We start from the raw sequence: 119725 nt of genomic DNA on the forward strand, positions 1-119725 counted from the left end.
CGACGGCCCTGACGTTTGGTGTTCACTCGCGTACCCAAGGGCACGTCTGTCTGGGAGTCCTCCGCTTGCTAAGTCGACAGGTGGTTGGAATAAATGCAACGCTCGACTACTTGCAGGAAAGGGAGCCAGGCCAGCCGGGCCAGAGGCACCCGTGCAGTGGAGCCCCAGGTGCCCTGGGAAGCCAGGAAAGGCCGGAGCCCGACCTGGTGCTCCCTGAGCAGCACCCATGCCCCGCATGGTTCTCCACGGGGCCTGGTGGGAGCACGTGAATTCCCGCCGTGTTTAGGGCTCTGACGCCGCCGTGGGCCTCGGTCGCCGGGGACGGGGGAGGCATCGGGGCTTCCGCAGGAGACTTCACAGCGACCGAGGAGGCGGCACCCTCCCCCCGGGGCCGGGCACGCGACCTCCCCGTGCCGGCTCGATCCCCAGCCCAGCAAAGTCCCTTCCTTCAGCTCTCGTGGATGGGTCTGGGTTTGTCTGGCATCCCGGGAGCCCCGGGGACCCAGAGAGCCTGAGCCAGGCTGGGCCTGAGCACCCGGGAACCTCCACAGCCTTCGGAAGCGGTGGTGGTCTGTCCATCCGACGGGAGAGGAAGCAGGCGCAGGAGCAGGCTCCATGCCCTGGGCAGAGAGCAGCCCGGGCGGCCCCAGGGAAGGTGCGGTCCCAGCCGGCCCGGGGCATGCCCGCCTTGACAGTTGGCCTGGACTTCTCCAGCTCAGTGGGCCCTCCCCTCCCCCTCCCCTCCCCTCCCCTCCCTCCCCCTTCCCTCCCCTCCCCTCCCCTCCCCTCCTCTCCCTTTCCTCCCCCTCCCCTCCTCTCCTCTCCCTCTCCTTCTCTTCCTCCTTCCTCCCTTCCTTCCTTCCCTCTTTTCCTCCTTCCATTCCTTCCCTCCTTCTTTCCTCCTGCCCCCTCCCCTCCCCTCCTTTCCCTCCTCCTTCCCTCCTCTCCTCTCCCTCTCCTTCTTCCCCTTCCTTCCTTCCCTCTTTCCTTCACTCCTTCCCTCCTCCCTCCTCCCTTCCCTCCTTCTCTCCCTCCCCTGCTTCCCTCCCTCCCCTCCCTCTCCAATTCCCTCCTTACCTCCCTCCTCTTCCCTTCTTCCCCTCCCTCCCTCCTTCCTTCCCTTCTTCCCCTCCCTCCCTCCCTCTACTCCCTCCCTCCTTTCTTCCTTCCCCTCCCTCCCCCTTCCCTCCTTCTCTCCCTCCCTCCTTCTCTCCCCCCTCCCTTCCCTCCCCCTCTCCCTCCTTCCCTCCTTCCCTCCCCCTTCTCTCCTTCCTTCCTTCCCTCTTTCCCTCCTTCCATTCCTTCCTTCCTTCTTTCCTCCCGCCCCCCTCCCCTCCCCTCCTTTCCCTCCCCCTTCCCTCCTCTCCTCTCCCTCTCCTTCTTCCCCTTCCTTCCTTCCTTCCTCCTTCCTTCCTTCCCTCTTTCCTTCACTCCTTCCCTCCTCCCTCCCCCCTTCCCTCCTTCTCTCCCTCCCCTCCTTCCCTCCCTCCCCTCTTTCTCCCCTTCCCTCCTTCCCTCCCTCCTCTTCCCTCCTTCCCCTCCCTCCCTCCTTCCTTCCCTTCTTCCCCTCCCTCCTTCTCTCCCTCCCTCCCTCTCTCCCTCCCTCCCTCTACTCCCTCCCTCCTTCCTTCCCTCCCCTCCCTCCCCCTTCCCTCCTCTCCCTCCCTCCTTCTCTCCCCCTCCCTTCCCTCCCCCTCTCCCTCCTTCCCTCCCCCTTCTCTCCTTCCTTCCTTCCCTCTTTCCCTCCTTCCATTCCTTCCTTCCTTCTTTCCTCCCACCCCCCTCCCCTCCCCTCCTTTCCCTCCCCCTTCCCTCCTCTCCTCTCCCTCTCCTTCTTCCCCTTCCTTCCTACCTTCCTTCCTTCCTTCCTTCCTTCCTTCCCTCTTTCCTTCACTCCTTCCCTCCTCCCTCCCCCCTTCCCTCCTTCCCTCCCTCCCCTCCTTCTCCCCTTCCCTCCTTCCCTCCCTCCCCTTCCCTCCTTCCCCTCCCTCCCTCCTTCCTTCCCTCCTTCCCCTCCCTCTCTCTCTCCCTCCCTCCCTCTACTCCCTCCCTCCTTCCTTCCCTCCCCTCCCTCCCCCTTGCCTCCTTCTCTCTCTCCCTCCTTCTCTCCCCCCTCCCTTCCCTCCTCTCCCTCCCCTCCTCTCCCTCCCCTCTTGCCTCCTTCCCTCCCTCTCTCCCTCTCTCCCTCCCCTCCTTCCCCTCTCCCAGAGCACTCACTCTCGACCAGGACCCGTCTGGCTGCTCCAGCTGATGTAGTATCAGCAAGAGGAAAAGTAGAAGCCCTAATAGGTAGGGGAGGAGTGGGGACTAGAGGAGTCCTGGGTGCTGGGAGCCGAGAGCCTGGAAGAGGGGAGAACCCCAGGGGGCTGCCAGGAGAAGGTCAAAGTGGAGTGGGAGGCACTGGGGGCCTCGAGAATGGGGAAGGGTGCCAGTCCCAGGGCCAGGAGGGCAGTGAGGACCCAGGGGGAACCGCAGGGGCCGAAGGACAAAGGTGGGGGGTCTACCCAGCTGGAGGCCCGCGTCAGGAGGACGTGTGCAGGCCCCCTAATGGAGCCGGCATTCTCAGGTCCTGCCCCGCCATGGCACCTGCCCCACCACAGCCTGGTGAGCCTGCGTAGCCCTGGGCCCCGGGAGTCAAGGTGCGGTGTCAGCCCGGCCCGGCCCTGGTGAACCCTTCCTCTGCCCTGAGCTGGTCAGACAGGACACACCACACCGTGCGCCTTTCTGCCCACTAAGAACAAGGACAGCATGCCCTCCCCGGGGCCGGGCACCCTCAGCTCAGTGGCTGCCCTGGCTCTTTCCCTTGGTGGCTGCACCCCTTCCTCTGGGCCCCCTTCCCTCCCGGCTGGGGGGCTGCACCACCTCTCCCTGTGTCCTCCAGGCACACAGGCCCCTTCGCTCCAGTCTAACACGTGCCTCTGTGCCTTGGCACGTGCTGTTCCCTCTGCCTGGAATGCTTGTCCCTTTCTTTGCTCAGCCCTGCTTGCTCTTCTCTTGGGCTGTGGCCAAGCCTCCCGTCCAGGGAGTCATCTCAGCTGCGTGGGGTCCCCCGGACACCCTTCCACCGAGCCGTGTGCCACATGCCAGCCGGGTCACGTGGTCCGGCCCGCCCCACCCCGGGGAAGGACCCCGCTTTGTGCGGTGCGGCACGTGGGAGGGAGGGGGAAGCCTGGGCCTGGGAGGACTGGCCGGTTCGTCCCGGCAGGTGGGTGGGTGGGCACAGGCCAGGAAGCCGGGGGGGGGGGGGGGTGCGTGTTGTTCCCAAACAGGAAGGAACCCTGTGTCAGCGACACGGGGGCGGAGGGGGGAGCTGTTGCAATCCAGAGAGGCGTCGCCTCAGGCCAAGAGCCCATTGGGAGCCGAGGGAGCCCGTGACGACAACCGGCAGCCGGCCAGGCAACCGACCTCTGTCTCCGGAGCCCTGGAGATAAGGGCCACCTGGCCAGGTGCGCCTCGACCTCAGCTCGACACCAGACCAAGCGAGGCACCCAAGACCAAGGACAGCACCCACCCCGAGAGTGTGCCGGTCAGCCAAGGCCCTGGGTGGGGCGTGGAGTCCTCCCCCCCGCGCCTGGGTGGTCCTCCCTGGCCAGCTCCCCATCGGCCCAGGCGGTCTTGCGTCTCCATTCGGCCGTGGGCCCCTCGGCTGCCGCCTGCCACGCCGTGATACAGAGTCTGTGTTTTCACCTCCGCTTTTCCACAGTGGACGTGAAAAGTGCAGGTGACTGCTTTTGCCTACGGGTCTGCTGCCCGCCGTGCCCCCGAGCTTCGTGAGGAAGGCAGGGCACGTGCCGTCTGTCCCCCGGCTCTCGAGGTGGACGGTGACCTGGTCTGTGGGCCACACAGGCCCGCTCCCCTCTGCCGGCCGCCCGCTCCTGCCCGGCGTCTCCGGGATGCTGTTTCTCAAACTACGGCTAGAGCCAGCCTGCTGGGACACCCCAGGCCAGGGAAGGCCATTAGAGGCCCTGTGCTCACCTTCCCACAGACAGCGCGCCGGGTCCCAGGAGGGGGCAGGGATTGGCCTGAAACCTCCTTCTCAGCCCGAGGGGCAGGACTGTCCCCAGCAGGGGCCGCCTGCCGTGACGTGCGGCTTTCAGGGCGGCAGTGTCCAGCCTCAGGTGTCCAGGCCATGACCGAGGGTCTCTGCCCAGTATGTGTCATACAGAGCCTGCCCCACTGAGAGGCCCCTGAGAAGACACTGTGTCCCTGGGTGATGGCTTAGTTGTGTGGCAAGAGGCGCCACAGGCCCGTCTTGACCCGTCTGCTGGCGGTGCCCCCTGCCGCCCTGCTGAGCTGCCTCCCTGGGGCACAGGGCGCCCTGGGGTGCGGGACACAGGGGTCCAAGAGTGAAGGACGTGCACCTGCAAGGCAGACCCTGGAGCCCAGCCCCGTGTGGCAGCGCTGAGACGTGGGGACGGCCCACGGGCTTCAGCCCTGTGCCCGGGAAGGCCGGGAAATTCGGCGGCCGCGGCTCCTCTCCCGGGCAGCCCACCGCGTCCCCGCCGCTGCCCGCTTGTCTGAGCACCGGCTCCCCAGGTCACCCTCGTCCCCATCTCTCTGCGCCTCCGAGGCTGCACACAGGCTCCGATGCTCTGCCCACCCTGGACCCCGGGCTCTCCCTGATTTCCCCCCAAAACACCACCCACTTCCCGTGCTGCCCCTGGTCAGCCTGAGCGTGCTGGGTGAAGCACCCCTTCCAGGGTAAGGAGGGGGGCGCATGGGGGTGCCCCGGGGGTATGGGCACAGCCTCTAAGTTCTGGAAGGGCTCAGGAGTTAGAATTTCATGGATTCGTCTGTTCCCCAGGCTGCACCGAGCTGGGGTGAGGTTGGGGGAGCGGGGGTAGGGCCCAGCTGTTCCCTCCGGGGACCCACTGCTGGTTCTCAGAGAGAGAAGCCTCCTGGCCCCATCCTCAGGACCCTTGGGGGCCCCACCACAGGGCTGTGAACAGGCTCAAGGTGGGCCTCAGAGAGGAGGGGCCGGGCCTCTCCCCTGGAGGTGGGGGGCCCGGGCAGGTATCTGGAGTCACCTGCAGCCTGATCAGTGTCCTCGTCCAGTGTCCTCATCCATAAGTCAGGGAAGGCACCAACGGCCACAGGGACCAGGGGAGACCAGGGTGCCAATTACTACAGAGCCTCTGGGCCCCCATCACACTCCTCTGGCCCCGGGACTCAGACTTTTAGGGATTTAAGGCTTCCGTGAGCCTGAGAGATATGCCTACGTCAGGACGACCCAGCAGCAGTCTCCTGTGTGAGATGAGCAGAATCCAGACCAAAGTTGGGGACGGCACCGGGGCTGGCCCCACTGCCCTGTGCCGCACCAAGGCTGCCACTCCCACTGCTGGAAAATTCTGCCCTGGTGCCAGGGAAACAGATCCCAGTGGTTTCTGGCTGTCGTAGATTGCATGGGGTCCTCCCCAAATATATGTGCTAGTCCTGGTGAATGTGACTTATAACAGGGTCACTGCAGATGTGATCAGGTTAAGATGAGGACACACTCGAGTAGGGGGGACCACAATCCAATGGCTGCTGTCCTCACAAGGAGGGGGAAGTTTGGGCACAGACACAGAAGAGGCCATGTGACAACGGAGGCAGAGATGGGAGTGATGGGGCCACAAGCCACGGACTGCCAGCAGCAGAGACACTGGAAGATGTACGTGGGCAGGAACCTCTCCTACACTGGCCTCCAGAACAGAACAATAAACTGTCATGTCTGAGCCTCCCCGTTTGAGGTCATCTGTTACGGCAGACCCAGGGCACCCACACATCGCTTCCAGGAAAGGGTTGACAAGCAGGCCCCGCTGCCCTCCTCGGGAACGCCCGCCCGCCAGGTGGCCCGCGGCTGGAACTCATGGATAAGAGGACCTCGCTGCCCCCTGACGTCTGTGCGGTCCGTGCGGCGTGGTTCGAGCTGAGCACCCGCTTCCGCCCGGGCATCCGGGATCTACGCCAGGCCCGGGGGGCCCCGTGCCCAGCCCCCGATTAAAACCCCGGGCGCTGCGTCTCTCACAGGCACCTGGTGGTGGCCTGTGTGAGCGCACAGGGAGGGCGCCCGGGAGCTCGGGCCTGCTCCCCCGACTTCTCCCTTCCTGCGCGCCCTACCATTTCTGTGTTGTGAATCCCAGCTGGGAGCGCGCCCTGTGCTGAGTCTCTGGGGGGCCCCCGTGAGTCACCGAGCCGGGTGGTCTTAGGGACCCCAACAAGTATGTGCAATTGACTTTTTAAACCTCGGGAAATTGAATGCTTTCCCTTAGCACCCACAACCGTGTGAACAGACCCACATTTCTGTCCTCCACGCGACAGACGTCTGCCTCATTTCTTCCGGAAACATTCTGGGAGAGGTTCTGGCATTTTGCGTCATCGGTTCATATTTTTGTTTATTTAGCACCATTCACGTGCCTTCTGTGTGTCAACCACACGAGAATGAACAATTCTGAACAAGATGCCGGAGCCGAGTGGCCTCGCCGCTCCAGGGCACGAGCCCGGATGGCGCAGGGCCTGCGGCCTCAGGGAAGTACCCAGGGTAGCGCACGCACTCCGGGTGGGAGCGGGCGGGCCGGGAAACTTTCTGGCGGGAGCACGTCTGAGACAAGATCTGACGGGGGGAAAGGTTAACCAGGGCTGTGAAGGCGGGGTGCAGAGTGGGCCAGGCCCGTGGAGCAGGGCACAGTCAGGAACAGAGGGAGGCCCCGCGTGGTTTCTCCCGAGAGCCCCACGGAATCACGGACTTTACCTACGACAGTCACAGATCACAGCAAGGAAAGTGCTTCGAGAGTCGGCCAGGAAAGGGAGGTGCCTCTTCCCGGGCAACCTCCTGTGTCCGGAGGGCACAGTGTCCCAAACATGAGTATCAGAATGCCCAGACTTTCTGGTTCCGGAAGACTGGGGTAGGCCCGAGAATCTACATTTCAGCAGGGAGCCCGAGGAGGCCAGGCTTCTCAGTGGGCGTGTCTGGGGTCAGAGGTCATTCAACTCCAAAAGCCTGTGCTTGGACCCCACCTTGCCCAGGGAGCCACTGGGGGACCGGACAGAGGGGAGAACACCACACGTTGGCCCCGCGGGAAACAGTGACACCCAGTGGCCAGACTGAGGCCCCACGGGGAGCTTGGAGAAAGCCGCGTAGGAGGATTGGTGCAGGTGGGGCAGAGGCGAGGCTGGGGGTCTGCGGGCACGGGTGCAAGCTGGGCGGGAGGTCTGCGTGGGTGCACGTCGGTCCCAGGTGGTAGTTGGATGCTCACTTTCCTGCACGAAGAATTTTGAGCCCGGCCGTGCTCTGGGTGTGAGCAAAGAGACAATGACCTTCTGTGGCCGGAGCCTGTGGGGACTCACGGCGGCAGTGACCGCTGATGCAAGCAGGAAGGCTGCAGACAAGGCCTGGGGAGACGTGGGGGTGATGTTGGGGCCCCTGACAGGAAGTTGTTCTCACTGCCTGGCCAAAAGCGCGGGTCACAGAGAGTTCTGGGGGGTACCGGGCCCCCCTCTTCTGCTGCATCCATCTGGGAAGGGTTGAAACCAAAAGCCCAGGTGGGAAGTAGGTTCCGGGGTGTTCTAGAAGCACGGGCGGTGGGTGGGTGGTAGTCCTGTCCTTATATTTTACAGAACTGAACTCAGTCAATCGTTGAATCCCCTGGAAGAAAGTCTGCTGCTATTCTGTTTACAGATGAGGAAACTGAGGCATGGAGCAGTTCACCCCCCTGGACTGAGCTCTACTGGGCCACTGGGCCGCCGTGGGCTTCCATTCGTGGTGACCGGCAGGGCTCCTTGTCCCCGGCCCCAGGTGACCATGCAGAGGCAGAAGGCTCTGGGCCACTCTCAGGTACATGCTTGCCATCAGGGCTCCAGCTGGGGTCTCCCCAGGAGTCGGGCCCCTCTGCTCCAGCTGGGCCAGGGCCCTGGGCCTCCGCGGAGGGAGCCAGGCAGAGGCAGCTCCCGGAGGCAGTCGGGGCCCGAGGCTGCTTATGGCTCACGCACAGCACGTCCCTGTTGGGAGGACTCCACGAACCCTTCCTACCCCTTCTAGATGTATTCTGGGTCCTACCTCTCTCCCCCCTTGTTCCCAGAATGTGGCTCAGACCCCGAGGTCACTGGGGTCTCGTCCCATGCATACCTGGCAGAGGAAGCTTGCTCTAGCAGGGCCTGCACAGGCCACGCCCTGGGCCCTGAACCCCCCGGGGGGACCCTGGTCTCTGCTCCACCGTGGCCCGGGACGCCCCTCCACACGGCCCCCGCCGTTTCGCCCACGTTCCCCCAGCGAAGGCACCTGAGTGGGGCCCCCGGCCACTTCCAAGGAGGCCTGAATCCCCGGGCAAGCGATGCGGGGTGCGGTCCGCTCACACCAGCTCCCCGAGAAGGCTCAGCAAACAGCACCGTCACTGTCGTCGGGACTGGCCTCCTGGCTCCTTCACACATCCTCTCGAATAACCAACGAGAAAGGAATTGATCCTCAAACTCCTTCCTCCAAGGTCAGCCTCCTTTCTGCCAAGATCTAAGAAAAGATTTAATTTCAGTCACTTCTGCTGCCAGTTTCAATTCTGCAATGTCATCTTCCGAGCCGCGAGTCTGAATTACGCCCTGTGCACCCTGGGCGCCGCGTCGTCTTGGTTGAGGCGAGCAGAAGACCCTCCGAGGGAGCCCCGTGTGCCGAGGAGAGGGGCGTCGGAGGCCTTTCACACACAGCTTTGTCTGTGCAGAAGGGGTCCCGTCCCGAATGATCGACAGGCACATCATCACGTGCAAAACACCACAGATTTGGGGGCCACACAGGCAGGAAGATCCTGACAGCCAGACACACGGACGTGAACGAACGACCTCCGAGTACAAAAACCGTGTCAGGGACGTGGCCACGGGAGCGCCTGGGAGGGGAAGGGGCTCCTGGCGGCCCGAGAGTAGCAGGTGCTGCACGCGCTCATGAACGGGAGCAGGACGGCCGGACTCCCGTGGGATGTATGTGCGGTGGCCGCTGCAGCCACGGAGCCTGACACGAGCCGGACATGAGCCTGACACAGCTTCGTGATCTAAAACGACAGGGGAGGGGCGCCTGGGTGGCTCAGTCGGTTAAGTGTCCGACTTTGGCTCAGGTCATGATCTCGCGGCCCGTGAGTTCGAGCCCTGCGTCGGGCTCTGTGCTGACAGTTCAGAACCTGGAGCCTGCTTCAGATTCTGTGTCTCCCTCTCTCTCTGACCCGCCCCCATTCATGCTCTGTCTCTCTCTGTCTCAAAAATAAATAAACATTAAAAAAAAATTAAAAAAAATAAAACGACAGGAGTTGTTCGCACCTTCGCAGAATAGAAGCCAAACACCTCTGCAGACGTTGTAAACATTTCCTCCTCGTTGGATATTTCTTGTCCTTGAACTGTTGCTGGTTGATTCTGTCACATTCGAGTTCCAGATTTTGATGTGGCCACATCTGCTGGGCTGGTCCTTCACGACGTCTGGATACCTTATGCTCCAGTTTTCCGCCCTCATGGTCTGGTGCCCTGCCCGAAGCCCTTTCCTAATACCATCCCGCAGGGGATTCAGATTTCGGGAGGACATAAACATTCAGTCTATTAGCTCCTGTGAGAAAATCTTGGTAATTAACACTTGCTTAGAAAATTACCAATTTGGGCGGGTGTGGGGGGGGGGGCGCCTGGTTGGCTCAGTTGGTTGAATGACTGACTCTTGATTTTGGCTCAGGTCATGATCTCATAGTCCCTGGGATCAAGCCCCGAGTCAGGCTCTGAGCTGATAGTGAGGAGTCTGCTTGGGATTCTCACTCCCTCTCTCTCTGTCCTTGCCCTGTGCACACGTGCTCTCTCTCCCCCCGAATTTATAAATTAGTAAATAAATAAATAAAAAGAAAGAAAGTTCAGTCCTTTGTTTTCAGTGTAAATCCATGACCCTCCCCCCCGGTAAAAAAAAAAAAAGATTACCAATTTGTTTAGATTTTCACCTTTTATATAAATATTTAAAGTGCATTTGTTCTGTAGTTACATTTTCTCCTTTTCAAATAACTAATCCTTTCTTTTCGCCCTAAGTCTGGATTTTGTTTATTTTCTCCTCCGTAACTCCAGGTTTTGCCTTATCTCTTGAAAACTCTCTGCTGAACTTTGTTGTTGCTACTTACCATCTGAATTGTTACAACCATTCTGGAGTTGAATATAAGTCAATCATTTTCAGTCCTTCTTGAATTCTTATCAGGGGTGCCTGGGTGGCTCAGTGGGTTGAGTGTCAGACCCTTGACTTCTGCTCAAATCATGATTTCACACTTCGTGGGATCGAGCCCCGTGAGGTTGAGCTGGAGCAGGGCTCTGTGCTTCATGGAGCCTGCTTGGGATTCCCTCCCTCCCTCTGCCCTTTTCCTGCTTGTGCGTGCCAGCGCAAATACTCTCTCTCAAAAGTAAATAAACATTAAAAATAGTTCTTATCAAAGCATTTAAGGCTTGCGTTTGTGTCCCTTTATTTATGTTTATTTCTTTAGAGAGAGAGAGAGAGAGAGAGGGAGCATGTGTCAGCAGGGGAGGGGTACAGAGAGAGGGAGAGAGAGAGAGAATCCAAGCAGGCTCCATGCTGTCAGCGCAGAGCCTGACATGGGGCTTGAACTCACGAACCGTGAGCTCAGAACCGGAGCAGAAACCAAGAGTCAGACGCTCAACTCACGAGCCACCCAGGCGGCCCTCATTTGCTTCTTTTAACACAGGGGCTGCATCGGACTGACAGCAATGAGGACCCCCTCCTTCACCCCTAACTAGAGTGCCATTTCACTTCTGTCTCCTCTTTTAGCCAAATACATTTTTAATTTCCAAAGTGCTTGATGCTTTCTCCTTGGGCTGTGTTTTTCTGGTTTGCTCTCTTTTTTATTACCTTGGACTCAGAAAAAGATGACCTATACAACTTCTTCTGTGAATAATTTACTGACATTTGAGGGGGGTGGGGCTCGAGGCCTAACTGAAATGCTGTCAGTGTTCATGGGCTTTGGTGAGGGTCCTGTCAGGGGGCTCGCGGAGTCCACAAAGGGCATTTCGTCACCGTGGGCGGGGCTACGGGCCCCCTGAGTTGGGGGTGAGTCCCAGGCGTCAGCTGCACTGAGAAGCCTCGCCGGTCCTGGAGGGTACCGGGCGGGGGCCGTACTGGAACCCGGAGCAGGCCGTGGAGGGTCCAAAGCCCTCAACGAGCATGGCAAACCACTAGGGGTGCTCTGAAAAGGCGGAGACGAGGGACACCTCCCTGCACCCGCACCCCGCCCTCTCCTCCTGCTTTCTGATCTCCTGCTGGACCCTCCCACTGGCTGAAACCAGGGAGGTCAGAGGACCAGAGAGGTCAGCCCCCAGGGACAGAGCGGGCAGAGGCTGACTGGGGAAGCAGGGGCCAGGTCTGGAGGGGGTCCCCACCCTGCATACCCCCAGGCACGGCCGTGACAGGATGTCCCCTGCCTCGCTGTAAGTTCCTGCGGAAGGGCCTGTCTTCACTAAGACTGCTCAGGCCCAGGCCCTCAGCAGCATCTGGTGGTGTGCTGAACGTTCTTTGCATATGGGACCTCTGACCTCCCTCTGACCTCCAGGCTCTGTCTAGTGCCCGGCTGCTGCTCCCCCGCCCCCCTCCCCACCTCCTCGGCTTTCCGTGCAGGCCGACAGCAGAATCCGCCCTGGAATTTTCCGGGAGCGCTCAGTCTGCTTTCTCCCCCCACCCCCCAACCCTGCTCAGCTCATTGCGGGCAGTGGGGCGTCCCGATGTACTAGACCCACCTAGCCGACGGCATCTTAAGGACACAGAGGACAGCCCTTCCTGTCCCCTCCCCCTACAAGCCCCAGACACAGCTCAGAACTTGTAGGGTCTTTGTGGATGTGCAGGGGAGGGACAGGGGAGCTCCAGGTGGGGACTCTGATTGACCTTTAGGGACCTCCTTCTGGTCTGGTCACACGAGGAGCCCCCAGAGGCAGCCGTTCTGTGGACACGGTCCCCCACAATGGGCTCTGGCTCAGCCCAGCTGCCAGCTGCTGCCAGCCAGACACTGAGTCAGCATCTGGCCCGCAAACAGAGCCCAGCGGAGCGGTCCACACGCGGTGCAGGGCCCCTCTGGGCCTCCCGGGCCAGAAGCTCAGGGGCCCGTCCACTTGGGACCTTGCCAATCTCCACCCGGTTCTGCTCTGTCCCACCCACGGTTCCAGGCTTCCGAGTCGGACACCCAGCAATGCCTGTCTCCTTCAGGCCATCTCACTCCTTCATGAAATGGAATATAACGCTGGTCCTACCTCCTGGGTGATTCAGCAGTAAAGTGAGAGCAGGTATTGCAAAGGGACAGGTGTGTTCTTCCAAATACAGATTCCTCCCTGCTGGCTGGGAGGGCGCTGTGAAGCAGAGGCTCCATTAATTAAAGCCTGGACTGGGCGCCCCGGAACCTGCTTCCTACCGTCCCCCAAGGGCTGCCTCAACCCCTGGGGCTCTGGCCCCCGAGAAGCTCCTGGAGTCTGGGAATGAGCTTTCAGCCAAGGGCCTGACTGGCACTGACTTCACGCACCCCGACCCTCAGGGGCCTTTCCAAGTCTCTCAGCCTTGGTTTCCTCCTGGGCAAAATGGGGCTGACGACTGTGCCTCCCTATGCAAGACAGCAGGAGTAAACCAAGCTCGTTATTCAAAAGTAAGCACTTTGCAAATTCTGATGCAGGTGCTGGGAGGATTAGGAACAGGTGTCTGGGGGCTGCCTCTCTGCGTTCCCACATGCCCAGCCTTGGGCTGCCCTCAGATCAGCCTGGTGGACAGTCGCAGCCCTAGGACTCCAGTCTGTGGTCAGCTCCTGGGCCCCAGCCCCACTGCATATGCTGGGCCAGTGCCCGGGGCTCTGCCGGGCCTCCTTCCACCGCACCCAGACCAGTGGCTCCTGTTCACTCACCACCTCATCTCTGTGGCCCCGCAGAGTGCAGGAAACCTGTCCACGGCTCTGTGAGGTTCCTGAATGCTCTGCCCATGTGCTGGCCTGCCAGCCTGGGGAGTCCGTGCCCAGACAGCCTGGTTCTCAGCTTACACACTGCACTCCCTGTTGGCTCGTTTGTTTTACTTTTCTCCAAACCCAAACAAGGGTACTATCCCCACTTTAAACACAAGGGCCTGAGACTCTCAGGGGATGGAACGAATGAGAACTGGGGGATGGGAATGCTCCATCCAGTGTCGGAGGCAGGAAGGCTGCATGGAGGAGGCATCCTAATAGGGCTTTGGAGGATAGGAATTGTCAGTTTTAGAGGAAGTCCGCAGAAGCTGAAGAGAAGGCGTGACCATGGAGTGGGCAGTGGGGCAGTTGGTCAGGCACCTGGAGGGAATAAGCAAGGACCAGATGGACAAGGGGGCTTCCGCCAGGTGGAGGAGCTGTGTGGCCACAGGATCCAAGGTCCAGGTCAGGGAAACTGTCCCACACAGGCGCCCCTTGGGGCCTGGACCTGCCTAGGCAACCCCCGCAGCCCGAGCCGCTGAGCAAGTTGGGAAGAGAAGGGTCCCCACTAGGCCAGCGGGTCCTGCCTCGACAGGAGCGCAGTGCCTCCGCGCAAGTCCTTCCCTCGGTTTCCCGTGTTGGCCTCAGTTTCCTCATCTGTAAAATGCAGCTAACGCCTTCCAGCGTTGGATCTGGAACCCCACGGCGATGCAGCTCCAGCCCACAGAGCCCCCCGCGGCCCCGGCCCCGCCTTCGGGGCGGGGTCTGTTCTCTCGCAGCAGGAGACCCCCACGAAGGCCAGCAGCCCCCGCACACGCGCGGCTGTCCGCGGGGATGCGCGCCCGGCTCGGCTCCCTGGCCCGGAGACACGCCCCGCCGTTGCCGTGGCAGCCGCGTCCCCCGGGGGGCGCGGAGCCCCGCACCCGGCTGCGGGGGTTGCCTAGGCAACCAGGCGCTGCCGCCTCGGGGCGAGGCCCGCACTGGGCGGGGCCTCCAGGGGCGGGGCTCGGGGCCCCTCGCGCCGAAGACCGGAGGCTGGAGGTCCCCGAGTGGGCCACGGGCGCGGTTGGGAGTTCTGGCCCCGCCCATCCACCCAGCGGACACCGCGGACTGCTGGCGGGCTTTAGAGGCCTCGCAGCATCTTCCGAATTGCACCTGTCCCCTTAGACATCCCCCCACCTCCAGAGCCAAGGTCGCCGTAATTTGGGCAGACGACAGCTGTCCCAGCACCTCCCCATCCCCCCACCCCCCCCAAACGGTCCAATTGTCACTTCTTTTCAGGTAACTTGTCTTGTCACTCTGACTTCTATTTTGGATGATGATGATGATGATGATGTCCTGCGTTCTGCAGGTTTGGTTTTATTTTTCTCATTCGGGATCACGTTGATTTCTCGCTGAGCATTTCTGTCTATCTGCAGTTCTGGAAAATGCGAAGCCAATATTTCTTCAAATATAGTTTCTTTTTTTTTAATTTTTTTTTTCAACATTTTTTTTTTATTTATTTTTGGGACAGAGAGAGACAGAGCATGAACGGGGGAGGGGCAGAGAGAGAGGGAGACACAGAACCGGAAACAGGCTCCAGGCTCCGAGCCATCAGCCCAGAGCCTGACGCGGGGCTCGAACTCACGGACCGCGAGATCGTGACCTGGCTGAAGTCGGACGCTTAACCGACTGCGCCACCCAGGCGCCCCTCAAATATAGTTTCCATGTCTCTCCACTCCTCCTTCCGGAATTTCAGGGGCCCTTTCTCAAGCACAGGTGACAGGCTTCTCCTACCCGGCTTCCCGATTTCTCCCGACCCCACCGCCCTGCCTCGGCGCTTCTGTTGCGCGCGGGCCCACAGTCCTAGGCTTCCCTTACCCGCCAGGCGGGAGCCTCGAGCTTTGCTTTTCTTCCCAACTTTGCTCCAGGGTGACCCCAGTGGGACCTGGTGCTCACAAAGCTCTCTCAAGTAGCCGGCACCCCGTCCCCACTTTGTTCCCCAGGTCCCCTTCTGCACCCTCCGAGCTGCTGTGCAGACATTATAGTCCCTGCTGGTCCTGAGGGGCTCAGCCGGGCTGAGCCGACACCATGGGTTTTGTGGCACTTGGGCGGTTTATCTTTTCTGTTTGCAAGCTTGGTTTGTGTGTGTTGAATCCTGCGATATATTTTTCCACAATTTGTTTTTATTAAGGTAAACCATTTAAAATGACCATTTTTTTGTAGGTCAGAAATAGTTGCACATTAAGGATGTCATGAGTTAACCTAACGTTTGGAGTGACTGGGGGGTCTTTCCAGGTTGTTTAGCCCTACAGAATTTTGTCTACAGCTCAGACAGGATTTTAAAAACCTGATTTCTAATGTAGGATTTATTAATATTGTAAATTCAGAACGGTACAAAGAAAAAGTAAAAGTGAAAATGGATCTTAACCTCTACTCTTAGAGCCACCAAAATAAAAAATGTATCTGTATACCCAAAGAAGATTAGAAAGTTCAAACTGTACATACAGAAAGACTATATAAACATGCTTAAAAGCGAAGGCCTTCTCCGCTCCTCTCCCCAGCAGCAGCCCCAGCCGTGGCAAATACCGTCTCCCGGTTCTGGTGCTTCCGTTGAGGAATACAAGAGAGGGAGGTGAATATTATGCACACTCTTCTGTGCCCCTTTGAAATAATTTAGCAAACATCCTTGTGATCTTTGCACATCAGCACATAATTTGGGACTCATTGTTTTTAGTAGCTTCAGAAAAATCTCTCCTGTACATACCCCCAATTCAATGAACCACTCCCCTTAGGGAAACACCTAGATTATCTCCAGTTTTGGGGACAAATTTTTGTGCGTAGATACCACAGGCAAATATCTAGCCACAGCCTTACTGAATCAAGGATAGGAGCACCTTTGGGGCGCCTGGCTGGTTCAGTTTGTAGAGCATGCAATGCTCGATCTTGGGGGTGTGAATTTGAGCCCCACTTGCGGGTAGGGGCCCCCCGGGTGGCTCAGTTGGTTAAGCGTCCAACTTCGGCTCAAGTCATGATCTCACGGCTTGTGAGTTCGAGCCCCGCGTCGGGCTCTGTGCTGACGGCTCAGAGCCTGGAGCCTGCTTCGGCTTCTGTGCCTCCTTCTCTCTCTGCCCCTGCCCTGCTCGTGCTCTGTCTCTCTCTCTCTCAAAAATGAACAAACATTAAACATTTTAAAAAATTAAACAAAAATAAAAAGAATGATAGGAGCACTTTAAACGTGGAAACAATTTGACGAACTGAAGAAAAATAATGATACTTGTCCCGGCCACTGCCACCACCATGTTGTAGAGGGGCTCCTTTCCACACACCCTTGCTCACTGGACATCACTAGACATTTACATTTTGGACAATTCAGTAGGTCAAAAAATATCTCCCTGTTTTGATCTCTATCCCTTTAACTGTGATGACCTTTGCTATTGACCCATTGTCTTCCTGTCAAGTGTCCTTTCGTAGTATCTGGCCATTTCCCTGCCGGTGTTTACATTTTGTGCTGTTAGGTCGCACGGGCTTTTTGTAGCTTTAGAAAATTCCCTTCATCTTCATGTGTTCTGAAGTGTTTTTTCAGTATGGGGCTGGTCTTTCCATTTCGCTTATGATGTTTGGGCCATGTAGACGCTCCGTTTTCACGTGGCCCGTCGGTTTCTCTGGCACCTTCAAGTCATGGGTCCTCGTTTGTCCGCGCCAAGATATTGAATGTGTCCAATCCTACTTCATTCTCATTTCCTAAAGTTTCATTTTTTTACAACAAATGTTTACTCCACCAGAAGCTTTTCTTGATGTCGTGGCAGGCGGTATTCAATGTTCTAGATCTCGCACAGTGGCCGATACCAGGGACCAAGTCGTCTACTCTCCCCAAATCATTTGAAAGGATATCCTAAACTTTTGATCTGATCTTTCAGAATTTAGAATTTTGGAACTTTCCGTTTTTACGTCTAATAGGGCAGATGCTCTTCCTTCCTGTCCTTTTAAACCAATTTCCTGATTAGTCTTGTATGTTCCTTTTTTTCCAGGTGAATTTTTGTTGCTATTTTAATTAAGACTGAATCAAGTGCGTCCTTTTAATCTAGGGAAAAATGGGCCTTTTACAACGTTGCCTCTTTCTTTCCGGGGGTATGCTGTGCTTTGCCATTAATTTACCTCTTTTCAGTGGATTTTTAATTTCTGTATGCAGTTTCTTTACCCATGAGAAACTGGCACATTTCTTGTTGTTTCTGGATGTTTTACATTTCTCAGTGCTATTGCGATCGGACTCCTCAATTCCCGGCTCTAACTGGTTATACCGGTGACCCCGCTTGCTTTTCGGAAACTGTTGCCCTGTCAGTGATGATGTTTCCTACTCGCCCCCAACTTACTGTTTCCTGTGGCTTTTCGCTCATCCCTAAAGTTTTCTAGGTCGACAATCACATTATCTGAAAAGAATGATAATTTTGTTTCTTCCTTTCTAATACTTTTGCCTTTTTTTCTCTCATTTGCAATTACAGCGGCTGATACTTCTGAGTGGAGTGGAGGGGACTGTGCACGTCCCTTGCTGTCACGGGAGTCCTTTTGTGTCTCCGTTACAGCTGTCGTCTGCACAGGGCTCACTGTGTGCCCAGCCCTGCTCTCAGCATTTCACATGCAAACCCCCAGCCCCACCTGTGAGGTTGGGACGACTCTTACCCCATTTGAGGAGTGGTGACAGACATGGGGCGACTGACCTTGTCTGGAGTCACACAGCTGATGGAGAGTGAAGCCCACAAGAATGGCCACGAAAGGCAATCAGGGTGTGGGTTGAAAGAGCCCAGGGGAGGGTGCAGTGCAGGGCTAAGTCATGCGGGTCTGCCGGCCAGTCCAGTCTTGCTGCTGGGGGGAGGGGCATGAATTCCACCAGGGGAAAGGAGAGTCAGAGAGTACAAAGAGAAGAGGAGGAGTTGTCAAGGATGCGAGGGCCAGCATGCAGATGCTAGGAGCCCCAAAGTCAGAAAAATATTAAAACCAAGAGGAGTCAAAATATTTGAAAAACCATGCAGATTAATTTTCTGGAATGAAAGAAAAATAAACAACCTCAGATTGAAAGGGCTCACAGGGGGGCACCTGGGTGGCTCAGTCGGTTAAGTGTCTGACTTTGGCTCAGGTCATGATGTCGTGGCTCGTGGGTTCGAGCCCCGTGTCAGGCTCTGTGCTGACATGTCAGCTCGGAGGCTGCTTTGGATTCTGTGTCTCCCTCTCTCTCTCTCTCTCTCTCTCTCTGCCCCTCCCTGCCTTGTGCTCTGGCTCTCTCTCTCAAAAAATAAAATAAAAACATTAAGCAAATAAATTTTAAAAAGGGGGGCTCACAGAAAAATCCACACCTTTAGGAAGTTCTAGAAGCATCCTGAGAGAAAGAACATGGAACAAGAACCCAGGGGACATGGGACGTCTCGATAGCACACAAGGAGACCACGAAAGAATATTTTTTAAAAATGGAGGAAACAGGGCACCTGGGTGCCTCCAACAGGTGAGCGTCTGACTTTGGCTCAGGTCATGATTTCATAGCTTCTCAGTTCAAGCCCTGTGTCGGGCTCTGTGCTGACAACTCAGAGCCTGGAGCCTGCTTCCGATTCTGTGTCTCCCTCTCTCCCTGCCCTTCCCTCGCTTGTGCTCTGTCTCTCTGTCTCAAGAATAAATAAACATAAAAAAAAAATAAAATAAAAATTGAAGGAAACAAGCTTTGCACCTAGAGTTTTGTATCCAGCCCAATTGAAAGTATAATAAAAGTCTTCTCAGGAACGTGAAGCTTCAACATATTTTTCACCCAAAACCCACGTTAAAAATACCATGTATTTCATGAACAACATGAATGCAGGAGAGGCTTCCCAGAGGTATGGAAAATAACAATGACCACATTCCTGGGAATGAGTATTCGTTATTTTAAACAAAAGTGAGGACCCAAGGAAAAAAAAAAAGAGTATGTCCACAATAACTCAGAACCATAATCCTAGACAATCAGGGCTCTGGAGTAAAGAATCTTTGGCAAGCTGAGGTACTTGAATGTTAGGGACAATATGTGACTACAGAGGTTCATGGGGTAAGTAAAAATGGTGTTAAATTTAGGGCAATTGCCATAAGAATAAAAGTAAGACCAAGGATAAAGCAGAAGAAAATTCACTATACTCCATGAAAAATAGAAAAAAATAAATACAATAAATAAAATTTTGTATAAGATGGCAAACCAAATCTCAATATAACAGTTCATTACTATAAATGTAAGTGGATTAAATTCCAATTAAAAGGTAACCCCCCCCCAAAAAAAAAGGTACAACCTGATTAGATTTAAAAATGCTAACAATGGGTAGCTTAAAAGAGATACACTTAAAAAGAAAGATACAAGAGGCACATGGGTGGCTCAGTCGGCTGAGCATCCGACTCTGGAGTTTGGATCAGGTCATGATCTCACGGTTCATGGGTTGGACGGCAAGGAGCCTGCTTGGGATTCTCTCTCTCCATCTGTCTCTGACCCTTCCCCTCCCCCCTCTCAAAATAGATAAATAAAGTTTAAAAAAGAGAAAGATACAAATAGCTTAGAATAAAATGTTGGCAAAAGACATGCCAGGCAGATATGAACCAAAGGAAACTGGATATGACTTTCAAATTTAAGACAAAAATATTTTTTTTAAACCCACATGGGACACCACCTGCATTCTGATGAAATGGGCCACAGAACAATAGTGCACGTCCATCGGGATCATTTAAATACCCGAGAATAAGTCTCAACGTACATCACGCAAGATCTGCCAGACCTGCAGGGAGAAATAGGTATTTCAACAATTGTCACTAGAGATTTTAATTAAAGAAAAAATTTAATAGCTCAAGCAGACAAAAACTAGAAGTCTCCAAATCCTGAACATCATAGCTAATAATCTTAAAATTATAAATATATACAGAACTCTATACCCATCAAACAGAGAGTACAACCTTTTAGCACATGTAGAATAGTTACAGAAAAAGACCATGTGTTGGGAGCTGAAGAAGCCTCAATAAATTTCTGGGGCAACATTCCATGCAGCGGGCTGCGATGTTTGGCTTGTGCTTCAAGGTCCCCTCTGCGCCATGTCCTAAGAAACCATGCTAAATGGACCTCGTCAGTGGGTGCCCCAGCCTTCCAGCTGCCCTTGGACTCAGGCAAAAGGGGCACTCCCAGGTCCAGAGAGGAGGAGAGTGGGGTCCAGGGCCAGGGGTTGGCTGCTCTGGTCCCTCTTGATGAGTGCTCAGCTAAGGCCTCTGTTCCCGCCAGGGCTGCTCCCTCTCCTCCCTCCCACCCCTTGCAGTTGGCCACAGTGTCACTGCAGTGTCCCTCAGTCCTGGGGTTTCCCTTCTCCTCCCTACACCTTTGTAGACAGTCCTTTTATCAAACACTCCTCACATTACCTAATTGGAGTGTGCCATCTGCTTCCTGCCAGGATCCTGACTGAACACAGACTTTGTTCTCAGGCGGTAATGCGATTAAATTAGAAACTGGTAACAAAAAGTTACGATAAAAGAAATACCGAAGCAAGCGAGCAAGAAACGCTATTGGAAAATAAATAACATTATTAAATAAGGCATGGGCTTATAACCCACGAGTTTAAAAGGAGATCATCAGGGATATTAGAAATATTTAGATCTGCGGCGCCTGGGTAGCTCAGGCAGTTAAGCGTCCGACTTCGGCTCAGGTCATGATCTTGTGGTTTGTGAGTTCAAGCCGAGCGATGGGCTCTGTGCTGACAGCTGGGAGCCTGGAGCCTGCTTCGGATTCTGTGTCTCCCTCTCTCCCTGCCCCTCCCCTGCTCGTGCTCTGTCTCTCTCTCTCCCTCAAAATAAATAAACATTAAAATAAAAAGAGAAATATTTAGATCTGAGTGATAATGAAACATCATATGTCCAAATTTGTGAGCCCTGATAAGGCTGTGCTGTAGAATGAAGTTTGCAGTTTTAAATATATCTGTCAGAAAATTATATGGTTTAAAAATAAATGAGTTTGAGCACTTAGCTCAAGACGGAAGCAACATACAGACCCGGAGAACCAGGAAGGAGGGAAATCATCAACAAGGGCAGAAATGAGTGAAACAGGAGGAAAGATGAGAAGATGGCCTAAACAAAAAGTTGGTCCCTTGAAAATATTTAAAAATATTGACAGAGAAAAACGCAACTAAACAAAGTACAGAATTTAAAAAGGAGAAATAACTAGAGAAGCGATTGACATAAGAATGAGTATATGCTGGTGATTTTAAAAGCTCAGTGACATTGATTAATTCCTAGAAACATGTAAAATTTGGCTCAAGAAATAGAGACCTTGACCAGGTCAATAAATATAATGAAAATGGAAATGATAAAGCCCCCCCCCATGCCCCGCCCAGATAGTTTTATTGTTTCTACCACAAGTTTGGAAAAACAAGAATTTCTCTTTTATGTAGGTGGTTCCATGAAATAAAAGAAGAAAAGAAGAAAAGTTGGGGGGGGGGGGGGGGCTTTGGGGGATGGGGGGGAGGGTGGCCTCCTTTGCAGGATGCATATTCCGGGAGCTGGGCTGGAAAGGGACCCGGGCACCTTGTTACTCTGGAGGAATGTGCCACACAGATGGTGCAAATCGAGGCGAAGCCCCCCAGCCCTCACTGAGTGGGGTGAGGATTCAATGGTTAACTAAAACCTTCAGGCCAGCGTCCTGCACCTGCTGGGCGATGGGGGAGGCTGAGCCACGGGGATGCAGAGAAAGCTGATGGCAGGAGCTGGGCTGGAAAGGGACCTGAGCACCCCGCTTCCGCGAAGGCATCACGTCACCGCGCCCACCGCAGTTCCGGTGGGTGAGCTGGCTCGAGGCTCTGTCAAAGGTGCCACCCCCTAGGGTGGCCGATGGAGGTCGGTGGCAACAGCGATGCCAGTCGGTCTGGGTGGCCTGGGAAGCCGCTGGACAGGTTGACGCAGGCTGGGTTTGCCCGTGTGGCCCGGCAGCAGCGTGTGACCTGGTCCACGGAAGTTAGGCTGCGGAGGCAGGGTGTGAGGACCGTGGGGGCTGATGACCTGGAGAAGTGGGGCGGGCGGCGGGTGGGGGTCTCCACCCAAGGCATGATGGGAGGAGAAGCGGGAGGCGGCCGGCCGGTTGCATCATCCCTGCGAGAAGAGCTGTGCGCGATGCTCTGGTCCCCTCCAGTGCCGGACCGAGCCTGCAGACGCGATTAAAATTCACCTGTTACACCGGAGTCGGTGTCCGCTCCCCGCCCCCACCGCCCCTCCCTGCGGCAGGGACCCCACCGAGTCTCTGTCCCTCTGCGACCAGGCGCTCGTGCTGCCAGCCTCGCGGGTGGGGGGCTGGGGGCAGGCGGAGATTTCACTAGAAAGGGGTCACACTTGGGGGAAGGCCCGGCGCGGGATCCGCGGCAAGTGCGGGTGGGCAGGGGGCCTCTGGGCAAGTGCGGGTGGGCAGGGCGCCGCCGGTCACTCACCCCCGCGGGGGGTGGGGGGTGGCGCGCGGGGACTGCGCGGGCGGAGGGGGCGCCGCGTTCGAGCCCGGGGTCGGTTCCCCACGTCTCCCACCGAGCAGACCGCGGTGTCGGCGGTGATGTCACAGCTCGGCTCCAGGCCCCCCGCCCCCTCCGGTCCCAGCCCCCCTCCCCGAGGCGGCCGCGACGCCCGTCCCTCTCCCCGCGCGACAAACCAGCTGGCGGCTGGGGCTCGGGCGCCGCGCGCAGCCAACCAGCGCGGCGGGAGGGGCGCGGGGCGGGCCGGGCCGGGGGCGCGCAGCCCGTCACGCGGTGCCGCCGTCACAGCGCCCAGCGCAGCCCAGGAGCGGCAGCAGCTCCGTGCTCGGGGACCCGCGCCCATGCCGGGCCGCCGCCAGTGACGCCGGAGAGGTAAGGCGGCCGCCCGCCTGGCCTCGCCCCTGCGCCCCGCTGCCCGCACCTGCCTGCGCTGCGGCACCCCCCCCCCCCCACCCCGGAGCCGCGTCCTTGTCGCCGCCGGCACCGCGCGCGCGGCCCCTGCTCTCCCCCCGACGCTCCCCGTCCCCGAGGAGAACAATGGGGCAAATTCAGGGGTGACCGCCCTTCAGTCGCGGCCCGGCCGGACCCTCGGGAAAGGCCCCGTCGCCGCGACCCCTGCTGGGGCGGGACCGTCGCCGGGAGGGGCGGGGGTCGCCAGGGGAGGGCGCGCGCCGCCGGTGGCCTCTCGAGACGCCCCCTCCGTCGCTTCCGCCCTAGTCCTTCCCTGGAGAGGGGCCGCCGGGCTAGACCGCGGGGGAGGGCGGGCCGGGGCGAAGCGGAGAGCGCGCGGCCGGGGGCGCGGGGCAGCTGCCCGGGTCCCCGGGGTGGGGGAGGGGGTGCTGGAGCCCGGAGCCTACCAGGCGGGGCGGGGCGGGACGGGCGGGGGCTGCGGCGGGAGGCCCGCTTCGTGCGCGCCTCGGGGGGGGGGGGTGCCCTTCATCCTCCCCCCGCCGCATCCTCTTCGGGAGAGACCCCGGCTCCATTCTAGAAAGGCTTGGGAGGGGCCGTCAGCGGATGAGGCCTGTATCTACGCAGCCGGCGCCCCAGTAACAGGTGTGGCCCGGCGGCGGGCAGGGAGGGGGCTGCGGGGCCGCCCGACTCGTGTGACAGGGACCAGCGCGGACGCGAGGACCCCCGGACTCCCCGTTTAGGCTGCGGCTCCCCCTCCCTCCTCCCACCGCAAACCAGGGGCGCAGCCGGTGTGCTCGAGAAGGGGCGGCGGAGGCATCCCAGGGCCGAGGGAGGGTCTGCGGTCCCCTGGGCGCTGGGGTGGGCGGGGTGGGGGTGGGGGGACAGCGGGCCGCAGGGCCGAGTAGGGGGGAGGGGAGGGAGGGAATGCCAAGTCATGGGGCCTGCTGGGCGCGGGCACGACGTCGCCCCGGCGCGGACCCGATGCGCGCCCTCGTTTCCAGGAATAGGGACTTGTCCCGAGAGACCGGTGGCCCCCTCCCCAAGAGGCGGCCCCCGCCGAGGCGTGCCCGCTTTGCTGGGACCAGAGGCCCGTTAGGGCATCGAATTGGACCTTGCGGCTGCGGAGAGGAGGAGGTGCGGGGAGGTCCCTGCCGCGCAGGGCTGGCGGGTCCCAACCCCGGGGAGGACTGCGAGACAGAGCGCCCGCTCCTGCGGAGCGGTCACACCCGACCCGCTCTCCCTGCCCTGCTGTCTGTCTGCCTAAAGGGGCTCTGCCGGGGCAGCCTGGCCCGGATGCCTGGCCTCTCGGCCCGAGGAGGCAGCCGCAGGTTTGAAGGCCAGCTCTGGGGTCCAGAGCGTGGCGGGGGGGGGGCTGGGACCGCACCTGCGGCGGCCATTTTGCAGGTGTGGTTGGCCACCCGCCTCGGCCGGGGCCGCGGGGTGAGGGTGGGCAGGCGTGGCGCCGGCAGCGGGGTGCAGCGTCTGCAGTGGCCGGTGAGGGATGCTGCGAGGGCCAGGGCCAGGCGCCAGGTCTGCTCTTGGTCGGGGTCGAGACCCAAGATGGGCTGATGCTTGCAGGGAGGCCGCTGGCTGGGAGACCCAGAGGGGGTGGGGGGGGTGGGGGTCAGCCTCTACCTGGATGCTAGGTCTGCGAGGGCACTGGGTTCAAGATAGGGGACCGGGTGAGCGGCTCTGTCCCGCCTTCTGCCGGCATCTGAAGACAGGAGGGGTGTCCTCTGTGGGGTGTGGTCCACAGGACAGAGAGACTGGGATCGGGCTTGGAGTCAGGGCTCCCCGAACCCAAGAGTCCCAGTGGGGTGGGGGCGCCACGAGGGCCCGCTGAACGTCTGCTGTGTGCCCTTTCTCCTCTCCCACACTGGAGTGTCCCACAGACTGCCCCTCTGGGGCCTTGCCCTGGGCCAGCCACAGCCAGTCGGAGACTGAACAAAGCTAGAATTTATGCCACCCGACACAGGGGCCCCCGTCCACTCTGCCTCGACCCCCTTCAGTCACCACTGCAGACCCAGGGCTGACCATGTCCTTTGGAAGGAGAGCGAGATGGGGCCTTGGGACCACCGGATTGGGGACTTGGGGGGGTGGGAATACCAGCTTTGGGAACCATGCCCTTCATGCCCGAGACCCCGTACCTCTGAGAGTGGTCACTCAGCCGCTAGTGACCCCCAGGATGAGCGCACGGTCGTCCTCCTGCCCACTCCTGAGTGCTCCCTAGAGCACCGCCCCATTTAGGGTTCTTGGGCCCAAGGGAGTGGATCCCCACCCACATCCACTGTCTCCCTTTCCCCACCCAGACCCAGGAGCATCTCAGGGCCTGGTTGGGGCTGGACCACACCCTGCCCCAAACCTCTCAGCTGGGCTGGGGTGCTCAGGGGCAGAGCCAGGCAGGTGGGTCTGTTCTGTCCCATTAGCTGATGGGCCTCACCTCACAGCAGGGCTGGGGTAGCAGGCAGGGCGTAAGGGTCGGGGGTATGGGCATGTGACTCACTGCCCCACCTGACCTACCAGGTTTGCAGTTTAACTCCCAACAGGACCGTGATTCTGGCTTTGGGCACTCCCCCCCCCCCCCCCGCCCCAGGTGCCTCAGGAACTCAGTGAGGGGCCATTGCACCGGGGGCACTGGAAGTGTGGAGGGCATGGTCAAGTCAACGGTCCGCTGAGGCTGAGCCTCTGACCCGTCTGGTTTCTCTCCAGCCCTTCCTGTGTGCCTCTGTGGTCACGTCCCCCGCCCCAGCCAGCTCCCACCCTGGTTTTGTCATGCCAGCCCCTGGGAGCCCCTTGCTAGCTGGTGAGGCCTCACTGGGCACTGTCCCTGGCACTGGGCAGGATTTACCTGCCGCCTGGGTGGCTGGGTATCTGAGAGGAGGGGCTGTCGCCTTCTCGAAAGCCCCCTCCGCCTGGATTTAATCTGCTAATCCTGGTCCTGCAGTCTGGCTGCCTGAGCCCTGCCCGCCCTCCCCCTCCTCCATGCAGAAGCCCAGGGGTGCAGAGTGCCCCGCACTGCCCGCCTGCTGGGTTCCAGGGCCCCCTGGGTCGGGGGTGGGGGGTGCTGGCCAGGACCCTCGCCTCCTGTTCTTACTCCTCAGCCTGCTCCACACTGGTCTTGGGCTGGTTGTGCACACAACAGTCCCTTACACGCTCAGTCTCAACACACGCCCACGCACACTCACTCACATACGCTCATGCTTCCGGCCTTACTCGCACTCATACACATATTCATGCACACTCACATTCACCCACAGACACACTTACACACCCAACCTCACCCTCTCACTGTCTCTTACACATGCGGCCTCACACACTCTTCCAGTCTCACTCTCGCACACTCACCCCCCCACACACACCCCCTCTCACACACGCACATGAGCACACACGCACACAGCCCTCGCTTGTCTTTGTTCCTGCCTAATCCTCTGTCTTCTCTGGAGCCTTCCACCCATCCTCCACGGGAGGTCCCTGGACCCCCTCACATGCCACCACCTTGAAGCCAGCTGCAAGCCCCCACTGTAGGTGGTGGGTCAGGGGAGAGAAGTAGGCATTTAGTGGGTGCAGACTGCGTTGCACATCTCATGGGCCTCTCCTCACAGGGGGCCCCCAAGCCCCCAGCCACGCGGGCGGTGCCCCTCCCGTTTCTCAGGTCTGGACACTAAGGCTCCTGATGGGCCTGTGGCTTGTCACGGGGGCCCCGAGAGTCCACCCAGCTCCCCAGACCCCGGAGATGGCTGCTCTTAGCACTTCCTGCCCTCCTTGCCACCCCTCTACGCCACCCCACCCACCGGCCTGACCCCCACCCCCCACCCCACTGCCTCACTCCCACCCACCCCACCCCTCCACCCCCACCCCAACCCTCTACCCCCACCCCACCCACCGGCCTCACTCCCCACCCCCCACCCCACCCCTCCACCCCCACCACAACCCTCTACCCCCACCCCACCCACCGGCCTACCCCCCCCACCCCACTGCCTCACTCCCACCCACCCCACCCCTCCACCCCACACCCCAACCCTCTACCCCCACCCCACCCACCAACCTGTCCCCCCATCCCACTGCCTCACTCCCACCCACCCCACCCCTCCACCCCCCACCCCAACCCTCTACCCCCACCCCACCCACCAACCTGCCCCCCCATCCCACTGCCTCACTCCCACCCACCCCACCCCTCCACCCCCCACCCCAACCCTCTACCCCCACCCCACCCACCAACCTGCCCCCCCATCCCACTGCCTCACTCCCACCCACCCCACCCCTCCACCCCCCACCCCAACCCTCTACCCCCACCCCACCCACTGGCCTCACTCCCCACCCCTCACCCCACTGCCTTACTCCTACCCACCCCACCACACCCCACCCCAACCCTCTACCACCACCCCACTCACCGGCCTGCCCCCCCCCACCCCACTGCCTCTCTCCCACCCACCCCACCCACCAGCCTGCCCCCCCACCCCACTGCCTCACTCCCACACACCCCACCCCTCCACCCCCCAACCCAAACTTCTACCCCCACCACACTCACCGGCCTGCCCCCCCACCCCACTGCCTCACTCCCACCCACCCCACCCCTCTACCCCCCACCCCACCCCTCCACCCCCCACCCCACCCACCAGCCTCATACCCCACCCCTCACCCCACTGCCTCACTCCCACCCACCCCACCCCTCCACCCCCCACCCCACTCCTCCACCCCCCACCCCAACCCTCTACCCCCACCCCACCCACCAGCCTGCCCCCCACCCCTCACCCCACTGCCTCACTCCCACCCACCCCACCCCTCCACCTCCCAACCTAACCCTCTACCCCTGCCCCACCCACTGGCCCACCCCCCACCCCCCACACCACTGCCTCACTCCACCCACCCCCACCCCTCCCCTCCATACATACCCCAACCCCAAACCCCCAACCCAATCCTCTACCCCCACCATCCCACCCACCACCCCTACCTGTTCCCTCATATCCCCACCACACTCTTCTGTCCCAGTGTCCCACCCACCCCACCTCACAAACAGTAGGCGTCCAGGAAATGCTATTTTCTTGTTGAGCTGGTTGTTTTAGCCCAAGTGGTCCATTTCCTGTGTGCCCAGAGAAGGCAGCCACCGCCCTGTTCAGGTGCAGATTTTCTGTGTGCCTTCACAGCTCCCATTTAGGGCCCAGTGTTTCCTGAGGAAAGAGCCCCCCTGCTCTGGGTGTCCTGTGAGGCTCCCGAAATGCAGCTCTGGGGAGGGGGTGGGGATGGCCCCCACTGCACCTGCAGACCCCTCTCCTGCCTTCAGAGTGAGGCTGCTGGTGCCCAGGAGTGCCCTAGGGGGGTGTCGGGAGTCCTCTCCCCCCTCTCAGGTCTAGCCCAGCCAGTAGTGCTCAGGGGGGCATCGGTGTTCTTCCCCAGCTGTCGTCAGCTCCGCCAGGATGGTGAGGGGCAGGGCTGGGCCATCAGTGCCCACGGGCTGTGGGTCCATGAAGACCAGGCATCTGAGGGGCCCCTGTGGGGCTGGGGCATGGGGGTTGTCATCTGCTTTGTGTCATCTGATCCTCACTGTCTGCCTGCTCCTGATGCTTGGGCCACAGCACGGACACAGGCCCTGGTGCCTGAAGGGTGTCAGGATAAGCAGTGATATGGCGGCCAGGCCCAGAGTGGAGGAGGAAACTTAGGGCCTCCCTCTCCTCTGCATGAGCTCCATGCTTGGGCAGGACATTCTTCACTAGCGTCTTATTCCCCAGCCCTCAATCACACTCTGTCCTGCCAGGTCCCCTCTTTCCTGGCTCCCACACCCCCTGGAGCCCCCTCCCTGCTATCTCCCTCCTGTCTGTAACCTGCCACGTGCCAGCCTGCCTGTTGCTCACCACATCCCCTGGGTCAGTGGCTCTGTTTCTCGGACCCCAGAGCTACTCTGGTTTTGGCTTCCTGTCCTGTGTGACTTCCTGAAAATGGTGATGAGTTCTTGGCCATGTGTCTGCGTCTCTGCTCTGTCCTCACGCTGGGTACATGGTTTGTCCGGCGGCACTTGTTTCCCCTAAACATTCCGCACAGAGCACTCGACATTGGCTTCATGGCCTGCTGCATCCAGTTCCTTACGAGCAAAGATCCACCCCTTTTCTTTTCCTGTTTTCTTCCTCGACTTTATGCATTGTCTTCTCATCTTGTTCTCTTTTCTTTCATATATCGTGTCTCCTTTTTTAGGTCTTATTTTCTGGGCAGTTTTGGACTTCATTTGCAAGTTCTTCTTGAAATTGTGTATTTCAGCACCTACCTTTTCCATCTCTAAGAGCTCCTTCTTTCTTGTCATTAACTGTTCTTGTTTCACAGCATCCTGTTCTTGTTTTGTAAATGTACTATTTTCTTGAAACGTTCTGAGTATATTCATTGAGGGTTTTTTTTTTTTTTATTTGCTTGTTTTTGCTTCCATTCTGTGCTTCATCTCTTGTTTTCTGCTGGTTTATTCTGGTCTTTACCTTTGAAACTTTTTATTCTTCTCTTGTACATGGAAGTCCTTGTGGGCCTGTTTGTGTTGGGGAGCCCACTGGGTAGTAGATCGTGCTGCCACTGGTTTCCCCAGGTCTGAGTGGGATTCCGACTGGCACTCGGTGTGGGCCATGGAGGCTCCACTGGCAGCCTTTGCTTTTGGTCTGAAGGGCTAGGAGCTGGATCCAAGCTGTCCCGCTCCCTCATGCTGGAGTGTGGGGCGCCGGCATCCACACTGAAGCATTCACTCTCACCGGGCATTTCCTTCCAAGTCTGTGAGAAGAAACGTCAGCTGTGTGCCTGAGAGTGTTGGCAGCCACTGCCCTCTGTGAGGGTGGGTGGCAGGGAGGGGGTGAAGGTTTTACTGATGTGGCTGTTCTACAGGCAGACTTACACTGAGGACCCTTTCTGCAGCCTCACTTCCTGCCCCTGCTCTCCACTGGCTGCTTTGAGCCCACGAGCCCAGAACCCCCGAGGCCCCTGCTGTGTGCCAGCCCCTTCTGGGCCGTGTCTGGCTCCGCCCCCTCCCGCAAAGGTATGAGGGCCTGCGGTCATGGGTGAAGCCTCTCCCCTGCCCTTCACCATTGCGGTGACTCACTGGCGTGCTCTTTTCTTCCATGGGGCCTCCAGAGTGACCCCTGGCCATGCCTGGCACTCGTGCAGCCCGGGGGTCCTCCTCACCCTTCTGAGGGGTCTAGGGGCCCGGCCGGCATGGACTGCAATGTATATCTGTTGTAATACTAAGAAAAGCTAGTTTTGTCTTTTCTCAAACTCTTCAGGAAAAATCTGTGTTTCAGGAGGAGGTGCTGCGTTGCTGTGGTGCTCCAGGGTGTGCCGCTGGGCTGGGGGGGGCAGACCGATGCCCGAGGGGCCAGCGGCCAGGGAGGCCTTGGCGCCCAGTGCGGATTTGTACAGGGGCCGGCCCCAGGCCTCGGGCAGCCTTTGCTCCTCCGTTTCTCCACAGAGAAAGAGGTTTGGCCTCTGCTTGCGCATGCTGCCCACGCCCCTGCTCCGTTCCTTTGTCCTGTTCCTTAGAGAAATACCCCAAGGGCCCTGAGAAACAGATGTGAGCTCCTCGAGGGGCTGGCCCCATCCTCTGTGTCCGCAGTGACCTGTCCGCGGTTGGGTCCTCCGCGTGTTTTCGCCAAGTGAACGGATTTCAACTCCCCTCCTAACCCGGGGGCCTTGGCCCATGGCTCTGGGTCTCCCTCCCCCACGGTCCTGACCATCGTCACTTCCTCGTCCACATGCGTGACTGCTGTCGCCTGGACCCTCTCTTTCTTCTCCTGCTGACTGTCTTCTCTGCCCCACTTCTCACGGATGCAGCCCGGGTCTTGTCACCCTTAGACACTGATGGCAGCCCTCTTTAGGCCACGGGGCAGACCCTCGTGGCTCGGGGGCCCTCTGGAACAGTTCCTCGGGCTCCTCTTGGGTTCTGGCGTGCTCCCTGCACCTGCGTGGTTCTCCCGGCTCTGAGCCTGGGCTGGCCTGCTCATCACCCCTGCACACGCCCTCCCAGCCGCCCTCTGCAGCACCTGCAGCCACGTGACCCTCCACCCCTAAAGGGACCATGGCGCACTTTCTGCCTTCCCGTGTCCTCTCAGACGCCTCACCAGGCGCTGGGAGGGGAGCGTGGCCTTCTTCCAGCTCTCCAGCTTGTGGCGTGTCTGCGGCAGTGACCCCCCCAGCCCCACACCTTCACACCCCCCGCCGGCAGCCCCGCCCCCTGCCGTAGGTGACAAGGGCTGGCTCCGCCCCCTGCCTCATCACCCTGACTTCCTGCTCCCCTTCGTGGCGAGACTTCTCGAAAGAAGTTAAACACTGTTGTCATGTGATAGGACTCACGAAAAAGAATACAGAGCGTGTCCACAAACAGCCACGTGTCCACCCTCAACTTCAGAGGTAAAGCTTTTCCAGCACGCTCCCGGTTCCCCGGCACTGAGGGTGACCGCCCCCCTAACCCTCGCGCGGGGGCTCTGGGGCCGGGCCGCCTTGCAGACCCGGAGGGCCACATCAAAGCCTCGGCGGCACCCATGGTCAGACTCCTGAGCCGACCTGAAGGCTCACCATCACCCAGACTGCACTCCGCGTGCTCAGAGCTGCGTCGTGGACCCCGAGCCTCCCCCGTGGGTGTGCAGCCCTGCGTGGGCCGAATCCCCTCACGCGTCCGTCCGTGTCCCGCCGGGCTGTCTGAGTGACGTTTGCTGTTTATGACGTCCCCAGGGACTGTGTCTCTGCTTCATTCGGTCCCATCTGGACAGCCGCGGCGTGACCCGTCCTGTCTCCGGTCGGCGGACAGCCAGTCTCTCCATCCCCTCCGTCTTCCCTCCTCTTTCTCTTTTCTGCTACAGACACTGCAGTGTTGGGGTACCCGTCTGGTCACAGAGCGGCCGGTCCCATAGTCTGCGACTGTACCGGATGTGTCTCCCCGTGTTGTTTCTAAGCCGGTCATGCCGGTGAGCTGTTCCCGGGAGGACCGTGCTGTTCCCGTCGCCCTGTCCTTACGACAGGTCGTGTTGCCACATGTTTTAACGCTGGGACCCGAGGGGTGTGGTTTGGAGCCCACGCTCTTGATTACCGTGGTGGTTGGGTGTCGTGTCCTGTAAGTTACCTGTGCAGATCTCGTTGCTATTTTCTCGACCTTTTTGTTTGTTTATCTGGTCTTTGTGTGTTGTCCGTATGTTCTGCACACGAGTCCGCGTGAGTTAGATGTGCTAAAGACATCTCCGGGTGCCTGAGCGTCTGCACCCACGATGGTATCTCGATGTCTGGACTTTTCCTTCTGGAGTCTTCTGCGGGTTGAAGCCTCAAAGGAGAACGTGGAGACAGCACCCGTCTTCGTTTTCTTCCCAAACGGTTGTTCACGTTCGGGTCTTGAGTCTGGGTGGAATTGGATTTGGTATAAAAAAGGAATCTAATTTTGTGTTTCTCCATACGGCCAGCCGGTTGTCTTCATCCACCCGGGCCGCTGCGACAGAACACGCCGGGCTGGGCGGCTCACAGACCAGGTCACAGACCGAGGTCAGGGTGCCGGCAGGGCCAGGTTCTGGCGAGTGCCCGCCCTGGGTTGCAGTTGGCCAACTCCGCTGCAGAGCGGAAGCAGGCTCTCTTGGGACTTTGATAAGGGCGCTAATCCCATTCGTGCGGCCCACCCTCACGAACTCCTCTAACCCTAACCGCCTCCCACTGCCTCCCCCATACCGTCCCGTCGGGTAGGGTTTGGGTTAGGAATGTGGGGACACGGACGCTCAGTCCACAGCCAGTTTTGTCAGCCATGCAGCTTCCGGATCCCTCCCTTCCCTGCTGACCTGCACAGCCCCCTTTGTCCGCTCTCCGAAGGGCTGGGTCTGTGCGCGTGTGTTTCTGGGTCTCTTCTGTCACCCTGGTGGCGACTCACCTGGTCCCAGCCACTCCGTCTTAACCACCATAGCTTTATATTAAGTCTTCATACCGGGAGGGCGTGTCCTCATCTACCCTCTTGTGTTTCTTCAGCGCCTCACTCTTCCGTAGAAATTTTTGGAAGGAATTTGTCAACTTTCCAGAAAAAAATGTATTTGAGGTTTCGTTTGAAATTACAGTGAATTTTTGATTCACTCGAGTGAAAATAAACGTTTTTTAAAAGATATTGAAAATTTTCCACAAACAAGTTCTAGGTCTTCATTTATTTAGATTTTCTATAAAATTTTTGTGAAGGTTAAAAGTGTCCTCATAAAAGTTATGCACATCTTTTGTGATATTTATTACTATCAAGGTCCTATATGCTTTGGGTCCATTTTTATTTTTAATTTTTTAACGTTTATTTATTTTGAGAGAGAGAGAGAGAAAGTGAGCGAGCAGGGGAGGGGCAGAGAGAGGGGGGACACAGGGAATTGGGTTATTCTTCAAAGGTACCTTAAAAATATATTTTAGCCACTAGGGTGGCTCAGCCAGTTAAGCATCCAACTCTTGATTTCAGCCCAGGTCATGATCTCATGATCATGAGATCAAGCCCCACGTGGGGCTCTGCGCTAAGCATGGAGCCTACTTGGGATTCTCTCTCTCTCTCTCTCTCTCTCTCTCTCTCTCTCAAAAAAGAGATACACACACACACACACACACACACACACACACACACACCTTTAACTCTTTGCCTCTAGTATATTCCAGTGTGGTTGGTTTCTAGCAATTTTACCGTACCTTCCCCAATTCAAATAATTTGTCTGTGGATCCTCTTGATTTCTGTGTAGATAAGCAAATGGTCTGTAAATGATGGCAATTTGGGTTTCTTCTTTCCAATCTGTATTTTGTCATTGTTGTTTCTTTTTCATGTCTTGTCGCTCTGGCCAGAACCACCACTTCCATGTGAAATAGAAGTGTGATGGGCGTCCCAAACTTGTTTTTGAATTTAAAGGAAATGTTCCTAATATTTTAGCATTAAGTATGATGTTTGGTAGGTTTTTAGCAGATATGTATCATGAGATTAAAGATTTCTTTTATTCTCGTATTGCCAAGAGTTTTATCATAAACAGATTTTGAAAATTATTGAATGCTTTTTCAGTATCTATGGAGTACCTCATTTGGCTTTTTCTCCTTTAATCTGCTATGTGGTGAATTCTATGAATAGATGTACTTATGTTAAACCATACATATGTTATCGTACCGGTATTCTTGGAGTAAACCTACCGCGTTATCCGTTTTATTTGCTGCTTGGCCTTCTTGCTAATGTTTCAGACTTTTGTATCTATGTTCATCAGTGAGGTCAGTCTATGGTCTTCTTTTCTCAAATTTCTTTTGTCTAATTTGATGCTAAGGTCATATTGGCCTCAGTGAATGAGTCGGGAGTATAATCTCCCTTCCTCTGTCTGCCTCTCATTTTTCTGTTCTCTTAAAGAGTTTGATTACGATTGGAATTACCTAGGTTTTTGAATGTGTGCTGGGGTTCACTTGTAAAAAGTGTCTGTGTCTGCTGGTTTTTTGGTAGGTAGATTTTTCAACTATTGAATCAACTTCGTTAATAGTTATAGGAAAATTCAGGTTCCCACGGAGTAGTTTTTCTCCTGGTTATAGATCATCGTTTCCTGCTTCTTGGCATGTATAATATTTTTTTTTTATCAGATTCTAGACATTTCTACCTCGTGGAGTGTCTGAATTATGCTTTCTTCTTAGAAAGCATGTTGGGCTTTAGTTTGGCAGGCAGCAAATTACTTGAGATAATTTGATCCTTGAGACCTGATTTTAAGCTTTCCTAGAGTTACTCTAGAGTAGATGTCGCTCCAGGGATAGTTAAGCCTGCTGCTGAAGTATGATTTCTTTGGGGTCTCTACTGAATGTCTGGGAGGGAGGGATCGAGAGGACTCTCTTTTGGCTGGTTGATGCACAGATACCTTCTTTTATGTCAGCTTTGGGAACCCGTGTCTTCTTTGCCTGGACTACATGGGGACAGACTAGTTCTCTACAAAGACTCAAGGGAACCTCTGCTACCTAGCAGCTATTTCCTTTCCAGAACTCTGCTCCACGACGTCCAGCCGCTTCAAACTACCCAAACTCTGGCCTCCATCTCCTCAAGTCATGAAAGCTGCTTGGGTCCTACCTCCCTAAGCCTGAAATCTGGAAATTGCCTCTGGGCAGATTTGGAGTGATTATAGGTTTCCTCTTGTATGTTTCCCTTCTCTCCGTGATCACAGCCGTGCACTGCCTGCTGTACAATGTCTGAAAACAGTTATTTTCATACATTTTTTTCAGTTTTTGAGTTGTTATTTACAGGGAGAGTTTAAAGGTACCCTTGTAGCTTCCATCGTGGCTGAATGTGGAAGTGCCGGAAGTTTCTTCTTTTGTGTGTTAGCTATCTCGAAGTTTATTTTTCAGTTTTCTTTTTTTAAGTTATTTTCATTTTATTTTATTTTCTTTAGAGAGAGTGTGAGCATGCAGATGTGTGTGCGAGCAGGGGAGGGGCAGAAGAGGAGGGAGAGAGAATCTCAAGCAGTCTCCACACCTAGCACAGAGCCAGACGTGGGATGTTATCTCATGACCTGAGACAAAATCAGGAGTTGGACGATGAACAGACTGAGCCCCCTGAGTGCCCCTCTTTTGAAGTTTTCTAAACACAGGTCTTTAACGATCTTTTATTGATTTTTAATTGTGTTCAAATTACACGATCCATTTGACACAGAGTCTTTGACATTTATTAGGAGTTGTTTTGTGACCTACTACGTGGTGAAATGTTGTAAAGGTTCCATAGGTGTTAGAAAAGGGACCGTTTCTCTCATTTTCCAGAGGAAGACAGCACCTGTGCTCATCAGTTCGTGATTATCACGTTCAGGTTTTCTACATCTTTGTTAATTCTGTCTGCTTGATCTGTCGGTTAGTGAGGGATTCGTTAAAATTCCCGTCATGATAAGTTAATGAATTCTTTCGTGTAGCATGACTCTTAACCTTGGTTTTATGTTTTCATCGTGTTGTCTCTCTGGGACCGTGCTGAGTAATTTTTTCTGATATGTTTTCCAGTTCATTAATTCTCTGCTCAGCTTCATTTAATTTGCTGATTAATATGTCTGCTAAGTTTTGAACTTTGAATGGTTACATTTTCATTTCTAAAAGTTCTGCACGGTTTTTGCCCCATATTTTACACCATCATTTCCCATTCCTGTTTATTTCTCTAAGCATTTTAGGCACACGTATTTTATAACCTGTGGCTGACAGTTCCAGTATCTGTAATCTTCGATAGTCCAGGATGAAGATCTAATTCTGGTTCTTTTTTCGTTTCCTTTTCTACCCCCCACCCCACCCTCACCCCCCCACCGGAACTCTTGCTCATGGTGAATTGCTTCTCTGGCATTTGGGTAATATTTAATTGTGAGCATCCATTTGACTGATCTTCATCTGTGGGAGTCCCGGGGACCCGAGAAGAGGAAGCTGTTTCTTTTATTTATCATCATTATTTTCTAGTCTTTATTTTTGAGAGAGAGAGAGAGAGAGAGAGAGAGAGATTGCGTGTGAGTGTGGGGGAGGGGCAGAGAGAGACAGAGGATCTGAAGCAGACTTTCGCACCGTCAGCACAGAGCCCGATGCGGGACTTCAACCCACCGACCGTGAGATCATGACCTGAGCCGAAGACACTTAACCAGCTGAGCACCCCCTGCCCCAGGCGCCCCGAAGGCTAAGCTGTTTCTCAGGAGATTTGTTCTTGTGGTTGTGATGTGCTGTAGCGGCTGAGCCCCGCTCTGAGGTCACTTCTCAAACTTGGGTTTCACTGATCATGCAGGGGTCGCAGATCTGAGACCCAAACCTGCACGAGGACAGGTCTGTGACCTCGGAGTCTCGGAAACACTGGCTTTTCCACCCCAGGGAGCTGAGAGGCGTCACAGTAATTCCCCTGGGTCCCTTTGATGACAGGTGGCTTTTCCCCAGCCTTCCATGTCACACGATTTGGTTCCACTTCCAACTTTGTGTGTGTTTGAGGCCACGCCCTCCAGCCTCCATTCGGCAGGCGAAACCCAGAAAAAATTCACCTGTTTTCCTTGTTGGTTGAGAAATACGACTTTTATTTATTCATTCATTTATCTATCTATCTATCATTTGTCTATTTATAATTTTCTATTCTATTCTAGACAGAGAGAGAGCGAGAGCAGGGGAGAGTCTGTTGCTCAGCCGACTGAGCCACTCGGGCGCCCCTAGAAATACTAACTTTGATGAGCCAACTGTTTTTGTCTTCACACATGCCAGTGTTTGTCAACCAAAAGGAGGTCTGTTTATTTATCTACTTATTTACCTGAGCCATGTGGTAATTAAAACAAACTCTGTAAGTGTGACCACAGCCTAGAAGGGTCAGATACAGCCGCCAAACCTGTTTATGGAATCAGCAGGTGTCCGTCTCCGTCCCCGTCCCCGTCAGCTCTCTCTCTCTCTCTCTCTCTCTCTCTCTCTCTCTCTCTCTCTCTCTCGGCTGTTGTGTTGTGCTCAGTCGCTCCGTCGTTCCGCGGTGCTAAATAATGTGCTTATTCTGCTGAACGGTGTTTGCCTGTTTTGGAAGTTGCATAAGTGGAATTATAAAGTGTGTACCTTTTGTGTTTGAGTCCTCTTTTCTCAGTGTTATGTTTGTGAGATTCGTCCATTTATCTTCTCTCCCTCTTGAAATGCCACCAAAATAAGGGCAAAGGTAAACTCAAGAAAGACCTAAGCTCTTCCGGCGGGAAGAAAGACCAGAGAAGGCACAGTAACCGCATTTTGGAAAATGAAAAGCCGAACCCTCGTGGTGACTGACGGCAGACTTAGGAAAGCTGGACCCCAAGGAGGCCGAGGGGAAACCGGGAAGCGACCTGTGGTGTCCCCACAAGGCTCAGGACCTGGGCACCCAGCTGCCTGTGGCAGCGAGATTCAAGGGGACCTGCCCGAAGTCTGCTTAAGAGCCAGCTGGATTCCCAAGGCTTCTCCGCTGCTCCTTCTCTATCTCTTTCCATCTTTCTAACCCTTCGGCCGTGACTTAGTGCTCACCAGTGACTGATTCAGTGACCGAGTCCAGCCCCCTCCCTAGTAGAGTTTTTCTCGAATCTCCAGCCCCCTGCCCTATCAGAGGCTCCGCTGCTGGTCCACAGACCTGGGCCTTTCTCCAGGAAAACTCCCCTGAAGGTCCCCCCCCCCCCCGGCGAACCTGCAGCTCCCTGAGGGACGCAGGGGGTCTGAACCTGCCTGGGAACCGTGTGAAGTGCCCCCCACCCCCCGGGACGGGGTGAACCCCCCCACCCCAGGCTTGTGGTTCAGCCGCATCCCACAGTTTTCATATGCTGTATCCTCACTGTTGTTCGGTTCAAAATAGTTTCTCATATCTGATGAGTTTTGTTTGTTTGTTTGTCCCATGGGTTATTTAGAATTGTACTGCTTCATGTCCAAGCAGTTGGGGGATGTTGTAAGTTGTTTTGTTTTGTTCCGTTTTATGCACCTTATGAGTATAATTTTATTTATTTATTTGTTTATTTACTTATTTATTTATTTTCTTAATGTTTATTTATATTTGAGAGAGAGAGACAGAGAGGGCACAAGCCGGGGAGGGGCAGAGAGAGAGGGAGACACAGAATCCAAAGCAGGCTCCAGGCTCCGGGCTGTCGGCACAGAGCCCGATGCGGGGCTCGAACCCATGGACCGTGAGATCATGACCTGAGTCGAAGTCGGAAGCTTATCCGTCCACCCAGTTACGCTTAACAGGATGCTTAACTGAGCTACCCAGGGGCCCCTTGATTTTAATTTTAAATTGAAATTTGTTAGAGTTTGATTTATGACTAGCATATGGCTAATTTTAGTACGTGTTGCATGCACTTGAAAAGAATGTGTGCGATATATATTTTTCCTTCTCAGTAGCTGACGGAACAAGCAAACCAAAAAATTTTATTGTTTTATTTTCAACCTCTCTGTGTCTTTTTATTTAAGGTGTCTCTTGGCAACAACATAGAGTCTTTAAAGATCTGTTTCGACAATTACATTTTACTGGGAGTGTTTACCTCATACAAATTTAGTCTATACTAATGGGGCTTTTGTCTGCAGTCTTAAATCTTCATTTTCCATTTGGCCTAACTTTTGTTGTTGTTCTTCTATGTTTCCTCCTTAGTTGCCTTCTATTGGATTAACAAAAAGATTTACATTTTTTTCTGTTTTTTTTCTTGCTGCTAAATTGTTCCTTTTTCTGCTCTTTTGATGATTTCCTTAGCAGTTGAAACAGTATACTTGAGAGTCTAATATAAATTGTTGCTTTTCCGCTTACCTGATAATGCTGACGCCTGAGCCCTGTCTCGTGGCTTCCGTCATTGGTGCGGAGAAGTCAGTTGTCAGGCTTGTTTTCGTCCCTTTAGAGGTTATGTGTCTCTTTTTTTTTCCTGGCTGTTTTTAGGATTCTTCATCGTTGGTACTCAACAGTTTTATTATGATGCACCTTCATGTAGATTTCTTTGTGTTTATCCTGCTTGGCCTTTGCAAGGCTGCTTGAATCTATGGGTTGATCTGTTTCAGCAATTGTGTGTATGTATGTACATACATATGTATTTAAACTGTTTATTTATTTATTTATTTATTTATTTATTTATTTATTTATTTATTTTGAGAGTGTGTGTGTGTGTGTGTGTGTGAGTAGGGGAGGGGCAGAGAGAGAGAGAGAGAGAGAGAGAGAAAGAGAGAATCCTAAGCAGGCTCCATGCTGTCAGCACAGAGTCCGATTCAAGGCTTGATCTCACAAACTGTGAGATCATGACCTGAGCCAAAATCAAGAGTTAGATGCTCAACCGACTGAGCCACCGGGGCGCCCCTTGCTTCAGCAATTTATTTGTATTTTTTAAAATATTTTTTTAACTTTTACATTTATTTATTTTTTGAGAGACATAGAGAGACAGAGCACAAGTTGGGGAGGGGCAGAGAGAGGAGACACAGAATCTGAAGCAGGCTCCAAGCTTGGAGCTGTCAGCACAGAGCCCGACGCGGGGCTTGAACTCACAATCCACGAGATCATGACCTGAGCCGAAGTCGGATGCTTAACCGACTGAGCCACCCAGGCGCCCCTAAAATATTTTTTAAAGTTTTTGTTTTGAGAGGTGGGAGGAGAGGCAGAGAGAAATGGAGAAAGAGAGTCCCAAGCTGGCTTTGTGGCATCAGGACAGAGCCCAATGTGGGGCTCGAATTCGTGAACCATGAGATCATGACCTGAGCCAAAATCAATAGTCAGGTGTTTAACTGAGTGAGCCACCCAGGCACCCCAGCTTCAGCAATTTTAGACAATTAATCATTATCTTTTTAAGTATTGATTCTCTCCTATTTCTTCTCCTTTTAGATTCCAATCACATGCATGTTAGGCTGCTTCACTGTGTCCTATATTACTCTGACTCTACTTTCTGTATTTTCCATTCATTTTTTCCTCTGTTCTGTAATTTCTGCTGGCCTGTCCTCCAGTTCATGAACACTGCCTTCAGCTGTGTCTAATCTCTTGACCTCTTAATGTCAGTTATTGTGTTTTCAGTTCTAGAATTCCCATGAGAAATTCTTTGTTATCGCTTCAAGTCTTCTTGCAAAATTCTTCATTTTTTTTTCCATTTAATTTCTCCGTACTTTTCTCTTTATTTTGAATATATAAGTTGTGGTCATTTTAAAGTCCTTGTTTGACAACTCCTAGATCTGGATCATGTGTAGATATGTTTCTTTTTTTCCCCCCCAATTTGTTTTGAATCCTATAGTCCTGTCTTTTCTCACGTCCTATGACTTTGGATGTATTGTCAGACCTTGCCTGTTAAAACACTGTAGAGGCTCTGGATGGTTTGCTCCTTTCCTTCCAGACGGGCAGAGTAGGCGGTCATCCCTGATTCAGGCAGAGACTAAGCGGAGTCAGGGAAGCCTTGCAGTTTGCGTAAGGTTAATCCTCCCTGTGGTTCCGCCCTCCCTTTAGACTGTGTGCTTCCCCGGGCTTTCAAACCAGGCCGTCGTGTGATCACCAAGAGGATCCTGAATGCTAATCCCTGTCTCCTTAACACCTGAGACCGCAAAAGACTCCTGGTGGATTTTTAGAAGCTTTCTGCTTGAGATTTTAAACTCCACCCCTCATACCCTCAGAGTTCGGCACACGTCTTAAGGCTTGAACTGGCCAAGTGAAGTTCCCCACTCCTTCTTTCTTCTGGGATTTTGGTCTCTCAAGTGTGCTGCTTTTGACCAAAAGCTCAGCGGGTTTCTCCATCCCTCGGCAACGGCCCTCTGCCTGGGAAGACTCCAGATTGCCAGCCTCTTGCCCTGTGCCCAGAATGCAAATGCATTTAAGGAGACAGTGCTGCGGAGTGCTGGAATGTTGTCTCCTGCCCTGGCAGCCCCCCATCTCCGGAATCTTGGCCTCCTCGCCTGCATGGTTTCAGTAGCTCTTTGATTCCTTCCAACAGATTGTGAGATTTTACCCACCTTCTCTAGCTGGGCATGGTGGGAGGGGCGCTGCTGTGCTGACGGCCATTCTGCTGCCTGCTCTGCTTTCCGGGCTTCGTGCTGAGGCACGGTCTCTACCCCAGAGCCATAAGCGTGGTCTTCGTTCTCGCAATGCTTTCAAAAGCAAAGTTCTTGCTCTCTTTTTTTCTTAGTTTTTAAAAATATTTATTTTTGAGTAAGAGAGACCGAGCATGAGTGGGGGAGGGGCAGAGAGAGGGAGACACAGAATCGGAAGCAGGCTCCAGGCTCCCAGCTGTCAGCACAGAGCCCGGCGCGGGGCTCGAACTCGGGAAGGGTGAGATCGTGACCTGGGCGGAAGTCAGACGCTCAACCGACTGAGCCCCCCAGGCGCCCCTTTAGCTCTATTTTTTAATATGGGGGAGCCAATCGTTCCAATACCAGCCTCACCCCGTTACCTGAAATGCTGTTTTATCGTCTGTCTCTGGTCAGGCTTAGTCTTTTCTGTTGATCTCTGTGCCTGTGTCATTACTGGACTTCGCAACTTGTAGCTTTACAGCAAGTCTGATACCTGGTAGGATGTGCCTTTTGTCCTTATTTTCCACAGCGGTCTTTCGAACTGTCTGTCGCCAAATGCCACTGAAAATCCTGTTGGAGTATTTTGCTTATTGGAATCGCACTGAAATAATGTAGCTAAATTTGGGGAGAGCTGAAAATTTTGCAATATTGAATTGAACATCTGCTCTCATAAATATTTTCCTCATTCCTAATGATTTCCTATTTCGGTGCTGAACATTACTTACTCTACACATATAGCCTCTTTTTTAATGTTTATTTATTTATTTTGAGAGACAGAGGGGGACACAGAGTCCCAAGCACTGTCAGCGCGGAGCCCGATGGGGCTCAAACCCACAGACCTCGAGATCATGACCCGAGCCGACTCAGGAGTCGGACGCTTCACTGACTGAGCCACCCAGGCGCCCCAGCCTCCTTTTAGAGGGCACAAGGCACGCTGGTAAATGCTAGAAATGTCGTTCCAATTTACATTCTCCCCAGGAATTCGTGACCTTGGTCTCGCTCTTCCCACCCCGGCTGGAATGTCCTAAGACTTTTCCCCGTTTCAAGGGCACAGAGATTTTCCAGCATGAAGAAGCAGATTGTCAGGGAGGCACGTCCCTCCAGTCCCCGCCTGGGTGGTCACTCGCGGAGGGAGGAAGGGGAAATTATTGGGAGCGCTCGGGCTGTGTGGACAAGCGCTGCGGCTGTAAGGGGCGCCGGGGTGTGGCGGGGCGAGCCCAGACCCCCTGCTCCTCCCCATCCGCCTGGGCTCCCGCTCGCGTCCTGCGCTTGCTGGCCCTCCGCGGTCGGCTGCCCTGGGCTTCCTGCTCTCCCTGTGGAAGAGCTGAGGCTGCTTGAGGGGATGGGTTCCGCTCCGTGTTCCGGGGAGTTCTGGGGGGCCGAGGCCCTGGCCCTGAGAGGGCCTGGGAGTTTATCGCCTGAAACCTGCACCGATCCCCACCCCCGGGGGGCTCCCCTCCACCTGCACTGAGAGGCCCCCCGAGAGGCCCCGGGACACACCGCAGGCCCCCTCTGCTCTTGGTCCTGGGTCCCCAGAGGTCCTCACGGGCGGGGGTCGGGTCCTTGCTGGAAAGGGGTCTTCGGGGCAGATTCTCCTGAGGGTGGGAGTCGCAGGTGAGGAGGGTGAGGCAGGAGGTGCCCCTTCCAGGAGGGCGGATTTCGTGGAGCCTCAGTGTGGGCGAGTCTGAAGACCTGTCCCCGAGCCCTTGCTCTACTTGGATGCCTCCAGTGACGCGGGGTTCGCAGCTAAACGGGCATGTGAGTTCATTTCAGATGGCTGAAGCCCCGAGCGCCTCTTCGGGTGAGGCTGAGTTGTTTCCCGGCGCTTCTGGCCGTTCCTGTAAACACCGGCTCTCTGCCCCGAGCTTGTCCCGCTCTGTGTTCCCAGGGGCCCGTCCCTCGGGCCCCCAGCCCCCCTGCGGTGGCCCGCCGCAGCCTCAGGCCGGCAGCCCCGGCAGCGCCCTGTGGGGACGGCCTTTCACCGTGGCCACGGCGGCAGCAGAGTTCCGCAGGGAGTTTTCTGCCAGCTTTCCTCAGGGGCCCGGCACCCGAGACTCCGACTCACTTTGGGGGCCACCCACCTCAGCCTGTCATTTCACAGGTGGGTAAACCGAGGCCCAGGGGTTAAGTCACACGGCGGAGATAAAGGCAGGACCTGGACCGGGTCCTTCGGTCCCTGCTTTGCCCCTAATTGTCTATGACGCAATTTGCTCCTCGTCAACGGACGTCGATGTGGCTTCGGGAATACCCCGGGCGCCTTCGGCACGAGCCGTGCACAGTGGCCCATGACGCCGACACGCAGACCCCTGTCTCGTTGCCGAGGGCTGCCAGCCCCGTCCTTTCGATCTGATCTCGAGCGAATCATTTCCTTCCCTGCTAGTGTGGAGGCCATACTCGTGGTTGCGGCTGCCAGCGAGAACCCCAGGGTGTAGGGTGTGGTAGGAGACTCTGGAACCCTGTTCGATTTTGAAGCACACCTTGACGACCCTTCTCGATGCCTTGAAGGCCCAGACTGCCTAAGGGTCACGCTTCCGCTCAAAGAGCATCTGTGTCTCACGACGGCTGTGCCCGCTGCCCGCGTGCCGCCGGGTCCCTGGCCAGATGGGCGAGGCCAGGGCTCAGGAGCGTGAGTCTGAGGGCACCGGGGCTCTATGTCTGGTGCTGCCTGTGGCTGCCCGACCCTCTTCATTCGGGCCCTGCCTTGTCCTGGCGTCCGGGGCTGGGGGACTGTGGCTGGGAGACCGTGGCTGGGGGCGCTCAAGAGACAGCACCTCAGAGACCCGGTTGGCAGCATTTTCTGTGGAAACAGATGCTTGAAGGTGGTTCTGTTCCCGGGACCCCCTGGAAGCTTCCCTGGGCCCACTGGCCGTGAGGGGATGCATGTGTCTCCACAGGCCCCTGTCTCTGCCTCGGGAGGCTTGTCAGTGAGTCACCTGGTCTTCGGCAGCTGTGGCTTTAGGGAAAACAAGATTTTTCTGTACCTTTGTGATTCCTGTGTATATTCACCCCTTCCCCCCCACCGGGTGGGGTTTGGGGCTCTGTGTGCCCTGGCATCATGGGATCGTCCCCTTGTGCCAGTCCCCGCACCCCTGTGCGTGCCTCCCCCCACCCCGCCCCCGGCCTCCCCGGGGTCCCCCAGGCGGCTTCTTTCTCTGCCCCCCTGCCCTGACCTTGGCACGCGGGGAGTCGAGCACAGTCCGATGTCTGGAGGAAGCTCACCGGCGCCTCGTTGGCATCGAGGCCTGGAGGGAGGGCTGGCGGCCCGTGCTCCGCCGTGAGTCCTGCCCACCCGCGCCCGCCCCGCTTCCGGGGCTCCCTCCAGGAGCCTCAGTCTGGGCACGCAGGGTGGGCAGGGGGATGCGCAGGGGCCGCCTCCCACAGGGGACGATCAGGTGTCATGTGCCCCCCAACAAGCACAGGCTTGCTCCCCCTGCGGCCCCGTCCTCGGCCTCCTTCCTCCTGTCCCGTCTCGCCCGGGTCTTGCCGCAAAGACTGTTCGCCCGCCCCTGGCCTGTGGGCTTCCAGCGCCCAGACACTGTCGTGTCCAGCTGGCGGGAGCCCAGCCCGGGCCTGCATCCTTGGGGAGCCGCTTCCTTGGCGTGAGCGTGAGGCTGACCTCCCAAGGGACGTGAAGGGCGGCCTCGCACTCGCCGAGGTTGTCACAGAGCAGGCCTGGTGGCGCCGGGGCTCCAGCAACCATGTCACTCTTGCTTGTCGTCCTTTGGTTGGTTCCTAAACTTCTCACCAAGCACATGTGGACGTGGCACCCAAGGCAGCGGGGCTGAGGCTCCTCGGGAGGGACAGAGGGACAGAGGGATGGCCCTGCTTGTCCCCCCCTCCCCCCGGCTCCCGGCTCTGGTGTGTGCTCCCCCGTCTCTCAAGTCCGCTCAGGTGGCCACTTCTTTGGTTTCTGGATTTAGCTAATCTGTTTTTTTGCCTTTAATGTTGATTTATTTTGAGCGCGAGAGAGTGTGTGAGTGTGGGAGGGACAGAGAGAGAGGGAGAGAGAAAGAGAATCCCAAGCAGTCTCTGCGCTGTCAGCACAGAGCCCGACGCGGGGCGCGAACCCCAAAACCGTGAGATCACGACCTGAGCTGAAGTCGGGGGCTTAACCGACGGAGCCCCCCAGGCGCCCCTGGGTTTAGCTACTCTGGAGGTTCAGCTGTCCTGTAGCATCGCTCCAGCAGAGACCCCCCCGGCCCGACAACTCCGTCCCCGTCTTCCTGCCGCATTTCCTGTGGGGTTCCTGAGTTAGAACTTTGTGTTTGCAGCGGTAGGACCAGTAAGGACCCTTCTCTGCTCCGCACGTGCCTCCTCTGCTCTCGTCAAACCCTGTGACACTCTGACGGCCACTTCTCCCTGGCCTCGGACCTAGCCTCCCTCCCGCTGGCGTCACTGATGTCCCCTCCCATGAGGGGTGTCCCCCTGAGGCAGCCCCAGTGTCCTCCTGGGACCCCCAGCGCCATCCCCTGGGCCTGGACCCGCGTCTTCCTCACGTTCCCTGTTCACCCCCGCACTTGCCGGAGCACAGATCCCGGCATGTTCCACAGTCTTCCGGGTCTTCGTTCTCCTCGTGCTCGACTGGCGGTTCGGCTGCGTTTAGAACTGGAGGTGGCAGGACGCCTCTCCTCGGCAGTTTGGAAGCGTCTCTTCATCACCGTGTGGCCGAGGAGATACAGATACCGCTCTGATTCTCCATCCTCTGTGGTCTGTTGTGCCTCTGGAAGCTTATGGAATCTTCCCTTTAACCCTGAAGTTCTGAAATTTCACGATTTGCCTGGTGTGTGACGTTTTACGGCCGGCAGGGAGGGTAGGCCCTTTGAATTCGGAGACGGGACCGGCAGTCCGGGGAGGTTTGCTTGAATTATCTCTTCAGTGGCTGCTTTTCACTGACCCTCAAATTCTGTCCGTCCCCTTTCATGGAAAATTGGTAATTCCAACTTTTAAAGTTTCTGTTTTCATTTCTAAGAACTGTCTTATTCGTTAAATGGTCCTCTTACAAATAGTGTCCTCCCCTCACTCGTGGACCTGGTAGCTTTCCTTTCTGAGAACATTAATTACAAGGCATTAAGAAAATACTTTCTTTCTGTTCCCTGCACTGTCTCTTGCTGTTGTGTTCATTGTCTGGTTGTTTTAGCCTCTGTTTCTTGCTAGAGGGTATGGTCCTGGCTGCTTTCCCCAGACGAGAGCCCTGCACGGGGTTCCCGCCGCCCGGCATTTCCGTGGCCTTCGTTCAGCCCCTCTGCAGTGGGCGCTCCGCACCTGCCCTCGTCCGGCCCTCGGGCGCCCCGGGCTGGGCAGGGCCTCTGACCTCCTGCCCGGTGGTGGTGGAAGGCAGGGTCCTGGATGTCCGCAGGGGGAGGGTGGGGGGCTAGGGGTCCTCACCGGCCTGCCCGAGCTGCTGTAACAAAGTTCCACAGACTGGTGGCTCAGAGAACAGAGGCATATTGTCTCCCGGTCCGGAGGCCGGAAACCCGAGATCAGGTGTGAACAGGGCTGGTTCCTACTGAGGCCGTCAGGGAGACTGTTCCGGGCTTTCTGGCTCCTGGCGTTTGCTGTCACCTTTGCCGTTCCTTAGCTTGTGGAGGCATCGCCCCGATCTCTGCCTTTGTCTCCACATGGCACTCTCCTTGTGTCTCTGTGTCTTTTTAGAAGGACTCTGTATTGGGTGGGGGGCTCATCCGACTCCAGTGTGACCTCATCTTAACCAGTAACATCTGCAAGGGCCCCGTCTCCAGATAAGGTCACGTTCTGAGGTCCTGGGGTTTAGGACTTCAACGCAGGAATTTTGACGGGATGTAAGTCAACCCATAACAGGTTTAATGCTGGTTTTCCACAAACACCCGCCTTTGATCCCACCCAGACGCGAGCCTTCGGAGGTACCTAGAGTCTTTCCAGGTCCCGCGGCGTGAATTGGCTTATTTCTTGTTGGGCTCTGGATTTCCCAGGCTCGCTAAGCCAGGCTCCACTCATCCTGTCTGCTTTCTTGTCTAAAATGTGTGGTGTTTCGCGTCTGTGGCCGCCCTCTCCGGTTCCTGGCCCCTGTGGTGTGGCACCACACGCAGGGATCACTTAGGGGGATTTCGGAAGGGAGAAGGTCCAGTCCCCAACTGGAAATACTGTTCTGCCTTTTGGATATCGCTTCTAATCCGCGTCTCCCTCTCTCCCAAGGTGTCTCCGCCCTCGCCAGGGCTCCCAGCGCTGCTGAGGGTGACCAACAAAGGCCGGAGAGATGGCCGGGGCCTCGGTGAAGGTGGCGGTGCGTGTCCGCCCCTTCAATTCCAGGGAGATGAGCCGAGACTCCAAGTGCATCATCCAGATGTCTGGAAGCACCACCAGTGAGTATGGGTCGTGACGGCGTTGTCGTCGGCTGCTGGGCGCTCAGGGCCAAGGGTCCTGGGCCTCCCCCCCCAGACACAGCAGCCGCCCCGGCCCCCACCTCCCTCCTTGTCCACCTGGTGTGTTGGCTCCCTGGGGGCAGCAGTGGCAAATCGCCAGCGGGGCGGGAAGGCTAAAGTGACAGAGACGTGTCCTCTCCCGGTTCTGAAGGCCAGTGTCGGAGATCAAGGCACTGACAGGGCCGTGCTGCCTCTGAGGTCCTAGAGGAGGCGGCTTCTGCTGGTCTGGCCGTCTGGGCCTGTAGCTGGCATCTTCGGGTGACCGTCACGTGAGAGCACAGATCGCCTGGGAGGTGGGCGGGGGATGGGCATTAAGGAGGACACTTGTTGGGATGAGCACTGGGCATCCCACGTGAGTGACGAATCACTGAATTTCTGTTCCCCAAACCGGTTTCACACTATATTTTAACTAAAAGCCAGACCAAGACAAAACCCCGCTGGTCACTGGATTTAGGACCCACCCTAATCCAGTCTGATCTCATGGTAACGACTAATTACATCTTCAACAGCCCTGTTTCCAAATAAGGTCATGTTCTGAGGCTCAGGGTGAACGTGAATTTGGGGGCACGCTTTCCAACCCAGTACGCGAGGTTACTGGTTTCTCACCTTGTTTCAGCTGCCCTCCATTGACACGTTCTTTTATTTCTGTCTGTCCTTTGGCCTTGTGACTGTGAGTCGCCTCAAAACTGCCTGAGAAGTAGGAGGCCTGCAGTCAACACGTGGACAGTAAGAGATAAGATGATGGTTTCACGCTCAGATGTGCCCCGAAGGGTTTCTTTAGGGCACACGCAGGCTGCTGGAGTCCAGGGGAGCACTCACTCCAAGCCCAGGGGAGCACTCACTCCGAGTCCGGGGAGCACTCTCTCTGAGCCTGTCCTTTGCTCTTTTGCTTTGAACTTTCGTGCTGAGTGGCAGCACGCGTGCAGACGCATGCAGGCAAAGCACAGCGCGTAGCCCGGAGGTCTCACAGCCTGAGCAGAGCATTGCCAGACCCCCCCCCAGCCGCCCGGAAGGCCCCCCACCCCTTGCTTCCCACCCGTGGGTTAGCGGGGCTTGTCTGGGGTCCCGTGGAAACTGCAGCCGTGTTTGGTGATATCTCCCGCTGATTGATAGCCTGTCCCCACAACTGCTGACGTACGACGAGAATTCAGGGCTCAGCCAGGCGCTTTGCCCCCGGGGTCCCTCAAGCGGCTACTGCAGCTGTCACCCGCGGGCTCTGGGGGTACAAGCTGTCCTGTGTGCTCGACGCCAGCTGCTCACTCCGCGCCTCGTCCTCAGGTCGTGGGGTGGATGGAGTCCTCGGGTGCCCTGCACCCCCACGTAACCCTACCCCGCCTGTTAGCCACCAGGTTGGAGGGAGGGGCTGGCCGAGGGGAGGGCGTGTGGAGGGCGTGAGGACTGGGGAGTCTCTGGGAATGTTCTGGGCCCCTTTAGGCTCCGTGGGAGGGGGAAGGGCCGGGAGGTGGCGCCCTACGTCCCTTCGTCCGTGTGGGCAGGTTGTGGAGGCCCCCGGGTTTTGTCGTGGCTTTCAGGAACCGAGTCGCCTTCGCTTGGTCCCTGGAAGCAGACCCTGACGGGAGGATTCGGAAGGGTTTACTGGGGAAGTGGTCCGGGACACATGGGGAGAGAACGTGGAAATGTGGAGGGCGCTGATGCCTGGGGGGCAGGGGGCACCACAGGCAGCGGTGGCCGGTCTCCGGGACCCCCTGACCTAGAGAATGCATCTCTGAGTCATCGTCCCCAGAGGCTGGCTGCCTGTCCGGCGTCTCCCCAGCGTGAGCTGAGGGTCGGTCCAGGGGCCTGCTTTCCTCGCGGCCAGAGAAGGTGCTCAGGAGGGTGACTCTCACCTTAGAGGTGGGAAGCCAAGAGCTGTACAAGAACTGGGACCCCTGGGTGGGAACCACGACCCCTGGTGGGACCTGTGACCCCTGGTGAGAACCGTGACCCCTGGTGGGAACTGTGACCCAGGGTGGGAAGGTGACCTCTTGGGTGGGAACTGTGATCTCTTGGGTGAGAGCTGTGGCCCCTGGTGGGAACTGTGACCCGGGGTGGGAAGGTGACCTCTTGGGTGAGAACGGTGACCCCTGGTGGGAACTGCGACCTCTGGTAGGGGCTCTGGCCCTGGGTGGGCAGTGGACACCGGCCCAAGGAGCTGACAGGGTCTGTCATGTCAGTGTTTGATGACCCAGGACTGCGGGAATGACTATGGGGTCCCTGCTCACACCTGGGCCAGGCCTGACCAGCACAGTCACCACCTTAGACAGTAGCTGAGGGTCTTGGTTCACAGGCAACCAAACCCTGTAAGAACCTGCAGAATAAACAGAAAGAACAAAACATCAGAGTCGGACCCCTGTGTCCCCTGGAACTTGGGAGTGGTCTAGGACAGGATGGGATGGGTGTCACGGAAGCAAATGGCTGGAGGAGATGATGGGCCGTGGGGGGTGAAAACTCTGACCTACCTCTGGCTGAGAGACAGAGAGAGAGACAGAGATGAAGAGACAGACAGGGAGGGAGAGGAGTGTCAGAAGAATGGATAATCAGGACACTTGCTTTGGAAGCTATTTTCTATTTTTTTTTTAACATTTATTTATTTTCGAGACAGGGAGAGACAGCATGAACGGGGGAGGGTCAGAGAGAGAGGGAGACACAGAATCCGAAACAGGCTCCAGCCTCTGAGCTGTTAGCAGAGAGCCTGACGCGGGGCTCGAACTCATGGACTGCGAGATCATGCCCTGAGCCGAAGTCGGATGCTTAACCGACTGAGCCACCCAGGCGCCCCTGGAAGCTATTTTCATTTTCAGAGAAAACAAAGCAGTGATGGTACTGATAGAAAGTGCTAGAAGCCAGGTCAGAAGCGGGGGTGAAGGCTGAGGAAACCCAGAGGCAAGGAGAGTGCCCTCCAGCCCTTAGCACAGAAGAGCGTGTCTGAGGAGCGGGGTCAGAGGGCAGGACGGGCTTTATTCCCGGCCGCCCCGGGGCAGAGCTGCGCAGGTGGGTGGACACCCACGGAGGCGGGGTTTGGGCGGCCACCTTGCCAGTGTCTGTGGGGCCTACGAGAAAGGGTGGGGACGACGCTCCGCCGGGTAAGGCTGTGCGAGGCCTCGAGGGCCAGCAGAGAAGTGTTGAGCGGGGAGCCACTCTCCCCAGTGATACACCGGGTGGGCTCCATAAGTGGATTTGCCCAACGGCATCCAGTGCCAGGCCGTGAGTGTCAGGGATGTGACATATTTCTTGAACCTCAAGACTAGGTGTGCACAGGAGATGCCACGTCCCTAAACGTACCCCTTGAACCTCCATCGTGAGGCGCAGATTACAAGCATTTAGAGGTGAACTTAATTTGTCGTCCCATGCTCACTGCCTGGATGAACAATACCGTTCACTGGAACGTTCCAAAACTAGTAATTTTGTGAGCCAACCAAATCGTACGCAGCATATGCTTCTGTGCCTACGTGGCAGGTCTGGTGTAGGTTACTCAGGGGTACAGAGGTCCTGTGAGTACCCCCACATCCCCGCTTTACGTAAGAACAGACTGAAACTTCTGGAAGGGTTTGCTCTCTTCTCTCTGAGTCCCGGCTATACAGAGGAACCCTCAGGATTGGGGGCCCCCCCACCCCTGCCCCCGTACCCCTGGGGCCCCGAAGCGAGGCTGGGCCTGGATCTCAGCGTCTCTTGTGTCCATTTCAGACTGGCCTTCATTCCTGGACCCTCTGCACCAGTGGGAAAATTCATTTTCCCAGGAAAAATAAGCTGGGATGGAAATTATTTTCCCAGAAACCAGAAGTGTGAGATCAGGCTGTCCATGGGGCTGGCTTCCTCTGAGGCTCTGCGAGCATCCGTTCCTGGCCTGTCTCCTGCCTGTGGGGGCTGCCAGCGGGCCTGGGCTTGCCTCCGTCCTCACGTGGCCTTTTCCCTACGTGTCTGCTTGTCTGTCTGTGCTTTCCCTCTTATAAGGACCCCGGTCACTGAATGTACGGCCCACCCTAATCTGCGTGATCTCATCCTAACTAATTACACCTGCCAAGACCTTTTTTCCAAAGGTCACTTTCTGGGGTTCCAGGTAGATGTGAATTTGGGGAGGACGCTGTTCACCCAGGACACTGCCTCTGGAGCAGGAGGCCGTGGCAGGGCTGATCATCCAGGGCCTGCCCCCAGCCCTGCCAGGCCCCACAGGCCCACACCCAGCCCGACCTTCCCGCCTCCAGCCCTCCTCCTGGATGCTGGCGAGCTGGTCCTGGTGGGCATCAGGCAATGCACCGCCATTCTGGATGGTCCGCTGGAATATTCCGGACCCTTCTCCTCTGCTCATAGTGGTCTTTCTCCCAAAGACCTTTGTCAACCAGCAGCCCTGTGCACAGACCCAGGTGTTGCAAACACCTAATTCATCTAAGTCAGCCCCTATTTGCCATCACTGTTCTAGAATGTTCTTGGCTCCAAATAGAGTGAAACTGGGAACAGAAGGCCACCAAAGGGAACTCGGCAGTGGCTGAGGAGGCAGTGGTGCTGCTGCAGGCCTGTTCATGGGAGGAACGGCCGATGCGGTGTCAGGGAGGAGCCCTGGGACAGCTGCCTTCTCCCCGGGATGTCTGCCACCCGATAGGGTCACCACGGCCGTTCCGCTCACAGGGTCACAGTGGTGACCTTGTTTGCTGTCCCCACGGGGATGAGGACCGTTTCCGAGGCACAGACGGGGAAACCGAGGCTCTGTGAGGGCCTGTCATCACGTGTGGCCATGCAGGAAAGTGGACAGGGGGCCCCTTCATGTTGTCAGCAAGCGTGTGCTGGGCACGAGCTTCCAGGCATGTGTCCTCTCTCTCTCTCTTTCTCTCTCTCTTTCTCTCTCTGTCACACACGCACATACACACTCACCTACCTGCTGGCCGATTTACATGGAACAAGTAACAAGTACTCTCCCCACGGAGCCCTAGGGGGGCAGGACAGAGGCTCTTACCACCCTCAGGGGTGATGTTCCAGCAGGGAGGCGGACCTTGCACACGTGGATGAGGGCTGTGCCTTGCAGAATCAAGAGGGCACAGTGATGGGGTGCAGAGGGGCTAGCCAGGGTGCAGGGGGCTGGCCGGGATGCAGGGGGTTGTCCAGGGTGCAGGGGGATGGCCGAGTGCAGCAGGGCTGGCCGGGTGCAGCAGGGTTGGCCGGGGTGCAGCAGGGCTGGCCGGGGTGCAGGGGGTTGGCCGGGGTGCAGCAGAGCTGGCTGGGGCAGCAGGGCTGGCCGGGGTGCAGGGGGTTGGCTGGGGTGCAGTAGGGCTGGCCGGGTGCAGCAGGGTTGGCCGGGGTGCAGGGGGCTGGCTGGGGCAGCAGGGCTGGCCGGGTGCAGGGGGCTGGCCGGGGTGCAGGGGGTTGGCCGGGGTGCAGGGGGCTGGCTGGGGCAGCAGGGCTGGCCGGGTGCAGGGGGCTGGCCAGGGTGCAGGGGGTTGGCCGGGGTGCAGGGGACTGGCTGGGGCAGCAAGGCTGGCCGGGTGCAGGGGGCTGGCCGGGGTGCAGGGAGTTGGCCGGAGTGCAGGGGGCTGGCTGGGGCAGCAGGGCTGGCCGGGTGCAGGGGGCTGGCCAGGGTGCAGGGGGTTGGCCGGGGTGCAGGGGGCTGGCTGGGGCAGCAAGGCTGGCCGGGTGCAGGGGGTTGGCCGGGGTGCAGGGGGTTGGCCGGGGTGCAGGGGGGCTGGCCGGGTGCAGTAGGGCTGGCCGGGTGCAGCAGGGTTGGCCGGGGTGCAGGGGGCTGGCTGGGGCAGCAGGGCTGGCCAGGGTGCAGGGGGTTGGCCGGGGTGCAGGGGGCTGGCTGGGGCAGCAGGGCTGGCTGGGGTGCAGGGGGTTGGCCGGGGTGCAGGGGGCTGGCTGGGGCAGCAGGGCTGTCCGGGTGCAGGGGGCTGGCCGGGTGCAGCAGGGTTGGCCGGGGTGCAGGGGGCTGGCTGGGGCAGCAGGGCTGGCCGGGTGCAGGGGGCTGGCCGGGTTGCAGGGGGTTGGCCGGGGTGCAGGGGGCTGGCTGGGGCAGCAAGGCTGGCCGGGTGCAGGGGGCTGGCCGGGGTGCAGGGGGTTGGCCGGGGTGCAGGGGGGCTGGCCGGGTGCAGTAGGGCTGGCCGGGTGCAGCAGGGTTGACCGGGGTGCAGGGGGCTGGCCGGGGGCAGCAGGGCTGGCCGGGTGCAGGGGGCTGGCCGGGGTGCAGGGGGCTGGCCGGGGTGCAGGGGGGCTGGCCGGGGTGCAGCAGGGCTGGCCAGGGCACAGGGGCTGTGAACCAGATCAGATGGCCACGGAGCCTCCTTGTCTGTCGGGAGAAGGTGAGGAGGGGGCTGTGCCGTGTGCGAGGAATGCCAGCAGCCGGGTGTGGGACTCACTGTTCCCCGAGGCCCCGCCGAGGTCCCACTCCATGAGGGTGGCCGCCTCCTAAATCCTGCACGTTTGAGGCAGTGGGCTGCTGGTAAGCCAGCTCGCTTGTGCACATGCGCTCTCACGCTCACACACACTCTCACTACACTCTCACACGCCGTCTCACACGTGCTCACACACGCACACTTGCACACCCCCCCACGCGCTTACACGCTCGCACGCTTACACGCTCACACTCTCCCACACACACCTGTCGCCTGACTCACGTGGTATAAATACTCTCCCCTCGGCTAGTTTCGAGCTGCAACGGTCTGACAGCAGGCTCGCAAAAGTCTTCAGTGTTTGCCTGGAAGGGGCCCAAGCAGCACACGCTGGCTCGCGGGGCCTGAGGTCGCAGGGACATTGAGACGGAGACGAACGGCTTCCGTTCCGCCGCTTCCTCCCGGCCATCCCTTCCCCGTTCCAGCTGCCCCCCCCCCACATGTCTGTCCCTTGCAGGCGTGCACCCCGGGCGGCTCTCCCGGGACTGTGTGCTCGTTGGAGGGGCCCCAGCCCCCCCAGGCTTGGTGGGAGCCCGTCCCCGGCTCGGCGAGCCCCCGAGGACCCCCCTCCCTCCTCCCTCCTCAATCCCAGACAAGGAGAAACTTGAGACCCTGGCAAAGGAAGCTGTTTCTCCGGCGAAATCGGCTGTGTCTGGGCACGCAGGGGGTGGGCGGCGGGGACGGTGTGCCAGGTGGGCCGGGGTCTGCCCAGGGAGCAGGGTTGGGGAGCGGGCCTGTCCAAGGACCCGGGATAGGGATCAGGGCCTGTTTCGGGAGCAGGGTAGGGGGGCCAGGCCTGCAAGGCAGGGAGGTGAGGAGCAGAGGGGACCGGGCCCCTGCCGCGTGAGCCATGGGAGGCCTAGCCCGGACTTTGCCTGGGGGGGCGGCGTGATTGTTGTTTCCACGGCACTGGCATTATCTGTGCTCGGGGTTCCGGTGGCTGTGTCCCCAGGTCCCAGCAGGAGTGGACAGCAGGACAGCCTGCTCTCCTTGGCCTTGCTCCTGGAGGCAGCAGGGATGTGACCCCCTCGAGGCCCCGAGGACAGCGCTGGGGTGGTCGGTCACCTGCTCCTTCCTGCTAACTTCCCCAAGGTGCTGGTTATCTCCCAGAACTCCTCAAACCTGGGGTCTGGGTCCCAAAGCCAAGTCAGCCCTGGGGACAGGGCTTCAGGGGATGCCCGTGCTGGGAGCAGGCCCGTCAGCCAGAGCAAGTGGCCCCGGGGGCCTGCCCGCACAGACCCCCGGCCCCAGAGTCCTCCGTCAAGGTCAACGCAGACCTCAAAGGTTCAGATGGTGCTCCGGTAGGCAGCGGGCAGGGTGGCTCAATGGGGGTGGAGGCCTCAGTCCCTCCTGCCTGGCCACAGAGCAGTCACCTCTTGCAGGCCTGGGGCAACGGGGGCAGAGCAGGCTTGGGTCGGGGGCCGCTGGGACGCGTGGCAGGCACCGGCTGGTGTGTGACGGCACCAGCACGCATTCGTGGCCTCGTTCCCAGGGCTGCCTCTGGTCAGCCCGGGGTGCAGCCCGCTGCGGGGGCGGGGCGCGCACAGGACGGCACCCGGGGGCCCGTGAGCGCGAGCCTGGAGGGAGCCTGCAGGCACAGGCCGGGAGGAGCAGGCGGTGGAGGCTGTGATGGGGTGCCCCAGCGGGGACAGCCAGGGCCGCACACAGCACACGGGAGCCACATGGGAACGACAGGGCCCGGAGGAAGCAGAGCACGACCGTGCCGGGCTGCCCAGCCTGCCCGGCCTTCTGGCTGCTTCCAGGGCACGTGTACGCGGAGCGGATGTGTAAGACCCAGAGGGGTGGGCGGCGAGGGAGGCTGGACCGAGCGGTGGGGGTGGGCTGCAGGCTCCACCCGACAGAGGAAGGGGGCAGACGTGGCTTGTCTGCCTGGAATCGGAGCCCTGGCCCCATCCCACTGGGGGGGGCTTGTCTGGGGCCAGAGGCCACCGAGGACCCCACCTCCCTGCCCTGGGTACCTCTCTGGTGGGTATGGACCACATACTGGTCGTCTCTCCCCCGGCACAGCATTAACTGCCACGCCTGTTCCCCCCCGCCCCCTCCGCAGCCATCATTAACCCCAAACAGCCCAAGGAGACACCCAAAAGCTTCAGCTTCGACTATTCCTACTGGTCACACACCTCGGTAAGCCCAGGGCTGGGATCCAGGGGGGTGGGCCGCAGTCGTGTGGATGCTTGCTGTGTGGGCCTTAACCAGTCCCTTAACCTCTCTGAGCTCCTGACCTGGGACATGAGGGTGGGACAGGGGAAGGGGCCAGCGGCACCTGCCCGGGGGGGGAGGGGCCTACCTCCTCAAGTCCCCGTGTGCTTGAAAGGTCACCCCGAGCAGTGACAGGCATGGTTATGGTAACGCCCCGGACCTGCCTAAATAATCCTCTGTTGGGAGAGCATCCGGCCGCCGTAACCGATCTGTGGGCTCCCAGGGCCTCCAGCCCCACCGCTCCTCATTCCCAAGGCTGCCAACCCCGCCTTGATTTTGAGCCTTATGTCCCATGCTCCTGCCTCGGAGCCTTCACACAGGCAGTTCCCTCTGCTGAGACGCCCTTCCGCCCCGCCAGCCCCTCCCAACCCCTCCCTCAGGAAGCTGCGCCCCGCCAGGCAGGATTAGGTCCCCTCTCCGGGGCGTCTGAGCGCCGGGGTGCGGGGCGGGCATCCCTCCCCAGGGGGAGGCCTCGGGCTGCGAGGCGGGTGCTCGGAGAACGCAGCGGGCTGAGCCTCGGGCGCACCCGGCCTCCTACAGCCTCGCTCCCTGTTGTCTTGCAGCCGGAGGACATCAAGTACGCGTCACAGAAGCAGGTGTACCGGGACATCGGCGAGGAGATGCTGCAGCACGCCTTCGAGGGCTATAACGTGTGCATCTTCGCCTACGGGCAGACCGGGGCCGGCAAGTCCTACACCATGATGGGCAAGCAGGAGAAGGACCAGCAGGGCATCATCCCGCAGGCACGCGGGCTGGGGCGGGAGGCCGGGGGAGGGCAGCACGGGCAGGGCTGCAGGAGCCCAGCGGGGAAGGGCCGGGCAGGGCGCCCCAGGGGAGCAGCCTCGGAGAGAAGGGGGCCAGGAGGGGGGGGACACTGCGAGGCGGGAGGGCAGGGCAGGAGGGGCGGCGTGGGGCGGACCTGCTCTGAAGAGGCTGGAGCCCCAGGCCCTGCGGTGGGGGTTGCTGAGGGGCAGAGCCCTGGCCGTGACCCCCGGGTCACATCCGTAAGACAGGGCAGTCGGGAGAGTCATTGTCACGCTGACCCTTCCCCCGGGAGCTGTGGAGGCTGGCGGCGGACAGGGAGAGACGCCCGGGACAAGGGGTGGCCTTTGGTTAACTGCAGGCTGAGACATGGATGACTCAGGGGCCCTGAGCTGCTGGGACCCCGGGCAGGCTTCTGGATCTGAGCTGGTCAGCGCTTGACCTGGTCAGGGCAGGAGAGAACACCGGGTAGCCTGTAGCACGGGGGACCCCAGCCCACCCGGTGGAGACAAGGACGGCACGAAGAGCGTAGGAAGGGATCACAGATGGTCCGTGGGGACTCCATGACTTAAGCAGAAGACAGCCGCTCTTTGGCTGCAGGCCTTTTCAGTGCCTTTGAGGTGGACTGTTATTAGCAAGAGGGGCCCGGACAGCGGCGTCTGGCCTGGGCTCAGGCTGCCCACAGCACCCCGGGGGCAGGGCTCCAGGAACAGTCCCATTGTCCCCATAACCTAACGGTGTGTTCTCGGCCCTATAGCTCTGTGAAGACCTGTTCTCCCGCATCAACGACACGACCAATGACAACATGTCCTACTCCGTGGAGGTAGGGCTCCCCCAGCGTCCATTCTTCCAGCACAGCGGGGGGCTCGGGCGTGGACAGCGGTGCTTTTCTGCTTTAAAGCAAGTCCCCACCACTGGTCTGTGCCGTTGGCTCGTCCCTCCCTCGTGCATGTGACCCCCACACCGGGCACGGGAGCGAGGGGCGGTCCTCTGCTCAACAAGTCTCACTAAGTAGTTGCTCCGGACCAGGGGCAGGGACAGATGTCTCAGAGCCGCGGGACCTGGCTCTGCCATGGCCGCGGTGTGTCCACGTCGGACGAGCCCCAGGATGAGCGCAGGTGGGGGGGACCAGCAGGAGGTGGGCCGACTTCCCTGTGCACTCACTGCACTCACCTGACCCCTGCACTCGCACATGCCTCCCCCTGCCAGCAGGTGGCCCCCACACCCCTATCCCAAGAGTCCCTGGTAACGGCCCTGCGCCCCCACCTTGGGGGGCCCTGATGGTACATCTCCGCCCTGCAGGTCAGCTACATGGAGATTTATTGTGAACGCGTCCGTGACCTCCTGAATCCCAAGAACAAGGGCAACCTGCGCGTGCGCGAGCACCCGCTGATGGGGCCGTATGTGGAGGACCTCTCCAAGCTGGCCGTCACCTCCTACAATGACATCCAGGACCTCATGGACTCAGGGAACAAGGCCAGGTGCACGCCGGGGGCTCGCCCTCCCCCAGTTCTCTACCCTAAACACCGCCCCCCCCCCACCGCCATTGTGAGTCTCCCTGAGGAAGGTCTGCTCCTGGGGCACCCGTCGGTTTCCCCGTGGGGTCTGTCCAGCACCCCTGTGGAGGGTGGACCCCGTGGGCCTGAGGCCATTGAAGGGCCAGCCTGGGAGGGGCCACCAGACCCCCACCCTGTCACCTCCACAGGGGCTGCTCCTCCTGGGGGGGACTGGCATCATCTGTGAGTCTCCCAGGGGTCCTTCCCTGTGGGCAGCTGCCCCGTTGGGCCCAGTGGTCAGGAGGCTGTGAGGCCCGGTTCTGCCTGCTCTGCAGGGGGCGTAGGTAGAGGCCTGGGGGCAGGGTCAGCCATAAGGCACTGCTGGCCACGGCACTGGTGGCACTGCCCCGGGGGGGTCTGCCCGGCTGCTCATGGAAACAGTTGCCTTCTCTGCCGCCCAGGGACACCCCCACGGTGAACGACCTCACGTGGGTCAGAGCCCCGCAGGAGCAGGGTTCTGGTGAGGCCTGTCCCTTCTGTGGGCTGTCAGACAGCGAATCCCCACCAGGGACACGTCCTGAGGTCCCGGCAGGTCGGCAGCCCTGGGACCAGCCCTGCAGCTCCCCTCGCGTTGCCTTGGGCTCTGCCCCCAGGGGCCTGCTGCCGGCCCTGTCCAGACGGGGACCGAAGGGACAGAAGGTGGGCGCCTCCTTTCCCTCCTGGGCGGGGCCTTTCCACATCTTGGCCCGACAGGGCCCCCTTCCTGTTTTGTGAGTGCTCCTGGGCTCTGCTGACCCCTGTCACGGCACCCGAGTACCAGGCTGGAGCTGGTGGCCGGGAGGGCGTGGGCCCTGTTCGCACTGTGACGGGACACGCAGCCACCACCAGGCTGGGTAGGGCAGCCCCGGGAGCCCTGGGAGAGCCGATGCCCCGTGACCTGGTCCAGCCGGCTAGCACCGTCGGCGACTCTCCTGCCCGACCATAGGACGACAGGTAACCACGTGTGGCTTCCGTTCCCCCAGGACCGTGGCGGCCACAAACATGAATGAGACCAGCAGCCGCTCCCACGCTGTCTTCAACATCATCTTCACCCAGAAGCGCCACGACGCGGAGACCAACATCACCACAGAGAAGGTGAGCGTGGCCTTGGCAGAGGCGGGCCGTTTGGGCGGGGGCGCGGGTCACTCCCATCAGGCGGGACGAGGAGGCCAGGGAACCACCGGCCTGTGAGGCTCGGACAGCGTCCTCACCCTGGGCGCCAGGCCCTCACCACCCCCTGCTTAGCGTGGGCCTCCGAGAAGATGGCCGGCCTGCGGGGCCACCTCGTCTCGGTATTTGGCACCGTCTGGGCGTAGAAGGGACTGACGGTGGAGGGGCCGTAGACCCGGGGTCTGCCTCCTGCCGGGTGGGTTTGGTGGAGACCGTGGGGACTGAGGAAGGGTGTCCCCACGGCCGCACCGCTGAGGACAGCGGTGGCCCTTGGAAGCAGAGGGCCGTGGGTGGAGTGAGTGCCTGTCACGACGGTGACCGTGGGCCCCGGCCGACTGGCAGGAGAGCGGGGGGCCCCGGCATCCACAAGCACAAAGGAGAGGCTGTGGTCTGAGCACCACCCCGCCCACCGCCCCTGGCTCCGGATGCCTTTCCCACGCGCCTTGGCGTCCTCAGGGAACCCGGGTAGGAGCACGGTCCCCTGGGACCTTTATCTGGACACGTGGTCTCCATGCCCCAGAAGGGGCCGCAGGGCAGGCTCAGAGCCTCTTCCTGCCCATCGGTGGCCCTGTCCCTTGGGGTCAGGTTTTCTCTGTGTCGCCTCCCCTGACCCAATGTCCAGCCCTCCTCCCCGGGGCGCCTCGGCCGCCGCCTGGTGGGCAGTGCTCTCTCGGGCAGCGGGCAGCCCTCCAGGGTCCGCATGTCCCGGGGAAGTTTGCCACACTTCGTCGCCGATCGCGCCAGGGTCCTCTCAGCCTGGTGCCATCCTCCCAGAGATGGCCCGGCAGGGTCTGGGCGGGCAGAGAGAACGGAGCCAGAGCCGGGTTCGGATCCCACCGTGGGTGATGAGCCCATCTGTGGAAAAGGGGGGCAGGACACATCTGGGGAGCTCTGTGGGGGTTCCGTGCGAGCACGTGGAGAGCCCCGCACACCGAGGGCGGCGTCTCCGCAGCATCGCGAGTGTTAGGGGTGAGGGGCGCGCAGCCTCTTGGGGAGGTGGGCTTTGAACCCCAGGCAGAGCCTCCGGTGCGCTGCGAATAGAGGGAAACCGCGGGGTCTGAGACCGGCGGACCCCCGAGGCAGGGCTTGGCCACGGCCCCTCAAGCGAGCGCCTCAGGCCTCGGAGGGGGCAGGGCGCCCCCTAGCGGCCTCGAGCGTCTCCCGCATTCGACACGTGCCGTTTGAGCAAAATCAGCCTGGTGGACCTGGCGGGGAGTGAGCGGGCCGACTCCACGGGAGCCAAGGGCACGCGGCTCAAGGTAGGGGCCAGGCCACCATGCCTGTGGACGGCGGCGGGCCCCTCCACGCCTCGCTCGTCCGGCAGGTCCCGTCTTCCAAGCCTGGCCTGCTCCAGGGCGGGCCGGGCGGGAGGGCCCCTCTTGGGGAGCACCGCCACCCGGGGCGAGCCCGGGCAGGGAGGGCAGGGGCGAGGGTGAGGGCGTGGGAGGAGGCCGGGCAGCCAGAGGGCCGCGCCCAGCACGCTGGCTTAGTGGTCAACGAGGACGGAGGGCCCTGGCGGGAAGGCTGGGGCCCCGTGCGGGCCCTCACAGGACCCCGGCCACCCGTGTGTGCGCTTTCCCGCCAGAACCCAGGCTGCGAGGCGGACAGTCTCTGGTCAAAGCGGGGTCCTTGGTGTCGGGGAGGAGACTTTTCATTTTCAGCCTCCCTTTGGCGCCCGCCGCTACCTGGGGGACGGGAGGGGGCCCTGGAAATTGTACCAGCGGGGCTCGTGTGAGGTGTTCTAAGGACTCCCTGGGGGACTAGGACAAACACTGGGCGCGCCGCACCCCCTTGGCCAGGGTGGGGCCTCTGAGCAGCTTCTCGCCAGAGCCTCCCGTGCTCCAAGGAGCCCCGGGATTAACGGTCAGGGCTTGGTGGCCTCAGACCAACGTCACGCGGGTCAGGCCCCGTGGGATCACGCTGGAGCACGAGGTTCATGAGGCTTCCTGTCCTCTCTGCACACAGGAGGGAGCCAACATCAACAAGTCCTTGACCACGCTGGGGAAGGTCATCTCTGCTCTGGCGGAAATGGTGAGCCAGCTTTGGGTTTCTGGAACTAGGCTGATGGCACGGATTGCGGAGGTGGCGCCCTGTCCTGCCTTCTGTGGAGGATGCCGGGGGCCTGTCGTACCTGCCGCGGGCCCTGTCTCTGGCAAGGAGCCCGAGGTTCAAGGGAAAGCCCGAAGGTGTGAGGGGTGTGTGTCGCTAGGCTGCAGATGGGGTCGTGATCCCTGTTACTCCCTGGAACCTCAGTTTCCCTACCGGTATTGGCCACTCGAGACACCCCGGCCTTTGTTCAGAGAAGGACGAATCTTACGAGGCCCTGCCCTCCTGAGGTTGTTAGGGGTGAAGGAACCCGAGAGGTTCCGCGCTGTCGTTCGGCCCGTCGGGACCCGGGTGGCCAGCAGGGGCCAGGTGAGGAGGGATGGACCCCTGGCACGTGCTCAGGCCTCTCCTGCTCCTTTGCCCTCTGGAGCCTGCCAGCAGTCTCCTCCCCACACACCTCGCGTCCCAGGCTCGCCCCAGGTCCTCAGACTCTGTCTTTTCTTTTCCAGGACTCTGGGCCCAACAAGGTAAGCCGCTTTCTTCGGTTCCAGGGGGAGGAATCTTCCTCCAGGGCAGGGTGGGGGCTGGAAGCAAGGAGCTCCTTCGGCTCCGGTCCTCCTGTGAAGGTCTCGGTCGTGAGAGCGCTCCTTCATTTGCGCACCCCACAGGCAGACACGTCGAGCCGGCGCTGAGCGGGCGCTGCGCCGGGACGACGCAAGCCTTCCGGGGCCACGGCACAAGGGGGGACGTAGGCGTAGAGACGTGGACGCGGAAAAAAAATAATTACGAGTCGGTGTACGTCTCGTAGAGGAAAAAGATGGGCTGTGAGAGGGACGCGCGAGTGAGATGGCCCTTAGTCGGGGTGGCCGAGGAAGCTTTACACGTAGTTGTAAGGCTGAGACATGAGGGGCGGGGAGGAGCCGGCCCTGGAGCCGGAGAGCCCGGTGTGAGGTGCTAAAGTGGGAAAATGGTGGCTTGTGTAGGAATTGTGCGTGAGGAGACGTGAGGAAGCACGAGGAACCGTGTGAGGGAGTGAGAGGCGGCGTGCGACGAACTGTGTGGGGGGAACCGCGCGAGGACACGTGGGAGGCACTAAGCGAGGATCTGAGAGGAACTAACCGCGGAGACGGTTGTGAACGTTTGTGGGGAACTGTGTGGACGACTGTGCGAGGAACTATAAGGGAAGCGTGTGCGGAAGGGTGGGACGTGCGAGGAACTGCGAGAGGAGGTGCGTGAGGTGGGCGGGGCAAGGATGGCACTTCCGAGGGGATCGTGAGCAACTGGGTGGCAGCTGTGCGACACCGTGTGCAGGACTGTGTGAGGAGCCGTGCGAGGAAGCGTGAGGAACGAGCACGGCACTGTGGAACCAACCGTGTGACGGACCGTGGCAGGGAGCGGAGGGAATTGAAATCGTGTGGGAACGTGTAACTGTAACGGTGGGAGAACGCGTGTGAAGCCGCACGCAGAACGACGAGCAAACGTGTGGACCGTGTGAAGAGCTGTGTAGAACGGTGTGGGAGCTACGTGGACAGATATCTGTGCGAGGAAACTGAGGAACTGTGTGGAAACTGTGAGGAACCACGTGAAGATTGCGTGAGGAACTGAGGAACCGCGGGAGGAACCGCGGGAGGAACCGCGGGAGGAACCGCGGGAGGAACCGTGAGGAACCGTGGGAGGAACCGTGGGAGAAACCATGGGAGGAACTGTGTGAGGAACCGTGTGAGGAACCCCGTGAGGAAACGTGAGGAAACATGTGAGGAACTGCAGGAGGAACCGTGAGGAACCGTGAGGAACCATGTGAAAGAACCGTGGGAGGAACTGTGTGAGGAACCGCGGGAAGAACCGTGTGAAGAACCGCGGGAGGAACTGTGAGGAACCGCATGAGGAACTGTGTGAGGAACTGCGGGAGGAACCACGAGAGGAACCGTGTGAGGAACCGCGGGAGGAACCGCGTGAGGAACCGTGGGAGGAACCCCGTGAGGAAACGTGTGAAGAACCGCAGGAGGAACCGTGAGGAACTGTGGGAAGAACCATGAGGAACCGTGAGGAACCACGTGAGGAACCGCAGGAAGAACCATGTGAAGAACCGCGGGAAGAACCGTGTGAGGAACCGTGTGAGGAACCCCGTGAGGAAACGTGAGGAAACGTGTGAGGAACTGCGGGAAGAACCATGAGGAACCGCGGGAGGAACCGCGGGAGGAACCGTGGGAGGAACTGTGAGGAACTGCACGAGGAACTGTGTGAGGAACCGCAGGAGGAAACCATATGAGGAACTGCGTGAGGAACCGTGTGAGGAACCGTAGGAGGAACCGTGAGGAAACCGTGTGAGGAACCGCGGGAGGAACCGTGAGGAACCGTGTGAGGAACCGTAGGAGGAACCGTGAGGAACCGTGTGAGGAACCGTAGGAGGAACCGTGTGAGGAACCATGAGAGGAACCGCGGGAGGAACCGTGAGGAACTGCGGGAGGAACTGCAGGAGGAACCGTGTGAGGAACCGCGGGAGGAACCGTGGGAGGAACTGTGAGGAACTGCATGAGGAACACGTGAGGAACCGCATGAGGAACCGTGTGAGGAACCGTAGGAGGAACCGTGAGGAACCGTGTGAGGAACCGCGGGAGGAACCGTGAGGAACCGTGTGAGGAACCGCGTGAGGAACTGCATGAGGAACCACGTGAGGAACCGTAGGAGGAACCGTGAGGAACCGTGTGAGGAACCGCGGGAAGAACCGTGAGGAACCGCGGGAGGAACCGTGAGGAACCGTGTGAGGAACCGCGGGAAGAACCGTGAGGAACCGCGGGAGGAACCGTGAGGAACGTGTGAGGAACCATGGGAAGAACCGTGAGGAACCGCGGGAGGAACCGTGTGAGGAACTGTGTGAGGAACCGTGTGAGGAACCCCGTGAGGAAACGTGAGGAAACGTGTGAGGAACTGCAGGAGGAACCGTGAGGAACTGTGGGAGGAACTGCGGGAAGAACCATGAGGAACCGCGGGAGGAACCGTGAGGAACCGCGGGAGGAATTGTGAGGAACTGCATGAGGAACTGTGTGAGGAACCGCAGGAGGAACCATATGAGGAACTGCGTGAGGAACCGTGTGAGGAACCATGGGAGGAACCGCGGGAGGAACCGCGGGAGGAACCGCGTGAGGAACCGTGTGAGGAACTGTGTGAGGAACCGTGTGAGGAACCCCGTGAGGAAACGTGAGGAAACGTGTGAGGAACTGCAGGAGGAACCGTGAGGAACTGTGGGAGGAACTGCGGGAAGAACCATGAGGAACCGCGGGAGGAACCGTGAGGAACCGCGGGAGGAATTGTGAGGAACTGCATGAGGAACTGTGTGAGGAACCGCAGGAGGAACCATATGAGGAACTGCGTGAGGAACCGTGTGAGGAACCATGGGAGGAACCGCGGGAGGAACCGCGGGAGGAACCGCGTGAGGAACCGTGGGAGGAACCGCGGGAGGAACCGCGTGAGGAACCGTGGGAGGAACCGTGGGAGGAACCGCGGGAGGAACCGTGTGAGGAACCGCGGGAGGAACCGCGGGAGGAACCGCGGGAGGAACCGTGTGAGGAACCGCGGGAGGAACCGCGTGAGGAACCGCGGGAGGAACTGCAGGAGGAACCGTGAGGAACTGTGGGAGGAACTGCGGGAAGAACCATGAGGAACCGCAGGAGGAACCGCGGGAGGAACCGTGGAGGAACTGTGAGGAACTGCACGAGGAACTGTGTGAGGAACCGCAGGAGGAACCATATGAGGAACTGCGTGAGGAACCGTGTGAGGAACCGTGGGAGGAACCGTGAGGAACCGTGTGAGGAACCGCGGGAGGAACCGTGTGAAGAACCGCGGGAGGAACCGTGAGGAACCGCGGGGGGAATCGTGCTGGGGGTCGGACATGCCGTGTCGGGAAATCTGTGGGAACCGCCTGCGAACGCATGTGGAGAATTGCGAGAAACGGTCCGTGGACCGCGTGAGCCGCTGCGGGACTTGGTGTGAAAGAGCGTGGGGGGTGGCGTGAGGGATCTCTGAGGGGCTGCGTGGAGGGCTGCTGAGGGGCGGCGGTCTGCGAGAGGCACCGCGTGGGCAGCCTCTGGGGATCCGTGTGGGGAGTTGTGCGGGGAACCCGCGTGAGGAAGCGTATCGAGCGGGGAGCGACGCGTGAGACGCCGCGAAAGAACCGTGAGGAGCCGGGCGGGAGCCGTGTGGACAGCGTGAGCGACCGCGCGACTGCGGGTGCGGGGCGACGGGCCGGAGGCGCGAGGAGCTCCGGGGAACCGTGTGGGAGGCTGTGGGGAAGCGTGGGGAACCGTGTGAAGGACTGAGAGGAACCGTGTGAGGAGCCGTGAGGAATCGTGAGGAGCCGGATGTGGACGTGGTGGCACCACGTGAGGCAGTGTGACGAGGCTCGTGAGGAGCGGCCTCGGGGACCGTGTGGGGAACTGTCAGCAACAGGGCTGTGCGAGGGGTGGCGGGGCGTGGGGGCAGCTGTGGGGGGCTGTCTGGGGAGGCGCACGGGGAGCGGCGAAGACCGCGTGAGGGATGGTGCCGAGCTACGCGCGGAAGTCCGCGGGGTGAGGGCCTGGGAGCGACGGAAGGACCGACACGAGGAGCCGCGTCACGGGCCGCGCGACGAGTCGCGCCGTGGGAGGGAGGGGCGAGGGGCCGTGAGCTCATCCGCGAGGCACCCCGGCGGCTGCGGGGGTCCTCGCCGAAGGGCCCGTGCGACCAGAGGGCGTCTACCGTGGAGACGAGGAATGTGACGGACGTGGCCGGGGATTCGGCCTCGGGAATTAAATAACCGAAAACGAGGTAGAAACGCAGTCTTCATCCGTCGCGTTTCGAAGGAGAACGAAAGGCCCCGGGTGCCGACGAGCTGCTGTGAGATGGGCCCTCAGACCCGCCCTCAGCGAAGCCAGCGCGGCCTTTCTGCGGGCTCCGATCGCGCGCCTCAAGGGCTTCCACAGCTAAAACCGATTTTTTCACGCTTATTTAGTTTTGAGGGAAAGAGACACAGAGCTTGAGCAGGGGAGGCGCAGAGAGAGAGGGAGACACAGAGTCCGGAGCAGCTCCAGGCCCCGAGCTGTCGGCACGGAGCCCGACGCGGGGCTCGAACTCAGGAGCCGTGAGATGGCGACCCGAGCCGAAGTCGGACGCTTAACCGACCGAGCCGCCCCGGCGCCCCAGGAGCCCTCTGAGATCTAGGGGAGCGCCTCTTGGAAACCAGCCTGAAGAACAGCGACGGAGGAGCCTGTGTCTAGAGAAAAGGCACAGCCCTCGTGGTGGCGCCTGTGCGCGTCTGTCTCCCGGGAGGGCTCTGGGGGACAGGGCCGTGTCCGGTGGCCTCTGCGGGGGCTCAACAAATACTTTCAAGCAACTGTGTGCATGAACGAGGAGACGGTGGGAAGTGACTGGGTGCCCTCGGCCAGTGGACTCCCTCGTCCCATCAGCGGCGTCCCCGGGGAGCGGTCAGCGGTCTCCCTCGGTCGGTCCGTAAGCCGTGCCCACGGGGCGCGGTGCCCAGCGGCCGTCGCGTGGCCGGAGTCCGGGTTCCGAATGTCCTCTATCTGCCGTAATGGAGGAAGAACGAGGCACGGGAGTAGGCGAGGGCGTGGAGGACGCTTCGTCCTGGGGCCGGGGGGCGGGGGCAGGAGCGGCTACCGAAGGAGGGGCCTGTGCCCTGGACTGCAGGGCAGGGGAGGGAAGGTGAGTTCAGTGAGGGAGACACGTGAGCGACGGGCGTGGGCGGAGGCCCGCGTTGTCACGTAAAGCAGCGGGGCCTTTGCTGTTTAGTCAGCGGGACTGACGGTGGGGCCCGAGGAGGGGGCGGTGGGCTCAGACCGGCCCTTCTGACGGAGCAGAGGCGGGACACGCGGCCGTGTCGGGCTGCGTGGCCCAGACGCGCGACGGGACAGACGAGGGAGGAACCCGAGGGATGTGCCAGCAAGTCTGCTCCCAGCCCTGAGCGCAGGCGCCCGGGGGCAGCACCCTGGGGTTCCGGTGGGGAGAGGCCCCGCCTTCCACACCAGCCTTCGGTTTGGGGGACCCACCCACAGACCCCGTGCTTTGCCCTTCCAGCTCCCTTCCCTTCTGGCGGGCTCAGGCTTCACCTCGAATGTTCCTCCCCCACAGAACAAGAAAAAGAAGAAGACCGATTTCATTCCCTACAGAGATTCCGTGCTGACCTGGCTGCTCCGGGAAAACCTAGGTGAGGACTCTCGGGGTCGCCTGTCCCCCGGGCTCTGACTCCCACCCTGGGCCGCCGTCCTGCCCTCCCTCCTGGGGAGGGGCGTCCAACCACCGGGAGGCCCCTCACCCTTTCTGGGCTGAGGTTGAGGCAGACCTGGGGGATCCTTCCGGAGGGCCCGGGCTGGTGGCCAGCGAAGGGCTGAGGGAAGCGAGTGCGGGGACGCAGCATGGCCCGCGGGGCCACCGGACACACGCCTGTGCCGCTGCTCCCGCTTTAGGCCTGTGACACCCGGACCACGTCTCCCCACCCCCCGCCCTCGCGGGGACTCCGCGATTCTGGGGAGCCCTGCTTGCTTGCCGGGCTTTTGGCAGGTGCCACACGTCACGCCTTCTCCCTGAGTTCTGAGCCACCGAGAGACAGACAGGGAGATGGAGACTGAAACGTTCCCAGTCCCCATCCCTTCGCACCCGAAAACAACCGTGGGGGTCCTCCCTGGCTATGTTTACGGCTCGGGAGGCCGACACCCAGGAAGGTACACTGAGTCACGGGCTGACCCGATGAACGTAGGCAGCTGGGATCTACAGCCTTCCTCAGCTCCACGGCTGTGGTGTGGGGGCCCCGGCTGGCTGACCCTGCACCCCGGAAGCAGTCTGGCTGCTCCTCAGCTCAGACTAGCGATGGGCGCCACCTGGGCGCTCCGGGAGGCGGGTGAACCCCACCGAGAGCGGATGGTATGTGCCGGGAATGCGTTTCTTCACCCGAGGCCAGGAAGGAGGCCTTTGCCATAGGGCGGGGGCCGGCCCCAGGGTCGGGACAGGGGGAGCCCCCCACAGCCCAGCCAGGCGCCCGAGCCCTTTAGGCTGTCGCCTCACAGTTCGTGTGGGGGCCACACCCTGGGCACATGACTCCCGGGACGCACGTCCCTGAGGTCACAAAGGAGAGGCCATCGGTCCCAACCCTGAGCACGGACGGGCAGCCGTCCCAAGGGCTGCCCGGGCCGCTGACCCGACCGCGCCGACGGCCCAGCCCCCGCTCCGCTCGGAGCCTGCGAGTGATCCTTCGGCGTCTGAACTGAAGTCGAACATCCATTTCCTCGCGCAGTGTGTTACCTGATGCCGGGCTCCGCGCTGCCCCGGGCTGGGAATCTGACCTTAAATACCGAGAAAAATATTCCAAATGAGGAAGATAGAAGTGAAAGAAATCATTGCACCTGGAGTTGAATTGAAATGAACGTTGACTCTCTCAAGAAATTATCCTGACCGTGAGAGGAAATGCTCCTCTCTTCAGTGTGGGGAGGGAAGACTGGTGGTTGTGAAATAAACCCAAATTCGAGCAAAGCACTCTGCAGGAGAAAAATGACCGAGGTACCCGCTGCGGTGATGAAGTCAGACCCCCCGTTCCCACAGTTGGCCCGTGACGCAGTTTACCTCTCTGAGCCTTGGCCTCCCCAGGTGTACATGCAGGCGGGGAGGGGCAGGAGGGTGGGGGGAGGACCCCCGCGACCTGGCCTTCTTCCCGCAGGCGGGAACTCCAGGACGGCGATGGTGGCGGCCCTGAGCCCTGCAGACATCAACTACGACGAGACTCTGAGCACGCTGAGGTGTGTTCTCCAGGGAGGTGGGCCCCGTCCCCCCCACCCCGGCAATTGGACTTGCTTGCTCGTCCCCGGGACCACAGGCCCCGACGCGAAGGCCCCGCCACGGGGAGAAGATACCACCCTGTCCCTGCTCCTCCTGGGGACTCAGTTCCCCCGAAAGGGGGCAGGGTTAGGTGATGCCCCCTGTGGGTCTCTGGCCAGTGGCCCCACTGACTCCAAGGGGCATGAGCCCCTGCCCTGTGTCGCAGCCCCTGGGTCCCCGCTACTGAGGCCCTCCCCACCGCGGCTCTGCCCCGGGCAGGGCTCCGGGTGCCCTCGGGCCTGCCCGGCACGGGCACAGCCCACAGTTCCCTTGGCCGTCCAGGTACGCCGACCGGGCCAAACAGATACGCTGTAACGCCGTCATCAACGAGGACCCCAACAACAAGCTGATCCGTGAGCTGAAGGACGAGGTGACCCGGCTGCGGGACCTGCTGTACGCCCAGGGCCTCGGGGACATCACCGACAGTGAGTGTCTGTGCCCGCCTGTCCTGGGCAGGGCAGCCGGGCCAGAGTGGCCTCCCTCCTTGGGACGGCCACCCGCTCGCTGGCTGCGGCCCGGCCGGGACCGGTCAGGCGGCCTTTGTGGCCTTGCCACCGGAATCCTAGCCCTGCTCTGAGTCCCCGTGCGAGGCCCCCCCTGGCGGGAGGCTGGGGTTTCTGTCCTCGACCCGGGTGGACTGCATGGTTTGGGTTTGGAGCTGGCCCAGGCAGGCCACGGACGTTTTTCCCGGAAGCCACATGGGCATGCCGTGGCGCGGGGGGTTGCAGCGGTCTCCGTGCGTCCCCCGAAGACCCCCGCCACCCTGTCGGATGCCCGGCCTGCGACCGGCGTGCCTCAGACCCTCTGGAGACAAACCTGTTCTTCTGTTTCTCTGTCTCTCCTCCTCCCCCACGCCTCCCCTCCCCATAGCCAACACTGTGCCCGGAGGACCCAAATGTGTGTATCCCCCTCACTGCTCTCCGCATCCCCGCTTCTGTCCCTGCTCGGCGGGGCGTAGGGCAGCACGGCGGGGCGTAGGGCAGCACGGCGGGGTGTAGGGCAGCATGGCGGGGAGGGGCCCGCCCAGCCCTCCTCTGCCTTCCCCTCTTTCAGGGGCTGGGGACAACAGCCGTCTTGTTCGCAGACACCCTCTAGGTGGATGCAGGCCATGCTGCCTTGTGAGCCTGTTCCGGGTTCAGTCCCATGTCTGTGTGGGAAACTGAGGCCACAGGGAGGCCTGGTGCAGTCGAGGCCCTGCCAGGCCGGAAGTGACTGAACTCGGCCTGTCCGAGCGCCCTGCAGTGCCAGAGGCCTGGCAAGCTCGGAATGTTAGCTAGCACCGGAGGGCCGGGAGAGCTGGAGGGCCCGCCGAGGCCCGGGGCCTGTCCCCTGGCTCCCAGCTCCGGCCTCCCCCAGACCACACCGCACACACCTTCCCCTGGAAGCGCCCGTGTGCCCTTCTGGCCTTGGGCCTGGCTCCCTGCGGCATGGACATGTGGTTTGGTGCCTCCCCGACCCAGGGGCCGCAGGGTGCCCTCGGTTGCCCCAGCGCCCCGTGCTGTCCTATGTTTGCCGCTGCTCTGCTGTGTGTCTGCTTCTGCCAGGAGGGCTCTGGGCATCTCCCATACCAGGGGTGGCCTAGCTCAAATCCCAGGCCTCGGGCTCTCTGGGCACCCCAGTGCCAGGAGACCCTGGTCCCAGAGCAGGCTCTTCGGGGTGCAGGAGTAACGTGCTCCCTAGGGGGTTCCCAGTTCACCTCTCCTCCAAGGTGTTCTCGGGGCAGATTCCTGTGCCCGGTGGGGCTGGACAGTTAGCACAGCGCAGTCCCCGCAGCTGGGGGGTGCATGGCCGACCAGGCGGGTGACGGGTGCCAGGGGTGGGCGCCCACGGCAGGGAGGATGAGGACGGGTGTCGGGGCCCCGGGCGTAGGAAAGCCGCAGGGCAGCGACAGCACAGGGTGGTAGATGGGGTGGGGGTGCGGGGAGGCCGCTCCCGGACAGAGGCTGCCGGGCGGCCTGGGAGCAGGCGCAGGGAAAGCAGACGGGCCTCGGGGCCGGGCAGGTGCGGAGGGTAGAGGCGCTCGAGCGGGTGCCGGGGTGGTGGGCGGGCTCGGGGGGCTGCGCCCTGGCGGGGCGGTGGTGGGCAGCCTTGCATGTGCTTGTGCGGCGCTGGGCCCCAGGCTGCACCCGCCGGCCGCGTCTGTTTCCTGCCTCTCTTCACCTGCCTCTTGCTTTTTCCCAACTTGGTCTCTCTTTTCTCTCCCTCCCGTCTGTCTGCCCGCCCTCTCCTTCCCTTCCTCCCATAGACGTGTCCGACCTTGAGAACAATAACCGTAACCGTGGCGGGGCGGAGTTGAGTCCAGCCCCTGACAATCTCTCCACAGTGACCAACACCCTGGTGGGCATGAGCCCCTCGTCCTCGCTCTCGGCCCTGTCCAGCCGCGCCGCCTCCGTGTCCAGCCTGCACGAGCGCATGCTGTTCGCCCCAGGCAGCGAGGAGGCCATCGAAAGGCTGAAGGTGAGGGCTCGGCCGGCGGGGACGCCACCTCCGGGGGGGGGGGGGGGCACGGGGGCGGGCCCGGGACCTCTCCCGCTGGCCCGGCCGTGCTTACGGCGCGGGGTGGGCCGGCTTGCAGGCGGAGCGGCCGCACGGATGGGTGCAGGGTCTGGGCCCCACCCCCGGTGCCCCCACCGGTGCCCAGCACCGAGGGGTCCCCGCCTGCTGAGCAGGGCAGGCACGGGTCCTGGGGGTTCTGTGCTCACACCTGCTCGGAGTGTTCCCCTGGCCCGCAGCGGCCCAGCGGTGGGCAGGCTACCTTTTCGTTTATTGGCGTTCCGTCAGCGGATGACTGGGGTGCCGGGCTGCGTGGGGCTGGGGGGTCCAGGCCTCGGAGACAGAAGCACGGAGGCTGGACCGTGGCTGGCGTGGGGCACGGGTGGGACAGGCTGCCCACCGGGGGGGCAGCTGGGAAGGTAACCGGGAGCTGGTGCGGATGTCGGAAGTGCTCGTCCCCTGTCCCGGCAGCGGCTGAGGGTCACCTGTGCCTCGGAATCAGTTTCTCAGTGTCCGCATGTGTCTCTCAGTGTCCCTGCATGTCTCTGAGTGTCCCCACGTGTCTCCCAGGGTCCCACATGTCTCTGAGTGTCCCCATGTGTCTCCCAGTATCCCCGTGTGTCTCCCAGTGCCCCCGCGTGTCTCCCAGGGTCCCCCTGTGTCTCTCAGTGTCCCCACGTGTCTCCCAGGGTCCCCACGTGTCTCTCAGTGTCCCCACGTGTCTCCCAGGTCCCCACGTGTCTCTCAGTGTCCCCACGTGTCTCCCAGTGTCCCCACGTGTCTCCCAGGGTTCCCACGTGTCTCCCAGGGTCCCCACGTGTCTCCCAGTGTCCCCATGTGTCTCTCAGTGTCCCCACGTGTCTCCCAGGGTCCCCATGTGTCTCTCAGTGTCCCCACGTGTCTCCCAGGGTCCCACATGTCTCTGAGTGTCCTCATGTGTCTCCCAGTATCCCCGTGTGTCTCCCAGAGTCCCCGTGTGTCTCCCAGTGCCCCCGCGTGTCTCCCAGGGTCCCCCTGTGTCTCTCAGTGTCCCCACGTGTCTCCCAGGTTCCCCACGTGTCTCTCAGTGTCCCCACGTGTCTCCCAGGGTCCCCATGTGTCTCTCAGTGTCCCCACGTGTCTCCCAGGGTCCCTGTGTGTCTCCCGTGTCCCAGGTATCTCTCGGTGTCCCCACGTGTCTCCCAGGGTCCCACATATCTCTCAGTGTCCCCACATGTCTCCCAGTGTCCCCACGTGTCTCCCAGGGTCCCCATGTGTCTCTCAGTGTCCCCACGAGTCTCCCAGGGTCCCCACATGTCTCCCAGGGTCCCCATGTGTCTCTCAGGGTCCCCATGTGTCTCCCAGGGTCCCCATGTGTCTCTCAGGGTCCCTGTGTGCTTCCCCATGTCCCAGGTATCTCTCAGGGTCCCCGCATATCTCTCAGTGTCCCCACGTGTCTCTCAGCATCCCTGCTTGTCTCTCAGTGTCCTGCGTGTCTCACAGGGTCCCCATGTGTCTCTCAGTGTCCTCGTATGTGTGCGTTTCTCTCCCTCCAGGTTTATTTTGCCGTTTCCTCTACTGTCTGGCTGTGTCTGCGGGAGAGACTTGTGTCCTTGGACACGTTAGCTCCTCAGCCCTTCACCCTGACCTTTCAGGCATTGTGCCGCCTGACCAGACTGGGGATTGGGGTCTCGGTGCCCTTCCGCCTGGCCTCCGCTCCTGGCACAGATCCCTCACCTCACTGCTCTTTTCCGCTGCCCAGGAGACGGAGAAGATCATAGCCGAGCTCAACGAGACCTGGGAGGAGAAGCTGCGGCGGACGGAAGCCATCCGGATGGAGAGGTGGGTGGTGGGGAAACCGAGGACTCCAGCGCTGCAGCCCGGGCCCCCGCTCCTGGCGGTGGCCATGCCTTCTCACCCGGTGACTCTTGCCCCATCACCAATGGCCCCACTGACCTGATCCCTGATCAGGAGACCAGTCCCTCCAACTGGACACCTCAACTCTCTGACCGGATGGGACGCCACCCGGGCTCCGCCTTTGGGCCATGTGGCCAGAGCCCACGGCCGACTGGTCGGTTGGGGGCCAGGCAGGTCCTGCGGCCTCGAGGCTCGAGCTGACCCAGACGCTGTCCCCACAGGGAAGCACTGCTGGCCGAGATGGGCGTGGCCATGAGGGAGGACGGCGGCACATTGGGTGTGTTTTCTCCAAAAAAGGTAGGTGCTCTTTCTAGCTCTGGGGTGCAGCCCTGACTGGGACAGGGCCGGGCGGCCCACAGCCCTTTGTGAGGTGTCAGCTCCTCTGGGAGGAGAGGGGACAGGTCCAGGCACCGGGGGCCACGCTCGCCCACAGCCACACCTCCCCAGTGTGGGAGACACCCTCTTGGAGCTCAGCCAAAGTCAGGTCTGGCTATCCCAGCTGGCACTCAAGTCTTCTCCCGCCCGGGCCCAGCTCGCTCACAGGACCTGGCCCCGTCACTAGGGGGGCCTCCAGAGCACTGTCCTCCTCAGTAGCTCAGGTGGGGCACAGCATGAGCGTTTGGGGAGAAGTTGTCTCTGATAATTCTAGGACCAGGCCCCCCACCCACCCCAAAGAATGCCAGAGCCTCGAGCCCTCAGGAGCTACGTTCTAAGCCGGGGAGCCTCCAAGGAGGTGGTGGCCGTGTGTTCTGACCACAGCTCCGGACTCTCTGGGCCCTGCCCTCGATACTTTGTTAGTGAGGAAGGTCCTGCCCGCCTTCCTGGGAGCATCTTCGTGTGGCTGGCCCCTCACCCTGGCTCTGTCTGGGACGGCGGGTGCTCTGTGCCACCAATGCCCAAAGGCAGACACACATGGAGCCCCCACGGTGCCGTCGGGGACCCTGTGGGAGGAGATGTGTGGATGCTGGTGTGATGCGTGCATCGGCCAGGTGTCCGCTCCTTGGGGACAGGGACGGGCTCCTCGGGCTTCTTCCGCCTTCATGTGCTCCAGGCTGGGGGGGGCAGCAGTGCTGAGGCTCAGAGGCGGGGGTGGGCAGTGCTTGCAAGGACTCGGGGCAGGCTGAGAAGCAGGTCACACCCTGCTTCATGTGCCTTCTGGAGACGCCTTGAGTTTTCCTGGGGAAACTTGCCCCTTCCCGGAGGGTGGGGTGTACCCCGGGGCTGTGGGAGCAGGTGCTCTTGGGACACTTGGCACCCTGGAGGCCTTTGGTTGGTGGCAGAGGGATTACCTTGGCACCCTGGTGGCTTTGGTTGGTGGCCCCGGATCTGGGCACTGCCCAGGAGTGGGAGGATGGCCCTAAGGACCGCCGAGGACGCCTCCTTCTGAGAAGGGCAGCATTCCTGGGACTCTGGGGAAGTGCCCGTCCCAGCTGGACCCCCCTACTCAGCCCTGCAGGGCGAGCACCGTTCCCCTTGCTTGGGAGAGGGGGCGGTTGGGGACCGCTGTCCCCAGTGTCTGATGACCAGGACTTCACAGCCCCGCACAGGAGCGTTGGTGGTGCATCGTGGGATTTATAGCTTAAAGTGGAGGCGGTTTGTTCCAAGGTGCCAAGCGGGAAACCGAGGAAGCTGTCCCAGTCTCCACCATGTTGCAGGACCCTGGCCTGGGACACAGTCAGGGGTGGCGTTCCTGAGCTCAGGAAGCATGTCTAGGGCCCCAGTGCCCTGGGAGGGAGGCAGGCTGCTGAGGGCAGGGCAGCTGGCGGGCGCTGGTCACCTTTGGTAGGCCCGTGGACAGGAGAGCGGGTCCGAGCTGGGTGGCTCAGCAGGGACTTCCTTTACAAGCTGTGCTCCAAGCCCCCAGGCCAGATGCCTCCCTGGCCAGTGTCCTAATCCTTCTGGACTCTCAGATCCACTGGGACCTCAGCTCCTGGGCACTTCAGCTGGATTGAGGGCCTGTAGCCCCCTTGTAGGGTGAAGCCACAGACACAGAGCCTGGTGCCATGGGCCCTGCAGGACCCGGCCCGCACCCTGCACATCCGAGGGCCCGCCACAGCCCTCAGAACCCCCAGGTTCCCAGCTCCCCTAAGCGCCTACTGCCTGGTTCTGAGCTCCCTGGGCTCCTCACGGGAGCCAGGCCGGGAGGACACCGCGTCCCCAGGAGGCCAGGCCTAGGCTGGTGGCGGTCCGGCACCTGAGGAGAGACAGGTCAGGTGTGCGTCAGTGCTGGGCCCTGGCGCCTCCCCAGGAGACGTGACCCTCCTTTCCCCCCAGACACCACATCTCGTCAACCTGAACGAGGACCCGCTGATGTCCGAGTGCCTCCTGTACTACATCAAGGACGGGATCACCAGGTGGGGGTCGTCAGGGCAGGGCAGGCTCCCTGGCAGAGAGGCCGCCAAGCCTGGGTATGAGCTGCAGCATTGCTGTCCCCCGTGCCGGCTGCTGGAGACAGTGCTGAAGGCCACCCTGAGCTACGTGGCTCTCCCAGGCGGGGCGGCGCTTGGGGCATCCCTGTGGGGATGCGCGGGCAGGCCAGCGGGTGGCGGCATGGGTGCGCTGGGTCCTGCCAGTGCTGACGGCCCCCCGCCCCTCCCCAGGGTGGGCCGGGAGGATGCGGAGAGGCGGCAGGACATTGTCCTGAGTGGGCACTTCATCAAGGAGGAGCACTGTGTCTTCCGGAGCGACTCCCGGGGCGGCAGCGAAGGTACCTCTGCCCTTCAGTCCCCACCTCTGCCCTGGCGCCACTGACCGTCAGGCCTGAGCGGGGCTGTGGGTCAGCCCTCGCTCCTTAGTCCATCCCGGCAAAGCCCTTCCGTTACAACGGTGTTCTGAGGGCTTGGCTGTGGACGCGGGAGCTCCCTCCCCATGCCGCGAGTGGTCTGGGGGTCTCCGTGGGCAGGAGAATGGGGAGCCGTGAGGAATGAACCTCCATCCGGGCTGGAGGACTATTTTCACACCGCACTCTCCTGTTGGCTGTGCGCGCGGCCATCTGTCCGTGTCCCCAGCCTGCCTGCCAGTCACCTCAGGGCGATGGCCTTGAGCAGCGTTGGGGACAGAATTCTGTCTCCAAAGCCTGCCCTCCTCTTTGGGATGGGCACAAAGCTCTAGGGGGCTCTGGGACCCCTGGGACCCCTGGGGACACACTAGCCACTGTTTCCCGTCCGTGCCCATCTGGTTCTCTGGGACAAAGGCACCTCCCCATCGGGCATCACCCTCATCTGTTGTATGGGGTGCAGCCCTCCTCTGGCTTCTCCAGGGCCCCCACGATGTATTGTCTGGCGGCCATCGGGCTTTGCAGCTAGCAGGGATGAGAGAGGCCTGATGCGGGCCACACCTGGGTAGCCAGTTGAGCCGAGCCCTGCATGCGGACAGAGGACATGGCCACTCAGGATGACAGTCCCTCACTCTCTGCCCTCCCCATCTCTGTCATGTAGCCGTGGTGACCTTGGAACCCTGTGAGGGGGCAGACACATATGTCAATGGCAAGAAAGTCACGGAGCCCAGCATCCTGCGGTCAGGTATGGCTAGGGCCTGGAGACAGGTGTCTCTTTCTCCCCTGCAGTTTCGGGACTAGGCCTGGGGTCCACACACTCAGGAGGATAGGCCTCAGCTCGGTGTCTCCTTGCTGGTACCTGGACCCCAGGGCAGGGAGGACAAGTGAGGGTGACTAAATGAGGGTGGCTGGCCAAGGTGGCAGGGGAGGAGCTGAGGGAGGCTTTAGGGAGGACTCACCAGCAGACAGGGGCTGGTGTGGGAGGAGCTGAGCCTGCTCCGTGGGCCCTAAGTCGGAAGGAAACTAGGCTGTCCAAAGAGCCCTTGTAGGCAGGACTGTCCAAGACGGTGGGTGCTACAACCCTGGTGGACGTGTCTGCCTGGAGGGTCCTGCAGACCGGGGGACCCTGGCCCTGGGCACATACAGACGGGGGGGCCCTGGCCCCTGCCCTGCTTCCACCGAGGCGGGTACTGAGGGGAAGGGCCCGTGAGCCCGTGCTTCAGCATCCTGCAGGGTGAGGGTGGGGGCACACACAGCCCACTGGTGTGGAGGAGTGGCCAGGGCCAGGGCCTAGGGGCAGGAGACCAGGCTGGCCTGGGGGTGACATGTGTGGGCTGTGCACAGGACCGCACGTTGGAGAAAGCCCCAGGACTGTTTTGCAAACATCCCTGGCTGCTGTATGTTGGGGGGGGGAGTGAGGGGGTGGGTCTGGGGAGAGAGTCAGGTCCCGGCCACGGGGTAGGTGGCTGGCTGGTCCGGAGCAGACCTGGGTGGCTCCTGGTGGACCTCCCTGGGGCGGGCCAGCCTGGCGGACCTGCCCGTGCTCCACTTTTCCCGTCTTCCTGCCCTGACCCCTTGAGGCCACCCCCAAGGCCACAGGCTACCCCCTGATGGCCGGCCTCGCTTCTGTCCCCCAGGAAACCGCATCATCATGGGGAAGAGCCACGTGTTCCGGTTCAACCACCCTGAGCAGGCACGGCAGGAGCGCGAGCGCACGCCCTGCGCAGAGACGCCCGCTGAGCCCGTGGACTGGGCCTTCGCGCAGCGCGAGCTGCTGGAGAAGCAGGGCATCGACATGAAGCAGGAGATGGAGCAGAGGTGAGGCCCGAGGTTGCGGGTCACCGCGCCTCCTCTTCCCCTGCCGCGCTCCATCCCCTTCCCCCCCCACGCCGCGCCCGCTCCCCCGCTCACCCGCGCCCGCTCCCGCTCCCCCTCCCGCAGGCTCCAGGAGCTGGAGGACCAGTACCGCCGTGAGCGAGAGGAGGCCACCTACCTGTTGGAGCAGCAGAGGCTGGTGAGGGCGGCCCGCCCGCCGGGCCCGGCCTGGGCGGGGGGCCGGGAGGGGGGTGCATGAAGGGGCCGGGCCGGGGCGGGGGGGGGGGAGCCTGAAGGGGTCAGGCCCCGGTGGCGGGGCGTGAAGGGGAAGGGGCCCGGCCTCCACGTGGGCCCACACTCCTCCCTCCGTGGCCAGGACTACGAGAGCAAGCTGGAGGCCCTGCAGAAGCAGATGGGCTCCAGGTGCTTCTCTGAAGCGAACGAGGAGGACGAGGAGCCGGAGGACGAGGGTGAGAGGCTCGGGGGGGGCAGCGCCTGGGCCGGGGCCGGGCGGGGTCTCGGGCACGCGGAGCCCCCCAGGCGCCTGGTCGGCGCCTTTGCCCTCGGGGTCCCCGGCCTGCCCCTCAGGGAGCGAGGCGTCCTTGTCCCCGGGAAGCACCCACGGAGGCAGGATTTGGGGGAGGCTGCGCTGCAGCGGGAACGTGCAGGCGTGTGCTCGTGTGGTTGTTTACACAGGCCTGTGCTGGCGCACGCAGGTTATGGCAGGAATGGCCCAGGTGGTGGGGAGCACGGTGCGGGCGGGGTGCGGTGTCTGCTCGTCCGCCCTGCCGTGTGTCCTGCCTGCTCAGGCTGGTGCTCCTTCCCAAGACTAGGTCACCGCTCCTCACCTCAGGACCCCCTTCCCAAGCATCGGCTTGGGCAGCCCCCCCCTGTGACGGGGGGAGGACCTCACGCTGCTGTGGGGCACGCGGGCGGCCCGCAGGCAGGGCACGTGGGGTGGAGTCAGGCACAGGACGCGCGTCCAGCTTGACCCCTCCGGTCAGCACCTTTGCGTAGATGTGACCTTGGCCTCCTGTTGCCTGGAGTCATCTTCCCTCAGGGCGGGAGCCCTGGATGAGAGGGGCGGAGCCTGGGAGCCTAGACAGGCCCCTCCTGGTGTCCCTGCTCCCTTTCTCTTGGGGACACAGTAGACAAAGGTGTGTGAGCTGGGACAGGGTGGGAGGTCACTGTGCTCTCTTGCCTGTCCTGTGAGCACGTGACCCCACTGCTGCTCCCTCCCCCCGCCCCCAGCCCCGCCGGGCTTCTCTGACTCTCAGAATGTCCGGTTCTGGTCAGCCCCTCTGGGGCACATGGAGCCTTCAGGCCGCCCCCGGGGCAGATCCTTCTGTGGCTTTCCTTCTCTCCAAGAGCCCGCGACAGTTAGTGCAGAAGTGGGGGCCCCGGGCCAGAGTGGGGTAAGGTGGCATTTCCGTGACGACCGCACGTGCCTGTCCCCGCAGTCCAGTGGACGGAGAGGGAGTGTGAGCTGGCGCTGTGGGCCTTCCGGAAGTGGAAGTGGTACCAGTTCACGTCTCTGCGGGACCTGCTGTGGGGCAACGCCATCTTCCTCAAAGAGGCCAATGCCATCAGCGTGGAGCTCAAGAAGAAGGTGGGCCCCCACCCCGCCGCCCACAACCCGGGCCCCGTACAGCCGTGGGCAGAGCGAGGGAGGCCCGGGGACGGACCCAGGCCAATGCGCACCCTCCCTGCTCCGGGAGCAGCCGGGGTGCAAGTACAGCTTCCCCTCCGGCTGCCGGCTGGAAGGCTCCGGTGAACCCTGTGGGGCGTGCAGCCCGGAGGTGGGGCCCGGCTCGCACACCCCCGGGGGCTGACGGGCGGCCGCCTCCTGCCGCCACAGGTCCAGTTCCAGTTTGTCCTCCTCACGGACACGCTGTACTCCCCACTGCCGCCGGACCTGCTGCCCCCAGAGGCTGCCAAAGAGCGGGAGACGCGCCCCTTCCCGCGCACCATCGTGGCCGTGGAGGTCCAGGACCAGAAGAACGGGGCCACCCACTACTGGACGCTGGAGAAGCTCAGGTGTGGTGGGCAGGCCGCGAGGGGGTCGGCAGGGGTGGGTGCGGGTTCGCGGTGCTCCTGTGTCCCTGCGCTTCCCTCCTGCTGGAGTTGCTTTTACAGTCAGAAGGCAACAGCGTTAGCGTAGAATCTGCGTTCTCCTCCTACGGATGCAGCGGTCAAGTGTACCGCGCTTCCACGGAGGAAGGGGCGGATGAGGTTGACGGTGCTGCAGGAAGGCGGACGGGCGGAGGCCGTGTCCTCAGAAGAGCTCGGCAGCTGCAAGCCTCTCCGCCCTGGGGCTGTAGGGATCCCAGGGGAAGACGGACGGACGAGGGTCCGGGGGAGGGCCTGAGGGGGCTGGGCTGGGGGCGAAGCCGTCCCTGCGAGAGGCGTCTTTCCTCCAGCTCCGCCTGCACCCTCCCCACGTGCTCGTCCCCACGTGTGGCTCTTACCTGAGAAAGGGGACTGAGTGAGGTGCAGGCGATGCCGTCCAAGGGAAATCGAACAAGCGCTGCTCGAGGTGCCCCAGATGTGAGGCCCCTGCACGTAGGCCGAGCCAGGGTGGGCGGGAGGGAGCGCAGGCCATCAGGAGGGAGACAGGAGCAGAGCAAGCGAGTCCGCGGCCTCCGTGCGGGTCTCCACACCCTGGGCAGGGCAGGGCCAACCGCTGGGACCGTCCGGTTTGGATTTCTCTGGAGGGCTTTGGCGCACAGAGCCTGCCCCTGGCTGCCGAGTCCCTGGCTCCAGGGTGATTTCAGGCAGGGGGTGCTGGCTTGGCGTGAGTCAGACAGGTGGGTGGCGGGGGTGGGGGGTGGTTTCGGTTTCCTTGTGAGAGGTGGGCTCACCCAGGACTTATCCACTGTCTGCAGGAACCGGCCGGCCCAGCCAGCAAGGCCCCACAGATGTCCCGACACCCTAAAATACAGAGAAGGAAAGCTGTAAAAATACACAGTCCTACCCAGACACTCCCGCACACACCCTCACACACTCACAGACGCCCGCACACCTCCTTTCTCGCATGGCTCGCTCACACGCTCACACACACGCTGGCACGCACGCGCGCGCACACAGGTACACACGCTCTCGTAAGATTCATGCGAGTAGATGCGCACGCTCAGGGCCCCCACCCTCCCCGGGGCCGCGCTGTGGCGGGGACGAGCGCGTTCCTATCGCCGCTGAGCCCTACCGGGAAACGATTTCGTTCCCATTCTTCCACAACTTGTTGGTTTTCCTGGAGATAATACTTTTTGAAATATGTCATGTTTCTGTATCCCGTCACCGATTTGCCGTCCGTTCCCTTGAGATTTCAGGGCTCTGTGACGGGATCCCCCACCCCGAGCGTCCCCGCCGTGGCTCTGGCCGGAGCCCTCTCCGTTTCCCCTCCAGTTCCCGGCCCATCCTGCCTGCATAGATCACGTGGTGTCCCTGGGCCAGCATCGAGAGTATTTAGCACGTGCTCGCCTGGAGGTCTCCTTGCTCACGGTTGACAGATTGCGAGGACCGTGCAGGGCCTGTCAGCAAACCATGCTGAACCCCGGATGACGCTGAGCTGCGGCCGGAGCCGGGTGGAGCCTGCTGTCCCCAGCAGCAGAGATGTGCTGTGCCGGCTGCTCGCCCAGGCCCACAGTGATCCCTGTTCCCCTGCAGGCAGCGCCTGGACCTGATGCGGGAGATGTACGACCGGGCCGCGGAGGTGCCCTCCAGTGTCATCGAGGACTGTGACAACGTGGTGACTGGCGGAGACCCCTTCTACGACCGCTTTCCCTGGTTCCGGCTGGTGGGCAGGTGGGCGCCTCCTTCCCTCCCTGGGCTGAGAGAGAGAGAGAGAGAGAGAGAGAGAGAAGGTGGTAGGGGCAGGGAGTGGGCGTCCTCCTAAGGCCGAGCGCCCTGGCTGGGCCCCGGCCCTGACATGAGGAGGGAGCCATCGAGAGGCCCTTTCCCACCTTGACGTCCCTGACCTCGTCCTTCCTGGGTCCGAGGCACCCCGCCCCAGCCACTCCTGTCCACAGACCAGTGGGCCCTATAATTTGGGGACCGGGGAGGGGAGGGAGTCTCAGTATCACCACCTACACCTGCTGCGGGGCTGTGGCCGCCGGGTTGCACGTGTCCCCGCGTGTGAATGTGTGGCTTGGTCAGGCTGAGTGACCTGGTCCTCACACGACCTCAGCCACACCTGGCGAGGATCACGCCAGTGGCTACTTTCCAGAACTTTCGGTGACCTTCCCCTGAGCACACGTGTGGTTTCTTTCCAAGCCTGGGGACGGGATGCACTTTTGGTTCTCGTGTCTTTTAAAGCAGCATTCCTGATGGTCTGCGTGTTTGGTTTTGGTTTTAAACAGAAGCCCCCACCCCCGCCCTGTCCGTCCCCGCGAGTAGCTGGTGTTAACTTCTCTCTGTCTTGTCGCACTAACCTCAGTTCAGTCATCTCTGGCTGCAACAGCTACCCTCTTCTCAACACATGCATGAGCGAGCGCATGGCTGCTCTCACCCCCTCCCCCACCTTCTCGAGCCCCGACTCCGACGCCACCGAGCCTGCCGAGGAGCAGAGCGTGGGGGAGGAGGAGGAGGAGGAGGAGGAGGAGGAGGAGGAGGAGGATCTGCAGGACGACGTCTTTCCGGAGCACGCGCTGTGCGACGGCCGGGACCCGTTTTACGACCGGCCCCCCCTGTTCAGTTTAGTAGGAAGGTTGGTGAGGTCGAGGACGGCATGCTGGGAAGGAACCAGCTCTTTTGCGCAGGAGCACTGCTGCGGGCACAATTTGACCGCCGTCAGGGCGTGACCCCCGAGCAGAGGGTGTGAGGGAGCGAGAGGATGTGAGTGTGCCCAGCAGGGAGAGTCGGGCCCCAGTGTCAGAAGAGGTGGTGCTCCCGGAGCACGGCCGTCCGGCGCTGTGTGGTGGAGCTGTGTCTACAGACAGGCCCTGGAACCCGGGAGGAGTCCCTGAGCGGGGCTGCTGGGGGGCATTTGGGAGAGTGGGGGTTTGCGTCTGTGCACCCACCACTGGCTGCAGCGGCCTCACTTCCCTCCGCCTCCTCGTGCTGTTGACCTGCTACTGACCAATAGCTCCCCGCTGGGAGAAGGAGGCCAGCCTGGAGGGGGGTGGGGTGGGGGGGGGGAGGAAGAGCTGGCAGGGGAGGGTCTGCCTCTGAAGCCGGGGCCCAGGTGGACCTTGCCTCTCCCCGAGCCCCTCTCCATCTGAGAGTAAGGACGGTTCGCTCCTCCTGACCTCCCGGCTGTCACGGCGAGAGAGGGCACGCGTGGCCCTGTGCCCTCGAGGAAGTGCCCTCGGCAGAGAGGGCTTGTTACACTTTCTGGATGGAAGAAGGAGGCCGAGGTCAGGAGGTGGAGCGGAGGCCCCGGGGAAGCCCAGACCCCACAGGCAGATTGGGCAAATGCAGCTGCCATTCGTGTTTTTTACTGCCATGGAATGGAGGCAAAACAGATGAAGGAAAGATCTAGAAACTTAGCTGCTGTAGTAAGGCATTCAGCTCATTTTGATTTTACGTATAGAAAAAGCACAAGAGGGTTTCAACAGCAGCCTTTTCTGAGCCGGAGACGGCTTTCGTGGGCTAGGCCAATGGGAGTTTCTGCAGGTTTTGACCTCGGAGCCCCAGTACTGGAAGCTGAAGGCCGAGGCTGGCCCCCAGATTACGGGTTCACACTAGCAGCCCTTGGGCGCAGATGCTGGACTGAAGGCCCACCAGCTTCTCCTGGAAGGAAGCAGCTCCCCACGGGCGCATGTCGTGGAGCCCTTCGACTAGCTTTCCGTGGGTGTGGCGTGCTGGCCTGCTCCATAAACACGTGGGCTCTCGCCCTCCGAGATGCCCTGGGTCTGGGCCTCCCGCTCCGCTGAGAGTGGGGTGTAGCCCCGGGGCCAGCTCCACGCAGGCCTCTAGAAAGCCCTGGGCGGCTCCGGCGTCAGGTAGGCGTGGGCTCAGGGCGCAGGGGAGCGAGGGCACCGGGAGAAACGGGGTGTGAGCTCTGCAGTCTCAGCCAGAAAGAGCTGGGTCCTTCCAACACTTTCCCCCTTCTGTGGATCTGAGATGTTACCAAACAACCAAATCAAACCAAGTCGTCAGCGAGAGGCCAGCCCCCCCTACGGCGGGCGGTCTGTGTAGGGCTTCATCTGGAAATGTCCCTATCTTTTTGGTTTGGCAAGAATTGGCTTCTCCCGCGCAGCAGCTGTGCAGGCCCAGGCCCTGAGAAGGACCCCATCTTTGGTTTCCTTTTATCCTTCTGGTAGCTGCTGGCTCTCTCTCTCCAAAGCTTAAGCAGAATTGGGGCACCCACTCTTGTCTCCCTTTGGAAAGGCTTTCCTGGCCCCAGCATGCGTCTCTGCACCTCACCAACCTCGTGGTTTTAGCCCTGCCTCCTCCCCTCAGCCCTGGCTCTGCCGCTCTGCCGTCTCCTCTCTCTCCGGGCGGGTTTCAGCCTGCTTCAAGGTGCCCTCACCCCTGTGGACGGGCCCCCCCCCAGCCTGGGGGGCTCCTCACCCACGGCCAGGGTTAGCCCCCCAGTGGCCTCTCCCTCTGGTGGTCTGGGGTGCGAGGTGAAGGAGGGAGGTGGGACGGGCTGACCCAGGCAGCAAAAGTGGCCCCGGGGGCTCTGGTTCCCCCCTCCCCCAAGAATCCTCCCTGCCCGGAACGTCGCTTTCAGTAGCTGGATGGGCAGGGAGCCCCAGAGAGGAGGGCGAGGGGCTGGCAGCCAGGGATGGAGGGCCCAGGGACGGGTGGCAGGGGCGGCGTGAGGCGGGACTGCCCGAGCCGTGAGCCCCTCTGTGCAGCCGGCGCACCGTGGCTGGCGGGGCCCGCCGGGCGGTGCTGAGGGTGTTCTGGCCCCTTTGCTGACGGACGCTGATGTCGGGCCGTCTGGCACGTGTAGGGCTGTGGAGGGGAGGCCGGCGTCTGTACCAGGGTCCTATTCCCTCACGTCCGGGGTTCTGTCGGCCAGGGTAGGCTCTGCCTGGGCCGTGGGCTCTTCCAGCCTTGGCTTGGAAGGTGGCTAGATGGTGGCTGCTGGGCCCCAGGGGTCCCTTCTGGCCGAACGTGCCCATCACCGTGTCAAGGTTAGGTCTCGGGGATTAGGGGCGGCAGGAAGGAGAGAGGGCCCAGCGGCCGGCACCGTGCACTCTTTTGCCTTCTGGGAGCGTCCCAGCTGGGTGCCCCAGGGGACTGTGTGCATGTGCTTTAGCCACTGCTGGGTTACGAAGCTCAGAGAGGGGCAGAGGGGTCCGTGGACCCCCGCGGCCGATTTCATTGTGTGGTCCTGCACCTCCAACCAGGGGGCACCTCGAGGCCCCCACCCCTGGGCAGCCCCGCCTCCGGCGAGCACATCGAGGCTGCATTTGTCTAATGGTTTGAAGTTGGAAATGGCAGTTTTTGATGCCACGGGTGTTTGGATGTTTTTTCGCCCCCGACAGGAAATCCTAAGTTGATCTACTTAATTAGCCGATCGAGCTGGTGAGCGGGACGATGGTGTCTACCTAGTAGGGCTAGGAGCCAGCCTGTGGGTTTAAACCCCAGCTGGGGCCTTAGCTCCCAGCCCGAGGCACTTCCGCCTCTGTCTTCGTGCCTCAGTTTTGGGTCTGGGAGATGGGTACTGACAGCTCTAAGGCGAGGAAGGTGCAGGTGCTTGAACTGAGACGCGTCGTGGGTGAGGAGGACACACGCGCTGCCCAGGGCCGTGGAGGCACCGCTGTGTCAGTGCCGGCCCCTCGTGAGCTCAGAGGCACGGGCTCCCAGGATGGCTTCACGACTTTTCCACCCACCAACGGGGTGATTGTGGCCTCGGGAACACGAGAGGCCCAGCCCCAGCCGGTGCGTGGGAAACCTCAAATCTGCATGATGCTACAGGTTCTTGAGCCCGTGGATTGGCAACATGGCAGAAAGCGTCCACCCTGAAGACGGTGAGGGGCTTTGTGCCATGAGGCCCTAAGGACAGAGCCAGAACTGGGCATGCCTGCCCTGACCTGGGCCCGGCCCTGCCCTCTGCCTTGGTCTCCCTCTGTCCTGGCCTTTGTTAGGGACAGGGGAGGAGAGTCAGGAAGCGGGTGGGCACAGACCCTGAGAGCTCACCTCTGGGGTGCTGTGAGTGGCATTCTGGGTGGCCCCGGAGCCCAGAGCCAGCCCCCGTGGAATGGTCCCCAGAGCCTTCTAGGAAGGCACTCCTGGCTTTGAAGTGGCCTGGGTGGGAACAGCCTTCAGCTCTCCTTCCCGGAGGCTATAGTGGCTGAGGACCCTGGTGCCGGGCACTGTGCCCTCACAGGCCTGCGGTGGGAGGTGCTCCTCCGCTTCTGAGGGCCCTCCCGTTGGTTCCTTGGCAAGTATCGATGGGGGTGGGCAGGCCGTGGCCCCCGCGTCTGTGCCCAGGGCCCCTGGGGGCCTCCTCTCTGCCTCCCAGCACGGGGCTTTCTGCAGTGGGCCCTGCGCTGGGAGATGGGGTGGGGGCTGACTTGAGGGCCCTGCAGCTGGGGGCTGTCCTGCTTGGTCCCCTTAGCTGTGTCCAGAGTGGTGGGCTGGCCAGACGGGGGCCCAGTCAAGGGGGCAGAGCAGGGTCGGGACATGTTCCCGCAGCCTGAGTTCTGGGCTCCCTCTGCTTCCCCTTCTGGACCTCAAGGCTTCGCTTTCTTTCGTGGCCGCCCTCTTCACGCACCCTCAAATTCAAGCAAAGGCCCTTGGCCAGGATTCCGGGGGCCCAGGGAGGGCAGCCCAGCACTGTCCCTGTCTGGAAGTTAGTGCTGGGAGAGGCTCACCAGCCAGCCCCGGCCAGACCCTGTCAGAAGCAAGGGGCTTCTGCTCTCTGAGTCTCGGTTTCCTTTTGTGACTAGGGTCATGGCTGGCTTTTGCCGACAGCCTCCGTGCCTAGTCTTGCTGGGTGGCCAGGGGCAGGAGAGCCCCCGCCCCTGTCGCAGTCAGGCAGACCTACCTGCACCGTCCTCAACACAAATGCTTTTCAGTGATGAGTTCCCCTGGGACAGCCATCCCCTGGGGCATTCTCAGAGAGGGCACCCTGCTGACGAACAGAAGGGCTCCATAAAGCCATCAGGGGCTTCCCCTGCCCCAGGGGGACATCCGGGCCCCGGAAGGCAGTGCGCCCTTTCCTCCGGCTGGTGCCTGTCTTGGCCTGGGGGGTGCCCAGGGAGCAAGAGACACTTGGCAGAGACCGCCCCCCCTGCAGGTTGGGACAGATGGCTCTGAGGAGATACGTGACATGGGGGCTGGGAACAGAGAGGAGGACAGGCCTCACTTGTGGAGGGAGCGGAGAGCACCGGGGTTGCCCCGGGACCGAGGGGGTGGCTGGGCGGTAGGGCTGGCGGTGAGGCAGGAGCTTGGCTGGCACCGAGGGTGCGCGGGAGTCTGGTCAGAACCCCAGGCCCCGTCTAGCTGCTGTGGGGGCCGAGGGGGAAGCAGCTGGGTGACAGGTCCTCCGCAGAGGACCTCTAGTTTGAGGGAGAGCTGACGCATTTGAGAGCAGAGCCAGGACGCTGCTCGGGTTTCTAACCTTCTGTAGACAGAGGTCCGGCAGGAGTGGGTGGGACAAGATCTGGAGCCCACACGAGAGAGGGGCTCCGGGGTCTGGAATCAGGCCCCTGGGGCACAGCCCTTCCCCACGCCTGTGGTCACAGGGGCTCCTCCAGGAAATGAGGCATGGGGCGAGACCAAGGGGCTCAGCCTGGGTGGTGTCTGATCTCTAAGCAAGCTAAGAGGGGTCGGGGATGTGGTGACACCTCTCCTCCTCCTCCTCCTCCCCCTCCTCGTCCTCCTCCTCATTCTCCTCCTCCTCCCCCTCCTCCTCCCTGTCCTCCTCCTCGTTCTCCTCCCACTCCTCCCCCTCCTCCTCCTCCCAGCTCAGCCCTGGGCCGTGCATCTGGGTGCCAGCACCCACATGGCCTTCAGACTGTGACCTTCCCTCCCCTCCCTCCCTCCCCCACTTCCCCTATTGCTCTCACTTCTGTCCCCACTGTGTTCTGCCCGGCTGAAGCCCTGGGACTCCCTTGCCCCATCTCTACACCTGCTCCCCCACACCTCCTGCCCATCCTCGCCCAAGCTCTCCCCCTTCCCTGGGATCCCCCACTGCCCCAAGATCCCCCTGGAAGCCCGGGGCTATCGAAATCTGCACCTCCGAGCTGGGCCCAATGCCGGTCATGCCGGGAGGGAAGGGGAGGGCCGGGCGGGAGGCAGGTCCTGCGCCGATGTGTGAGCAGAGCTGCGGGTTCTCACCAGATGGGCCACGTGGGCCGCCTTCCCTGTGTCAGGTGTCCCCTTGGGACGGGTGCCCCCGACCAGGGAGGAATTTTGCTCCGCGTCAGCCTGCACACCTAGCTGCGTGGCACGGGTCTCCCAGAGTCCTCTCTGTCCGGGCGGCCCGTGCGACCTCTGCGCATTGGCCAGCTCCGGGAATTCGGTGGACACCTGGGTGACGTGGCCCCTCGCCGGCCTGGCCTGCCACTCGCTGGGTGCGCAACAGACCCGCTCGGGATGTGAAGGGCTCTGGGCGCCCTGGGGGTGGCGGTGCCCTGTGGGCCGGGGGTGCTGCCCTGTCTGCCACTGTGCGCTCCCACCCGCCGTGTTCCCTGAAGGGTCCAAGAAGGAACCGAGAGCTGTGTTCCACCTTAGGAGCCCTCTGTGAGGGCCCTCTGTGAGGAGCCCACCTTAGGAGACCTCAGGGGTCACTGGGAAAGAGGCGGGAGGCAGGGGGATGCCGGGCATCAGTGCCAGTGTGAGGTCCTAGCTCGGCGTGGCCGGGTCCCCAGGTCCTCCTCCTCCTTGAAGCAGGCTGAAACCTCCCTCCTCAGCTCTGATAGCGGGTATGGCCCCGCGGGCTCCGCCCCGTGCCAGCCCCGCTCCGCGCTTCCTCTCTGCCCGCCCTGCGCACGCCCTCCTCCTCCTGTGTCCTCCGCGGCCCGTGGACCCCCCTCCCAGCCCCCGCCCAGCACAGCCCTGTGTCCGTCCCGCCTGCTCGCTGCCCTGGCTGCCTTGCGCCTCGCTCTGCTTTGCAGTGTTGTGTCGTGAGCCCGGGCCGTGCTGCCGCCAGCGCCGCTCCGCGCGCACGCTGGAAAGGCCCTGACCTCTGGCCTCTGCTTCCCCCAGGGCCTTCGTGTACCTGAGCAACCTGCTGTACCCCGTGCCCCTGGTGCACCGCGTGGCCGTCGTCAGCGAGAAGGGAGAGGTGAAGGGCTTCCTCCGCGTGGCCGTCCAGGCCACTTCAGGTGCGTGTGGGGCGGCCCGGGCGGAGGGCCCCGTGGGCACCACGCAGTGGCCGGAGCGCCACCGGCCGCCTCTGTGTCTCCGGCTCCCGGCCGGCACACGGGCTGCTGGCTCCAGGAGAAGCCTCTGCCGCCCAGCTCTGCGCTCCGGCCTTCCAGACACTCCCGGGTCAGGTCGGCCGGGGTCCTAGGAGACTGTGCGGGCCGAGCCCAGGGCTGTCCGAACCCGCTCCGGTTCGGGGGCCCTCCTCCCTCCCATTAGACAGCCCCAGGTGGACCCAGAGACCGACCGGCTCCAGACCCCAGCCTGGTGCGGAGCGGCCGCTCCCCGGCGGTCTCTGAGCCCAGCACAGGCGTGCAGACTGCAGCCCGGACCGGGGCCACGGCAGCCCTCAGAGCCTCTCTCGAGACTCCCCGGTGTGCCCCGCTTGTGGGCCCCGTGGCCTCCCTGGAGCTGGCCTTTCTCCCCAGAGGGTGTGCACACACCCCCCCCCCCCCCCCACTGTGGGCCTGCAGAGGTGGACACCCTCTTGCCGCTGAGCCCTCCCCTCACCCCCGGCCGGGGTCCCGGGACAGGAGAGCCACAGAATGCCTTTGAGTCTGGGTTTGCTTCCCTGTAAATGGCATCCCGTTTGAAGCTCCCTACCCAATAGGAGTGTCGAAAGATTGTTCCAGAACGCAGATGTGGGCATGCTTAGCCACCAGAAAGCTGCAGGCCAGAGAGGGCCTAGTGTTCGTGCTCTAATGGCCGTTGCTCCCTTCTCTGCCCTCGGGCCCCCAGCCCCTCCACCATGGCCTCCTTCTGTCTCCTCCCACTGCCTGGGCAGCCTGGGGAGATAATGAAGCAGAAAACATGCAGAAATGCCGAGCAACTCCCAGACTAGGTGGGGCTGGGCTGCTCCAGAATGCTCCAGCCGCTGAAAGGGTCTCGAGTCACCCCACCCCACTTGAAGCCGCTCCAGGCGGTTTTGGTTACACCTTTAGGATTCTTTTGTCAAATTCTCACTAGCCTGTAATTTCCAGATACTCTTTACAGCGCTTCCCAGTCATGTCACTGTGGTGCCGAGATCCCCCGGGGACCCCGAATGGGGGAAAGGACAGAGGACGGGGATTCTAGGGACGTCTAGTGCCACAGCCATTCCTCAAGGGGGACCCTGTCCCTGTCATCTTGGAGGGGCTCTGTCCCCCTGAGATCTTGGCCCTTTGTGACCAGCCTGAGCCCCGATGCAGCCGGTCCCACAGAGTGGCCTGCTTTATAGGCGAACGCTGTGTGTATTTGGGCCACACCTGATATTCCCTCTCCAGTGGCTACAATGGAGAAGGAGCCACTTGGAAAAGCTCCGGTGGTCACACGTCACACCTGTCCTGCAAGTGTCAGCTTGCAGGACCCCTCAGCACCGAGTGGAGGGGCCGGCCCCGGGCCCTCAGGCAGCTGGGGTAGAGAGCACAGCAGGGTTTTGCCCCGCCCCCCTGGGGGCCCCAGAAGAGGAGGTCAGAGCCCCTGGATTGTCTGAGAGGCCTCCCAGGGGGGTGGCTGGATTTGGGGTTGGGGAGGCTGACGGAAGCCAGGTCTGGGGGTGTCCCTTGGGAAACAGTGGGAAAGCACAGGACGCCATGAAGGACGGCAAGTGGGGGGCGTGTGGGGAGCAGGCGTGGGAGCTGAGCGGGGGCTGCCTGGGGTCTGGGTGGATGACGGTGGAGTCAAAATCAGGAGGACCCCACGGAGGGGTCTTGCCCCGTACGGCTCTACTGGTGCAGCCGAGTCTGGGGGAGGGCGGGGGTGGCCAGGACTCAGGGAGACGGGCAGTGGTCATAAGGCTGGTTCTGAAAACACGGAGCTGTGGCCCCATCAGAGGAGGCTGTGCTGAGGATGTGGCCCCGCCTGGGTCCTAGGACAGCACAGGCGGGCGACCGGCGTGCCTGGGACGCGTCCTCCTTGTTCTGGGGCCGCGGTGGGTGGCACTGGGGATCCCCCCGTGTGGGCCAGAGTCTGTTCCGGCTCCTGTGCCTTCCCCCCACCTGGCGACTCCACCTGGCCCTGCCACTTCCCCCTGGGGGATGAGCCGGGCCCCGACCGTCTGCTCTGTCCCCATTTCAGCTGATGAAGAGGCCCCCGATTACGGCTCTGGAGTCCGACAGTCAGGAACCGCCAAAATCTCCTTTGATGACCAGCATTTCGAAAAGGTGCCGTGAAGGGTTTGGCCCGGCTGCCCAGCACGAACGCCGGGGGCGGCTGTGCAGCGGGCCCCGGGGCCTCCTGTGTTCCTTCCTCTCCTTCCAAGCCCCAGGCCTCATGGCATGTCCCCCTGTCTCCCACTGTCTGACTTGCCCTGACCCACTGGGTCTCTCTCTGTCCTCGCCACGGCCTCTCCGGGGTCTGTATCTGCTTTCCCTGCCTGGGCCTCAGCTGCGGGCCGGGACACAGAGCAGGTGTGCACCCCCAGACACCGAGATGCCTCCACTCCACCCGCCTTGTCCCCTCCTCGGGCTTGCTCTCCTGGATGCTGTTTCCACCAGCATCTTTGCTCGCCGCCAATATCCCACTGAGAGCCAGAGGGCCCCTCCTCACTGTCTCGACATCAGGTGCCGGGCTGCCCCCGGCCCGGTCCTCCCTCAGAGGAAAGTGCTTTCCACCTGGGCTCCCCTTTCTACTCTCAGGCCAGAGGGTGGAGGAGGGGGAGGGTCCTGCTCAGGGCCCCAGACCGGGCTTAGCTCACAGGCCAGGAGGCTCCTTCCCTCTCCTTCTTTGGCTCTTTCCTAACCTGCCCCCACCTGGCCACCCGTCACCCCGCCTGAACTGCTCCCCCCGCTTTCCCACTGCAGCCAACACAGGCCACGGCAGCCTAGGAGAGGCCGAGGGAGGTGGGCGCCCGTCTGGGCGGGGGTGGGTCTGCAACGCGGGTCCACAAAGGCCCTGACCCGACTCCGGGGCCCTCAGTGGGCTAGAGTGGCCTCACCTGGAGCCGGCTCCCCCTGACTCTGGCCCCCAACCCACGCAGTTCCAGTCCGAGTCCTGCCCCGTGGTGGGGATGTCCCGCTCCGGGACCTCGCAGGAGGAGCTGCGCATCGTGGAAGGTCAGGGCCAGGGTGCGGAGGCAGGGCCCTCGGCCGATGAGGTCAACAACAACACCTGCTCAGGTAGGTTGCCACACCTGCCCCGGGGCCCGGGGCACTGGGACACGGCCCCCGCCCCGCCGTGGCCGGGGAGGCTGTGAGACCTTTCCACGAGAGGACACCGCGTGGGCTCCCCGCCTGACGCCGGGCTCTCGGCCTCTGGGGTGCTGCCACGTTGCTCTGCCCTCGGCCCCCTGCAGCCGTGCCTCCAGAAGGCCTCCTCCTAGACAGCCCTGAGAAAGCCGCCCTGGACGGGCCCCTGGACGCTGCCCTGGACCACCTGCGCTTGGGCAGCACCTTCACCTTCCGTGTGACAGTCCTGCAGGCGTCCAGCATCTCTGCCGAATACGCGGACATCTTCTGCCAGTTCAAGTGAGCCCCCGGCACCCCCTGCTGGCTGGGGACCAGGGCGGGCGCCTAGCACCCCGGTGACCCCCGCCAGTCCCCGGGGACGGGTCCCCCGTCCCGTCTCCTGCACCCAGCCGAGCGTCTCCTCTAACTCTGCAGCTTCATCCATCGCCACGACGAGGCCTTCTCCACGGAGCCCCTCAAGAACACGGGGAGGGGCCCCCCGCTGGGCTTCTACCACGTCCAGAACGTACGTCCTGAGCGCCCCCGCCTCCGCCCCCCTCCCGGGTCTCTGGCTTTGCGGGGCCTCCCCGGAGCTGAGCCGAGCTGTGGTCACTCTCTGTCATACCGTCTCCCTGTCCTGAGCCCCAGCCGTGAGCTGGCGGTGCCCGGGTGTGAGGGCACGGGGCCTCTGGTGCCAGGCAGGGCCGTGGAGGCTGCTGCTGGACAGTCGGGGCCTCGGTGGGCTGCTACCTGGGGGTAGGGGCAACCCGGGGGGCAGATAGGAGCACGGGGAGTCCGGGGTGCCCCACGTGGCGCCGGCCTGCTGCCGGGGAAGAAGAGAGGCAGGGCACACAGAGGGCATCGGAGAGGTCAGGGAAGCCGCAGGTGGGGCACGTCCCAAGCTTGGCTGCGGGAAGAGCGGGACTCAGACTGGAGTGGCTCCGTGAGGCAGGAGAATGTGGCCAGCCAGCCAGCCGGGTGGGGGGGGGAGATGCGCTCCACTTGGCCACGATGAATGCCGCCGGGGGGCAAGGCCTCGGGTGCCCGCCGAGGAGCGTGGATTTGACCCTGAGCGGTACGGCCTGTGGGTGCGGGCTGTGTGGCCCAAGCAGTCACAGGCCCCGCACTCAGAAGGGCCCCACGGACCGGCCCGTGCTGACGCTCAGGCAGCAGGGAGCTAGTGGGTTCTCAGCCAGGGAGGCCGGGCCAGGGGTGAGGGTGTGCAGCCTCCGTTCCTGGGCTCCGGAGCAAAGCTCGCGCCCTGGCGGCCTTGACAACCAAGTTATTGCCTCTCAGCCTTGGAGGCCGGAAGCCCGAGATGCAAGTGTGGGTCGGGTCGTTCCTTCAGTGACCGTGAGGGGGACTCCGTGCTGGGCCTCTCCTGGGCGGATAGATGCGGTCTTCTCTCTGTGTTCTCACACAGTCCTCCCTCTGTGCCTGCCTTCGTGTCCTCATTTCCCCTTTTCATGAGGACAGCCATACCGGATTAGGGCCGCCCTAATGCCCTCATTCTAACTTGGGATAATCTCTCTGAAGAGTCTAGGTCCAGCCACAGGTCCTGGGCATTCAAGCTACAACATAGGAATTGGGGGAGGGGGGCACAATTCAGCCCATAACTCTCAGGGAGTGGGCGAGGGCCCAGGAAGGCTCAGGCCAGGCCACAGACCTTCGTCCCCTTGCCAGCCCGGTGTTCTGAAAGGGCATTCTCGGGGGTCCGGCCTTCAGGGGTGTGATGGGAGGGGAGGCGGGGCAGGAAGGACCAGGTGAGGAGTGTCACCCCTTTCGTGGGCAGAGGTCGGGTCCAGCCGCGGTGTCCAGTCAGGTTCTCCACAGAGGCTGAGCGCTTACCTCTGCAACCTTCCTTCCCTCTCTTGACTGTGGCGTGGCTGCGGCCTCCTGCCTGCTCTCCTCATCCACCAGATCGCAGTGGAGGTGACCAAGTCCTTCATCGAGTACATCAAGAGCCAGCCCATCGTGTTCGAGGTCTTCGGCCATTACCAGCAGCACCCGTTCCCCCCGCTCTGCAAGGACGTGCTCAGGTCAGCAGCCCTGGGTTGGGGGGCTAGCGGCCCCCTTCCCAGACCTCATCCAGCCCCCCCGGGGCGTGGGCCCTCTCCACCTCCCAGCCAGCGAAGCCGGCCTTGCCCCAGACAGGCCTGGTCGGGTGGCTACAGGACCCATGGGCCTTAGATGCCCATTTTCCCTGATGATGGGGCGGCTGGTTACCCAAGGTCAGCGGGACCCAGAGCAAGTCAGAGACATCCCTTCGGGATGTCGGCAAGTTTCTTAAAGAGTACTGCCGTCTGGGCCCAGACCCCTGCGGGTATGGGCCATGTCCCCGGGCCAGGGAAGCGGGCGCTGGGCAGGAGGACGGCCCGGGTGGCCCACGGGGAGACGGCTCCTGCTGCCTACTCACCACTCCACCGCCCGGCTGTCCCTTCCCCCGAGTCCTTGGCCCCCAGACTGAGTGAGGGAACATCTTTCTGTCTCCCTCATTCCACGTGACCTCTGGGGGACTCTGAGGGTAGGCCAGGCTGTCCCTTCTGTGGTCCCCACCCCCCACCTGGGCGCAGGGAGAACGGCACGTGGCTTCTGTGGTGTGGGAGCCTCTGGCCACCTCCGCCCCCCTCTCAGCTGTCCTGGGGGACCCGGAGCTAAGTGGGGCGTCCCGGGTGGTGGAGGAAGAGAAAAGCCATGAGAGGTACTGGTTCCAGGGGGGGTGGCCCCAGGAGCCTCGTCTGTCCTCGGGAGGGCCAGGGGAGGCTCTGTCCTGGAGGCCCCTGGACGGAGAACCAGCGTTCTCGCCCCGTTCTCCTGGACTCGTGGGGCCACCCAGGCAAGGTCTGGGGTCCCCAGGGGCCCTCCTTCCCCATCCAGGCTGCTGGAGGGCCTGAGCCCGGGGCCTTTCCTAGGCCCTGGGAGGCAGGGGGGCAGGCGGAGGCTTGGAGCGGACCGTGCCGTGACTGCCCTCTGCCAGCCTCCTGCCCTTGGCTCCCTCTCCAGCTGGAGGGTCCCAGAGACGCCACCTGCAGCCGCCTCACAGAGGCTCTTCTTCCTCCACAGCCCCCTGAGGCCCTCACGCCGCCATTTCCCGAGGGTCATGCCGCTGTCCAAGCCAGGTAGACGGAGCCCTCCTGAGTCCACCCCCGCGGGAGGGAGGTGCCCACGCTACCCTGGACGCGTTCCCCGCCCCGGGCCTCCTTCCTGAGCGTGCCCCCAGGACGTGGCAGGTCAGGTCTCCCATCAGCGGCTGCCTCTCTCTCTCCCGTCCTCCCCCAGTGCCTGCCACCAAGCTCAGCACCCTCACGCGGCCCTGCCCGGGGCCCTGTCACTGCAAGTACGACGTGCTGGTCTACTTCGAGATCTGTGAGCTGGAGGCCAACGGCGAGTGAGTCCCAGCGCCTGCCGGGGTCGGCAGGGCTCCGGGTGGTGCACGGGGGCACTCTGGGCTCCGGGCCGGACCGCCTCACCTCCGCCAGAAGGCGGGGCTGCTTTCCCTGCCGTGGCCCTTCGGCTCCTCGGGCGGGGGCCGTGTGTGTCTGCGGGGCGGGGCCTTGCCTCACGAATCTCTCTCTTCTAGTTACATTCCCGCGGTGGTGGACCACCGCGGCGGGATGCCATGCATGGGGACCTTCCTGCTCCACCAGGTGCGGAGCGCTCCCCGGCCCTGCCCGCCTCGTGTCCCCTGCCCCGCCCCATGTGACCCCCAGACCATCTGACCGTGTCCTCTCTCCTGGTGCCTGGCAGGGTATCCAGAGACGGATAACCGTGACACTGCTGCACGAGACGGGCAGCCACATCCGCTGGAAGGAAGTCCGAGAGCTTGTCGTGGGTGAGTGAGACGGGTGGGGGCTGCCTTGGGGGCTGGGGCTGGGCCGCTGGGAGCAACGGGGCCCCACCCTCTCCGCCCCCCACCGTCCCGGCCAGGCGGCTGACTGCTAACCACAGCTCTGCCCCTGATGCCGTGTGACTCTGGCTAAGTCGCTTAACCTCTCTGTGCCTCTCTGAAGAGCCTAGGAAAGGAAAGCTCGGACTAGGGTGATGATTCCAAATTTCTATGCAATCACCATGTCAGCTCACCAGGGCTGCCGTGACACAGCACCACAGACTGGCAGCTTAAACAGCAGAAAACGATCCTCCCGTAGACCTGGGGGCCTGAGTCTGAGGGTGTCAGCAGGTGGTCATGCCCCCTCTGAAGCCCGTAGGGGAGAGCCCTTCCTGGAGGTTTGTGAGGAATGTCTGTCCCTCTTCGGCTTGGGGACCCGCCGGCTTTAATGCTTCAACTTGACGTGGCCTCTTCCTATAGAAGAAGCTACTTTCAGGCCTGCTTCCTCCATTGTGACCCCATCTCAACTGATTATACCTGCCGAGACCCTGTCACCAAATAAAGTCACGTTCTGAGGTCCTGCAGGTTAGGACTTCAACACAGCCGTTTTGGGGGGAGGACACAGTTCAACTCCTGGTGGTCACCACGGCTCTTAGACGGTTTTCTTCCATGACCTCACGCTGTGAACTCTTTGGTCTACTAGACGAGTTTCTTGGCCGAGCTATAGACTTTTTCCAGTTTTCATTCAAGGACACGGACACCTGTCCGCCCCTGCCCTTTCTGGATTGATGGATCCCTCTGGAAACCCCATCCTGGGCACTTCTGTGGCCAGAAGGGCAGCAGCTGCAGGGTGCCGTCCCTGGGGCTTGGAGAGGGGGTTCCGAGGGTGCAGGAGCGGGGACATGACCGTGAGACCCATCGTGCTATGCCCAAAAGCGCAGAGCTGTGGACAAGGAGGTTCTGGGGGCCCAGGACAGATGCTTTCGTTTTAGACATCTCGTATCTTTTTTCACGCACACGGTGAAAGGCTGGAGCAGGCGAGCCAATCCTCATCTCAGATGTCGTTTAGGGCCGGCGTGGACAGTGAATCGACTTAAAGAGTTAGCAGACACCCGGCCAGCGCGTGGACCGGATGCAGGCAGGAGTGTGTGTCCCGTGTGTGGGCAGAAAAGGGGAGCTGGTGAAAGGATTTGGGGAGATGCTGGTGTGAACGCCAAGGCCCCCGCTCCACGTTGGGGTGTTTGGGCTGTGCCTCTCTGGGCTTCATAAACCACACGGACCAGCGAGCGGGCTGGGAGCGAATGGGCTCCGGGGCGTCGCTCTCGCAGGCGGAGCACCTGGCCAGGCTCGGAAGGGGCAGAGAACCTCTGCGGAAGCACGCGCTCCAGGGGCCGAGCAGGGATGAGGCTGGCACTGTGGCGAGCTTTCTTCTGGCAGCCGAGCCGTGGGGCACTCCACCTCCAGCCACGGGGACACATGCTGGAGAGCACTTCTCGGGGAGCCCACACCTGCCTTCTCCCAGAGCCCAACAGTTGCAAGAAGGTTCCAGGAAGTGGGGCCAGCAGCTGCCCCGTGTACAGACACAGAATCCTGGCCGGGTCCCGGGCTCTGCCTCACCTCTGTGTGGGGGGCGGCACACAGGGCTTAAGGAGAAAACGTAGTGCGTGTGTGTCCCCTGAAGAAGCAAAGTATTCAACCTAATGCTACCAGGGCAGGAAATTACTAACGGGGTCGCCAGCGGGATTCCTGACTCGCGGTGGATAGGACCACCACCCCAGTGTGGGCGGCTTAGAGGCTTCTGTTGGAAATGTGCCCTGCAGGGAGAGATCTGTGGCCCAGATAGTGTCCTCCCTCCGTCCCTCCGTCCCTCCCTTCCTTCCTTCCTCCCTTCCTTCCTTCCTTCCTTCCTTCCTTCCTCTTTCTCTCTTTCTCTCTCTTTCTTTCTTTCTTGAAGGGAAAGTCTCTCCTTATCTTGCTAAGATTTTCTTTTCCAACGAGAGCCTGTACATTCTAGGCCGAGTGTTTGGAATCTATCAGTTGGGTGCAAGAGAGACAGACCTTGAGAGTGTCTAAGCTGAAAAACTCCAATTACGGGAGGAACGACGGTGGAGTGAGCCAAGGGCGCTCACGCCCGGGCTGGTAGCAGACCTTGCCATGGGCTCCCTGTCCAGCGCTCTTGTGGGCACGTGGGGAACCCGCTCCCTGATGCGGTGTCACGGTTCCGGAGCCCCCGCCCAGGCAGGGACCCAGCACCCCCTTCCGTTGTCCTGAGAGGTGACTGAGCCCATGGCCTTTCCCGTAGGTCGGATTCGAAACACACCAGAAACTGACGAGTCCCTGATCGACCCCAACATCTTGTCTCTCAACATCCTCTCCTCCGGCTACATCCACCCGGCCCAGGACGACCGGTGAGTCCCCTTGGGGTGACAATGGGTTCTGTTCCCAGCTCCCTGGAGACAGGGTCCAGGTCGAGACCCAGGGCGTGCCCTCAGCCGACCTGGCTTTGTAGGGTCCGGTACGTGTCCAGCCCCGAAACTTTTGGGCCTTCCTTTCCGACACCTCCGGAACAGGTGCGGGACGGGCAGGCTCGTGGCCTCCAGGTCCTTTGGTGTGTTTGTCTACACGTTGTCCCATCACTGGCTCTCACATTCGTCCGGCCTGTCCATTCGGTGACCTGGTGGAGGGGCAGCGGGACTCGGGGGTTGATGAGCTGGGTTCTCTCCTCAGGAGTTTTGGGGGGGCAACATGGGGTGGTGCGCAGACAGGCGGTCCTGAATCTCCCCGACCACACTGCTGTGGGTGAGTCCGGGGCTCTGGCCGGGGTCCCTCGGGCTGGGGGTCCTGGATCCGCCAGGCACCATTTGGCACGCGCTCCTTGTCGCTGGGCTATTCCTTTCCGAGCTTGTGGTTAGTGGCCAAGACTCTGCAGCCCGGGCAGCCCCAGCCCCGCCACATCTGGGACAATGGTCGGGGTATGCAAGCCCCCAGGGACACCCTTAGCAGCCCCCGACAAGCCAGCCTTGTTGAGGCTTGCCGGAGGCGAGGGGGCGGGAGGTGAGGGGTGGTATCTGAGGACTGACGGGGCGGGGGGCGGGGGGGAGGGCGGCTCCTAACTGCCGAGAGCTGCCCTGTTGGTGGGGACGTGGGCTTGGCTGTGTCTGAGATGCTGCTTTCTAGGGACTTGGGGGAAGGATGAGGTGTTCCAGAGTGCTGGATGGCTGCTGCGGAGGGCTAGACCTGGCCCAGAAGCAGAAGCTGAGAGTTGACCCTTGGAGTTCACACTCCGGGTGTCCTCACGGGTTCCTGCGACAGCGTCTGCAGGAAAAACTTCTTTGAGGGCTGGGCGTGCTCGGAGGGGACAGGGGACCCCACACTTGCAACGAAGGCTGGGGTCCGTAAACGTAAAAGGACCTGAGGGAATAGTCCTGTCCTGACTCCCGGGTCCAGACGGAGCCTGGGTTCATCATGGACGCCCCAAGGAATGGGCTGTAAGGGAAGCACCCTCAGTGTGGGCAGTTGGGGGGCCAGGAGTCCGAGACCCCCAGAGGGGCAGCTGTGACTCGTTCTAGCCCTGCCCAGGAGCCTCCCAGAAGAAACTCCGCTGCCCTCACGTCCAGGGGAGGGAGGAGTGGGATGCAGAGTGCCGAGGGGGTTCTCGTGATGTGCAGGCTGGGGGGCCCCTCTGAGGCCATGAGAATGCGTCAGAGGAGGCCTGATCCCCAGCCACACGGGGCTGCCTGCAGGGATGTGGGGACCGGGACCCCAGAGGGGAGGGTGGCCCCGGGACCGCCTGTGCCATTGGGGAGGGGTCTGTCTGCCATGCTGAGTGACCTCAGCATCCCCCTGGGCTCTGACCCTTCCTTTGCCCAGGCAACTTCTAGATTTTGGGGGGCAGAAATGGAGTGGGGGCAAAAACAAGCGAGTGGGGGTGGGTACGTTCCCTCTGGGCCTCCCTCCCTGCGCGGTCTCTCTACACTGAGGACCGTGTTTCTGGGTCTTTCCATCGTCCCGCCAGCCTGGCCGAGGGGCCCTTGGCTCTGGGCTACGTCCCGGGGTAGCTTAGGAGGCTGTGGCTCCCGGCTGGACCTCGGGTCAGCAGGGCTGTAGCTAAATAGGTCCACCCCTGTCCCTAGAGGCCCGAGGACCCGTCACTGATGGGGCTTTGGTTCTGCTTCCTGGGAGCTGTGGCAAGTGAGGCTGGCCTCGGGGCAGCTCTGGGGTCCACTGGCCCTGTGTCTTAGGTCAAGGCCCTGGTCCAAGGGTAGAGGAAGGCCCGTCCACAGGGCAGGCCCATAGACCTTGCCAGAGCTGCTTGGGCCTCAGGCTTGGCTCCTGCCCACGCCAGTATAGCCCCAGGACTGCTCTGACCCCCCAGCTTTGCCCCCAGCAAAGTCCTGGGGACCCTCCTCACCTGGCGGCCCAAGGCAGGTGCCGTCCCGAGGCTCCGCTGGCCAAGCCAGCGGGCCCCTTCCCGAGAATCTTCCTCTTCCCCAACCCTGGCTGATGCCCTCAGAGCCCCGTGATGGGCCGCTTGGGTGCGCCCTGCTCCCCCTGGAGACGCTGGGGCTCAGAGACCCCAGGCCCGGCTTGGGCCGAGGGGCTCGGGCTGTCCTCATGCTTTGCCACGACCTCGGCCTCCTCCGCTGCAAGGCCCCACGCTTTGCTCAGAGTGGGCCTGTTGCCGCAGACGGCTGCTCTCCCCGCTGCCCCTCCCCTCGCTGCCGCTGCCCTGCCGCCCCGCTGCCCGCTGTCCCGCCGCCCTGCCCCGCCGCCCTCACTAACCTCTGATTGTTTGTGTTTTGCAGGCAGTTTCTTGATTCGGACATGCCTAGGTATCATTTGTGCCCCTTGGTTTTATTCCAGCCTCTCTCCTTCCCCAGACCCACAGCCCTGACTTTTAATTTCGGCTTTTTGATCCCTTCTACACTCGCTCCCCTTTCCCTCCTGTTTCTCCGTTTTCTTTCGTTTTCTTTCCTCGGAATACTTTTTTGATTTTCTCTGTTGCTTCCTCTTCCCACCCCCTCCCTCCCTCTTGGCTGAGCTCCTTCCCGTACTCTTGATTTTGGCTGCATCCGTAGTTTCCCGCCCGCCCCTCCGTAGACACTGGCTGGCCTCCTGCTCCTCCCGCCCCTGAGCCTTGCCCGCCCCGCACTGACCCACCCCTGCCGGAGCAGGAGCCGGTGCCCCCCGCATGCAGGCTGGCCGCACCAGCCCCACTCCCTGCAAGGTGAAAGAGAAAAGGGGGAGGAGGGGCCGGCGCTGGGCCCGGGACGGGAGGGCAGACGGGTACCGGCCCTGCAAGGGACCTCTGCACCATACCCTCCGCTGCTGGGCGGTTGCCCGGCCAGGCTGGCCACCACACACCCTGTTTGCAAGCAGGTGGGCGGTGAAGTTGGGAAGGGCCCAGTAGGTCTCGGGACTCACCCGGGTGGCCCCAGGTCCAAACCCCCCGGAGGCAGGGGTTCCCGGGCAGGGGATGCCCTCTCTGAGTTGAGTGGGACCCCTGCCAGTGCCCACCGGGTGCAAGGGTCAGTGAGGCCCTGGGCACGGACAGCCTCAGGGTTCCTAATCAGGACCGTCCCTGAGACCCAAGTCTGTTCTGGGCAGAGGGTCAAGGTCGTCTCCCTCTGGGTCCTGTGGATTGTGGTCAGAGCTCCGTGCTGGTGGTCTCGCAGGACAGCCGTTTTGGAAGGCGAAGTGAGCAGTTGGAAGGCTTCCGGCAAACGTTTGAGCCTTGAGGCTGCATGGTAGCTTGAGCCGGGTAGGGGTGGTGCCTGCTCCTCTTCTGGAAGGAGCCCCAGGGCGGGGCAGGGGGCACGGCAGGACTGAGTCATGGCCGTGAGGGTCACTGTGAGTGCGACCCGGGCACTTGGAGCCTAGGCCCCAGGGAGGGCGGCAGGCTGTGGTCCCGCCGGTGTGACCCTCGGGGCGCACTCGAACATCGCACCTGTTGGGTGAACCCATCTTTTCCAGAGCCTGCTGCGGGCCCTCTGGGGACCCTGTCAGGGGAGAACTAGGGTGGCAGTGGCTGCCCCAGAAAAGGGGGCACGGCCGGGCCGGCCGGAAGGGACCCGTCTCTCCGGGCCATGCGCTGGAGGAGGTCGGGCCGGGAGCCGGGCTGGTTAAGGCCGTGTCGCTGCTCTCAGAAGGCTCTGGGCTGGGAGCCCCTGGCTCGGGTTCATCCCCTGGGCGGGACCCAAGTTAAGGGCTGTTTCCTTGATGAGTGGAGACCTCCAGGCGGGTCGGTGTGAGGGCTCGAGGGGGCGTGACTGTTTTGTCCACGTTTGAGCTGCCACAGCCAGCGCAGGGGGATAGAGGGGCGCTTGGCAGTCCTCAACCCGCCCCCCAGACACAGACCTCCCGGAAGGTTCTGGGGAGAGACAATGCCCCGTGGCCAGGGGGAGGTGTGGCACCAGGAAAGGGAACCAGTTTTCCTTTCCGGCAGGGCTTTCTTTGCCAGCCCCCCAACGTCATGAGGCCCTCACCCCTGCACCTGAGCGGGGAGCACCGTCCCCCCAGTTCCAGAAGAGGGCTCACTGGCCCCAGTGGGCTTGGCCAGTAAGAGGAGGCCTAGGGCACTGAGAGCGAAATGGGGGTCAGAGCCCCAAGACTCGGGCTTGCGCTTCCCCACAGGGCCCGGCTCTGCGGGGCAGGGAGCCACCGTGGCGGCGGGACCGGGGACTGGCGGGACCGTGGGAGGTGGCGGAGGGAGGGTCTTGTCCCACGAGTGCGGACAGCCTGGCAGTGCCCTCCTCTGGCCCAGTGAGTGTGGACAGGTGGCAGAGCCTTCGGGAACCTTGTTCTCCTTCCCCCTTAGAAAGGGGATAATTTCGCCGCTGCCTGAATGGCCGAGACACACACGGCCTCACCCCTCACCCCTGACCACCCCTCACCCCTCACCCCTCATCCCCTCACCCGCATCCACTTACCCCTCACCCCTTATCCCCTCACCCCTCACCCCTGACCACTTATACTCACCCTTCATCCCCTCATCCACTCACCCCCTCACCCCTCAGCCCGACCACTTATCTCTCACCTGTCATCCCCTCACCCCTCACCCCCCACCCCTGACCACTTATCCTTCACCCCTCATCCCCTCACCCCTCACCCTGTCACCCCCAACCACTTATCCCTCACCCCTCATCCCCTCACTCCTAACCCGTCACCCCAACCACTTACCCCTCACCCCTTATTCCCTCACCCCTCACCTCTCATCCCCTCACCCCTTACCACTTATCTCTCACCCTTCATCCCCTCACCCCTCACCTCTCATCCCCTCACCCCCGACCACTTATCCCTCACTCCTCATCCCCTCATCCCCTCACCCCCTCACCCCTCACCCCTGACCACTTATCCCTCACCCCTCATCCCCTCACTCCTCACCCGTCACCCCCAACCACTTACCCCTCACCTCTCGTCCCCTCACCCCTCACCCCTGACCACTTACCCTCACCCTTCATCCCCTCATCCACTCACCCCCTCACCCCTCAGCCCGACCACTTATCTCTCACCTGTCATCCCCTCACCCCTCACCTCTCATCCCCTCACCCCTCACCCCCGACCACTTACCCCTCACCCCCTCACCCCTCACCCCTCGTCCCCTCACCCCTCATCCCCTCACCTCCTCTCCCCCCACCCTTCACCCCTCACCCCCAACCACTTATTCCCTCACCTCCTCACCTCCTACACTCTTACCCCTCTCCCATCATCCCCTCATCCCTCAGCACTTATCTCCTCGCCCCTCACCCCCTTATCCTCTCACTCCTTCATCTCCTTACCTCCTCACTCCTTACCTTCTTATTCCCTCACCTCCTCACCCTTCACCCTCTCATTGCCTCATCCCTTACTCCCTCACCCCTCACCTCTTATCCCCTCACCCCTTCACCCCCTCACCCCTGCCTTCATCCTTTCATCCCTTCACCCCCTCACCCCCTCACCTGCCCACTTCCTCGTCCCCTCAGTCCCTCAATCGTCTCATTTCGCCTTTTCCTTCTGGTCCAAGGACTCTCGCACGGCACGGTGGGGGAGGCCGCTGAGCCCTCCATGTGTCGCATCAGGTGCAGCAGGATCCCCAAGGCTGGGGTTCGAGCCCATTGCCCCGCTCCCAGCTGTGTGACCGTGCTGGGGTCACCCTCCTCACTGGACACGAGGGCTGTCCCGGCTGCAGTCCAGGGGGCTCCGTCCTGGAAGTCTGCCTGTCAGTTCGCCTTCCCCAGGGCCACTCTTGAGAGTACTTCTCTTCTAGAAACGTACTTCCTAGAGCGTTATGAGTTTCTTGTTGAAACTTTGAGCACGGGGTTTGATTTTCAGATTCTCAACAAACCCGTTCGCATCAGGATGCCCAGCTGGCCTGCCCACTAACCTACCACAGCTGAGACACTTGTCACAGGCGCCGGGTACAAGTCACAACACAGTTGTCTAAACGTCTAAATCGGCCACGTGCAGCCGGCATGCGAGAGTCCCATCGGGAATGCCCAGGCCCTGTGTGCTGGGAGCCCCGACCTCCCGATTACCCTACCCTGGCAGCCCGGCCCCACCTGAGCCCCGCGGGGACGCGCGCGGGCGCACAGCCCGTTGGGTTGGGCAGGGCATCCGAGGGGACATGAGACGCCTGCCCCTGTCCTGGCCGGTGTAGCCGCTGAAACTTTCTGAGCAAGAGTCGACACGGACAAAACATTGGAGAGCGTATGACGTTTTCTCTGTCGACAAACTTTTTAAGTGACTTTTTGGTTTTCCCCACATGGGTCCTCCTTTGTTTGAGCATCAAGCTCCACGTCCCATCACTGAATTGGGGGTGGTCCCGTTTCTGGGCCCCTGCGGCCCCACCCTCGTGCGTGGCTAGAGGAGAGCTGGCCGAGAGACCTCCCAGCCTGGGACCCCGCCCCACCCGGCGTGAGCGGCTCTGTGTTGAGACATGGCCGGAGGCGGCTGGACTGGACCAGGGATGTCTCAGAGGACGGGGCGCCTTGATCCCGAGCCCCGCAGTCGGCTGCAGAAGGATCTGTGCAGGGCGGCATTTTCCTTCCAGAGGGAGGGCCCCGTGGGAACCCCTAGGGCTCTGCCGTGGGCCAAGCCTTGCCCTGCCCGCTGCTCTTTCTACACAAGGGTGGCCCGGAGAAGGGCTGAGGACCGGGGCCGTGGCTGGGACCTCACTGGAGGAGGGACACGTGCTCTGGCCTGTTTCCCCAGATGGGCTGGATCCCGAGGGCCCGCGGGCTGGTGGGGTGGGCCAAGCCCAAGGGGAGGCGCCGGAGTGGGCTCGGGTGCTCCACTCGCGAGGTGGCCGCATCCCAGTGTTTCTGCCTCAGTGGGTCAGTGGGTTGGGGTGGGGCCTGAGAATCCGCACTGCTAACAGCGCGGCGTCCCGAGTGGTGCTGCCGCTTCGGGTCCGGGGACCCCACGTCCGGGCCGCACGGTTCCCCGAGGAGTTGTGTCTGAGGGACTGGCTGGGTGTCGGGTGGGGCAGTGTGAGGGGTGCTGTGGGGAATGGGGCTCTCTTCTGGGGGTGACCTGATGCCCAGAGAGATCTCCAGAGCCCTGCGCCTGTTCACAAGTGGGGGTCCGGTATGGTACCCACGGCCTCCCATGGCATCCTGGCTCACTACGGCTCCCTCTCTGGCTCTCTGGGTCTTAGTTTCCTGCTTCCTGATCAAGGGGGCACCAATCAACGGTTCCCATGCTGCGTCCTGCAGGCTTGGTGTCCTACGTGGCTGTCTAGGTCCCACATCGGGGGGGCCACCGCCCTCTGCACCCCAAGCACACCTGCCGTCATCTGGGCGGGACCTCCCTCTGCAGAGGCTTCAGGGGCTCGGGAGTGTTGTTGGGGACCCTTCCTGCCTGGGGCTCCGGGGTCTGGCACCCACGGCTGGCTGGGGGCTGACCAGTGGTTTGGAGCCAGCTATGGACAGCAGCTTGGCTATGCCAGGTCAGACCCCGGCCATCTTGGCACCTGGGGAACGGTGCGGTGAAAGGTGCCATCCTAGGCTGTGGATGTGGGCCCAAGAGGGTCCCTGAACTGTGGGTCTACGTATGAGGTGACGGGGGGGTGGGACCCTCTTGGGCCCACATCCACAGCCTAGGATGGCCACCTTTCACCGCCACCGTTCCCCAGGTGCCAAGATGGCCGGGGTACTGCCCTGGCATAGCCAAGCTGCTGTCCATAGCTGGCTCCCAAACCACTGGTCCGCCCCCAGCCAGCCGTGGTGCCAGACCCCGGAAGCCCCAAGGCAGGAAGGGTCCCCAACAACACTCCCGAAGCCCCTGAAGCCTCTGCAGAGAGGTAGGTCCCGCCCGAGGCTGAGGGGCTCCAGACGAGGCGGGGACCCAGCTCCTGATGCCCGAGTAGGAGCCTGCCCTGGGAGGGGCACACAGAGAGTGCACGCTGGTGTAGAAACCGTGCTGGTCCCCCGATCTCGGGCCAGTGGTGGGGGCAGGGCTGGGTCCACACGGCCGGAGCGCTTGCAGCGGAACGGAAGCCGGCGGTGTTCTTTAGCGACTTTTGAGGCGGGGTGACAGAGGGGACCGCACCGAGCTGAGGCCGTGGGCCCAGCTGGAGGGTTTGGGGCTGGCTGCCCTACTTGGGCGGGGGCCCCAGGCTAGCCGTCCCCGGTGTGTCATCGGGGCCTCTAGGAGGCGAGGACTAAGGATGATGACCCCCGGGCCCCGCCCTCGGGCACCTCGTACTGGCTCGTTCAGCCCGCAGCACGTCTCCATGGGCTGCAGTGCCTGCCGGTGGTCCGTCCAGGAAGCAGGGTACAGAGATGTCTGGCGACGGCCCGGGGTCGAGCGGCTGTGCGGGAGCATTCGGATGCCCGGCGGTCCGGAGGGCGTTTGGGCCGGGCTGCCGTGGACCACCGGCCGTGCCTGCGGGCCTGCGGCGTCTGGGGGCCCCCGGGACGAGGGGTGTCCCTTTAGGTCTGGGTCCACGGGTCCACGGGTACCCGCCTGGTCCTGCTGGGGTGGACCCAAAGCTCTCAGCGCAGACGCGGGGGGCCGGGGGTCGGAGAGGGCCCCGCCCGCCCGCCCCGTGAGGCGCTTCGGCGGCCGGCGGGACACCACACACGCCCCGCTCGCTGTCGGTTAGCTTGTACCCGGCCGTGTGACCGTGCTCGTTCTGACTTGTCCATCTCTTCTGTGTGTACGTGTGTGTCCTGGCTCCTCCACCTTTAGCGTTTCTTTCGTTCGGAAATGACACTAGGTACAGCTCTCTTTTCTCTTCCGCGCTGGCTTGGTCCGTCCCTCTTCTGCTTTTCAGTCCCCTTTCTCCTGCGACGTCTCCCCTGCGCTCTTCTGCCAGTTCTCCGGTCACCCCGCTGTCCTCACGTCCCTTCCCCTGGGTCTTTGTCCTCGGTGACGTGTGTGTGACAGCGGCCCTGCCCCGTCCCACTGCTTCGCCCCGTGCCCCTGAGCGTGTCACGGGGAGCCCGTCCGCGCCTCGGCGTGGCCTCGCTCCTCCTGGCCGCCCTCCGTGCCCCTGGGCCGGGCCGGCTCCTCGTGGGGGGGGGGGGGGCCCGGTGGGGCCAGGGCGTGAGCCGCTGCCAGCGGTCTGTGTCTTTGAGGATGCTTGGATGGAAACGGGGCAAGGCTGGGGGCTGAGCGGCCACACTGTGGACTGAGGCAAATTTACCACCTCAGATAGGATCCTCGAATGCCCACCCGGCCTCGGACAAGAGTTTAGGAGCTCTGCCGGGTGGTTGAAAACAGGAGCTATCCTGTAATAGGAAACCCTGCCCCGGAGCGGAGGCCGCTGAAGGGTGTGATGTCCCGCCTCCCAGGGGCGGCTTAGGCTGCCCTCAGAGGGGCCACGGGCCTCCGGCTCTGCTCACAATCTTTCTGGGTTCGAGATGGGGACAGGGAGCAGGGCCCACCACCTGCTCTGTGCTAAACCGAGAGGAGCCTGGCCGCGGGGGGTGGGGGCGAGGCCATCTGCCCCGGGCCACCCTGCTTCCACTCCAAGTGTCCTCCCCCAAGGGAGGAGATGGGCCACACAAGGTTTTGGCAAACCTGGGCAGGTCGGGACCTCCTTACTCAGACGGGGCAGGAAGGGGCGGCCCCCTTCTGCCCTCTCCGCGTCTCTCACCCCTGTCTGCCCCCACCTCCCCTCCTCTCCCTCCCTCTTTCCCTTTGTTGCTGTGTCCCAGCCCGCTTGCCTCCTGCCCTCCCTTCCCTGCCCCCTCTGCCCCCGCCTCAGCGTCTGCGCTGCGGCTGCCCCGTCCGTCCGTCCGTCCGCAGGGGAGTCCCCCACCCAGCCCGGTCCCCAGTAAGGAGGAACCTACTGTTCTCCTCGACCCGCCGCCCGGGCTTCCTGACCGGTGGCCCATAGGTCTCTCTGTCTGTGTCTGTCCATCTGCATGTCCCCAGCCCACAAGCGCGGCCCGTGTGCTGCTACATTTGACCTTGTCTCTGCTTCCTTCCAGGACCTTTTACCAGTTTGAGGCCGCGTGGGACAGCTCCATGCACAACTCTCTGCTGCTGAACCGGGTCACCCCGTACCGAGAGAAAATCTACATGACCCTCTCGGCTTACATTGAGGTGAGAAATCTGTGCCAAGGGTGCACCCCCAAATCGCTGCCCCCCAAGTCTGAGATGCTTGCCAAGGGGCAGTGGGGGCCCTGGGTAGCCCCGGACAGAGGACTTGTCAAGTTCTTATTCAATCCACCTACTCCTAATGGCGCCGTTCCCCCTCCCAGCACTATGTTCAGTGAGGCTTTGACCTCGGGGTTGCGGGAGGCCTGCGTCCATGTTCCGGGCAGCCTGAACCAAGAGCCTGCCCAACCCCGTCCCCGGGGTCTTGCGCTGTGCCTTCCCTGCCAAGCACAGCGGGTGGCCCGGAGCACGGGCGTTGCCAGCTGGGTGCAACAGCGAGGACCCAGCAGCCCGGAGGGTGGCGGCTGGTGGCACGGTGGCACCCCACCTCCCCTCCCAGCCCGATTGCTCCGGCTGTGGGAAGGGAGCGTCCCGACTGCCTCTCGGGGGTGGCGGTTTGCGGGGGAAGCACTGGCTGGGCCCTGCCGCCGTGAGTCCCGGCCCACAGCGGCCCTGCCGGCACCTGCTGTTGAGCTGCAGGAAAACAAGAGAAGCAGCGGTGTGAGAAACGGCGTGTCAGGGCCCCGGGAAGTCATCTAGAGTTAAAATGTGGGTGGGAAGCCAGGATCTGGTTTGATCTTCACAGGTGTTTTTGGGAGCGTGTTGCCCCATCCCATGGCAAGGTGGCGGGGGCCTGACAGGGTGAGGCCTGTGTCTGGGACCTTCGGGGTCCCCGGCACCCACGCCAGCCCTCTGCGGCCCAGGGAGGCGGGGCCCTGGCTCTCTCCCGGCAGTCTCCTGGCGGGGGGGGGGGGGGGGTGCAGGGAGCTCGCACCTGGGTGGGGGGCCAGGGCAGAGACCCACGAAGGTCTGGGGCTGTCGGTCAGTGACTTGTGCGCCCCGGGAGGTTAGAAGGGGGCCTGGGGCCCGGGTGCCGCGGGGTGCTCCTGAGCCCCCCTGCCCCCCACTGCAGATGGAGAACTGCACCCAGCCAGCCGTCATCACCAAGGACTTCTGCATGGTCTTCTACTCTCGGGATGCCAAGCTGCCCGCCTCGCGCTCCATCCGCAACCTGTTTGGCAGCGGGAGCCTGCGGGCCTCGGAGAGGTGAGCCTGCCCTCGGGGGGTGGCCCAGGGGTCTGCTGTCCGGCACTCTGGCCCCAGTGAGGACAGACCGGACTCTGCACGGGGAGCGGCTGGCGTGTCTGGCAGAGGCTCGAGTGACACGCCGGCTTCAGGCGGGCCCAGACCAGAAGGCAGACTGGCCACTGTCCCAACCAGTCCCCTGCATTCAGAGCCTCTCACCTGCCCCTGATGTTGGGGTCAGTGGAGGCCATGGGACACAGATGGCACATTGAGGGGCGTGAGAGAGCCCGAGTCTGCCCACAGGCATGCGGGAGAAGGCCTGGGGGGTTTGCCCTTCGGCCCTCCTGTGGGTGGTCCTGGGCCCGCTTCCCCTTAGGACCTCAGGGCCGTGCCATCAGGCCTGGGGGCTGCGACTGGAGAGAGGGCATTCTGGACAGGGCCTCTTGCCATTGGAGGCTGGCAGTGCCCGAGGGAGGAGAGTGTCAGGCCCAGGCCCAGCCCTCCCTTCTTGCTCTCTGACCTGTCCCTGCATTCCTGGGGCGGGGAGAGGTGGTGAACAAGAGTGTCACGGCAGTGAGGAGAGACCACCAGGCCACCTGTGCTCACCTTCGGTGAGGCTCCCCATGCTGTCTCATGGACCCCAGTGTGCGGGACACCTGGGCACAGCCAGGAGGACAGAGTCTGGGGCTCAGGACTTAGTGGCCTTGGGCTGGCTGTAACCCGGCCACGCAGGGTCACCTAGTGAGCACGGGATACCGCCTGCGAGCCTGGCTCCCCCCTGTGCAAAGGTTCGTGGCGCGCACTTGGCGAAATCGCGGTCCCTGGCAAGAGGGGGCCCGGAGGGGTCTGGGAAGGGGACCGCCCACACGTGGCTGCAGCTCAGGGCCCCCGCGGCCCCGCGCAGGGCCACCCGGCATGGGCTCGCAGCAGGACCGGTGCCAGCTTCGCATTTGATCGGCCCTGGCCATGCCCGGTGCCCACCCGCCTCCCCTCTCCCCGCAGCAACCGCGTGACAGGCGTGTACGAGCTCAGCCTGTGCCATGTGGCCGATGCCGGCAGCCCAGGTAGGCGCCTGGTGGGGGGTGGGGGGGCACTTGGTTAGGAGCCAGGGTTCCCCGGGGTCCCTCAGCTAAGCTGCCGTTTTGGGGGGCCCTCACTTTCGAGACTCACGTGCTCACCTTTGCACTTCGGGAGTTGTTCTGAGAGGCCGGAGGACCGTGAGGGGAGAGGCCGCGCGGGGGGCGGGCCCGGCGGCCGCCGTGCCGGATGACTTCCTGTGGCCGAGGCTTTCCCGGGGGGCCGGCCTCCCTCCGTGGACAAGTCCCCACGGGGGGCCCAAGGCCTGGCGCCAGGGCGCGGATGTGGCCAGACCGGCACCCCCTTTCCAGGGATGCAGCGGCGGCGGAGGCGCGTGCTCGATACGTCCGTGGCCTACGTCCGCGGCGAGGAGAACCTGGCGGGCTGGAGGCCCCGGAGCGACAGCCTCATCCTGGACCACCAGTGGGAGCTGGAGAAGCTGAGTCTCCTGCAGGAGGTGCGCTCGTGCTCGCCGGGCGCGGACTGCGGGCCGCAGGGCGCACGGGCGGCGTGGGGGGGGCTCGGGTGTCCGTCAGTTCCACCCCCCGCCGACCGCAGAGCAGCCGCGCACCTGCGGGGGGAGGGCAGCACGCTGGCTGCTTCGAAGGGCGGCTGCGGGGCTGGGGCTCGAGGCCGAGTGCCGGCCGCGCCCCAGGGAAACGGCGGGCGCTGTGGGTCCGGTCGCCCCCGGGGCTGAGCTGCCCTCCGGCTCTCGCGCAGGTGGAGAAGACCAGGCACTACCTGCTGCTGCGGGAGAAGCTGGAGACCACGCAGCGGCCCGGCCCCGAGGCGCCGTCCCCCGCCTACAGCGAGGACTCCGGCTCCCACGGCCCGTCCGGCCCCTCGTCCCCACTCTCGGCCGAGGGCCGGCCGTCCCCCCTGGAGGCTCCCAACGAGAGACAGCGGGAGCTGGCCGTCAAGGTGGCTCAGGCAGCGCTGCTGTGACCCCGGCCCCTCTGGGGGTGACTCAGCCCTGTCCCGTCAGAGCAGGGGCGGGGAGAACGAGGGGTCCCGGGAGTCCCCTCGCCTACCCCTCACCCACCCACACTGGAATCTGTCAGCCTTTTACAGCTTCCTCCCCCAAGCAGTGACCTGCTTCCCCGAATACCTACGCTGACGGGGAGCTTACCCCCTCTGCCCGGAGCTGGCTCTTTCTGCCGCTTGGCGGGCCGCGGGGAAGGCCTCTTAGACTGTGGGCAGCGCTGCCCACCCCCCGTCTTTGCCCTCGGCCCCCAGCCTGCTCTGAGAGGCCTCCCCGGCTCAGCCGTCACCTCGGAGGGTGGAGGTACCTGGGCCCCCGGACAGTCACCCACGTCAGGGGCCGTGCCTGGGGCGGAGCCGGGTCCGGGGGCCTCCTGACTCCGGGCATTTGCTCCTCTTACAGTGCTTACGCCTCCTCACGCACACGTTCAACCGAGAGTACACCCACAGCCACGTGTGCGTCAGCGCCAGTGAGAGCAAGGTGGGCAGAGAGGGGCCACCCCCCAGGTCATCACGGGGCCGTTGTCACCAAGAAGAACTCACAGTCGTATCCAGAGAAGGAAATAAGGGTTTTCTTAGAAACATACTGTCATAGCCAAGGGCCCCGTCTCCCTGTGCCTGGGGTCTGTGGAGCACAGGGGCCTCCCGGCCTGGCCCTCACCCAGCTGCCTCTGTCCTGGGCTGGTCAGGCCCCGTCCCTGTGGCCATCCTTCCTCTACCAGGGGACGGATCCCGGTCCCCAGAGCTAGTGTGGTCCCTGTGCTGCCCCACCCCCCTTGATTCGGGACCTGCCGTGCGCTGTCTCTGCTCAGTCTCTGGCCCATCGCCGGTCGTCACCTTTGACGTGTGTAGGGGCGTGAAGGGGCTAGGGGCAGGTCGAGGGGGGCTGGGAAGAGGGTCTGGCCTGCAGTTGGAATGGGGGGTGCCCCAAATGGAGGTAAAAGGTGAGCAGAGGCATAGGAATTAGCCACTGCAGGGGTGTCCCCACTCTGCAAGCCCCACGCCAAAGGCCCACTGTCCTCCACAGCTCTCCGAGATGTCTGTCACCCTGCTTCGGGACCCATCCATGTCCCCTCTGGGGGCAGCCACGCTCACACCCTCCTCCACCTGCCCCTCTCTGGTGGAGGGGCGGTACGGAGCAGCTGATCTGAGGTGAGTGAGCTCCAGGCTCCGGGAGCAGCTTCCAGTGCCAAGAACCGACTGATGACCTCGGCCGTGACTCAGGCGCACAGTGCAGGGAACGTGGCGCGCGCGTGGCCGGGCACGAGGGACGGCCACAGGCATCTAGGGCAGGGCCAGCTGGAAGGGATCTGCCCCGCGCCCTGCCCTGGCTGGCGCGGCCCCCGCCCATCTCCGGTTGTGTTACTTTTCCGAGGCCAGTTTCTGCTGAAGGGTAGATTTAAAATGCACTGGGGACGAAAACCGGGAACGGGTCAAACCGGCACAAAAGCCAAACCCTTTTCGGGGGCAAGTGCTGGTATAATAGTAGGAAAACCGGCAATGAAGTAGCTTGGAGACCCACGGGCCTGCCGTCGTGCTGATGGCTGGTGTCTGCTCAGCTTTACCAGCACCTCTTACGCCCGGTCCCTTAGACTTTAAATCCCTCAAGGCATCCACGTTTTCTTCTTAAAATAAAAAGGCATCCAGCCCTCTGGGCCTCATCTGAGACGGGCCTGTGCTCAGCCGGGGAGCTGAAGAGACAGGGGTCCGCTTTCACAGGGGCGGGGAGCAGAAAGTGCCAGGAGAAGGGCGGTGGGTCTTGCGGCCACGCCGGCCCTCCCCGAGCTCCAGCTGTGGCTGTGGCGGGGCAGACCCTGGGAGGTGCCCATGGGGCCGGCTGGGTGTGGGAGGAAGCCCGGTCCCACGTGGCTCCCCGGCCCAGCGGGGACTCTCCCTGCAGGGGTGCAGAGGCTTCGCTTTGCTTCCCCAGGACCCCGCAGCCCTGCTCCCGGCCGGCCAGCCCAGAACCTGAGCCTGTGCCCGAGGCAGATTCGAAGAAGCTTCCATCCCCTGCTCGGGCCGTGGAGGCGGACAAAGAGCCCCCGCGCCTGCTGGTTCCTGACATCCAGGAGATCCGGGTCAGGTGTGTGGGGGGTGCCCTGCCCCAAACCGGGGCTCTTCTAAAACCACCCGGCCAGCTCTGTCCCTGACCCAGGCCCGGGGACAGCGCCACACTAGGGAGGCAGGCAGGCAGGCCACCCCTGACCTGGGGCAGGAGCAGAGAAGGAGCAGACAGCAAAAGGGCAGGAGGGGGCCGGGGACCTCGCGGGCACCTCTGCGGAAAGATGGTTTAATGCATCTGCGAGTTATCAGTTTGGCCTCTGTGCCAGATGCCTGCCTGGCCCTTGTGGCCCAAGAAGGCCACCCTCCGCGGGTTGTGGTCACGGAACCCCATGTGACAGCGAAGGCGGCTGCGGCCTTTTTTTTTAAAGTTTCTCCTTTTCACAGCTGGAGAAACTGAGGCCCAGAAATAGGTTGGTGGTTCTGGTCTCTGACCTCCCAAGCTGGGGTTCTACCGGGTACCCCATAGCCCCTGAGCCCCGGTCGGTACCGCCACGGGCCTGGTGGAGGGTGGTGGGCCCCACCGTGAGACCCCCACTGACCGCCAGGAGCACATGAGCCAGCAGGCGTCCCTCCTGCAGCCCCATCGTCTCCAAGAAGGGCTACCTGCACTTCCTGGAGCCGCACACGGCCGGCTGGGCCAAGCGCTTCGTGGTGGTACGGCGGCCGTATGCCTACATGTACAACAGTGACAAGGACTCTGTGGAGAGGTTCGTGCTCAACCTGTCCACCGCCCAGGTGGAGTACAGCGAGGACCAGCAGGCCATGCTCAAGGTACAGCCTTGGAAATGGGATGGGCGGGTCCCGGGTTGGCCAAGGCCCGGCGAACGCCCGGCAGGGCTGCGGGACGTGGGAGCCGGGCCCCGTCCCCCGTAGGCCCGTTTCCTACTCGCTGCCAGACCGAGGTCCCCACGTCCTGTCTCTCACAGGGTCCCCCTTCGGCCCTCCCACGGGGCACCTAGTCCTGGTGACGGCCAGCCATGGCTGTGGTCCACAGATGGGGCGAGCACTGACCCATTCCCCAGGGACACCCTGGGTCGGGGGCTCTGAGCCCCACGGGGCCGGCCATGTCGGGGGCCTGGGAACACGGCCTTCCTGTCCCCTGGCTTTGCCCTGCCCCTCTCCGAGCCAGCAGTGACCCTGGCTTTGCCAGACCCCTACAGCACCCGCTGGCCGATTTCTGATGCCCTGTGGTGGGGGGTGGGCACGAACACGGCGTGCCGCCCACACCTGCCCCACCCAGGGCTCAGGCTCAGCAGGAGAGGCCGGCACGGCAGCGGAGCCAGAATCGCGGGGGAAGGAACCTCGGCCCGGGAGGGGTAGACGCATCCCAGGGGACCACGCAGAGCAGGCCACAAGGGAGACCTGGGGCAGGAAAAGACACAGGGTGTCCCCACCGCAGAGCCTTCCGCGAGGGGGCCGCCCCCGTGTGGGTCAGACCGGGCCGTGTGAGCTGCGGCTGTCTCCTGCGGGTTCTTCTTTCCTGCCCCCTCGCCCCTGGGATGTCCCGGTGGCGCCCCTCCCCTGCCCCCACCCATGCCCCACGGTGACCACCGCGTGCCAGCCTGGCGGAGGCCTCTCGCCGTCTCACGGCAGCCCTGCCTTTGCAGACACCCAACACGTTTGCCGTGTGCACGGAGCACCGCGGCATCCTGCTGCAGGCCAACAGCGACAAGGACATGCACGACTGGCTGTACGCATTCAACCCCCTCCTGGCCGGGACCATACGGTACGCGGCTCCCCCTGCAGGTGGTGGGAGGGCACCGCCCCCGGGCGCGTTCTTGAGGACGTTAATGCCTAATTTGTGTCGTTGCTGCTGGTAAAGCGAGTGAGCCCCTGAGATGTTCAAAACGTACTCGCTCCTGGGGGCAGGCCTTCACGCGGTTGCAAACACAACTCACGGTCAGGCCTGGGCACAGCGAGCCCTGGCGATGGGACCCCCGCCCCTCCTGCACCGCTGACTTGCAGAAGGCAGGTGGGCGACCCCTGAGCCCGGGTCTCCGCGTGAGCAGGGAAGGAGGGGGGGCGTCCGCCGCCGAGAGGCCAGCATCCCGACCCCCGCTTGTCTCCACCTCCCGCAGGTCCAAGCTGTCCAGACGGCGGTCTGCCCAGATGAGGGTCTGAGCCGGAGCCCCCTGCGCCCCCACGACAGCCAGCAGGCCAGCCCCGCCCCCAGTCCTCGTCACCATCCGTCATGTCACACGCGCCCAGCCTGCCCCCACCAGCCAGCCAGCCAGCCAGCCGGTCCCCTGTTGGGGACGCTGCGCGGGGCCCCACAGAGCGCCACCTCTGGCCCGGGCGCCTGCACCGCAAGACCTATCCTGCCCCGAGCAGAGGCCACGTTCTGTCTTCTTTCGGAGCGGGCCCCGGGTGGGAGCGGCTGGGAGGTGCCAGAGAGGCCGGAGGGCACAAGTCAGGGGCGTCGCTGCCGTTCTGATATTTTTTTAAGCATAGACAGACTTATAATTAATATACGTTAGTTTAGTGACACCGAAACAGGCCACTCAGAAATTAACTATAAGACTGTGTTCTATTTATAAGTATTTATTTCTAATGCCTTCACATAGACCCGTAGGATTCGGATGGACCCCGTCCCCTGCTTGTTCCCTCTCTCATCCCCAAGCCTCGTAGGGAAGACCACGGTGAAGAGGCGTCTGCACAGGCCGGGGCACCACCTGGTTGGCACCACGGGGGCGCGTCCACCCAGGACCGAGCTCAGGCTCATGGGGGAGGCCTTCCACCCGGGGTGCGTGTGTGTGTGTGTGTGTGTGTGAGCATCAGGGGACCCGGCGCCCGAGGTCCAGGCCGCGAGGGGGTGGCGTGCACCCTCCCAGCCGGAGGTAGAATCTGCGTCTCACCCGGACAGCAGCCTCTGAGACGCGACCCCGCGGGCAGTGCCGGCAGCTTCTCCCCAGGAGCGTGCGGGCATGAGGGGGACCAGGCAGATGGGCCCCTGGGCTGTGGGGCTCTCCCGGCAGGGACAGCAGGGGTGGTGTGTCCAGGCCGGCAGGGTGCAGGGGGCGGGGGCGGGGGGGGGGTCCGGGCGGTGGGGGGCTGGGGGTGCAGCTTCTCAAGCTCCAGATGGTTCCCGGGAAGAAGGTGTGTGGCTTCCCCTCTTTGCCCCGAGAGAGGAGTGTCTGTGAGCCCCAGTGAGAAGATTCCACGGGGTCAGGGGAGGGCAGCCAGCAATGGGGCCCCCGTCACCAAGGAGGCTCCCCTCTCCTGCACCTGAGGGCGCTGCCCTTGTGTAGCTGCAGTGTCCGAGTCGTGCCCCCAGGGACTGCACGGCCCAGGCCCGGCCGCCGGGGCAAGAGCCTGCCCCGGGCTGGGAGTCTGGCCAGGCACCACACCCGGGCCACAAACACATCAGAGAAACCCCGGGGTCTGGGGGGTCTTCGGTGACCTGTTCCCTTGCCCGCAGCCGCACGTGGCCTCTTTCTAACTCCGGTCAAAACAGCAACCGATCCATAAACCCCTGTCCCGCCACGAGCAGGTTCCGCTCGGAACCTGGGCGTCCATGCCGTTCTCTGGTGCCTTCCGCTGCCTTCGCCAGACCCTGCAGGGCACCCCAGTGACCCCCCACTTTCCCACTTGGTTCAGATCACCTTGTCGCACCCCGGCCAGTGGTCTGGGGCCCCCTCAGCCTGGCTGTCCCCAAGCGGCACTGACGAGGCCTGTGGATATTGTACGGGTTCCGCGCCCTGAGGCCCGAGGTGTGCGCGGCCTCTTTCCTCTAGGGGTGCGCGGGCGTGGCTCCCACACTAAGCGACCAGGTTTCGGTTGGAGGCTTCCCTTTGGGAAAGTTATCCCCCCGATAACTTGAGCTTCGCCCCAGACGTGGGACCAGGCGGACGGGCTCCCCCATCTGAGCGCCGTCTGGCAGCCGCGTCTGGCTCCGCCGGCCGCGCCGGGCCGCTTGGAGGCTGTGAGCGCGCCTTTCCCGTGGCTGGTCTGGGCAGTGCGTCAGCGGTCACTTCCACCCGCTGCTCCCCTCGTCCCGGTGCTCGGAAGGCACCACTGATGGCATCGCTCCATCGGCAGAAAACGCGTCCGAGGAGACCACATCTGTGGGACGCGGGGACCCAGCGGCCTTCTTTGGGGACCCCCAGAGGAGGCCTCGCATCCTGGACAGAGAGCAAACGTCCGGAGACCGGACGCTCCCGGGCCGAGACGCAGAGGGCAGGGGTATGGCACAGTCCAGAGCAAGCATTTATTCTGGCTCCTGTGATGGCCTTGAGGGCAGGGAGGGGACCAGGGAAGGAGGACGTGGTTCCTAGATGAGTTGGTTCCCGACAGCCCCCCTTCCCGCGGGGAGACTGGAGGTGCAGGGCCCGGGCCGCAGGCCACCCAGGTCAGCCAGCCTGGAGCCGCGGCCTGGGGAGGCTCCGAGGCCCCCGCACCCGGGGCGCAGGGGTCTGAGGCCAGCCAGCCTGCAGAGCACCTGCCTCGTGGGGCTGAGGGAAGGGGGACGCGCCCCATACGCGGGAGCCTCCACAGCCATGGAGGTGCCCCCAGGACCGTTTGATTCTGGCCCTGGTGCCCGTGCCCGCGAGCCAGGTGTGGGCCACGTGGACCCCCTGTCCCCTGCCAGACCCTCGGAGTTGGTGGGGAGAGAGATCCGAGTCAGAACGCCTGGTCCCTTGTCTGTCCTGCCAGAAGCTACCCAACGTGTCACGTCAGAGGGGACGGCACTTAGCAAACTGGGCCAGTCTTCACATCTGTGATGAGGGAGGCTGCTGTTTCCCAGAGGAAGGTCAGGCCTGGCTGTGGCTGTGATTTCTCACCAAGTGGGGAGGGAAGAAAGATCCAGAAAGCCATCTCTCTGGGAGTTTTTTTTTTTTTAACACCTGATGGCACTCGTTTTTCTTTGAGGGATAGCCGTCCTCACCCAGAGAAGCTCTCTGTCTCCTCCAGGGAGAGGGGGAGTCCTCCCGCTGATCCGCTGTGGTCCCAGGAAGGGGGGCGCTGGGCTCCAGGCTCCAGTGTGACCCAGCTGGTGCCCAGGGGTGTTGACATGTTCCCAAGTTCCAAGGCTTCCGTGTTCCGAGTAATCACTCCTAAGATGCCAACGTTTCGGTCACCGATCACACACACGCACACACACGCCCCGGGTGGTTGCAGGGAGGCAGCCTCCCCCTCCGTCCCTGTTCCCCCTCCGCACCTGCCGGGCGGGCGTGGCGAAGCACTCGGGGAGAGTTCCTGAATGTCGCCGG

At 61.8% G+C, this 119725-nt stretch overlaps 2 protein-coding genes across 18 annotated transcripts; one reads left to right on the forward strand and one right to left on the reverse strand.

The window, feature by feature from the left end:
* The first annotated feature begins 21580 nt into the window (after positions 1-21580).
* On the forward strand, positions 21581-117027 carry KIF1A (kinesin family member 1A). 16 transcript variants are annotated; one of them, XM_053902684.1, is made up of 50 exons: positions 21581-21693; positions 47375-47541; positions 56044-56120; positions 56759-56938; positions 57715-57780; positions 58260-58438; positions 59476-59588; positions 60845-60921; positions 61628-61693; positions 62218-62235; positions 67832-67907; positions 69411-69489; positions 69851-69993; positions 70439-70465; positions 71814-72025; positions 73803-73882; positions 74179-74254; positions 76232-76311; positions 76558-76664; positions 77395-77478; positions 78371-78551; positions 78675-78747; positions 78925-79018; positions 80009-80157; positions 80407-80585; positions 82212-82349; positions 82981-83250; positions 89655-89773; positions 91869-91954; positions 92770-92908; positions 93085-93256; positions 93392-93482; positions 94877-94995; positions 96020-96075; positions 96236-96344; positions 96537-96603; positions 96704-96788; positions 99085-99190; positions 101588-101614; positions 109199-109313; positions 110281-110414; positions 111396-111457; positions 111782-111927; positions 112191-112391; positions 112855-112932; positions 113479-113603; positions 114382-114534; positions 115094-115286; positions 116123-116241; positions 116594-117027. In XM_053902684.1, the coding sequence occupies exons 2-50, from the start codon at positions 47436-47438 to the stop codon at positions 116634-116636; spliced, it is 5475 nt and encodes a 1824-aa protein (XP_053758659.1). In that variant the 5' UTR covers positions 21581-21693; positions 47375-47435; the 3' UTR covers positions 116637-117027. The 16 variants fall into 16 exon arrangements, with proteins under 16 accessions (XP_053758659.1, XP_053758705.1, XP_053758682.1 ...); XM_053902679.1 differs by lacking the exon at positions 21581-21693 and adding an exon at positions 22637-22744; XM_053902685.1 differs by lacking the exon at positions 21581-21693 and adding an exon at positions 22637-22744 and having other exon boundaries at positions 83005-83250.
* On the reverse strand, positions 21687-22738 carry LOC128777091 (uncharacterized). 2 transcript variants are annotated; one of them, XR_008422289.1, is made up of 2 exons: positions 22146-22421; positions 21687-22057 (listed from the first exon to the last, which is right to left on the reverse strand). XR_008422289.1 is itself a non-coding variant. In XM_053902756.1 (2 exons), exons 1-2 carry the CDS (start codon positions 22713-22715, stop codon positions 21719-21721), a joined length of 627 nt encoding a protein of 208 aa, XP_053758731.1. In that variant the 5' UTR covers positions 22716-22738; the 3' UTR covers positions 21687-21718. The 2 variants fall into 2 exon arrangements, 1 of the variants encoding a protein (XP_053758731.1); XM_053902756.1 differs by lacking the exon at positions 22146-22421 and adding an exon at positions 22428-22738.
* Positions 117028-119725: the final 2698 nt, after the last annotated feature.

This window comes from Panthera pardus, unplaced genomic scaffold (genome assembly GCF_024362965.1).
Source record: "Panthera pardus isolate Hobbes unplaced genomic scaffold, ASM2436296v1 HiC_scaffold_10, whole genome shotgun sequence".
Taxonomy (NCBI): domain Eukaryota; kingdom Metazoa; phylum Chordata; class Mammalia; order Carnivora; family Felidae; genus Panthera; species Panthera pardus.

Bases quoted from the DNA above. Each gene is read 5' to 3' on its own strand.
- KIF1A (XM_053902684.1), top strand. From the start codon at position 47,436: ATGGCCGGGGCCTCGGTGAAGGTGGCGGTGCGTGTCCGCCCCTTCAAT. The intron at 91,955-92,769 runs GTGCCGTGAAGG...CAACCCACGCAG, and splicing joins ATGACCAGCATTTCGAAAAG to TTCCAGTCCGAGTCCTGCCC. The intron at 116,242-116,593 runs GTACGCGGCTCC...CACCTCCCGCAG, and splicing joins CTCCTGGCCGGGACCATACG to GTCCAAGCTGTCCAGACGGC.
- LOC128777091 (XM_053902756.1), bottom strand. From the start codon at position 22,715: ATGGGCGCGGGTCCCCGAGCACGGAGCTGCTGCCGCTCCTGGGCTGCG. The intron at 22,058-22,427 runs GTGGGAGACGTG...TCGCGTCTGCAG, and splicing joins CCGACACCGCGGTCTGCTCG to GCTCGGTCCGGCACTGGAGG.